Below are 144,179 nucleotides of genomic sequence, written 5' to 3' on the forward strand. Positions count from 1 at the left end.
CATGTTCTCTGTATTTTTGGGGTGACATTGATGAGGAAAAATAAGAAACCCGCTCACTGCTTTTGCTAGTATAACTACTCTATATTAAGCTTTACGTATCGGCCTCAAGGCATTTGCACGCACAGTGAGGCGAAGACTTTTGGAGGATGGCCTGGTGTCAAGAAGGGCAGCAAAGAAGCCAATTCTCTACAGGAAAAACATCAGGGACAGACTGATATTCTGCGAAAGGTACAGGGATTGGACTGCTGAGGACTGGGGTAAAGTCATTTTCTCTGATGAATCCCCTTTCCGATTGTTTGGGGCATCCGGAAAAAAAGCTTGTCTGGAGAAGACAAGGTGATCGCCACCATGTCCTGTGTCATACCAACAGTAAAGTATCCTGAGACCATTCATTTGTGGGATTGCTTCTCAGCCAAGGGAGTTTCACAATTTTGCCTAAGAACACAGCCATGAATAAAGAATGGTACCAACACATGCTCTGAGAGCAACTTCTCCCAACCATCCAGGAACAGTTTGGTGATGAACAATGCCTTTTCCAGCATGATTCAGCACCTTACCATAAGGCAAAAGTGATAACTAAGTGGCTCGGGGAACAAAACATCAATATTTTGGGTCCATGCCCAGGAAACTCCCCAGACCTCAATCCCATTGAGAACTTGTGGTCAATCCTCAAGAGGCGGGTGGACAAACAAATATCCACATATTCTGACAAATTCCAAGAATTGATTATGCAAGAATGGGCTGGGGTAATTTACCCCAGCCCATTCAGTCAGAATGTGGCCGATTTATCATCAAATATGATTACGTAGTGCCTGTCTTAACTGCATCAAACCGGGAAAAACTAGTTAAGCTAGAATTGTCATCCAACAGTTACAAATAAAACAGCTCCATTCGGAATAATAAGTAGTATCCTACCTGTTGGCTCTTGGTCATTGTAGCCTATCCTTCTCCTTTAACTTTTAATCCCACCATTTTAATTCCATTTTAGATATCTCCTAACGTTTGCCACACACGGAGAGGCTCAATGACTCTAGTCTATTGCCACTTTGATGACTTATGATTGGCCAACAACAAGCTGCAGGCGCCACGCTCCACTTCCGTGAAAAGTAAGAGCAGCAGCATAAATGATAAAACTTCTCTCTCGCTCTTCTGAAGCAGTCGCGTTCGGATCTGTACGGCCCTTCTGGATAACTCAGTTAAAATGACACATACCCGAGACACGTGACAGTCTTATCAGATCAGACCCGTGACATTACTTCGAATTCTGGATCCGGGCCCGCTCGGGTCCCAGATTGGGTCTTGGGTATTCGGGTACAGGTGGATCTGTGAAGACCTCTACTTGCAATGTCCCATAAAACATGTCTAGAACATATATTCTGAGAACATGGCAACCATGTTCTGTTTGTGGTGAGGTTGATGGAATATTCTCCTAACTAACGCCAAAACATGCTAAATAGGTTATCTGAAGGTTTTTGCTATCATACATAGAATGGTCCCCTAACTAAAGGAAAACTGGACACTCAAACATCAGGGGAACATTACGGGGAACATTACACAAACTTTCTCTATCCCTAGAATTGTTAGCTGGGACACCAGGGATGTGTCTTGTCCTCGCTCCCATTTAGTCACCACTCCTATACACATTCTACATTGTGTACGTCTTGAACAATAGTAGTTGTATTAGTTGTAATAGTTCCCATCCTGACAGACACCTCGTTATGTTCACCCTGCCTTGATCAGCCTGTTGCATGATGACGAGGAACACCGTGGCCCGGTCCTAAACAACTTTGTAGAGCGGTGTGATGAATCACACTTGGTCCTCAATACCAACAAGACCAAAGAGATGTGCATAGACTTCAGGAAGCGAACAACACCTACCTCTGCAACATCTATCAAAGGTCAGAACAAAGAGATTGTAGAGGAATACAAATACCTTGGTGACCTCTTGGACAATAAACTTCAGTGGAGTAAATGTACAGACCTGATCTACAAATATAGTCAACAGAGACTGTACTTTCTCAAAAATCTGGGATCTTTTATTGTTGACTGTACTATACTGACTCTGGTTTATAAATCTTTAATAGAGTATTTTAACTTTTTGTTTATCACCACAGCAAGCAAGGTACTTGGAGTAAAACAGACAGGATTGGATGATATATTTAAGGTCAGGGCCCTAAGCAAGGCTCACAAAATCATTTTAGACCCAAGCCACCCCCTGTACTTTGAATTACTCTCCTCTGGGTGCAGGTATAGGGCACCACCCGGGAGGAAAAATAGAACTAGACAATCATTTGTGCCAGGTGTGATATCCCTCCTAAACAGCTGGTTAATGTTCCTATCCACCCAGTAAAGCCAGCAAGCTAGTTTCTTTCATTGGTGTATACTGTATGTAACTGTTGTGAATTTAGTATTGACAATTTGTTGTCTACTGTATTTTATCTTTTCATACGTGAGTTCCAAATATATCTAACAGTCACCCCGGGTTGAGTTGTGATGTCAGAATGCACTCACTGTTCCAGAATGTGATTATTACGCAACAGGACAGTTAACACGCACTGCCTGCTAATTATCTATAGGCTATATTCCAAATTAGGTTTGAGGCTTTACTGAGCCGGACAAACGTCTCTCCTCGTGGAGAGCTCACACACTTCACCAATGTTTGCGCAGATCAAGTCTGCAGATATTTGCGCAGTCTTGCATGAAGTGGAACATTTTCTGGCTGGCGCTCGCGTTGCCCTCCTTGTTGTTTTCCTCACAAATAATAACTTTGGACATGTGTGCGTTCCGATCAAAGTAAGTTCCTTATTTTCTGCATATCGTGTTGTCATTTCTACTGTAGACGTATACCGTATGTATGTAGCATAATGTATTTACAGTTTTATTCACATGTTTTCAAGTAGTGGTGACAAATAATGCATTCCAATTATTGCAAAGATTGTAATGGACATCTATGATGTGTGTAACATACTTTTTTAGGTTGTACTGTTTATAATTAACTAATACTAAGCTGTTTGCAAGCTATGTCTGGCGCCATGTTTGTTGACATTATACAATGCATTCTGGGTGTCACTGTTGCAAGAACATTCATGTGTCCAGTTTTCTGGACAAGTTTAATATGTGTGAAGCAGAGGTTGGTATTAAAAATATAGAGTAACATTGTTTCGGTAGACTGAAATGAAAATAATGCATTCTATTAATTTTTATGGAAATATGTTATTAGTTATTAAATTTTTGGGGGATAGACTATACTAATGCCATGTTTTAGCTGCTGGTGAAGGCGAGCCGTGCTCGCTGGGTTATATCGGGCTGTAAGGAACGCAGTGGGACATTCGCAGCAGAGGTGTGAATAGTTGAATCGGAAACATTCATTGACAGTTTCTGATTAATGTTGCTTGGTTTTATAGTTTAGGTAACACCAGTGAATTTGAGCAGGAAGTTAATGTATTCTAAAATTATAATCTGTTTCCATTACATGGAACAGTGTCCAGTAATTAAAGTAGATTGAAATAAGTATTGAATATTAAGCTGATAAGACCGTACCAACTTTTTGAAGGTTCTAGATTTGTTAAACAACAGGTTCATATTTTTACTAAATTAATGCAACATGTTGCAGTGATTCGATTACCGGAAAGGGTTTACGGGTTTGTTTACTTTAGGTGTCGATTCCACTGAATGGAATACTGTGTTATCTGATGTGTCTTGAGTAGGATTCTTTCTTCCAGGACTGATGGAAATCCAATACAGTATGTATGTTGAGAGACGAATGAGACCAGTCATATAATATAATATGGGAGTGAATTGTTAGACTCGGTGGCGAGATACATGTTGCCGTGTCTAAGGGTAGTACATGCTAAATTAAGGGCACATAAACGTTGGGGTAGATTTAAACAAACAATGTATGATTTGATAGAGTACAGTGGACTTATCATTATCATGTTTTTTTTTTTAGTTACAACTTTGGGTTGCTGATTAAGATGTAATATGGTGAATATTAATTAAATGTACACTTTCTCTCCCGGGAGAATGGGAGTGGTCATTTTCTCTTTCTTTGAAATGTTTCCTGAGTCTGTGGTCTTGGGAGAGCAGTTAGGGATATTCTGCAGTGTTGTTACTATAAAGGTATCCAGATTTGGCGGTAAGAGGAGCTACCAGATTAAATAAGGCCTGGTCATTTTTGTTTGTTTTTGGTTTACCACACACACACCAGCACGCACACACAACTTACTAGTTATGAATATGGGTTAGTGCCGAGGTATCTTAACGGGGCACTCGCATGGGATTTTTTATTTTCTGAGTTTTAATTAAACACGTGAATTCGTTTGATAAGAAATGTACTGGAAACGTAATGTTAACCTGGGATATGAAATGTGTGAAATGTTTGACTGTTTTTCAATAATTAGTTTAATATAGTAAGAAACACTTCTTTGAAGGGTTTGTATGACCTCTGACAGTGTGTTCCAGTGTGGTTTGATCGCCCTCAATGGAAAGCTATTTGGATGATGAATTTAAGGTAATTTGTAATACTGATTTGAAGGTAATTTGTAATACTGATTTGAAGATCATTTGTTAAACTGATAATTATGTTGAAGTTTATAGTTTACAGCCATTTTTGTGATTCAGACCAACGGGAAGAAGGAGAGGATGTTGCCTTTGAATAAGTGTCGTCTGTCTTAAGTCTATTTTCCTATGACCGTATGGGTAAAACATTTTCTTTATGGAGTTATTATGGGTAGTGATTATAATAAAATGTTGTTATTTGAAATTGTTTTGTTTTACTTTTTAACCAGTAGTAGTGTTTTTTTTTTTTACACACATTACTCACATTGTGATTCATGTGTCAAAATGGGGGAATTACCAGTCCTCTGAGGTTTTGGGATTGAAGTTTAAACACCTTCAGTGATATGTAGGAGTGTATTGAGTGATATGTAGAAGTGTATCGAGTGATATATGAAGGAGTGTATTGTTGTGTTGTTTGTTCTGTTATGTTTCGATAGAAATCTCCCAGATTCGGTCTGGTGGATTGTTGGGATTTCTCCCAATGGGTTAGAGGTCTAACTTCCTGATCCTGTGGCTCTGCGATGAAGTTGACATAGTGATGGGGAATGTAAGCCAATTATAATTTTTTTTCAATAAAATGTGTTGTTATTCTCTTTGACATATGTTTAGAAATTGGTGTTAAGAATAATTGGTAAAAGTAATCATTTGTCATATAGTCAATGCTTGTCTGGATTTCCTGAATCAGAAATGAACTGAACTATACTGTTGTTTTGATCTGTCCTCTCTTGAGGTTATCGTAAAGGTGACTACATATGGTGTCTTGATGCATGGCAGGGATAATTTGGCAGAGAACGGTGTGAACCCCCTCTAACAGGCGGAAGAAGAGCGACAAAGGTGTTCAATACGGCCCTGTCTGCACCACTTCTACCGAGAGACCTGAGTCCGAGCCAGCAACTGGTGTACAGCATCCAATCTCTCATGTCTTTTCTCTCATGAGTGTGACAGGAGTCCACATGGAGTGAGCATGGAGAGAGATCTGTTCCAGTCTTCTCTTATGTTGCTGGTATACTGGTTGACGAATGGACAATACATAATGGGTGGTAAAGATGGTGAGACATTGAAATTGGGACATTATCATGGGCCATCCACTCTGAGCTGTAAAGCTATCTGAAGAAGACAATGAAGAAGATACCAGAAGATTGAGGGCCTGAGGGGGGGGGTTGGTCAACTGTGCCCATAATTGATTTAGACTTGTCTAAAATTGTTTAGGTTGGGGTATCAGGTTGATTGTAGAGGTCTACACACTGCTAAGTGTATAGTCGTTGAGATTAAGAATGCATTGAGATACTGATCTGTAGTTATAATCGTGATAAGAAAGTTAACGGCTAGGGGTTCCGCTAGCGGAACGTTTCGACAACATCCGGTGAAATGGCAGAGCGCGAAATATATATATTTTTTGTTGAAATATTTAAGTGCAATACACCAAATTAAAGCTTAACTTCTTGTTAATCTAGCCACCGTGTCAGATTTCAAAAAGGCTTTACGGCGAAAGCAAACCATGCTATTATCTGAGGACAGCACCCCATCAAACAAACACATGACAATCATAATTCAACCCGCCAGGCGCGACACAAAACCCAGAAATAACGCTATAATTCATGCCTTACCTTTGAAGATCTTCTTCTGTTGGCACTCCAATATGTCCCATAAACATCATAAATGGTACGTTTGTTCGATAAATTCCGTCGTTATATCTCCAAAATGTCCATTTATTTGGTGCATTTTATTCAGAAAAATACCGGTTCCAACTCGTGCAACATGACGACAAAATATCTAATAAGTTACCTGTAATCTTGATCCAAACATTTCAAATAACTTTCCTAATACAATTTTAGGTATTTTTTTACGTAAATAATCAATACAATTTAAGACGGGATAAATTGTGTTCAATACCGGACGAAAACAAAGTGGAGCGAGCTTTCAGGTCGTGCGCCCCAACCACAACAATACACTAGACTCGACCCTCGTTCTAAACAGCCATACTTCTTCATTACTCAAAAGAAAAACATCAACAAATTTCTAAAGACTGTTGACATCCATTACCCGCAGTATTAGACTTAAAACGAATCACCCAGCAATCATACACTGTTTACCAGGGGGCAGGGCTACCGACGTTAACCTGTTTGGGCTGCAGGGGCAGTATTGAGTAGCCAGATAAAAGGTGCCCATTTCAAACGGCCTCGTACTCAATTCTTGCTCGTACAATATGCATATTATTATTACTATTGGATAGAAAACACTCTCTAGTTTCTAAAACCGTTTGAATTATATCTGTGAGTCAAACAGAACTCATTTGGCACAAACCTCCTGACCAGGAAGTGGAAAGTCTGAAATCGAGGCTCTGTTCTACTTCCTGCCTATAAATGGGCATGATACGTATTAGTATACATGCACTTCATAGACCTTCCCCTGGATGTCAAGAGGCGGTGAGAGAAGAAATTTAGTGTTTATCTTGGTCTGAAGTGGAATACAAGCTCTTTGTATGACGTGTCCCCCATTTCCTGTTTTCTGGAGAGCGCGAGGAGGTACCTGGATTTGCCTTCTGTTTAGCTGCCGTTATAGGCGACTACTATCTCCGGCTTTGATTTTATTTGATACATGTGACCATATCATCGTAAAGTATGTTTTTTCAATATAGTTGAATCAGATTATTGAAATTTTTTCGGGAGTTTTGCCGTGTTCCGTTCTCTGACTTTGTTGACGATGGAGAGATTCGCGCCACTTGGCTAGTGCGCTTGCTAATTCAAGAGGGAAGTTAAATATTTAAAAAAATATATATTTTGAATTTCGCGCCCTGCACTTGAGCTGGCTGTTGTCATATTGTGGGCGGCCTCGGGGTGCAGCCATAAGAAGTTAAGGCAAATCTGAAGATGGTGCTGGCTAAAGCTAAAACTGGCGAGTGTAGAGAGTATAGAGATATTGTTATCCACGTCGGCACCAATGATGTTAGGATGAAACAGTCAGAGGTCACCAAGCGCAACATAGCTTCAGCGTGTAAATCAGCTAGAAAGAGGTGTCGGCATCGAGTAATTGTCTCTGCCCCCCTCCCAGTTAGGGGGAGTGATGAGCTCTACAGCAGAGTCTCACAACTCAGTCGCTGGTTGAAAACTGTTTTCTGCCCCTCCCAAAAGATAGAATTTGTAGATAATTGGCCCTCTTTCTGGGACTCACCCACAAACAGGACCAAGCCTGACCTGCTGAGGAGTGACGGACTCCATCCTAGCTGGAAGGGTGCTCTCATCTTATCTACCAACATAGACAGGGCTCTAACTCCTCTAGCTCCACAATGAAATAGGGTGCAGGCCAGGCAGCAGGCTGTTAGTCAACCTGCCAGCTTAGTGGAGTCTGCCACTAGCATAGTCAGTGTAGTCAGCTCAGCTATCCCCATTGAGACTGTGTCTGTGCCTCGACCTAGGTTGGGCAAAACTAAACATGGCGGTGTTCGCCTTAGCAATCTCATTAGGATAAAGACCTCCTCCATTCCTGCCATTATTGAAAGAGATCGTGATACCTCACATCTCAAAATAGGGTTACTTAATGTTAGATCCCTCACTTCAAAGGCAGTTATAGTCAATGAACTAATCACTGATCATAATCTTGATGTGATTGGCCTGACTGAAACATGGCTTAAGCCTGATGAATTTACTGTGTTAAATGAGGCCTCACCTCCTGGTTACACTAGTGACCATATCCCCCATGCATCCCGCAAAGGCGGAGGTGTTGCTAACATTTACGATAGCAAATTTCAATTTACAAAAAAAAAATGACGTTTTCGTCTTTTGAGCTTCTAGTCATGAAATCTATGCAGCCTACTCAATCACTTTTTATAGCTACTGTTTGCAGGCCTCCTGGGCCATATACAGCGTTCTTAACCTGTCTGGCTCTGGCGTTCCGCTAGCGGAACTCCTCCCACATTCCACTGAAAAGGCAGAGCGCGAAATTCAAAAGATATTTTTTAGAAATATTTAACTTTCACACATTAACAAGTCCAATACAGCAAATGAAAGATACACATCTTGTGAATCCAGTCAACATGTCCGATTTTTAAAATGTTTTACAGCGAAAACACCACATATATTTATGTTAGCTCACCACCAAATACAAAAAAGGACAGACATTTTTCACAGCACAGGTAGCATGCACAAAGCCAACCTAACTAACCAAGAACCAACCAAACTAACCAAGAAACAACTTCATCAGATGACAGTCTTATAACATGTTATACAATAAATCTATGTTTTGTTCGGAAAATGTGCATATTTGAGGTATAAATCAGTTTTACATTGCAGCTACCATCACAGCTACCGTCAGAAATAGAACCGAAGCAGCCAGACTAATTACAGACACCAACGTCAAATACCTAAATACTCATCATAAAACATTTCTGAAAAATCGATGGTGTACAGCAAATTAAAGACAAACATCTTGTGAATCCAGCCAATATTTCCGATTTTTTAAGTGTTTTACAGCGAAAACACAATATAGCATTATATTAGCTTACTACAATAGCCTACCACACTACCGCATTCATTCATCAAGGCACGTTAGCGATAGCAATAGGCACGTTAGCGATAGGGAATAAACCAGCAAAAGATATTAATTTTCACTAACCTTCATAAACCTTCATCAGATGACAGTCCTATAACATCAGGTTATACATACACTTATGTTTTGTTCGAAAATGTGCATATTTAGAGCTGAAATCAGTGGTTATACATTGTGCTAACGTAGCATCTTTTTCCCAGAATGTGCGGATATTTTTATGACACTCAACTATTCTGACCAAATAACTATTCATAAACGTTACTAGAAAATACATGTTGTATAGGAAATGATAGATACACTAGTTCTTAATGCAATCGCCGTGTTAGAATTCTAAAAATAACTTCATTACGACATCCAGCTTAGGTATAGCGAGAGAGTGCCCAAACTCTGGGCGCAAACGACTATTTCACATGTTCGACAGATATATGAAATAGCATCATAAAATGGGTCCTACTTTTGATGATCTTTCATCAGAATGTTGTACAAGGGGTCCTTTGTCGGGAACAATCGTTGTTTGGATTTAGAATGTCCTCTTCTCCAGTCAATTAGCACGGAAAGCTAGCAAAGTGGCGCTAAGCTCTCCTTCCTGAACAAAGGCACACAACGCAACACGCCTAACGTCCCGAATAAATTTCAATAATCTAATAAAACTATATTGAAAAAACATACTTTACGATGATATTGTCACATGTATCAAATAAAATCAAAGCCGGAGATATTAGTCGTCCATAACGACAGCTTTACAGAAGGCAATACCAGGTCCCTTCACACGCTCTCCAGAAAACAGGAAACTGGTGACACGTCATGCCGAGAGCTATTATTCGACCCCAGATCAAGTTACACACTCAATTTCTTCTCTCACTGCTTGTCGACATCAAGTGGAAGACGTATGAAGTGCATGTATTCTAATAAATATCAAGGACATTAATAGGCAGGCCCTAGAACAGTGCATCGATTTCAGATTTTCCACTTCCTGTCAGGAAGTTTGCTGCAAAAGGAGTTCTGTTTTACTCACAGATATAATTCAAACGGTTTTAGAAACTAGAGAGTGTTTTCTATCCAATAGTAATAATAATATGCATATTGTACGAGCAAGAATTGAGTACGAGGCCGTTTAAATTGGGCACGATTTTCCCCCAAAGTGAAAACAGCGCCCTCTGTCCTCAACAGGTTAACCTTTTATGGCTGCAAGGGGCAGTATTGAGTAGCCAGTTAAATCGTGCCCATTTCAAACGGCCTCGTACTCAATTCTTGCTCGTACAATATGCATATTATTATTACTCTTGGATAGAAAACACTCTCTAGTTTCTAAAACCGTTTGAATTATTTCTCTGAGTGAAACAGAACTCATTCTGCAGCACATTTCCTGACCAGGAAGTGGAATGTCAGAAATCGATGCTCTGTTCAACTGCCTGCCTATACATGGGCTTGATACGTAAGAGTCTACGTACACTTCATACACCTTCCCCTGGTTGTCAAGAGGCGGTGAGAGAAAAAAATTCGTGTTTATCTTGGTCTGAGGTGGAATTAAAGGTCTTTGTATGACGTGACCGTCCATTTCCTGTTTCTGGAGCGCGCGAAAGAGGACATGGATTTGCCTTCAGTTTTGCTCTCGTTATGGACGACTAACATCTCCGTCTTAGATTTTATTTGATACATGTGACCATATCATCGTAACGTATGTTTTTTCAATATAGTTTAATCAGATTATTGAATTTTTTTCGTGAGTTTTGCCGTGTTCCGTTCTCTGACTTTGTTGACGTTGGAGAGATCTGTACCACTTGGCAAGTGCCCATGCTAAATGAAGAGGGAAATTTGCCGTTCCAGATCCAAACAACGACCGTTCTGGACAAAGGACACCTTGTCCAACATTCTGACGGAAGATCACCAAAAGTAAGAAACATTTTATGATGCTATTTCTAATATCTGTCGTGCATGTGAACTGGTCGTCGGCGCCCAAGTGTTTCTGGCTATTGTGGCTATGCTAATATAACGCTACATTTTGTTTTCGCTGTAAAACATTTAATAAATCGGAAATATTGTCTGGAATCACAAGATGCCTGTCTTTCAATTGCTGTACACTATGTATTTTTCAGAAATGTTTCATGATGAGTAATTAGGTATTTGACGTTGGTGTCTGTAAATATTATGGCTGCTTTCGGTGCAATTTCTGATTGTAGCTGAAATGTAAACTATGATTTATACCTGAAATATGCAAATTTTTCGAACAAAACATATGCTATACAATAAATATGTTATCAGACTGTCATCTGATGAAGTTGTTTCTTGGTTAGTGGCTATTTATATCTTTATTTGGTCGAATTTGTGATAGCTACTGATGGAGTAAAAAACTGATGGAGTAAGAATAGTGGTGTCTTTTGCTAACGTGGTTAGCTAATAGATTTACATAGTGTCTTCCCTGTAAAACATTTAAAAAATCGGACATGTTGACATGTTGATTCACAAGATGTGTACCTTTCATCTGGTGTCTTGGACTTGTTAATGTGTGAAAGTTAAATATTTAAAAAAAATATCTTTTGAATTTCGCGCCCTGCACTTTGAGCTGGCTGTTGTCATAAGTGTACCGGTGTCGGGCTGCAGCCATAAGAAGTTAACTGAGTTCCCTGAATTCCTATCGGACCTTGTAGTCATAGCAGATAATATTCAAATTTTTGGTGATTTTAATATTCATATGGAAAAATCCACAGACCCACTCCAAAAGGCTTTCGGAGCCATCATCGACTCAGTGGGTTTTGTCCAACATGTCTCTGGACCTACTCACTGCCACAGTCATACTCTGGACCTAGTTTTGTCCCATGGAATAAATGTTGTAGATCTTAATGTTTTTCCTCATAATCCTGGACTATCGGACCACCATTTTATTACGTTTGCAATCGCAACAAATAATCTGCTCAGACCCCAACCAAGGAGCATCAAAAGTCGTGCTATAAATTCTCAGACAACACAAAAATTCCTTGATGCCCTTCCAGACTCCTTCTGCCTACCCAAGGACATCAGAGGACAAAAATCAGTTAACCACCTAACTGAGGAACTCAATTTAACCTTGCGCAATACCCTAGATGCAGTTGCACCCCTAAAAACGAAAAACATTTGTCATAAGAAACTAGCTCCCTGGTATACAGAAAATACCCGAGCTCTGAAGCAAGCTTCCAGAAATTTGGAACGGAAATGGCGCCACACCAAACTGGAAGTCTTCCGACTAGCTTGGAAAGACAGTACCGTGCAGTATCGAAGAGCCCTCACTGCTGCTCGATCATCCTACTTTTCCAACTTAATTGAGGAAAATAAGAACAATCCAAAATTTATTTTTGATACTGTTGCAAAGCTAACTAAAAAGCAGCATTCCCCAAGAGAGGATGGCTTTCACTTCAGCAGTAATAAATTCATGAACTTCTTTGAGGAAAAGATCATGATCATTAGAAAGCAAATTACGGACTCCTCTTTAAATCTGCGTATTCCTCCAGGGCTTAGCTGTTCTGGATCTGCACAGCTCTGCCAGGGCCTGGGATCAGGAGAGACACTTAAGTGTTTTAGTACTATATCTCTTGATACAATGATGAAAATAATCATGGCCTCTAAACCTTCAAGCTGCATACTGGATCCTAATCCAACTAAACTACTGAAAGAGCTGCTTCATGTGCTTGGCCCTCCTATGTTGAACATAATAAACGGTTCTCTATCCACCGGATGTGTACCAAACTCACTAAAAGTGGCAGTAATAAAGCCTCTCTTGAAAAAGCCAAACCTTGAACCAGAAAATATAAAAAACTATCGGCCTATATCGAATCTTCCATTCCTCTCAAAAATTTTAGAAAAAGCTGTTTCAGTCTGGTTTTAGACCCCATCATAGCACTGAGACTGCACTTGTGAAGGTGGTAAATGACCTTTTAATGGCGTCAGACCGAGGCTCTGCACCTGTCCTCGTGCTACTAGACCTTAGTGCTGCCTTTGATACCATCGATCACCACATTCTTTTGGAGAGACTGGAAACCCAAATTGGTCTACACGGACAAGTTCTGGCCTGGTTTAGATCTTATCTGTCGGAAAGATATCAGTTTGTCTCTGTGAATGGTTTGTCCTCTGACAAATCAACTGTACATTTCGGTGTTCCTCAAGGTTCCGTTTTAGGACCACTATTGTTTTCACTATATATTTTACCTCTTGGGGATGTCATTCGGAAACATAATGTTAACTTTCACTGCTATGCGGATGACACACAGCTGTACATTTCAATGAAACATGGTGAAGCCCCAAAATTGCCCTCGCTAGAAGCCTGTGTTTCAGACATAAGGAAATGGATGGCTGAAAACGTTCTACTTTTAAACTCGGACAAAATAGAGATGCTTGTTCTAGGTCCCAAGAAACAAAGAGATCTTCTTTTAAATCTGACAATTAATCTTGATGGTTGTAAAGTCGTCTCAAATAAAACTGTGAAGGACCTCGGCGTTACTCTGGACCCTGATCTCTCTTTTGACGAACATATCAAGACTGTTTCAAGGACAGCTTTTTTCCATCTACGTAACATTGCAAAAATCAGAAATTTTCTGTCCAAAAATGATGCAGAAAAATTAATCCATGCATTTGTTACTTCTAGGTTAGACTACTGCAATGCTCTACTTTCCGGCTACCCGGATAAACCACTAAATAAACTTCAGTTAGTGCTAAATACGGCTGCTAGAATCCTGACTAGAACCAAGAAATTTGATCATATTACTCCAGTGCTAGCTTCCCTACACTGGCTTCCTGTTAATTAAGGCAAGGGCTGATTTCAAGGTTTTACTGTTAACCTATAAAGCGTTACATGGGCTTGCTCCTACCTATCTTTTCGAGTTGGTCCTGCCGTACATACCTACACGTACGCTACGGTCACAAGACGTAGGCCTCCTAATTGTCCCTAGAATTTCTAAGCAAACAGCTGGAGGCAGGGCTTTCTCCTATAGATCTCCATTTTTATGGAATGGTCTGCCTACCCATGTGAGAGACGCAGACTCGGTCTCAACCTTTAAGTCTTTACTGAAGACTTATCTCTTCAGTAGGTCATATGATTGATTGATATGGCCCAGGAGTGTGAAGGTGAACGGAAAGGCTCTGGAGCCACGAACCGCCCTTGCTGTCTCTGCCTGGCCGGTTCCCCTCTCTCCACTGGGATTCTCTGCCTCTAACCCTATTACAGGGCTGAGTCACTGACTTACTGGTGCTCTTTCATGCCGTCCCTAGGAGGGGTGCGTCACTTGAGTGGGTTGAGTTACTGACGTGATCTTCCTGTCTGGGTTGGCGCCCCCCTTGGTTTGTGCTGTGGTGGAGTTCTTTGTGGGCTATACTCGGTCTTGTCTCAGGATTGTAAGTTGGTGGTTGAAGATATCCTTCTAGTGGTGCGGGGGCTGTGCTTTGGCAAAGTGGGTGGGGTTATATCCTTCCTGTTTGGCCCTGTCCGGGGGTATCATCGGATGGGGCCACAGTGTCTCCTGACCCCTCCTGTCTCAGCCTCCAGTATTTATGCTGCAGTAGTCTGTGTCGGGGGGCTAGGGTCAGTTGGTTATATCTGGAGTACTTCTCCTGTCCTATCCAGTGTCCTGTGTGAATTTAAGTATGCTCTCTCTAATTCTCTCCTTCTCTCTTTCTTTCTCTCTCTCGGAGGACCTGAGCCCTAGGACCATGCGTCAGGACGACCGGGCATGATGACTCCTTGCTGTCCCCAGTCCACCTGGCCTTGCTGCTGTTCCAGTTTCAACTGTTCTGCCTGCGGTTATGGAACCCTGACCTGTCCACCGGACGTGCTACCTGTCCCAGACCTGCTGTTTTCAACTCTTAATGATCGGCTATGAAAAGCCAACTGACATTTATTCCTGATTATTATTTGACCATGCTGGTCATTTATGAACATTTTGAACATCTTGGCCATGTTCTGTTATAATCTCCACCCGGCACAGCCAGAAGAGGACTGGCCACCCCTCATAGCCTGGTTCCTCTCTAGGTTTCTTCCTAGGTTTTGGCCTTTCTAGGGAGTTTTTCCCAGCCGCCGTGCTTCTACACCTGCATTGCTTGCTGTTTGGGGTTTTAGGCTGGGTTCCTGTACAGCACTTCGAGATATTAGCTGTTGTACGAAGGGCTATATAAAATAAACTTGATTGATTGATCCAGTGGAAGCGATAGGAACTGCAAGCAAGTGCCTTAGAAATCTAGATCCACATAGAAACCCCATTGAAAACACTGTCACCTCAACAACAAAAAATCCTGGATGGTTTGTCCTCGGGGTTTCGCCTGCCAAATAAGTTCTGTTATACTCACAGAAATTATTTTAACAGTTTTAGAAACTTTAGAGTGTTTTCTATCCAAATCTTATATGCATATCCTAGCTTCTGGGCCTGAGTAGCAGGCAGTTTACTTTGGGCACGCTTTTCATCCAAAATTCAGAATGCTGCCCCCATCCTAAAAAAGTTAATACCAGAATTTTGGGATAACTGTACTGTATATTTATATAAATGTACATTCTGCCAGTGTTGATGTGTGTTAAGTTAAGGGTTTTAACTTTAAGTGATAGTGTAACGAACGTCATCGGAGAAGGAGAAGAGGACCAAGGTGCAGCGTGGTAAGTGTTCATATTTTAATTAATCAACTGAATACTGAACAAAACGACAAACGAACAGTTCTGTAAGGTGACGACACACAAAACAGAAAACAACTACCCACCAACTAAGTATGGTTCTCAATCAGAGACAACGATAGACAGCTGCCTCTGATTGGGAACCATACCAGGCCGAACACATAGAAATACAAAACAAGGACAACATAGAACACCAAACATAGAATGCCCACCCAAACTCACGCCCTGACCAACCAAAATAGAGACATAAAAGGGATCTCTAAGGTCAGGGAGTGACCCTAAAGGTGCGGACTCCGACTGCCCAACCTGAACCTATAGGGGAGGGTCTGGGTGGGCATCCCGCAGTGCGGGACGTGGACCCCGCTCCACCTTAGTCTTGGCCCACTTATCGCGGGCCCCGGACAGGAGGGCGACTCTGGCTGTTCCGGACAGGAGGGCGACTCTGGCTGCTCCGGACAGGAGGGAGACTCTGGCTGCTCCGGACAGGAGGGAGACTCTGGCTGCTCCGGACAGGAGGGAGACTCTGGCTGCTCCGGACAGGAGGGAGACTCTGGCTGCTCTGGACAGGAGGGAGACTCTGGCTGTTCCGGACAGGAGGGAGAATCTGGCTGCTCCTGACTGAAGCCCGTCGCTGGAGGCTCCGGACTAGAGGGCGTCGCTGGAGGCTCCTCGAATCGGCCGGGCTAGAGTGGGCCGGGCTAGAGTGGGCATCGAGCCAGGAGGGATGAGGGTATACTGCACCAGCCGGCCTGGGGTATACTGCACCAGCCCTACGCACGGTGTCCCCGGTTCGCCAGCACAGCCCAGTGCGGCCTGTTCCAACTCCCCGCACTTGCCGGGCTACAGTGCGCATCCACGGTCCAGTGCATCCGGTGCCTCGGCCAAGGACAAGGCCTCCTGCATGTCTCCCCATCCTGGTGAGTTCTGTGCCTGTGCTAAGCCCTAACCCTCCTGCATGTCTCCCCAGCCTGGTGAGTCCTGTGCCTTCTCCCAGAGCCAGGCCTCCTGTGTGTCTCTCCATTCCAGTGGTGATCCATGGCACGAAGCCTCCAGTGATGATCCATGGAAAGAAGCCTCCAGTAATGATCCATGGCAAGAAGCCTCCAGTGGTGATCCATGGCACGAAGCCTCCAGTGGTGATCCATGGCACGAAGCCTCCAGTGAGGAGTCATGGCACGAAGCCCGAACGAGGGTCCCCAGTCCGGAGTCTCCAGCGACGGTCTCCAGTCTGTGGGGGTCTCCAGCGATGGTCCCCAGTCCGGAGCCTCCAGCGACGGTCTCCAGTCCGGAGCCCCCGGCGACGGTCCCCAGTCCGGGGCCCGTGGCGAGGGTGTCCAGTCCGGGGCCCGCGGCGAGGGTGTCCAGTCCGGGGCCCGCGGTGAGGGTCCCCGCACCATCGGTGCCACCAAAGTGGGGTGAGCCAGAGGTGGAGCGGGGTCTGCGTCCGGCACCTGAGCCGCCACCGCGGATAGATGCCCATCCAGACCCTCCCCTATAGGTTCAGGTTTTGCGTCCGGAGTCTGCACCTTGGGGGGGGGGGGGGGGGGGGGGGGTTCTGTCACACCCTGACCTTAGAGAGCTTTTTTATTTATCTATTTGGTTTGTTCAGGGTGTGATTTGGGGTATTCTATGTTTTGTTTTTCTATGTTTCTTTATTTCTATGTTTTGGCCGGGTATGGTTCTCAATCAGGAACAGCTGTCCAGTGTTGTCTCTGATTGGGAACCATACTTAGGTAGCCCTTTCCCCCTCCTTTCAGTGTGGGTAGTTAACTTTGTTTGTGGCACTAATGCCCTGTAAGCTTCACGGTTGTTTCGTTCGTTTAATGTTTTGTTGGCGACATTTCTAAAATAAAAGGAAAATGTACGCTAACCACGCTGCACCTTGGTCCCCTTTTTTTGACGGCCGTGACAATAATAGTAGAGAGAATTATTTATTTCAGCTTTTATTTCTTTCATCACATTCCCAGTGGGTCAGAAGTTTACATACACTCAATTAGTATTTGGTAGCATTGCCTTGAAATTGTTTAACTTGGGTCAAATGTTTCGGGTAGCCTTCCACAAGCTCCCACAATAAGTTGGGTGAATTTTGGCCCATTCCTCCTGACAGAGCTGGTGTAACTGAGTCAGGTTTGTAGGCCTCCTTGCTCGCACACGCTTTTTCAGTTCTGTCCACAAATTTTCTATAGGATTGAGGTCAGGGCTTTGTGATGGCCACTCCAATACCTTGACTTTGTTGTCCTTAAGCCATTTTGCCACAACTTTGGAAGTATGCTTGGGGTCATTGTCCATTTGGAAGACCCATTTGTGACCAAGCTTTAACTTTCTGACTGATGTCTTGAGATGTTGCTTCAATATATCCACACAATTTTCGTTCCTCATGATGCCATCTATTTTGTGAAGTGCACCAGTCCCTCCTGCAGCAAAGCACCCCCACAACATGATGCTGCCACCCCCGTGCTTCACGGTTGGGATGGTGTTCTTCGGCTTGCAAGCCTCCCCCTTTTTCCTCCAAACATAACGATGGTCATTATGGACAAACAGTTATTTTTTGGTTTCATCAGACCAGAGGACATTTCTCCAAAAAGTACGATCTTTGTCCCCATGTGCAGTTGCAAACCGTAGTCTGAATTTTTAATGGCTCTTTTGGAGCAGTGGCTTCTTCGTTGCTGAGCGGCCTTGCAGGTTATGTCAATACAGGACTCGTTTTACTGTGGCTCTAGATACTTTTGTACCTGTTTCCTCCAGCATCATTACAAGGTCCTTTGCTAATGTTCTGGGATTGATTTGCACTTTTTGCACCAACGTATGTTCGTCTCTAGGAGACAGAATGTGTCTCCTTCCTGAGCAGTATGACGGCTGCGTGGTCCCATGGTGTTTATACTTGTGTACTATTGTTTGTACAGATGAACGTGGTACCTTCAGGCATTTGGAAATTGCTCCCAAGGATGAACCAGACTTGTGGAGGTCTACAATTATTTTCTGAGGTCTTGGCTGATTTTCCCATGATGTCAAGCAAAGAGGCACTGAGTTTGAAGGTAGGCCATCCACAGGTACACCTCCAATTGACTCAAATTGTGTTAATTAGCCTATCAGAAGCTTCTAAAGCCTTTTCTGGAATTTTCCAAGCTGTTTAAAGGCACAGTCAACTTAGTGTATGTAACTTCTGACCCACTGGAATTGTGATACAGCGAATTATAATTGACATAATCTGTCTGTAAACAATTGTTGGAAAAATGACTTATGTCATGCACAAAGTTGATGTCCTAACCGACTTGTCAAAACTGTAGTTTGTTAACAATACATTTGTGGAATGGTTGAAAACTTCAGACTTCAAATGTACTATTTTAAAACATATCAGGCAAGATACAGAGGTAAATTAGTGTCAATGTAATGCACAAGGGCTCCAAAACAATCAAAAAAGCTCTTTATCACACAAATGTTACTTTATGGCTATTTGGTTGTTTGTAGTGTTTCAGAGTAGTGTAAAGTAGTGTTTTAGAGCCATAAAATTCATCACAGCCCTGTTTATTCAGTGTTTGGTAGAATAATACAATTATTATCTGTTAAAGTATGCTTCATACACATGAATGATCTAAATCACTGATTTCATTTCAGATAGATTCTCAGATAGATACACGGCTGTATTTCTGCCAACTTCCACTGCAGGTGCAGAAGGCAAAAAAAACAGAAGTATGTAGCTTTAAAAAAACAGATTTTGATGCCGGTTGTATTATGCTAATTCTGGACAATGACTCTACTCTAGCTCTGTGTGGTAATTACAGTGTAATATTAATATTACAAGATTTACAACAGGGCGAATAGCACCACACATGGCTAACACTGGTATAGGCTTACTAGGTAGATAACACGTGCATACAGGACATTTTCTCTCATTTGCAAAATTGTGCCCAGGCTCGTTTTCAGTTGGAGGTTGGTTTGGAAGAACGACAGGTGCTTTGCAGTCAGCACAAGAGGGAAAAGGAATAGAAATGCACGTGCAAAAATACAAAAACTTTTCACTTATATAACTTTCAGTATAATGATGGCTGAGGGGTGCAAACAGTGAAGCTCTATGGTAAATTCCCACAAAAGCAATGTCCACTTTATGCTCCAATTGAGATGAGAATTATTGTGGTAAACTATGATGATGAATACCACATTTGGATCATATTCAAGATAGGTGATGATTCTTGTTCAAAACGTGAACTTAAATAGGCCGTGCAGAAACATGAAAAGCTGAAGGAAACAGCTGGGGAAATCTTATTTTATTGATATTAAATAATTTCATCATCATACATTTACATAGATTTTGTTTTTTATTTTATTTATCCTTTATTTCACTAGGCAAGTCAGTTAACAACAAATTCTTATTTACAATGACGGCCTACCCTGGCCAAACCCTAACCCGAACGACGCTGGGCCAATTGTGCGCCGCCCTATGGGACTCCCAATCACGGCCGGTTGTTGACTCGGTACCGGTACCCCCTGTATATAGCGTTGTTATTGTTATTTTAATGTGTTACGTTTTCATTTATTTTCAAGTAAGTAAGCATTTCACGATAAGGTCTACACCTGTTGTATTCAGCGCACGTGACAAATACAATTTGATTTGATCTCAATAGAATTTCAAAATGGTTAGAGTAGAGATGAAGGGAGCTCTACTATTGTCTTTAAGTATTTCGACACATCTGGCGTTCCCCTGAGAGCAAGTCTGTTTGTTTGAGGAAGGAAGATGTGTCTACTGCTTTACTGAACAGGCCTGCCTCTGTCCCTCCTCCTCCTCTTCGACTTAACGTATTCTCAAGGTTATACTAGAACTGTCAGGACAATATATTCAGCAGTCTGTCTCAAGCTGTTCTTAACCCGACAGCACTGGGAAACTCTGACAATGTCCACACTCTTCTCAGCATACACAACAAGATGCAGTATAGTGTCCAGGTGAGAAAGATATACAAACAGACAGGGATGTTGTAGTTGTGGAGACAGTGTAATGTGAAGAAACCAGTCTGAAGGAGATGACAGAAACACACAAATGCAGCTCAAGTGGAGTCACACAGCGATTGTTACCACCGAGACATTCATCTCTCCAAGGTGTGTGTGTGTGTGTGTGTGTGTGTGTGTGTGTGTGTGTGTGTGTGTGTGTGTGTGTGTGTGTGTGTGTGTGTGTGTGTGTGTGCGCGTGTGTGCAAGATTGTGTGCCTGCTTGCGTCCTGTGCGTGTATGCACGTGCATGAACAGTGGTTGTTTAGCCAAAAATATTAAACGACGGGTGCGCAACTATGGGGCAAAACCCAAGAGGTTTGCTTAGAGTCTTTTTTCATTATTATGAATTTTTACCCCTTTTTCTCCGCAATTTCATGATTACAATCTTGTCTCATCGCTGTTCCTCCCTAACGGGCTCGGGAGAGGCGAAGATCGAGACATGCGTCCTCAGAAACATGACCCGCCAAACCGCGCTTCCTAACACCCGCTCGCTTAACCCGGAAGCCAGCTGCACCAATGTTTCGGAGGAAACACCGCTCACTGATGACCGAAGTCAGCCTGCAGTTGCCCGGCCCGCCACAAGGAGTCGCTAGAGCGCAATGAGCCATTTTCTAACCAGATCAAATCTGTTCTAGTGAGGGGAGAGTGGGAAGAGAGGAAAGACGATTTGGAGAAAAGAGGGAGGAAGAAGACGAGAGGGATGGTCTCCCCTGTCTATGAATCAGACAGATTGTTAGCTTCTCTCATTCTGCAGCGAGACTTTGTTATAGCAGAGACTCTGGGACTTATTTTATCTTCTTCTCTCTCTCTGACACGACTTTTCCTACACACATCCTTGTCTTGTGTTCCGACTCTCTCCCCCTCTTGTTCTGTCCCTTCTCACTCACTCCATCTCTCCCTCCCTCGTTCTCTGTGTCAATGCGACTCATCCTTCTCTTGCAGTCTGTAATTCCCACCAACAGATCATGCGTTCGGGCCAGGAGAGGAGAGGAGGAGAGGATGAGAGGGAAGGATGAGGATCAGGAGAGGAGAAGAGAACAGAGGAGAGGTGTGACTGCATCCTGTAGATTGACATATTTGTGTCTGCTGAATGTTAATGTCTGTGGTTCCAGCTAATGTTCTCGCTTTGTTTCTTTGCACCTTTAGGCGTGCCAGGTGTCAGATGTTAAGAATAGATAATTATACAATACAAATAGTGTTTTAAAAAAAATCCTAATTGAATATTGTATGTGTATTGATCACTATAAATATTGATCACATTCTCTGTCTATGATCATATATTTTGATGCTACTGAATGTTAATGTTGTGAAACTATGTTATACATTCTTTTACCTCCTGTTTCAGGAAGTGATGTCACTGAGTACTGCCCCTATATATAGGACCTTCCACCCCCACCTGGGATATGGATGTCTGATGTCTGATGAAGAGGGTCGAAACGTTGTAAATACATGTCACCTGGGAGCGTGAGCAGCAGTGTGGGGCGTTTTCCTTTGTTTTACAGTACAAATACAGCCACACAAACGACATTAGTTACGAACACATTTTGAACCAGCACTTCAGAGAAGAAAATACAACAAATATTGTTAACGCAGTCATTTCTGCTGCGCCAAGACGGTCTCGCCTGAACGAATTGCACTGCAGAGATATTTTACGTAAGGAAAGTGGGAGTGAGAGTGTTAGAGATGCTGAGGAGGTCACTAAGGCGTGAACTGACATGAGATGAGAGAAATACCGCCGCCACTCTCTCCGGGAAAAAAAAAATAGATCTTGAAATCGGCAACTGTGTCAGATCTCGTCTTTGTGAGCTGTTAAATAGAGATCACACAGTCTATAAATAACCCTATAACTAATCCACCAGACTGTGTGTATTGTACGTGCGTGTGTGGGAGGAGTGTGATAATTCCCCACCAGAATGAATAGCACTTTTGCAGCATCTTGTCATTTGTTCTAAAATGGAGTGTAATCACTGTAGAAAAAGAGAGGACAAAAGAGAAAGACTCCCACTCAATAACAGACAAGTGACAAATGAATGTCAAAACACCTACAATAAGCTGTATCAATCACTGAGGTGGCCGCAGCTAGTAGAGAGAAAGAAGCCTATCTTTTTTTGTTTCATTCTATCGTTTGCTCAATATACGGTACATGTATGTGCTAGTTGTGAAGAAACAAGTAAAGTGGGCACTATTTTTCATCAGGAATCAAGATAAGACCCAAGTGCAGACTGTGTGAAGTAACAATGTTTATTGTAACCACAGGGGCAGGCAAACGAAAGGACAAGGCAGGCAGGGGTCGATAATCCAGAGCAGAGGCCAAGGTACAGGACGGCAGGCAGGCTCAGAGACAGGTCAGGCAAAGCCCAAAGGGGGGGGGGGGGAGTTCTAAGGAGAGTGGGGTGGCTGTGCTGCTGCAGGGTGACACTGTCAGCAAGCCTCATTCGGTTTACTCATCAATTAATAAAGACTAATTTGATTAATCAGCAAGAGGAGCAGGTGTCATTCCCTGCGAAAATAACTAATAATGCATAATTAATTATGACTGCTGATTAGTGTTAATTAGCACAGTTCTACTGCAATCCTTTCACTGCATCATTTAGTCAATTTCTTGCTCTCTCTCTCTGACAAGTAATGCAAAGGAATCATTCCCTGCCTGGCAAACAATATTGATGGATACACTCCATTATATTCTCATAATTCTTTGTTAAATGCTTGCTGAAAATTACACATCCATGTTTTTCAAATCTTCTGACAATTCATTTAAAGGATCCAAAACGGCTGTAAATATCCCAGATTGGGTCTTTAAAGTGTCCCAGACACAACCAAAAATGTACTCCATCGACCAACCAACGTCCTATTTTGTCCTATTTAGTCTCATTTGAATGAAATGTCTAAATTAAGACACATATCAACACCACCTCCACATTGTCTGCTGCCGATGATTGGCCCTAGCCCTGTTAAACAATTTTACTGAACAAAAATATAAACGCAATATGCAACAATTTCAAAGATTTTGCTGAGTTACAGTTTGTATAAGGAAATCAGTCAATTGAAATAGATGAATTAGGCCCTAATCTATTTTAGCTCATGAAACCTGGGACCACTTTACGTTTCTATTTTTGTTCAGTGTATCATTTTTCCTAAGACAACCATTACAATGGGTTTCATCATTGATTATGCAGCAATTAGTGTGTGTAATATTTGTTGTCGCAGTGTGCCAGCTCCTATTAGTACTGGACTCAAATACAGCATCCCAAATGGCACTCTATTCCCTATATAGTGCACTATTTTTGACCAGGGCCCACTACTTTTGACCAGAGTCTAAATTAGTGCTATTTGTCAAAAGTAATGTACTATATAGGGAATAGAGTGCCATTTGAGAACAAACAAACAAGGGTCTATAGGGAATAATGTAATTGGTTCTGGGGCTTGGTCTAAAGAGGATAATTGTCTTCGGGTGCCCTGTTCTGATAGGGCTAGGAGTTTTTCTGGATCATGTGACCTGACCAGGAAAACGCTGGGCCCTTGTTGCTAATTACAGTATATGTTTTGTAATGTTCAGTTTGTATCTTCCGATATTAGTCTCATTCCGGTAACTTTGTGTCGGTTGTTCACGCACGTATCTGCCCTCTCTTTGGCTAGAATATTCCCGCCTGCCTTCCGCCTTTGCGGACATTTGTTTACATTGTTAGAGTGGTCAGTCTAGTATCTTTCAGTATATAGATCCTCTTTTTTTGGGACAGGTCACATGGTTAGAAGAAACATCTGGCCCAAGTAAGTCAAACTCTATTGGACGGTTTTCAATAAACGCTTCACTCTTCAATGTTTTATATAAAGGTGTGGCGTCATCATCAAACAAGTAAAATTATGTTTGACGTGAAAAATAATTGCTATTCATATTCTTCTTGTTCAAAGACCAATTGAAACCGAGAGTGAAATCCATCCAGTAAATTCTGACTAATAACTGTATTCTCCTTCAAAGACCAAATTATATTGAGATTGAAATCCAACCGATGAAGTCTCCGACTTCATTTACAACTTTCAACGGAGTTAGTTCATAGAGGTAATCGAGTTCCTGTTCACTGTTGTTACAGAGTTCAGTGGTTCCCAACCAACCCTTCCAGGGGTTGTAGGCTTATGGTTAGCCTCATGTACCGTACTAATCAAGCTCAAGCGCACAGGGTAGTGTGTTTTGGAGCGCCACCAGTGTCTTCAGGGTATATTACTACGGTTGGACGAGTTACAAACAAAAGCCAGCACTGTTGTTGTACTACTCCTATGTTCCTAAAGCTTTTAAATGAACATAATTGGGGTTTGGGGTTACAACATAATCAGTTGCGTGCCAAGACTTGGGGTGTACTGCGTTGTGTACTATGGGCCATAGGGCTCTGGTCAAAAGTAGGGTGCAATGCAAAGTGTCTCTAATCTACAGAAGGGAAAATGTGATGATCATACAATTATGTGATGGCAGAAATGTCGTGAGGGTTAAGTGCGACATGATCCTGTAATGTCGTGGCTTGATTATTTTAGGAGCTCGTCTTATTCTCGTCAAATCGAAAATTGATCCTCGAAAAACGTTCGCTCGTTCCTTCTGCTGTTTCTCCAAAAGGCATTTTCCCTTTTATGAGCTATGCTGAATGTCATAACTCAGATGAAGGAGACTAAGATGAATTGTTTTATGGATATGATGAGACTAGTGGGTATTATGATGAAAGTATATGCAGTCTGTGTTTGAGTATGTGTACTTTAGATGTGTGTGTGTACATGTGTGCACGGACATACACGTGTGTGTGTGTGCTCATGCTCATATGCATGGAATCATAACATATGGACAACCATGTGTGCCTGTGTACGTGTTCAGGCATGTGCGCACTGAACCCGATGCAAACCCTCTAGCCTCATGGGCCAACATCAACACAGGGCATGGGTCCCAACTCTAGCTCCAAGCTCCAACTTCCAACCAGGGCCTTCTCTCCACACTTCAGGTAGAGGGTTTTCTGATGGCTGCATGCTTATCATCACGATCTACATGCCAGAGGAGAGAGAGAAAGAGAGAGAGAGGCTTAGGCTCCATCTATCCTCTAGGTCTGCTGGAAAGAACAACCGAAGTAAACAAATAGCACAAGTAGAGCGGCAATTGAAATTGGCAGAGCCAATTGTTCTTCTCGGTGTGTTTAGCTTCTCGTGGATTGACTCACTCTGATGTTAATGAGTCTTGCACAGTGGAGGCTCCTCAGAGGAGGAAGGGGAGGACGGTCCTCCTCAGTGAATTTCATACAAATAAAAATGGTACAATTTTGAAAAAGTTATCCTTTTTAGATAAAACTATTCTAAATATATTCACGTCACCAAATAATTGATTAAAACACACTGTTTTGCAATGAAGGTCTACAGTAGCCTCAACAGCACTCTGTAGGGTATCACCATGGTGTAGTCGGAGGACAGCTAGCTTCCATCCTCCTCTTGGTACATTGACTTCAATACAAAACCTAGGAGGCCCATGGTTCTCTCCCCCTTCCATAGACTTACACAGTAATTATGACAATGTCAGGATTGTGTGCGGAAAAGTATCGGAGTCAAGCGCAGGACACAGGTGTTGAGCGAAACCACAGTGTTTTACTCAAAATATAGGTAAAAGTTCCACAAATGGAAATAATCACAAACACACACGTAATCATCACAACCACTAACGCACCAACAATCACGGACAAAACAGAAATGAAAGCCAGAGGGTTAAATAGGGAACATGATGGGGGAATTGAAACCAGGTGTGTATAATACAGACAAAACAAAACGAAACTGAAAAATGGATCGATGGTGACTAGAAAGCCGGTGACGTCGACCGCCGAACACCACCCGAACAAGGAGAAGGGCCGACTTCGGCGGAAGTCGTGACAGTACCCCTCCCCTGACGCGCGGCTCCAGCAGCGCGACGACACCGGCCTCGGGGACGACCCGGAGGGCGAGGTGCAGGGCGATCCGTGTGGAGACGGTGAAACTCTTGTAACATGGACGGATCTAGAATGTCCTCCACCGGTACCCAGCATCTCTCCTCCGGACCGTACCCCTCCCACTCCACGAGGTACTGAAGGCCCCCCGCCCGACGTCTAGAATCCATGATGGCCCTTACGATATACGCCGGGACCCCTTCGATGTCAAGAGGGGGCGGAGGGACCTCCCGCACCTCAGACTGCTGGAGCGGACCAGCCACCACCGGCCTGAGGAGAGACACATGGAACGAGGGATTAATACGGTAATCAGGGGGGAGTTGTAACCTATAACAAACCTCGTTCAGTCTCCTCAGGACTTTAAATGGCCCCACAAACTGCGGACCCAGCTTCCGGCAGGGCAGGTGAAGGGGTAGGTTTCGGGTCGAGAGCCAGACCCGATCCTCACTGCGGTGGCGGTCGGCACTCGCCTTTTGTCTCCCGATGGCCCGTTGTAACCGCACATGGGCAGCGTTCCAAGTCTCCTCTGAGTGCCGAAACCATTCATCCACCGCAGGAGCCTCAATCTGGCTCTGATGCCATGGTGCCAGGACCGGCTGGTAACCTAGCACACACTGAAACGGTGATAGGTTGGTAGAGGAGTGGCGGAGGGAGTTTTGGGCCATCTCCGCCCAGGGGATGTAAGCTGCCCACTCCCCCGGCCGGTCCTGGCAATAGGACCTCAGAAACCTACCCACATCCTGGTTGACTCTTTCCACCTGCCCGTTGCTCTCGGGGTGGAAACCTGAGGTAAGGCTGACCGAGATCCCCAGGCGTTCCATAAACGCCCTCCAGACTCTAGACGTAAATTGGGGACCCCGATCAGAAACTATATCCTCAGGCACCCCGTAGTGCCACCCCAGCCGGGACAGTGCGTCTGCCTTAACGTTCTGGGAACCTGGTTTGTAGGAAAGGGTGAAATCAAAACGGGTGAAAAACATGGCCCACCTTGCCTGGCGAGGGTTCATTCTCCTCGCCGCCCGGATGTACTCCAGATTGCGGTGGTCAGTCCAAATGAGAAAAAGGTATCTAGCCCCCTCAAGCCAATGTCTCCACGCTTTCAGAGCCATGACAACAGCCAGCAACTCCCGGTTCCCCACATCATAGTTTCGCTCCGCCGGGCTGAGCTTCTTCGAAAAGAATGCACAGGGGCGGAGCTTTAGTGGCGTACCCGAGCGCTGAGACAGCACAGCCCCTATCCCTGCCTCGGACGCGTCCACCTCAACTATGAATGCTAAGGAAGGATCAGGATGAGCCAGCACGGGAGCTGAGGTAAACAGAGCCTTCAGGTGACCAAACGCCCTGTCCGCCCCAGCTGTCCACTGCAGTCGCACCGGTCCTCCCTTCAGCAGTGAGGTAATGGGAGCCGCTACCTGACCAAAACCCCGGATAAATCTCCGGTAGTAGTTGGCAAACCCTAAAAACCGCTGCACTTCCTTTACCGTGGTTGGAGTCGGCCAATTACGCACGGCTGAAATGCGGTCATTCTCCATCTCTACCCCTGACGCTGAAAAGCGGTACCCTAGGAAGGAGATGGACTGTTGGAAGAACAGACATTTCTCTGCCTTGACGTACAGGTCATGCTCCAACAGTCGACCAAGCACCCTGCGCACTAGGGACACATGCTCGGCGCGTGTAGCGGAGTCCATTAGAATGTCATCTATATACGCCACTACACCCTGCCCGTGCAGGTCCCTGAAGATCTCATCCACAAAGGATTGGAAGACTGATGGAGCATTCATTAACCCGTACGGCATGACGAGGTACTCATAATGCCCAGAAGTGGTGCTAAATGCTGTCTTCCACTCATCTCCCCCCTTGATACGCACCAGGTTGTAAGCGCTCCTGAGGTCCAATTTTGTGAAGAAGCGCGCCCCGTGTAATGACTCGGTCATACTGGCTATAAGTGGTAGCGGGTAACTGTATTTTACCGTGATCTTATTTAATCCGCGATAATCAATACACGGGCGCAAACCTCCATCCTTCTTCTTCACAAAAAAGAAACTCGAGGAGACAGGTGAGATGGAAGGCCGAATGTATCCCTGTCCCAGAGATTCGGTGACATATGTCTCCATAGCCACCGTCTCCTCCTGTGACAGAGGATACACGTGACTCCTGGGAAGTGTAGCGTCTACCAAGAGATCTATCGCACAATCCCCCGGTCGATGGGGTGGTAATTGAGTCGCCTTCTTCTTACAGAAGGCGAGTGCCAAATCGGCATATTCGGGAGGAATGTGCATGGTGGAAACCTGGTTTGGACTTTCCACCGTAGTGGCACCTAAGGAAACACCTACACACCTCCCTGAACACTGACAGGACCATCCCTTGAGAGCCCTCTGTTGCCACGAAATAATCGGATCATGAGAGGCCAACCAGGGAAGACCCAACACAACAGGAAACGCAGGAGTCGATCAGGAAGAGACTAATTCTCTCCTCGTGATCCCCCTGCGTTCTCATAGCGATGGGCGCTGTGACCTCCCCAACCAGCCCCGACCCCAAAGGACGACTATCTAAGGCATGTACAGGGAAGGGAACATCAACAGGAATAATAGGGATCCCTAAGCTATGAGCCAAAGAGCGGTCAATAAAGTTCCCAGCTGCGCCTGAATCTACAAGCGCCTTATGCTGAGGATGCGGGGAAAACTCAGGAAATTCTATAGGTAACCACATGAGTGCAACAGAAGGCTCTGGGTGAGTTCTGTGCCTACTCACCTGAGACGACCCACCAGTGCTCCGCCTGCTACCTCGACTTCCAGGAGAAACACCCCAGCACCGGACAGCAGTGTGCCCTCTGCGTCCACAGTTGGTACATGGAGTGGTTCCCCCTCCGGTCTCCCTCCTATCAGCCCCTCCCAACACCATAGGGGTTGGATCCAAGGAGCTGGGTAATGGAATGGGCGGACCCCGATCTAGACGCCCGCGGGAGGCCAATAGGTTATCCAGCCGGATAGATAAATCCACCAGCTGGTCCAGGTTGAGAGTGGTGTCCCTGCAGGCTAGCTCCCTACGAACGTCCTCTCGTAGACTACACCTGTAATGATCGATCAGGGCCCGCTCATTCCATCCCGCACCAGCGCCAGAGTACGGAAGTCCAGGGCGAATTCTTGAGCGCTCCTCATCCCCTGTCTTAGATGGAACAATCGCTCTCCCGCCGCTCTCCCTTCAGGTGGATGATCAAAGACTGCCCGGAAGCGGCGAGAGAAGTCATCATAGTTATCCCGGGTAGAACCTTCTCTTCCCCAGATGGCGTTGGCCCACTCCAGGGCTTTACCAGTCAAACAGGAGATGAGGGCGCCCACCTTCTCGTGTCCCGAAGGGGACGGATGAACAGATGCCAGGTAGAGCTCCAGCTGTAGGAGGAACCCCTGGCACCCGGCTGCTGTTCCGTCATACGCTCCTGGGAGCGAGAGCCGAATCCCACTGGGTCCGTACGATGGAGGGATGGACGGTGGTGTAGGTAGAGGTGCGGGTGGAGGTGCTGGGGTATGAGAAGAGGACTGGCCACCCCTCATAGCCTGGTTCCTCTCTAGGTTTCTTCCTAGGTTTTGGCCTTTCTAGGGAGTTTTTCCTAGCCACCGTGCTTCTACACCTGCATTGCTAGCTGTTTGGGGTTTTAGGCTGGGTTTCTGTACAGCACTTCGAGATATTAGCTGATGTACGAAGGGCTATATAAAATAAAATAAAATAAACTTGATTTGAAAATAAACTTGATTTACTGGGAGACCTCCTCTCTCCCATCTGTCCATTGTTTGCAGCACGCGATCCATGGCTGTCCCTAAACTATGCAACATGGTCGCGTGCTGTTGAACCTGCTCTCCTACTGGGAGAGAAAGGCTGGCTGCGCCTGCTGACTCCATTTGAAGAGGGTCCGTGATTCTGTCAGGATTGTGTGCGGAGAAGTATCGGAGTCAAGCGCAGGACACAGGTGTTGAGCGAAACCACAGTGTTTTACTCAAAATATAGGTAAAAGTTCCACAAATGGAAATAATCACAAACACACACGTAATCATCACAACCACTAACGCACCAACAATCACGGACAAAACAGAAATGAAAGCCAGAGGGTTAAATAGGGAACATGATGGGGGAATTGAAACCAGGTGTGTATAATACAGACAAAACAAAACGAAACTGAAAAATGGATCGATGGTGACTAGAAAGCCGGTGACGTCGACCGCCGAACACCACCCGAACAAGGAGAAGGGCCGACTTCGGCGGAAGTCGTGACAGACAACTTCCGGAGGACGTCCTCCAACCTATCAGAGCTCTTGCAGCATGAACTGACATGTTGTCCACCCAATCAAAGGATCAGAGAATGAATCAAGTACTGAAAGCATAAGCTACAGCTAGCTTGCACTCCAGTGCATAACATGTGGTGAGTAGTTGACTCAACGAGAGAGAAAGACAACAGCGGAACTAATTTAATTACTAAATTAATTTCTTCAAAAATGAAGGAGAACAGGAGAGTGAGAGACGGTCGGCGGTCGAGAGCCTCCAGCGACGGTCTGCGGTCCAGAGCCTCCAGCGACGGTCGGCGGTCCAGAGCCACCAGCGACGGTCGGCGGTCCAGAGCCTCCAGCGACGGTCGGCGGTCCAGAGCCTCCAGCGGCGGTCGGCGGTCCAGAGCCTCCAGCGACAGTCGGCGGTCCAGAGCCTCCAGCGACGATCCACGGTCTGGAGTCCCCGGCGACGATCCACGGTCCGGAGCCTCCGGCGACGACCCACGGTCCGGTTCCTCCAGCGACGATCCACGGTCCGGAGCCCCCGGCGACGATCCGCGGTCCAGAGCCGCCATTGAAGATGAGGTATCCGCGAGTGGAGTGGGTACTTCGCCCCGCACCGGAGCCGCCCCCGATGGTAGATGCCCACCCAGACCCTCCCCTATTGAGTCAGGTTTTGCGGTCGGAGTCCGCACCTTTGGGGGGGGAGGTATTGTCACGCCCTGACCATAGAGAGCCTTTTATTCTCTATGTTGGTTAGGTCGGGGTGTGACTAGGGTGGGTCATCTAGGTAATTATATTTCTATGTTGCCCTGGTATGGTTCCCAATCAGAGGCAGCTGTTTATCGTTGTCTCTGATTGGGGATCATATTTAGGCAGCCATTTCCCCTTTGTTCTTTGTGGGATCTTGACTATTGATAGTTGCCTTGTAGCACTATTGTTAGCTTCATGTTTCGTTTTGAGATTTATTGTTTTTTTGTTTTGCTGTGAGTTTCACATAGAAATAAAAGATGTGGAACCCAGATCACGCTGCGCTTTGGCTCACTTATTAAAACGAACGTGACATCATGAAAAAAAAGAATTGTCTTCCCTCATCATGAACGGCACTGACCGCCACTGGTCTTGCAGTAGGAATCTGAGGATCATAACGTCAAATCTCACACAACAGTCTGACAGGACAACTTCAGAAAAATAGTGTACAGTATTTCACTTTATTAGGGAGCTATCCATCCATCTCATAGCAATATCAAAAACGACCAATGAGTCCGTAAAACTTTCAGGCTTGCCATGTTTGAAGTTCTCGGACCAAAAGGCTAATTGTGACCTAACACGAAGGTTAACGACATATGTATCCCTCCCCAAATGAACCCAGGTTCGTGCAACAATCCTGCAGTTCACGTCCTCAGACCAAAATGCTAATTGTCGACTCATACAGGTTAACAATATAACAATCATGAGCATATTGTTACTGTGAACAGAACAACAAGAACACCATTCCCTTGCTCATTGACGACACAAACTAGCCGTGTGTTTTGAAGACATAAATCATGATGGGAGCCCGGGCGGGCTGCGATTCATTAGCGAATACAAGTCGTTACCATGGCGGTGTAATTAATATGTCAACAGACACAATAGAAAAACAAGAGATATGCACGAAATCTAGCTGGAGGGATGCTGTGTTCTGCGGATGAATTGGTAAGTCCGTTCTGACAGTAAACACACTAATTGAAACTAATGTAGAGGCTCGGAGATGGGGAGGAATAGGATAAGGATTTAAGTATAGGGATAGGACTGGCTAGAATTTGAGGTGAAGATGGACGGAGTTAAAAGGTTACATTACACTTTCAAATCAAATGAAGATTTCTAAGGTAGTCTACAGTCAAGATGAAACCACGACACACATCATCAGTTGTGTAAACCTAAATATGCCTCAATCCCACTGGAAAAATAAGTACAGAATAAAATGAGGAAAACCAGGAAATTAGACAGTGCTCATCTTTCCATTCATTTAGCATTGAGGCATATACCTGGATCTACACGGATCTACACAACCAATGTTGTGGGATGTGGTTTCATCTATGCTACTTTTGAGATCTGAAAACAGCTGTCAAACTTGAATCCATGAGTGAAATGTCCCTTTAAACGCTCACCCCAGGCCAGTGGCAGACGACCACTCTTATGATGGTCTGATGGAATTCTTTCTCTGTGTACTTCAAGAGTCACGGTCAATTACCAGCGTAGCTTCTGGCACTCTGGATTTAACTTAGAGAACAAGAGAGAGACAACGAGAGAGAGAGAGAACGAGAGAGAACGAGAGAGAGAGAGAGAGAACGAGAGAGAGAGAGAGAGAGAGAAAGAGAGAGAGAGAGTTTGAGTTTTAAATAATCTTTATTGGGTCTGGGAGCCCACCAAACAATAAATACTCATACAAAACCACAGTTACACATCAATTAAAAACACAACTCCAATTCCTCCTCCACAGTAACTAAACACAACAGCCTCTGAATACCCCATATACTCATAAACAGATCAATATTGTTGACAAGTTTATAATAGGCAAACTCAACCCTTAGTCTCGCTGCCAACATTCCCTCCAGCATTCCCACCACATCCACAAACCCCTGTCCCCGAATACTGTTCTTTCGGGTCTTCCATATCGCTAATTTTGATGCCCCTAACACAAAATTAAGCAACACAACTACACCCTTTTGACTAAACCTGTTCCTTTGGCCCAAATATATACAGTTGGGAGGAGAAAACCTCTCCCAACGCTGAGAACCAATTAGTGATCAGGTCAATCATCCCGACCAACCTGGGACACAGTAAAAACAGATGTGCCAGAGTTTCAGACTCAGCACAGAATGGACACCCCTCTCCAACAGTAGGATCCAGGTGTACCAGATACATGTTGGTGGCTATGGCTCCATGTATTATCCTCCATTGGAGGTCAGCTGTCCTCTTATCAACAGGCAGTTTGTATAATGATCGCCAACAGCCTTTTGGGGAGGCACCTGGACCAAGCACACCCGCCCACCTCGTCGATTTTACCCCTTCCAGGGAAGAAGCATGGGACACCTTTACACATATTCTGTACATGTCCTTCTTTCCCACCACCTTGAACTCCCCCAGCTCCGGGGTATCGAAGGAGAGCAGCATCCCCACGTCCTCCTCGAATGCCCTCGCCGCAGCACTAACAATCAGTCCAGGGAACACATAATCCAGACCCTCCTTCCACTGATCAGAATTGGAAGTGTCAGTCACATACTGCAGATGAAGCACTGGCAAGGAGTCACAGACCTCAGCGACGACCTTCCTCAGTAGGCGAGATGATCGGATCCCTGCTCTTTCTCCCAGCTCCTCCAACGATCTATTCCTGTTCTGCATCAGATGACACAGCTTAGTACACCCCACACCTAACAGGCATGAACGTAGGCTGGCTGAACCCAGAGCACGGGACTGGATGGCAGTGTTGTGAAAAAGAGGCTCTTCAAAAATCCACATCCCTGGTGGCGTGCCGGCCTTACGGGACTTGACAAGGACTCTCCAAGCCTGCATAACAGACTCATAAAATGGAGTCAGGCCAGGCAAATCACCCCCCTCCAGCTTTAAGAGGAAAAGGTGCTTGTCTAAGCCCAAACAGCCCGCTCTCCTCATCAATGTGTAGGCTGTGTCGACCCAGCTAGAACCGTCACTGTACAACAGTCTCTGGGCAGCTTGAAGCCGGAAAGCCATGATCCTAGAAGAAATGTCCACCAGGTCTTGCCCACCCTCGTGCAGTGGCAGGTACAGGGCTGCATCTTTAATCCAGTGTTGTCCAGACCAGAAGAAATTGACAAGGGTCCTCTGAAGCTCTTGCCCTTTGGTGGCTGCAAAATCATTAGTCTGTGCCACAGGGTAGAGGCAGCAAGATTATTAGCTACCAGTACCCTTCCCCTATAAGACAGCTGGGGCAGCACCCATTTCCACCTTGACAGTCTGGCACACACTTTCTCCACTACACCCTCCCACTTGTTTTTCTGAAAGACATCGGAGCCTAGATAAAAACCCAAAGTCTTCATCCCATCTCTGCCCCACTGAAGCCCCCCTGGTAACCGTGGAGTGGACCCCATCTGAAGCTGACCTGCCCACAGCGCTTCACTCTTTCCCCAATTGACTCTAGCTGAGGAGGCCCCCTCATACACCTTTAAAGTGTTTGAGAGAACCTTAACATCCTCACCCCCTGTAATAAAAACGGTCACGTCATCTGCATACGCAGACAGTGCTATCGTGGGACCCTTCATTACACCTGGCACAGAGAAACCAGTAAGCTTCGCTCTTAAAAAACAAAGCATTGGTTCAATCGCCAGACTATATAACTGCCCTGGAATTGGGAATCCCTGCCCGATGCCCCTTTGGACAGGGATGGGGCAACTCAAACCACCCCCCACCTTCACCATACACAAGGCCCCAGCATACAGTAAATTCATCCAAGACAAAAAACCATCCCCAAACCCAAAGGCTTTCATTGTTTTAAACAAGTACTGGTGGTCCACACGATCAAAAGCCTTCTCCTGATCCAAAGAAAGTAAACCCACATTTACATCAGACAGTTTACAAATGTCTAAAACATCTGTTATTAGAAACAAGTTATCAACAATAGAGCGATCAGGTACACAGTAGGACTGGTCCTTGTGGACCAACAGCCCCAGATACTCTTTCAACCTGTTTGAGAGACATTTAGTAACAATTTTATTTAGAAGCAACATGTCTCCAATTTTTTATGAGAGTCAAATCCCCCTTTTTTTGGCAACAGTGAAAGCACAGCACGTTGACAGGATTCACACACCACTTCATAAAAATCCTCCCCAATAGACCCCCAAAAGTGCTTATAAAACTCAGATGGTAAACCATCAATGCCAGGGGCTCGGCCTGTTGAGAGCTGCATAACTGCTGTGGACAGCTCTTGCAGTGTAATGTCAGAGTCCAATGCGACTCTCTGCTCCGGTCCCAATTGAGGAAGACTGTTCAGTACACAGAGAATCACAATCCTCCGCCTTATAGAGGGCAGAGTAGAAATCCACGGCATGTTGACGCATTTCACTGTCATCCGTGGTCACCTTCCCATCAGGGAGATGAAGGCAGACCATCTGTTTACATTGTAATGTCGACTGTCCTAGGTTCAAAAAAAGCACTAGGAGCATCCATGTCCTCGAGGGAAGCGAAACGAGACCTAATCAAGGCACCCTTCACTCTTTCATGCAGAAACGACCTCAGTTCATGTCTCTTGTCCTGTAAGTTCATGACTAGTCCAGGGTCGTTCTGAGTGAGCAGATTCAATTCAATAGATTTGATGTCCTGTTCAAGTGCCTTGATAGTCTCTTTAACTTCAATTCGAGACAGAGCAGTATACTGTTGACAAAATAATCGTATTTGGGCCTTCCCAACCTCCCACCATTGTCTCAAGGACTCAAAATTCTTTTTTGTAACCCTCCATTTTTCCCAAAACAACAAAAACCTTTCACAAAACATGACATCATGTAACAATTTAACATTAAAATACCAATAAGATGATGACCTTCGTGGACAAGGACAAGTGAATATCAACAGTAACAATATGGTGATCGGAGAAACCCACAGGAGTAATGTCACACCTTCCAACCCTACTACAGTATTGATCAGATACGTACAACCTGTCTAACCTTGCTGCACTGACACGACCTTCATTAACTTTTAGCCATGTGTACTGCCTAACTTTTGCATTCCTTACTCTCCACACATCAGAAAGCTCAAACTCAGTTAATAGACCAGACAGGCAAGTGGCTGACCGCAGGTGAGGTTCTTCAGCGGTGCGATCAACAGTAAAATCCACTGTACAGTTCCAGTCCCCCCCTAAAACCATACACCCCTCTTGGTCACACTGTCTTAAGGTTTCCTTTATTTGATCAAATACAGCAATACGCTCTGTACCCTCATTAGGAGCATATACATAAAAAAAAACTAAAAAAAACAAACATAACATCCACCTTGACCAATGAAACCCGACCCTTGACAATCTCTGTTGTAGATACCACAGTCACCCCTAAGCCTGAAGAAAACAAGATTGCCACCCCAGCACTGAAATTAGTACCATGACTGAGTATATGCTGCCCCTCCCACCACATACCCCAGTCAACCTCATTTTCCTCACCACTATGTGTCTCCTGTAGGAAAACTACATTAAGCCTTTTCTGTTTTATTACTTCTAATACCCAAGCCCTCTTATTCCTGTCCCTTCCCCCATTAATATTGAGAGAACCTACCCCTAGTACCTCCATATAGAAAAGAGAAAGGAAAAGCAGAAGAAACCACAGAGAAACCAAAGAGAAAAAAGACACCCTATGAAGCATGATCATCATCATTATTTTAATTTTCTCTTAACCTGACCACGTTTCCCACCACCTTTTGCTGCTGCAACAGCAGTAACAAATTTCCTCAAGAGAAACCGCTTCTTCTCACTCAACTGGTCTAACCCCACCGTCTTCTGTAACATCACAGCTGACCTCACAAACTTATCAACATCAAAATAATCTGCCAATTTGACAGATTTCCCAAAAGTCTGATCCAGAAACCTATTTACCTCCTCTAGATCATAAATTGAGTCCTCACCAGCTGCTATCATATCAAAAGAGATATCCATATCTTTCTCCTGCTCCTCCTCAACTGAGGCCACAGACCACTGACTCCCCTCTACCACATCCCTTTCAACACTCCCCACTTGCACCCCACCACTCGTACCAGGCATCTCCTCCACTACCTGGGAGACTAGCCCCACCCGGCCAACACATAGAAATACAAAAACATAGAAATCAGAACATAGAATGCCCAACCCAAATCACACCCTGACCAAACCAAAATAGAGACATAAAGGTCTAAGGTCAGGGCGTGACAGTACCCCCCCCCCCCCCCCCAAAGGTGCGGACTCCGCAAAACTGAACCTATAGGGGAGGGTCTGGGTGGGCATCTATCCGCGGTGGCGGCTCTGGTGCGGGACGTAGACCCCGCTCCACCTCTGGCTCTCCCCACTTTGGTGGCGCCTCTGGTGCGGGGACCCTCGTCGCCGACCCCGGACTGGGGACCCTCGTTGCGGGCCCCGGACAGGGGACCCTCGTTGCGGGCCCCGGACTGGGGACCGTCGCTGGAGGCTCCGGACTGGAGACCGTCGCTGGAGACTCCGGACTGGGGACCCTCATTGCGGGTCCCGGACTGGAGACCGTCGCTGGAGTCTCCGGAATGGAGACCGTCGCTGGAGACTCCGGACTGGGGACCCTCGTTGCGGGCCCCGGACTGGGGACCGTCGCTGGAGGCTCCGGACTGGAGACCGTCGCTGGAGACTCCGGACTGGGGACCCTCATTGCGGGTCCCGGACTGGAGACCGTCGCTGGAGTCTCCGGAATGGAGACCGTCGCTGGAGACTCCGGACTGGGGACCCTCATTGCGGGTCCCGGACTGGAGACCGTCGCTGGAGGCTCCGGACTGGAGACCGTCGTTGGAGGCTCCGGACTGGAGGCCGTCGTTGGAGGCTCCGGACTGGAAACCGTTGTTGGAGGCTCCGGACTGGAGGCCGTCGTTGGAGGCTTTGTGCCATGGATCATCACTGGAGGCTTCGTGCCATGAATCATCACTGGAGGCTTCGTGCCATGAATCATCACTGGAGGCTTCGTGCCATGAATCATCACAGGAGGCTTCCTCCGTGGAGCCGGAACAGGTCTCAACGGACTGAGGAGACGTACTGGCAGCCTGGTGCGTGGAGCTGCCACTGGGCTTACCAGGCTGGGGAGACATACAGGAGGCCTGGTTCTGGGGGCAGGCACAGGATACACTGGGCCGTGGAGGCGCACTGGAGGTCTCGAGCGTCCTGGCTGGATGGTTATTTTCACCCTGCAGATGCGGGGCGCTGGCACAGGACGCACTGGGCTGTGCAGACGCACCGGAGACACAGTGCGCAGAGCCGGCGCAGGATATCCTGGGCCGTGGAGACCCACTGGAGGCCAGATGCGCTGAGCCGACACCTTCCATCCTGGCTGGATGCTCACTGTAGCCCGTCCAATGCGGGGAAATGGAATGTAGCGCACCGGGCTATGAACGCGCACTGGAGACACTGTGCGCTCCACCGCATAACACGGTACCTGACCAGTACGACGCTCCCTCCGGTAAGCAAGGGGAGTTGGCTAAGGTCTCCAACCTGACTCAGCCAATATCCTCGTGTGCCCCCTCCAAAACATTTTTGGGGGCTGCCTCTCGTGCCTGCTCCGTTGCCGTGACTCCTGGTAGCGAAGTCGTTCCTCCCTCGCTACTTCAGCCTGTTTCCATGGCAGGGTCTTGTCCCCTGCCATAACCTCCTCCCATGTCCAAGATGTCCTCCATTCTCTCTTCTCCTGGGCACAGGATCCCTGCTCCTCCTGGCCACGCTGCTTGGTCCTTTGGTGGTGGGTAGTTCTGTCACGGCCGTCGTCTTTGTGGAAATGACCGGACCAAGGTGCAGCGTGGTGAGCGTACATTTTATTTTATTTAGAATGTCGCCAACAAAACAAGAAACAAAGAAACGACCGTGAAGCTTACTAGGGCAATAGTGCCGGTCCCGTGTGGCTCAGTTGGTAGAGCATGGCGCTTGCAACGCCAGGGTTGTGGGTTCATTCCCCACGGGGGGACCAGGATGAATATGTATGAACTTTCCAATTTGTAAGTCGCTCTGGATAAGAGCGTCTGCTAAATGACTTAAATGTAAATGTAAATGTGCCACTAACAAAGTCAACTACCCACAAACACCAAAGGAAAAAAGGCTGCCTAAGTATGATACCCAATCAGAGACAACGATAGACAGCTGTCCCTGATTGAGAACCATACCCGGCCAAAACATAGAAATACAAAACATAGAAATAAAGAAACTAGAATGCCCACCCTAGTCACACCCTGGCCTAACCAAAATAGAGAATAAAAGCCTCTCTATGGCCAGGGCATGACAGTTTCCATGTGTTTGATGCCATTCCATTTGCTCCGTTCCAGATATAATTATGAGCCGCCTCGTACTCTGTTCTAGATCATATGATATGCATATTATTATTACTATTGGATAGAAAACACTCTGAAGTTTCTAAAACTGTTTGAATTATATCTGTGAGTAAAACAGAACTCATTTGGCAGGCAAAGTTCCAAACAGGAAGTGAAAATTCTGAAATGGGTCTCTGTGACAGGCCTCACTATTCAATTGCCTTGTATTTATGGATATGTATGCACTTCATACGCCTTCCACTAGATGTCAACAGGCAGTAGAATGTTGAATGAGGTGTCTAGCCTGATGTGGGACCGAATGAGAGCTTTTGGAGTGACAGGTCAGCCATATTGGCAGTATTTTGCTGCGCACCTGGGAGCACCATATCATTTTCTGCAATGCGTTAGGTAGACACGAAGAAATGCTCCGTCTGGGACGTTATTGGATACATATGAGAAAAACATCCTAAAGATGGATTTTCAACTGAGTTTGACCAGTTTATTCGACTTTTATTATGACTTTTGGAATTTTTCGTTCCATGCGCCAAACTTTCATGGGCCGTGAGCACCATTATGCTAGCTAAAGTTGCTAATTTGACAGAAGAAATGGACATTCTAAAACAAAACAACGATTTATTGTGGAACTAGGACTCCTGGCACTGCATTCGGATGAAAGTTTATCAAAGGTAAGAGAATATTTATGATGTTATTTCGTATTTTTGTTGAATACGTTGACTCCAACATGGCGGATAATGGCTGAGCGCTGTCTCAGATTATTGCATGCTGTGCTTTTTACTAAAGTTATTTTTTTAAATCTAACACAGCGGTTGCATTAAGAACCAGTGTATCTTTAATTATATATCCAACATGTATTTTTCAGCAAAGTTTATGATGAGTTTTTCTGTTAGATTACGTGACACTCCAAAATTTCTCCGGACAATTTGGAGCATTTTTGCGCCATGTTGACAATGTAAAACCAGGATTTGTAGCTATAAATATGCACATTTTCGAACAAAACATAAATGTATTGTATAACATGATGTTATAAGACTGTCATCTGATGAAGTTGTTCAAAGGTTAGTGATAATTTTTATCTCTATTTGTGGGTTTTGTGAAAGCTATCTTTGCGGTGAAAAAATGGCGTTGTGTGTTGCGCTATTGTGGTGAGCTAACATAAATATATGTTGTGTTTTCGCTGTAAAACATTTTAAAAATCGGACATGTTGGCTGGATTCACAAGATGTTTATCTTTCATTTGCTGTATTGGACTTGTGATTTCATGAAATTATATTATATGATATTCCCTGTGGCGCTAGGCTAGGCTATGCTAGTCAGCGTTTCTGATGAGGAGGATCCCGGATCCGGGAGGGTGGGTCGGTAGAGGTTTTAATGACCGTCTTGGTGTGTTTGGACCATGATAGTTCGTTGGTGATGTGGACATCAAGGAACTTGAAACTCTCGACCCGCTCCACTACAACCCTGTCGATGTTAATTGGGGCCTGTTTGGCCCGCCTTGTCCTGTAGTCCATGATCAGCTCCTTTGTCTTGCTCACATTGAGGGAGAGGATGTTGTCCTGGCACCACACTGCCAGGTCTCTGACCTCTTCACTATAGGCTGTCTCATCGTTGTCGGTGTCAGGCCTACCACTGTTGTGTCATCAGCAAACTTAATGATGGTGTTGGAGTCGTGTTTGGCCACGCAGTCTTGGGTGAACAGGGAGTACAAGAGGGGACTTCGTACACACCCCTGAGGGGCCCACGTGTTGAGGATCAGCGTGGCAGACGTGTTGTTGCCTACCCTTATCACCTGGGGGCGGCCCGTCAGGAAGTCCAGGATCCAGTTGCAGAGGGAGGTGTTTAGTCCCAGGGTCCTTAGCTTAGTGATGAGCTTTGTGGGAACTATGGTGTTGAACGCTGAGCTGTAGTCAATGAACAGCATTCTCACATAGGTGTTCCTTTTGTCCAGGTGGGAGAGGGCAGTGTGGAGTGCGATTGAGATTGCGTCATCTGTGGATCTGTTTTGGCGGTATGCGAATTGGAATGGGTCTAGGGTATCCGAGAGGATGCTGTTGATGTGAGCCATGACAACCATGTCAAAGCACTTCATGGCTACCGACGTGAGTGCTACTGGGCGGTAATCATTTAGGCAGATTACCTTCACTTCCTTGGGTACAGGCACAATGGTGGTCTTCTTGAAACATGTAGGTATTACAGACTCGGTCAGGGAGATGTTGAAAATGTCAGTGAAGATACTTGCCAGTTGGTCCATGCATGCTTTGTGTACACGTTTTGGTAATCCGTCTGGCTCCGCGGCTTTGTGAATGTTGACCTGTTTAAAGTTCTTGCTAACATCGGCTACCGTGAGCGTTATCACACAGTCATCCAGAACATCTGGTGCTCTCATGCATGCATCAGTGTTGCTTGCCTCGGAGCGAGCATAAAAGGCATTTAGCTCATCTGGTAGGCTTCGCTGCTCACATCTGGATTTCCCTTTGTAGTCCGTAATAGTTTTCAAGCCATGCCACAGCCGACGAGCGCCAGAGCCGTGGAGTAGGATTCAATCTAAATCCTGTGTTGATGCTTTGCTTGTTTGTTGGTTCATCTGAGGGCATTGCAGGATTTCTTATAAGTGTCCGGATTAGTGTCCCGCTCCTTGAAAACGGCAGCTCTAGTCTTTAGCTCGATGTGGATGTTGCCTGTAATCCATGGCTTCTGGTTGGATTATGTACAGTTGAAGTCGGAAGTTTAAACTCATTTTTCAACCACTCTACAAATTTCTTGATAACAAACTATAGTTTTGGCAAGTCGGTTAGAACATCTACTTTGTGCATAACACAAGTAATTTTTCCAACAATTGTTTACAGACAGATTATTTCACTTATAATTCACTGTATCACAATTCCAGTGGGTTAGAAGTTTACATACACTAAGTTGACTGTGACTTTATACAGCTTGGAAAATTACAGAACATAATGTCACGGCTTCAGAAGCTTCTGATAGGTTAATTGACATCATTTGAGTCAATTTGAGGTGTACCTGTGGATGTATTTCAAAGCCATACCTTCAAAATCAGTGCATCCTTGCTTGACGTCATGGGAAAATCAAAAGAAATCAGCCAAGAACTCAGAAAAAAAATTGTGGACCTCCACAAGTCTGGTTCATCCTTGGGAGCAATTTCCAAACGCCTGAAGGTACCACGTTCATCTGTACAAACAATAGTATGCAAGTATAAACACCATAGGACCACACAGCCGTCATGCCGCTCAGGAAGGAGACGCGTTCTGTCTCCTAGAGATGATCGTACGTTGGTGCGAAAAGTGCAAATCAATCCCAGAACAACAGCAAAGGACCTCGTGAAGATGCTGGAGGAAACAGGTACAAACGTATCTATCGACAGTAAAACAAGTCCTATATCAACATAACCTGAAAGGCCGCTCAGCAAGGAAGAAGCCACTGCTCCAAAACTGCCATAAAAAAGCCAGACTACGGTTTGCAACTGCACATGGGGACAAAGATCGTACTTTTTGTGGAAATGTCCTCTGGTCTGATGAAACCAAAATAGAACTGGTTGGCCACATTGTTATGTTTGGAGAAGAGGGGGGAGGCTTGCAAGACGAAGAACACCATCCCAACCGTGAAGCATGGGGGTGGCAGCATCATGTTGTTGGGGTGCTGTGCTGCAGGAGGGACTGGTGCACTTCACAAAATAGATGGCTTCATGAGGAACGAAAATTATGTGGATATATTGAAGTAACATCTCAAGACATCAGTCAGGAAAGTAAAGCTTGGTCCAAATGGGTTTCCAAATGGACAATGACCCCAAGCATACTTCTGAAGTTGTGGGTAAATGGCTTAAGGACAACAAACTCAAGGTATTGGAGTGGCCACCACAAAGCCCTGACGTCAATCCTATAGAAGATTTGTGGGCAGAACTGAAAAAGCGTGTGTGAGCAAGGAGGCCTACAAACCTGACTCAGTTACACCAGCTCTGTCAGGAGGAATGGGCCAAAATTCACACAACTTATTGTGGGAAGCTTGTGGAAGGCTACCTGAAACGTTTGACCCAAGTTAAACAATTTAAAGGCAATGCTACCAAATACTAATTGAGTGTATGTAAACTTCTGACCCACTGGGAATGTGATGAAAGAAATAAAAACTGAAATAAATAATTCTCTCTATATTTAATTTCTACATTCTGACATTTCACATTCTTAAAATAAAGTGGTCATCCTAACTGACCTAAGACAGGGAATTCTTAGTAGGAATAAATGTCAGGAATTGTGAAAAATTGAGTTTAAATGTATTTGGCTGAGGTGTATGTAAACTTCCGACTTCAACTCTACATCAGAGACATATGGTCTTTAATTTATATACAGTACGTTGATATAACAACTTCACTCAAAACTCTTTCAATCCACATAATTGTACACCAATTGTATTATACTGTATTTGTATCCGTTTGTAATTGTTGATTAAACAAACAACAATCATTGATCATAAAGAATCATTTAAAATTGAATAAAAGTGCCTTTACTTTATCTGGGTAGCGATTCAAGAACAACACACACACACGCACACACACACACACATTTAAAATTGGTGATAAAAAAATGCTTTGAATATTTCATTGGTAGATATGTTGTTTTGAGGCTTACTGCTCCGTTACTACAGTGATGAATTAGCTACCTTGGTGTCAAGATGGAAACACAATCATAAAACAAGCACATTTCTCACATGTCGAAATGGGATACAATAATTGGATGCACACAATTTAATCTTCACACAGTGAATCCGCAAACACGTAGTAGTCGATTATGGTATGCAATCATACTTTTCTGAAATAGTATTTGCATATCACCTCTAGAATGGCAGTATAGGTTCTGAGAAATAATGGCACAGGGGCTGGAAGGACTGATTTAGTATTTATGCTATGCACAGGCGTACAGGTTTGGTGACATTGTTATCTAAAGCATTGCATCTTAGATTGAGAGATCACACATTCTGTCTATTCAGTTTTATTGATTTTGGTCATAGAAAATACATTGATGTTTCAAATCCTAGTTACGCTCAATAATAACAAAAGTATTGTCATAGTGTTGGTGATAACCCTACTGTTATCGTACATATGAACACATGTTGAAAACCTAAAAAAAAATGTATCTTATGGAAATATAGATTCCGACATTTCTGAGAACTGTCATTTTCAAACAACCTGTTTAAAACTTCTTCTCAATAGGGGGTGCTATTTGCACTTTGTAATAATTTCGTTCCCAAATTAAACTGCCTCGTACTCAATTCTTGCTTGTACAATATGCATATTATTATTACTATTGGATAGAAAACACTCTCTAGTTTCTAAAACCGTTTGAATTATATCTGTGAGTGAAACAGAACTCGAGTTAGAGCATTTTTCCTATGAGGATGTGAGAATGCAGAAATCTTCTTGCTGTTCTGAGATCTGTTTATAAATCTGCTTGTCTTCTATTGGTTGAGATGCACTGCATACGTCTTCCCCTGGGTGTCAGCGAATAGTGAGAGTTGAAATGGGGTTGCTAGGCAGAACTGAGAGCTTATAAAACACCTCGGAACAAAGTGTCCGGCCATTTTTCACTTCGCTCTGACGCAGGAAGGAACTCTGGCTGTGGCTCTAGAACGCTCAGGTTATAAGCCTTTAGATATATCCGGTCATGTTTTTATTCGTTATAGGTGTTAACCTGATGATGATAGAGAGCGCTATTTACACTTTGGGGGAAAATCGTGCCCAATTTAAACGGCCTCGTACTCTATTCTTGCTCGTACAATATGCATATTATTATTACTATTGGATAGAAAACACAAACAAACCGTTTGAATTTTGTCTGTGAGTAAAACAGAACTCATTTGGCAGCACACTTTCTGACCAGGAAGTGGAAAGTCTGAAAATGATGCTCTGTTCAAGGGCCTGCCTATAAATGGGCATGATACGTATGAGTATACATGCACGTCATACACCTTCCCCTAGATGTCAAGAGGAAGTGAGAGAAGAAATGAAGTGTTTATCTTGGTCTGAGGTGGAATAAATCTTCTTGGCACGACGAGTCATCCATTTTTTGTTTTCTGGAGAGCGCGAACATGGACCTGGAATTGCCTTCTGAAAAGCCGTCGTTATAGGCGACTACTATCTCCGGCTTTGATTTTATTTGATACATGTCACAATATCATCGTAAAGTATGTTTTTTCAATATAGTTTGAATAGATTATTGAAATTTTTTCAGGACGTTAGGCGTGTTGCGTTGTCTGTGTTTGTTGACGATGGGGAGCTTCGCGCCACTTGGCCAGTGTGCTTGCTAATTCAAGAGGGAAAAACGATGTTTTAAATCCAAACAACGACTGTTCTGGACAAAGGACCCCTTGTCCAACATTCTGATGGAAGATCACCAAAAGTAGGACCCATTTTGTGATGCTATTTCATATATGTGTCGAACTGTGTACTAGTAGTTTTGCGCCCAGGTTTTGGCCACTCTCCTCGCTATAACATAAGCCTTATGTCGTAATGAAGATATTTTTAGAATTCTAACACTGCGATTGCATTAACCTCTTGAGCCTATGGGGGCGCCATTTCGACTTTGTAAAAATGAGTTCCCAAATTAAACTGCCTCGTACTCAATTCTTGCTCGTACAATATGCATAGTATTATTACTATTGGATAGAAAACACTCTCTAGTTTCGAAAACCGTTTGAATTATTTCTCTGAGTGAAACAGAACTCATTCTGCAGCACATTTCCTGTCAGGGAGTGAGATTTCAAAAATCGAGGTCCCTGTTCTGAGGTCAGTTTATAAGTCCCCATGTAAGCCATCGGGCTACATGCACTGCATACGTCTTCCTCTAGATGTCAGTAAGCGGGGAGAATTTGAATGGAGTGGATTGCGCAATCTGGGACCCTATATATAGACCGTGGAACGGAAGTACCGTCATTTTCAACGGTGCGCCTGGCGCAAGAAGACATCACAATGGCGTCCTGCAAACGCTTTCGTTTTAGTAGTTCTATATCTCCGGTCATGTTTTTATTCGTTATAGGTGTTAAAGACATCATAAGGTAGTTAATTTAAACCGACTTATAGCAGTTTATAGCAGTTTATTGCGATTTTCTGGGATTTCTTTGTCATGCGCTTTCACGAGTTGGACACCTCTCCAGTGGGTGGCTATCGTTAGCTGCTATTTCGACAGGAGAAGAGGACATCTTTCAACCCAAAGACGATTGTTCTGGAGAAAGGACACCTTGCCCAAGATTCTGATGGAAGCTCAGCTAATAGTAAGCAGTCTTTATGCTGTTAATTCGTACTTATGTTGACAAATGTCAGATAATAATTCCGCCATGAATTATGGGGCGGCCTCGCTTTAGCGCACGCTGTATTGCGCAGTAACGTTAATTTTAAAAATCTAACTCAGCGATTGCATTAAGAACTAATTTATCTTTCATTTGCTGTCCAACTTGTATTTTTTAGTCAAGTTTATGAATAGTTTTCGATTAGAATAGGTGCCTTTCCCAAGATTTCTCCTGACATTTTCTTTGCAGCTTGGCTACTTTTCTCATTGTATAACCACGATTTGTGCCGCTAAATATGCACATTTTCGAACAAACTCTATATGCATTGTGTAATATGATGTTATAGGACTGTCATCTGAAGAATTCTGAGAAGGTTAGTGAAAAAATGTATATCTTTTGGTGGTTTATACGTTATTGCTATGTTTGGCTTGAATCAATGCTGTTGTGATGTTTGCTATTGTGGTAAGCTAATATAACGCTATATTGTGTTTTCGCTGTAAAACACTTAGAAAATCTGAAATATTGTCTGGATTCACAAGATCTGTGTCTTTCAATTGCTGTACGCTGTGTATTTTTAAGAAATGTTTTATGATGAGTAATTAGGTAATACACGTTGCTCTCTGTAGTTATTCTAGTCGCTTTGGTGAGAGTTGTGATGGTGGCTGCAATGGTAAACTATGATTTATACCTGAAATATGCACATTTTTCTAACAAAACATATGCTATACAATAAATATGTTATCAGACTGTCATCTGATGAAGTTGTTTCTTGGTTAGTGGCTATTTATATCTTTATTTGGTCGAATTTGTGATAGCTACTGATGGAGTAAAAAAATGGTGGAGTAAAAAAAGTGGTGTCTTTTGCTAACGTGGTTAGCTAATAGATTTACATATTGTGTCTTCCCTGTAAAACATTTAAAAAATCAGAAATGATGGCTGGATTCACAAGATGTGTATCTTTCATCTGGTGTCTTGGACTTGTGATTTAATGATATTTAGATGCTAGTATTTACTTGTGACGCTATGCTAGGCTATGCTAGTCAGCTTTTTTACTGATGGGGGTGCTCCCGGATCCGGGTTTGGGAGGAATTAGAGGTTAAAGGTTACTGTAGACCATGGTTGTTTTGCCCACGCTACAGACGGCTATATCGGTCCGCTAATACAGGACTAGTAAGGGCCCAGTGCACTACTTTTGTGAAAAATTATAATTCAAATTAATTTATAATGAATTTTTGATATATATTCAGTACCTGTCAAAAGTTTGGACACACCTACTCATTCCAAGGTTTTTATTTTATTTTTTAAATATACCCCCCCACCTTGTCACAACAGAACTGATTTACTAAAATGCATTAAGAAGGAAAGAAAATCAACAAAGGAACTTTTAACCCTTGTGTAGTTATTCTGTATACACCCCTTGTCCTAAGGGTCCCGCCTTCACTAAACCCCTAAAATAAAGCAGCTTAAACTTCTTATGGCTGGGGGCAGTATTGAGTAGCTTGGATGAATAAGGTGCCCAGAGTAAACTGCCTGCTACTCAGGCCCAGAAGCCAATATATGCATATTATTAGTATATTAGGATAGAAAACACTCTGAAGTTTCTAAAACTGTTTGAATGATGTCTGTGAGTATAACATAACTCATATGGCAGGCAAAAACCTGAGAAAAAATCTAACCAGGAAGTGGGAAATCTGAGGTTTGTAGGTTTTCAGGTCTTTGCCTATCCAATATACAGTGTCTATGGGGTCATATTGCACTTCCTAAGGCTTCCACTAGATGTCAACAGTCCTTAGAACCTTGTTTCAGGCTTCTACTGTGAAGGGGGAGAGAATAAGAGCGGTTTGACTAAGGGGTCTGGCAGAAGGCCATGAGCTCAGTCAGGCATGCGCCCGTGAGAGGTAGCTGCGTTCCTTTTAATTTCTAAAGACAAAGGAATTGTCCGGTTGAAACATTATTGAAGATTTATGTTAAAAACATCCTAAAGATTGATTCTATACATCGTTTGACATGTTTCTACGAACTGTAATGGAACTTTTTGACTTTTCGTCTGGCCTGCGCATCGTGAATTTGGATTTGTGAACTAAACGCGCAAACAAAAAGGAGGTATTTGGACATAAATTATGGACTTTATCGAACAAAACAAACATTTATTGTGGAACTGGGATTCTTGGGAGTGCATTCTGATGAAGATCATCAAAGGTAAGTTAACCTCTAACACCTCCCAAACCCGGATCCGGGAGCACCCCCATCAGTAGAAAAGCTACTAGCATAGCCTAGCATAGCGTCACAAGTAAATACTAGCATATAAATATCATTAAATCACAAGTCCAAGACACCAGATGAAAGATACACATCTTGTGAATCCAGACATCATTTCTGATTTTTAAAATGTTTTACAGGGAAGACACAATATGTAAATCTATTAGCGAACCACGTTAGCAAAAGACACCACTTTTTTTACTCCAACAGTTTTTTACTCCATCAGTAGCTATCACAAATTCGACCAAATAAAGATATAAATAGCCACTAACCAAGAAACAAATTCATCAGATGACAGTCTGATAACATATTTATTGTATAGCATATGTTTTGTTAGAAAAATGTGCATATTTCAGGTATAAATCATAGTTTACCATTGCAGCCACCATCACAACTCGACTAGAATAACTACAGAGAGCAACGTGTATTAACTAATTACTCATCATAAAACATTTCTTAAAAATACACAGCGTACAGCAATTGAAAGACACAGATCTTGTGAATCCAGACAATATTTCAGATTTTCTAAGTGTTTTACAGCGAAAACACAATATAGCGTTATATTAGCATACCACAATAGCAAACATCACAACCGCATTGATTCAAGCCAAACATAGCGATTACGTATAAACCACCAAAAGATATTAATTTTTTCACTAACCTTCTCAGAATTCTTCAGATGACAGTCCTATAACATCATATTACACAATGCATATAGAGTTTGTTCGAAAATGTGCATATTTAGCGGCACAAATCGTGGTTATACAATGAGAAAAGTAGCAAAGCTGCCCAGAAAATGGCAGGAGAAATCTTTGAAGAGGCACCTATTCTAATCAGTAACTATTCCAAAACTTGACTAAAAAATACAGGTTGGACAGCAATTGAAAGACAAATTAGTTCTTAATGCAATCGCTGGGTTACATTTTTAAAATTAACGTTACTTCAAGCATACAGCGTGCGCTAAAGCGAGACCGCACCATAATTCATGGCGGAATTATTATCTGACATTTGTCAACATAAGTACGAATTAACAGCATAAAGACTGCTTACTATTAGCTGAGCTTCCATCAGAATCTTGGGCAAGGTGTCCTTTCTCCAGAACAATCGTCTTTGGGTTGAAAGATGTCCTCTTGTCCGGTCGAAATAGCCGCTAATGTTAGCCGCCAACTGGAATGGTGTCCAACTCGTGAAAGCGCATGGCAAAGAAATCCCAGAAAATCGCAATAAACTGCTAAGTCGGTTTAAATTAACTACCTTATGATGTCTTTAACACCTATAACGAATAAAAACATGACCGGAGATATAGAACTACTAAAACGAAAGCGTTTGCAGGACGCCATTGTGATGTCTTCATGCGTCAAGCGCACCATTGAAAAGGACGGTACTTCCATTCCACGGTCTATATATAGGGCCCAGATTGCGCAATCCACTCCATTCAAATTCTCCCCGCTTACTGACATCTAGAGGAAGACGTATGCAGTGCATGTAGCCCGATGGCTTACATGGGGACTTATAAACTGACCTCAGAACAGGGACCTCGATTTCTGAAATCTCACTCCCTGACAGGAAAAGTGCTGCAGAAGGAGTTCTGTTTCACTCAGAGAAATAATTCAAACGGTTTTAGAAACTAGAGAGTGTTTTCTATCCAATAGTAATAATAATATGCATATTGTACGAGCAAGAATTGAGTACGAGGCAGTTTAATTTGAGAACGATATTTTACAAAGTTGAAATGGGCTCAAGAAGTTAATATTTATAATGCTATTTCTGACTTCTGTTGACTCCACAACATGGCGGGTATCTGTATGGCTTGCTTTGGTCTCTGAGCGCTGGACTCAGATTATTGCATGGTGTGCTTTTTCCGTAAAGCTTTTTTGAAATCTGACACAGCTGTTGCATTAAGGAGAAACTTATCTATAATTCCATGCATAACACTTGTATCTTTTATCAATGTTTATTATGAGTATTTCTGTAAATTGATGTGACTCTCTGCAAAATCACCGAATGTTTTGGAAGCAAAACATTACTGAACATAACGCGCCAATGTAAACTGAGATTTTTGGATATAAATATGAACTTTATCGAACAAAACATACATGTATTGTGTAAAATGAAGTCCTATGAGTGTCATCTGATGAAGATCATCAAAGGTTAGTGATGAATTTTATCTCTATTTGTGCTTTTTGTGACTCCTCTCTTTGGCTGGAAAAATGGCTGTGTTTTTCTGTGGCTAGGTGCTGACCTAACATAATCGCATGGTATGCTTTTGTCGTAAAGCCTTTTTGAAATCGGACACTGTGGTGGGATTAACAACAAGTTTATCTTGTTATGGATAGGGGGCAGCATTTTCACGTTTGGATGAAAAGTGTGCCCAGAGTAAACTACCTGCTACTCAGTCCCAGATGCCAATATATGCATATTATTAGTGGATTAGGATAGAAAACACTCTGAAGTTTCTAAAACTGTTTGAATGATGTCTGTGAGTATAACAGAACTCATATGGCAGGCAAAAAGCTGAGAAAAAATCCAACCAGAAAGTGGGAAATCTGAGGTTGGTCGTTTTTCAACTCATTCCCTATTGAAGATACAGTGGGATATGGGTCATGTTGCACTTCCTAAGGCTTCCACTAGATGTCAACAGTCTTTAGAACCTTGTTTGATGCTTCTGCTGTGAAGTGGGGCCGAATGAGAGGGGAATGAGTCAGAGGTCTGCCAGAATGCCTTGAGCTCGTGACGCTTGTTCACGTGAGAGCGAGCTCTGTTCCATTGCTTTTCTGAAGACAAAGGAATTCTCCAGTTGGAACATTATTGAAGATTTATGTTAAAAACATCCTAAGGATTGATTCTATACTTCGTTTGACATGTTTCTACGGACTGTAATATGACTTTTCGTCTGAACTTTTGCCTGGACCTGCCCGCGCGTCGTGAGTTTAGATTGTGTACTGAACGCGCGAACCAAAAGGAGTCTTTTGGACATAAATTATGGACTTTATGGAACAAATCAAACATTTATTGTGGAACTTTGATTCCTGGGAGTGCATTCTGACGAAGATCATCAAAGGTTAGTGAATATTTAAAATGCTATTTCTGACTTATGTTGACTCCAACATGGCGGATATCTTCTTGGGTTGTGTTGGTCTCTGAGCGCTGTACTCAGATTATTGCATGGTTTGCTTTTTCCGTAAAGTTTTAAAAGAATCTGACACAGCGGTTGCATTAAGGAGAAGTATATCTTTAAATCTGTGAATAACACTTGTATCTTTTATCAATGTTTATTATGAGTTTTTCTGTGATTTGATGTGGCTCTGTGCAAATTCACAGGATGTTTTGGAGGCAAAGCCAAATGTAAACTGAGGTTTTTGGATATAAATATGAACTTGATCGAACAAAACATACATGTATTGTGTAACATGTTGTCCCGGGAGTGTCATCTGATGAAGAATATCAAAGGTTAGTGTTTCATTTTATCAATATTTCTGCTTTTTGTGACTCCTCTCTTTGGTTGGAAAATCGCTGTATGCTTTCTGTGACTAGTTGCTGACCTAACATAATGATATGTTCTGTTTTCGCTGAAAAGCTTTTTTGAAATCGGACACTGTGGTTGGATTTACGAGAATTTTATCTTTAAAATGGTGTCTAATACTTGTATGTTTGAGAAAATTCAATTATGAGATTTCTGTTGTTTGAATTTGGCGCCCTCCACTTTCACTGGCTGTTGTCATATCGATCCCGTTAACGGGATTTCAGCCGTAAGAAGTTAATAGAATTTTAAACTCCAACTCTATTTTACATGAAGAAACATTCATCACAAACTTTATGAATATCTGGGATTTCCCTCTTCACAATGCAGAAAAAACCTGTCATAATTGTTTTCTTTACTAAAGTAGATGTTTATTATTATTATTGCTAAAGGTACTGCATAGGTGTAAACCTATTTTTTTTAGCAAGAGATACAATAGCACTTGTATAGCCTAAGAAAGTAGCAGAAATGTGCAGGAAGTAGTTTTGAATGCATTTTATTGAAGGGAAGCAATAACAGTCTTGAACTTTTTTGGCAACATAGTGATATATTCTTATATACTGTACAATGAGGAATTCAATACTAGTCTTCTCCCATTTTTTAATCCATTTCCTCCACCCAAGAGGTGTATAAACAACAACAATAAATAAGAATAAAATAATAGATACAAAACAAAAACGTGAAGAACATACCTCTAATTAGCACATGTAGGACAGTATGCAAGTGTGTGTGCATGGACTTTGCAGATGTATTTCTCACATGTGCATACATAGTATTTGTTTTACAGTCTTCTTTGGGGGCAGAATTGGCATCTCCTCCTCTTGCCTGCCCCAGCTGCAGCCTCAGGTGGATCAGGACAAGATTCAGCCCCCTGAACAGCTTTCACAAGCGCTGCAGAGGCTGCTGTGCGTGGGAGGCACTCCCTTCTTTGAATGTTTTGGGGTTACAAGTGCCTTCCCAGCAACACCCTCCTCTTGTTCCGCTTATCAGGCATCCAGGTAGGGTTGCATCAATGATGTTACAGCACTACATAATACAATTAACAGTGAAAATCACTTACATTACAGATATGATATATTTTTTTTAACCTCTGAATGGAACCAGTTGCTCATCCACTGTTACTTCAGGCCCAGGGTTGTAGAGGTATGGCAGACACTCCACCCATTTCTCCCAGACCTCTCTTATGGCTGCCAGTTTGTCTCTCACACGTCTTGCAGGTCTTGACTCACGGTTATCAAATAGCAGCATTCTTGAGAAAGTGTGAAAGACTTTCAGTGGCATCGTGGCGCAGAAAATCGCCCATCCACTCTCTGAATCCCAGAGACTACATGTAGCCTTGCCTCGGGACCTATACACACCCGTTAAGATTAGCAGCCCTATGTAGGCACGCAGGTCAATCTCATCCATCCTTTTCCAGTTGTCTTCATATTTATGGAAACCCTCCAAATTTGTCATCTCCAGGATGATGTTTTTGATGTGATGAACATGTAGAATGTTGAGGCGATGTCCTGGGCATGGGCAACTGCATGTCTTGTTGGCCCTGGGCTCATTCTTATGACATTTTGTGCTGCCACCCTGTCCTGGTTGTCATATGGTGACAAGGACCATGTTATTTTGCTGTTCTTTGACAAAAATGTCTCTCTTTCAGCTTGGGGGATTTCTTCTTCATCTGTAGATGATGCATTGTGCTCTGGGTTGTATTCTTCCCCAGCTTCTTCTTCAGATACCTCCTCCTCTTCTAAATCATTGTTCTCTTGTTCCTCCTGGACATCTGAAAAAACATGATCTACGACCTGCACTCATGGCTTCAGCAAAGAGAGTACTGGGGGTACTGTCATCTGCAGCACCTTTATAGCCTGACTGCATTCCCCATTAGTAAACAATGCTTTCAAGAAATGTTTATTTTGTCTGAAATGTTGTTTATTTTGTCTGTGAACTTGAGTCATGTGTGGGGTCGTGGAGGGGTCGTGGAGGGGTCGTGGAGAGGAGATGTTGTACATGCACAAGAAAGTTTTTGTTTTGTCTGAGTTCAATCAGTAGCACACAATCTCAATTTCTCATTGTGTGTGTGTGTGTGTGTGTGTGTGTGTGTGTGTGTGTGTGTGTGTGTGTGTGTGTGTGTGTGTGGTTTTTGTGGTGTGTAAATAATTTCATAACTGCCGGGTCAAAAAAATGACCCTAAGACAATTTTTGTACCCTGGTGGTGTACAGCTTTCATGGAAATATGAACAAATGTTTCACTTTTTCTAACTCTAGGACAAGTCATCAAATTTGAAGTTGAAAAAATATCATTTAGGGCTTTTTCTCTGCTGTTAAACATAGTGGCGGGTCATTTTTTTTACCCTTAAGACAACACAAGGGTTAAGAAGGCACACCTGTTTATTGAAATGCATTCCAGGTGCATTCCTCATGAAGCTGGTTGAGAGAATGCCAAGAGTGTGCACAGCTGTCATCAAGGCAAAGGGTGGCTACTTTGAAGAATCTTAAATATAAAATATACATTTGGATTTGTTTACCACTTTTTTGGTTACTACATGATTCCATATGTGTTATTTTATAGTTTTGATGTCTTCACTATTATTCTACAATGTGGAAAATTGTAAAAAATAAAGAAACTTTTGAATGAGTAGGTGTTTTAAAACTTTTGACCGGTAGTGTATATGTAACAGAAATACTGCGTGGTGGGTATCATTGGGATGTGATTTCAGTCAGCGAGAGCCTTGTCGTTTGGTCTTGCTCACCTCTCTCTGAAAGCTGTCGCTTCTCTTCCTTTTTGGACCCACTAATCATGAACAGGACAAGTGTAGAAGAGGGGGTGACAGGATGTGAGTGTGTGTGTGTGTGTGTGCATGTGCAAGTGTAACAGAGGGACTACACGGAACCTGAGCCAGCATTACTTTAGAAAAACGTCCATAAAACAGAAGAAGAGATGCCTTTCACAGATGTGACAATATGGACAAAATGGATGGAGATTGGAATTGTTGGTAGCCACTGTGACTACTCTGTCACTCCCAGCATAGCCCTGAGCTACTGCAGGGACAGTGAAGTGACACTGTGTGTGTAGTAAAGGGTGTGTGTGTGTTTTGTGGCAGGGGCCGCGAAGTGACACTCGGGGAACACTATTCAGCAGACCAAACACGCAGACTAAGGCCAAAATGCTTCATGCTTCTGCATGCTATTGTTTTCCTGCTTGAATGCATATTATAAGGACGTAATGGACAGGTAAGGAAACAACATATGCCATATGAGACCAGAAGAATAACATTAGTTAATATAATCATAGGACTGTATGAATCTGTGAAGAGCCCCGAGTCCCACATTTGCCTTTAATGTGGTATCTGAAATAAGAAATCATTGAAAAGCTAATAATGATAAAATAGCATACACTTGACATGCCCAGTGGGCACAGGCGTCAATTAAATGTCTATTCCACGTTGGTTGAACGGACTTTATTGGAAATGACGTGGAAACAGTGTTGATTCAACCAGTGTGTGCCTGACTAAGCCGCCATGTTGTTAATTATTCAACTATTGACTTTGCCACCTGATTGATCAAAAGGACCCATTTCCTTTCAAAAGTACACTACTTCTGAAAAGCAATTCCTTTGCTTTATAGCTGGTGGCCAAAGTTGAAGGGTGCTTTTTCCCGACTTCACTCAACCTATTCTATTTCTCTGTGCGTCTGTGATCGGGAAGGTGATTGACATATGAATCACGGCGAGAGCTAAAATAGCTCTCTGAAGGCGACACCTCCTTCCTCCTTCCTCTGCCTTGGACAAGCTATCAGACTGAACCTCTGGGACACAGACGCTTTGCACTGTTTGACAACGCAAACCGCTCTGCACTCTCATGCCGTCCGGCCCCCCGATGAAAGGTTCAAGATAAGACACAGTCGTCCATTTCATTCTGCAGAGGTGTCACTTTCACGCCGTTCATCTAACCCCGCTTTCTTTCTTTCTTGTGCTGTGACGCCCACAGCAGCGTTCGGGATCTTTTCCTCTGCTTACCAATCTTTGAAGTTGGCTCTTTTATAAAGGGAGCCCTCCAACACTGAGACGCTTCATAAGTACAACCCCTGGGAGAAGAAACCGCTTGTGTACATTTCATTGTCGCCTTTCCTACGCCTTTTCCTTCCTGTAATATGACCTCACGCCGTAAAGAGGTAGAGGGATTCAAAATCTACAGTGATTAGGGCACAGGGAAATTGAGGTGTGTTAGTTTTGGCTGTGACTGCTGAGGGACTTTGGGATTTCGCACTGAAATGATATCCACTTCTGTTTGGCTACCATTCCTCCTGATGCCATCTGACCTCTTACTGCAGTCATCCACATAAACCTGGTGACCTCCACACTCGCACGAGAGCACGGCACGCACATACTGTAGACACACACACTGTAGACACACAAACACACAAAACACACGCCTTGTCACCCCCTACCACGTACTCTCGTCAGTCACGTACCAGCGTCACACACACACATCTGTCATTACCACTTCACAGTCATATTTCTCAACCCTAATCCCAAACCCCAGGTTGTGTGCACGCTATCATTGAGTTATATGTGGTAATAAAGTGCTATCATCATTAATATCTACCTCAAGGAGAGGCAGACAGACGAAGCAGAGCTTAGAGCACCGCCATCTGTGTCATGGAAACTTTTAATCATCACTCAAATTAAAAAATATATATATATATATTTTCACACACACCGGATAGGTGCAGTGAAATGTGTTATTTTGTCACGCCTGCCCCCGCTCCCCCTCTCTGGCGCTCGAGGGTGCCAGGCTGCCTTTCATTACGCACACCTGTCACCATCATTACGCGCTTCTGTGCAATATTGGACTCCAGTACCTTGTTGATTACCCCCTTTATCTGTCTGCTCCTCATGTTATTCCCTGTGTCAGCATTGATGTTGTTATTTTCCCCTGTCCAGACGCTGTTACTGTCCTGTTTCATGTCCATTGTTCATTAAATGTTCTCCCTGTACCTGCTTCCTGTCTCCAGTGTCAATCCTCAGTTTTACAGAGTCAGCCATATTAGTACAGCACCCCTGGAGCAAATGAGGGTCAAGTGCCTCGCTCAAGGGCACATCAACAGATTTTTAACATTGCATGCTCAGGTATTCAAACCAGCAAGCTATTGGTTGCTGGCCCAATGTTCTAAATGCTAGGCTACCTGCCACCCTAGACCACTGTCTAGACCACTGAGACAGGTGACATAATCACCCAACACTCAGTCAAGCAGAGGATCTGTCATTCTGTGTGTAAGGAAGTGGGCGGGGGTGAAGGTGTGTGTGTGTGTGTGTGTGTGTGTGTGTGTGTGTGTGTCTTTACCACACACTGAGCAGACCATGGGAGGCAAAGCCACCACTGATTACCTTGGTAAATATACAGTATCATCTGAGGGCTCTAAGTAAGATGCTAGATAATTGTCACTTTGCATATGTCACTTAAATCACTGTCACTTTCACTGAACTAATTACTATGAAGAGGGGTTGACTTTATCAGAGACAGAGAGAGAGAGAGTTAAAGAGAGATGAAACACAAAAATCTCATAGAGATAAAGTACTTAGGATGATTAGGATTAGGATAATTAAAGTAATCAGTGCCCTTAGTTCTCAACGACATCCACCAAAAACCTTCTGAACACATTTCTAGACAAGATTGGCATTTTAAAATGTCCCTCTGCTGTGTTGTTCCTATTGGCTTTCAAAGGTCTGTCAATGTTGGTCTAAACACAAGCGGACCTAATTCCATATTGACTCTGATTTCAGAGAAACAGCTGTCCCTGCTTCTCAGAAACACCTGAGCTGCCAGACAGGAAAAATGACTGACTACTGATTACTAATTGGAAAAAGAGAAGACATGAAAAAACAAGAAAATAAGAAGGTACAATAAGGCCCACAATTCTGGGTTTTGCTTTTAACAATAAAGAAGCAGTTTCATCAACTTCCACTGTGCTCCAAGTGTTGCTGATTTGGCTCTACCACACTGTCTCTGAACTGTTCTGGTTGATTTAAGGGATCTAACAATATAGTGCAATTTTTTCATAATTTTACATTTGAGGTATACGAGAGAGAGAGAAGTGTCACGCCCTGATCTGTTTCACCTGTCCTTGTGATTGTCTCCACGCCCTCCAGATGTCGCTTGTTTTCCCCGGTGTATTTATCCCTGTGTTTCCTGTCTCTCTGTGCCAGTTCGTCTTGTATGTTCAAGTCAACCAGTGTGGTTTTTCCCGTGCTCCTGCTTTTCTATTCTCTTTCACTAGCCCTCCCGGGTTTGACCGTTGCTTGTTTTTCTGGACTCCATTCCCACCTGCCTGACCATTCTGCCTGCCCTGACCTCGAGCCTGCCTGCCATACCTCTTGAACTCTGAACTGGTTTTGACCTTTTGCCTGTCCACGACCATTCTCTTGCTTACCTAACCTCCTGTGTCTGCATCTGGGTCTCGCCTTGTGCCCTTATATCACCTGTCCTTGTGCTTGTCTCCACCCCCCTCCAGGTGTCGCCCGTTTTCCCCATTATCCTCTGGGTACTTATACCCGTGTTCTCTGTTTGTCTGTTGCCAGTTTGTTTTGTTTCGTCAAGCCTACCAGCGTTTTCCCCCTCGGTTGCCATCTATTGATTTTCCCTGTTTTTCCCGGTTTTGATCTTTTCTGTCCGCCCTGATCCTGAGCCTGCCTGACGTCCTGTACCGTTGCCCCACTACTCCGGATTACTGACCTCTGCCTGACCTGAGCCTGGCTGCCGTCCTGTACCTTTGCCCCACTACTCTGGATTACTGACCCCTGCCTTCCTTGACCTGTCGTTTGCCTGCCCCTGTTGCTGTATTAAACATTGTACTTCAACACAGTCTGCATTTGGGTCTTACCTGAAACGTGAAAGAAGGTGTCATGTGAAAGAAGGCGTCATGTTGCAGGTGTCTCCACTGCACCGCATGGTAGCAGCGAATGGATGTCATTAACGCAGATGTTCTATACAAACGGTCTTTGCGCATTATTCACATTTACTCCTGGCATAAGACGCAGAGGCTGCATCCCTTTTGTATGGAACATCTGTGTTAATGACATCCATTCGCTGCTACCATGCGGTGCAGTCAGAAACTGTGTCCTGAGAGTGAGGTGAAGGATGAAAAATCGAACTCCCGCAGATTCTAGTCTAGTCTCACAGAGACCCAATCTCATGATCAACGGGTGTTTGCCCAGTAACACTTTTTCCTGGCACGTCTCGATCTCAATCCAAAGTCTTATTTTCTTTGTCGCTGTGTGTTCTGTAAGTGCAATTTTGCCTCCGGAAATCATAAAATAGCTCAGATTTACTACAGCGCTTCATGCCCAATCCTCTTTTCTCAGACAAGCTGAGGTTTGGAATGGATAAGAATGTCTGCCATGTTTTCAGCGATTCACTGATTGCTGACATGATTTAACTGCCTGTGTATGAGGCCTGAAAAAACATGTTGTATGATTGCTTCGGTTTGACTCTGGGACTGCCGAAAACTATCATAACCTGCCAGTGATGGATAATGCTGTTGCTTTCCCCATATTGTCGAAACATGACTCTATAGAAACAGTCTATACACTATTTTCATAGACAAGATGGCGCCGATAGACATGGCCACTCTGTTTCTGAGTCTTAAGCAACTTTGGTTACAAGCATTTCGCTACACCTGCAATAACATCTGCTAAATATGTGTATGCGACCAATAACATTTGATTTGATTTCAGAGCCTTGCATGTCACTTAATCAGTGTCACTTGTGTCACTTCCCTGTTTTATTTTTTATTTTTACTGAACATGTCCATCTAAATTCATGCTCTCGGTCCACAATTGCAAATCAACAATCCCTGGTGTAAATCACAGCAGACGTTATGCATTTCCAATCATCTTGGGACATTGGTTGCCATGGCTCTCATCCTGATCACTCCCTTTGAGGTGGCGGCACACACACAGACACACAGAGATAACATCTGGCCACAGAACTGATAGGGGGGTTAGACAAAGGATACATGATTGCAGGTGTCACGATCGTCTTCGTGAGAGAGAGAGGACCAAGGCGCAGCGTGTGAAAAATACATCTTCTTTAATGAAGGGAAAAACAACCACTTACAAAATGAACAAAACAAACGATCGTGAAGCTAAACAGAACTAAGTGCACAACTGCAACATAGAACATAGACATAGACAACACCCCACAAAAGCCTACTGCCTATGGCTGCCTTAAATATGGCTCCCAATCAGAGACAATGAATGACAGCTGTCTCTGATTGAGAACCAATCTAGGCAGCCATAGACATAACTAGACAACATTACTCTACTCTGCCCCATACACATACAACACCCCTAGACACTACAAACACATACATTCCCCATGTCACACCCTGACCTAACTAAAAAACATAAAGAAAACAAAGAATACTAAGGCCAGGGCGTGACAGCAGGGCACAACATCAATTCACCTCATGTGCCCTGTCCTCCTTTCCAAGCCATTTCACCAGAATATTAATGCACATAACGTACAGGGGAATCACATAGGCTTGAATTAGAGCCTCTCTGTCCAGCTATACATTCTCTGCTGGATGTTAGAGAGAATGGTGACATGAAGGAATTGGAAGTCATTCATTTGCAGATTATACCACTTTTGTTGGAGTGGGAAGCTATGCGGATGATAAGGGTTTGTGTATGTACCTGAGTGGAGATGGCTGCTATACTGGCACACACATCTGCTACATGTACATCTGCTACATAGACAAGATAAGAAAGGTATTCAATTGAAAGCTTTATCAGAACACAACTTCGTACCTCACCATCAAGGACAGGGGGACATCTCCAGTAAGCCCTGCACTGTTAAGTAATGTGATCTGAGAGGAAGGGAATGCTCTACTCAAGACGGTTCCCACAAGCTTTGACTTAACCTTCGAACCCTCACTGTGTCCCAGAGGCATCCTGTACGAGTGGGAGGGTGCGAACTATAGGGGAGAGCGATCGGGTGGATGCACAGTCCTCACACACTTCAGAGTAAGTAAACAGTGAAGGTAAACAGTCTGTCCCTTGAAGGAGAACGAGTGATGGGAGAAGAGGAGAGGACTGTAAAAAAGAAAGCCTTGGTTTTGATCAGTGGCTCTTTGAAGACATGGACAGAGATGTGAGAAGGGGTAGTCTCACCTTGTCTCACCAGAGTGAATTAAAACCTGTTTGGTCGTCGATAGAGAGGGAAAACATTAGTGAATAAATAAAGTGCGGTGACTGAAGCAATTCTGGCACTGGTTACCGTGCACAACGATCTGTTTACATAAGAGGCTTGACGTTTTCGAGTTCAAAAGCACATAACGGACAAGGTGCGAGCAGAGATCCAGGAACACGTCGTGTCTTAAACCATTTTCGTTCTCCAAAACAAGAACGTAAAAAGCAGAGAAACCAGAAAAGCCAGAAGCCTAAAGCTTTTCACACATTAGCCAGTGAATGCAGGGTTGGCAGCCTCGGCTGCTTAAAAAGATGAAAGGCAATCTCTTTCACACTGGCAGAAATCATTTCACAGGAAAATACATCTTGTTGTTCTCTCCATTAGCTGTGTAAAACATTGCACATCTTCATTTTGACACATTCTGTTCTACAAGTAAACACCTGTTACTCTTCTGTTTGCAAAGTGCACAACAAGATGCCTATTCAATCAACTTCGGTAACTTGGCTTCCGGAAAAAGGTTTGAAAGATTCTTCTTGCCCCTGCATGGTCTCAACAAAACATTGTTTAAAAAGAGAAACTGAATTTAAATATGGTTTCTTGCTGTACACGGCAACTCTTTTATAGTATTCCAATAAACTGTTTTGATTGAATGTTCCAACGAAAACTGTTTTGATTGAATGTTCCAATGAAAACGTTTTAATTGAATGTTCCAATGAAAACGGTTTTGATTGAATGTTCCAATGAAAACTGTTTTGATTGAATGTTCCAATGAAAACTGTTTTGATTGAATGTTCCAATGAAAACTGTTTTGATTGAATGTTCCAATGAAAACTGTTTTGATTGAATGTTCCGATGAAAACTGTTTTGATTGAATGTTCCGATGAAAACTGTTTTGATTGAATGTTCCGATGAAAACTGTTTTGATTGAATGTTCCAATGAAAACTGTTTTGATTGAATGTTCCGATGAAAACTGTTTTGATTGAATGTTCCGATGAAAACTGTTTTGATTGAATGTTCAGATGAAAACTGTTTTGATTGAATGTTCCAATAAAAACTGTTCTGATTGAATAGGCCCCAAAAGCGTACCCAAGACCAAACATTTCAAATGTGTATGTCACCAGTTCATAATTTATTGCTCCTATATTTTTCTCCAAAACTGTTAAAGTTTAGTTAAACTTTCACCTCCACTCATAAATATTACTTTTTGACGTCCCCGTATCCAACTCTTTTCTTCCCACCGCGCCTAGACACAGCTAATTTGACTTTTCTCGCCATCAAAATCATTTGTGTAATGAAACATCATTGTTTCTTTTAAGTGCACCGCTTGAGCACTTTACAGTTATATAGGGGCTCGATAAAACGTTATCGTGTGGGCCTCAGTTTATAGAGACACCCTGGATATTCACACTTTAGGTCTGACCAAAGACCAACTACCCTGGAGCAACAACTGCGGCTGGCCGACTTTTATTTCGCCATCATCCATTTTTCATCACTGTTTTCATATCTTTCCTCCCCATGGGTGCTATTCGCTGAAACAGACCCCTGGCTGATCAGCCCAGAACACCACACTGTATTCAAGATCATACGGAACTGTCGCACACTGAGACTGATGTCAGAGACATCAAAGCTTTGTATTTATCTGCTTTGATGAGAAGGTAATCATTTGATCCATGAAAGGGCTGCGAGCATGTAAAGGCTTGATTGTTGCTCTTCGTTTTTAGACAGAGATTTGAACACATCAAACACTTTTGCATTCTGAAGACATACGGTGCATTTCACGCTACATCATATAACATGTCACAAAGTATCAAAACGAGGAGAACTAGCATGACGGAAGGAGGCTACGTTTACATGAACATGTCGCATACAACGGTGTATGTTCCAATGACGCATATGTATGTGGCCATATAAGTAGAATAAATGAAAATCAGACAGAGTTGAGGTCTGATTATGTCTACCTGTAGCTTAGAATGGCGTGACAGAGTTGTAGGGAGTTTATTATCTCTGAATTGTGATCCAAGAAAATATTTTAAAAAGCACTTGGGACAGTCTCTCAGATCTCTCAGATTCAGACCACTACCCATCTAGTGTAATGAAGCGCCTCATGATTGGAGATTAAAAAAAGTTGGCCGGCGAAAAAGACTGCCACTTTATCAAAAGTGGTCTGCATCCTAAATGGCGCCCTATTCCCTATATACTGCACTACTTTTGACCAGGGCCCACACAATGTAGGCGATAAGGTGCCATTTGAGACGCAGATATTCTGTAAAAGAACCCAGTGGCGTCCACGGTGATGATACATCTTCCAGCTGCTCACTCTTTTGTGGATCATTTTTTATTTCTTCAACACTCCTGGATGAAAATCAGACTTTTAATCAGGCGCTGCCAAGGCAGCTCCAGAGGACCTTTCTCAGGGACACAAGCCATCTGTCTGTCAAGAGAGGCGGCAGAGGGCCACTTCATCAGTGCTGGAGCTGGACTGGTATCTTACACACACTCACCAACAGATACACACGTATAAACCCATGGAATTATAATTACTAGAATGGACCAGTCAAATTGCCATATTCGCTGAAACAGACCCCTAGCTGAAATGGACCCCTAGCTGAGGCTATGTCCCATCTAGTAATTATATTTCTATGTGTGTGGGCCTCATCTCACGCTGTGTTAATTTCTCCTTGGTGGAGCGCCCATTATTAAATCTCTGTCGTCTGGGCCAGAGGGAGTCCGTAGGGGGCAGGAGAGGAGAGGTGAAGCTGTGGTGGTGCCTCTGGTCTCAGCACCCTTTATCATATCCTACACCCCATATCCTACATCATTGAGACACAAGCACACACACACACGTACAAGCAAGGATGCACACAAGCACACACACACTAGGGTGTCCGATCGAAAATTCATATTTTGACAAATGTGTAAAATAATTGTTGAGTTTTTACCCTTGTTATTGAAGTTTTTAACCTTGTCGGATGGTCCGAATTAGGGTGACTAAAAAAAGCCTGAGAAAAAATTGGATTCTGTGAAAAGAATAAAGGCTACTAGCTACCTGACAGGCTCACTTTCCCGTTGAACTCGTCATCTTTATTCTTTCATCCGCAGGATATAAAACAATATGGAGGTAAGATGGATATCGATTTTGAGACATGACATGTAGTCATTTCATATTTCATATTAATTTGAAATTCCTGTTCTTTTTCCAAGATTTCACACAAAAACAAACATATCTCTGTGAAATGTCGACGGAGCACTGAGTGTATACCAGGCTTTTTATTTTCAAAGCCATTTACGTTTCATTCATCTCGTGTCATGTTAATTGAGCTTTTCGCCAACAATCACCACAAAATGTAAAATCCCTAAAACACCCCACTGAACGATTCAGAACATGAAGAATCATATTTGTCTTGGTAAAATGTATTTTATAGCATAGGGAAGTGAACTTTCATCACCAAAGCGCATTTTCACCCATTCTGGGTACTCTACACACAATCACAGCCCACTTCTTCCAACCGCTCAGTGTTACATAACCAGTAGCCTGCGCGTGTAATCGGCCTCTTCTCACTCTCTCACCCTCATTCACAGGAGTCACATTCATAACGCATGACTGTATGATGGGAAGGAAAAAAGGAAAAACTTCCATTGGATTCAGTTGAAATGTATCATTCACAATGCATGACTGCATGATGACACATTTCAATGGATTCCAAAGGTTTACTTCCTTTTTGTTTAACCATGTGCGTTTAATATGTCTATTGGAATGCACGGACAAAGTAGAAGTGAGTGATGATAAAATTATAGCTGTTAATAAATGAGGGGTTCCTAGGTCAGGTCGAAAGACAGAGAAGTTGAGATTGCCAATATACGGCAAAAGCCAAGCAAAACAAAGCACAATTGAAATAGTGTACGTGAATGAGGAATTTCAGATAGTCACAAGAAACGTTACGTCAAACTGTAGATTTCTGCTTAAATAGACATACCCAAAAGTAATTATTTGTAATGAGATGGCCATAAATAATATATAGTAATACTGCGTAGTTCTAGAAAGAAAAAAACTCACCTTTCTGGTAAACATAAGTTATACATTGCTGAGGTGTACTCACTTTTGAGGACACAAGCTCAAGATCACAGTACAAATATTATGAAAATATAGAAAATCATATGCTTTTTTAGCTACTCAACAAAAGTGGGAGAATAAGACTTGAAATGAATAGGACTTGAAACAACTGAAATGCTCTATAAATATAGTAACAATCAAATTCCAAATGACTTACCATAAGATAATATTTAATGACAGTACAAATTTGGCCCCATTTGACATAAATGCCATAGCATTTTTGGTCAAGCCTCCTCTGAGCGACTCAGAGACACCATTGTCTTGCGAATCATTACACAACGTCAGTTTTACACACACAGTGATTTCATCCCCCTGTGACCAAGAGAAAGTGGTGGTGTCAGGGAGAATGGGGTGTGCCCGACTACACGAGCGACAATGAGTAAACACACGACAAAAGAGTTCAAGTTTCAGATGCTTTAACTTGAGCTTTTAGTGTCGGCGGCCACCTGTAGTCTCTTGCGGCAGCATGGCCTCACTAGCAGAGTCTGTCGCAGGGGTGCGAAACACAGTGTAAGTGGGAGAGTAGGCACGCTGTGTCTTCCTAACTGCTCTACTTGAGTGAGGTCCAGCCTGCCAGTCTGTTGATAAGGGAATGCCTTGCAGGTGTGCTGATTAGTAATCCTGCATTAGTAATCCTGTACAGGTGTGATGGGTGAGCAGAGCTGTGGCGCTGCCTTCGGCTGGTCTGGTGCTGAAGGTGGCCTTCCACAATGCTGACCTGAGTGCCGCTGTCCAATGTGCTGCAGCCAGTGCCACTGTCCATGGTGCTGAAGTGAACACACCTGTCTCCTGTGCTGAGGTGGGTGGCTCTGTCCATGGTGCTACACTGGGAGATCTTCAGGCACGACTATGTCTATGCCTCTCACGGTGCCACATGGCGTTTATATTCTGCTAAATTCATTTGCCTTTTTTCCTGTTGAGAGTTCTAAATCCGGTTGAGAATATCACAGCTGGATGAAACCACGATTGCTGACATCGCTATACTGTCCCCTTTAATATGCCGTCTCCCAGGGTAAGAGGAAATCGATTCTTTGCCTGGATAGGCACGAAAATGTGACAGGTCACTCCCTATGCAAATGTGGGGTGTGAAACCTAACACCTCAAGTCAGCTCCACTGACAGAGTGGTAGAGGAAAGCAGACAGATGGAGCTTTCTGGCATTATAAGGCAACCGACCCTGCGATGTTCACAGAGCACTTTGCACACCAAAATGTCAGTCGGAACTGGTCCAGAACTGCTCAAAGTCCGCTAAATAGGGGACTTAACATCTAAGTTAAGTAATGAAATGTCAAATTAGATGCTGATTCTGAAATAGATACTGAAATAGATGGAGATTCTGAAATAGAAACTGAAATAAATACAGATTCTGAAAGAGACACTGAAATAGATACCGGAATAGATACTGAAATAGATAGTGAATGTATTGATTGATAGTGAAAAAAGATGCAGTGGCTGTGTTTAGACAGGCAGAACAATTCTGATCTTTTTTTCACTAATTGGTCTTTAGACCAATCAGATCAACCCTAAAAAAAAAATCTGATGTGAAAAGATCTGATGTGATTGGTCAATTAGTGGGAAAAAAGATCAGAATTGGGCTGCCTGTGTAAACACAGCCACTGATTACAACCCAGGGGTTAACATGTGTGGTTTAACTTCTTTCCGATGTGGTCCTGATGGAATAGATGCAGATTCTGAAATAGACATTCGTAAAGATACTGAAAAAGACGTTGACTCTGAAATAAACACTGACCTATATACTGAAATAGCTTATATACTCATTGTGAGTGGTAAGGAACTGACGCACTGCAGTTCTGTGGATTTTTTTTGTATCAAAAGGTAATACATTTCCGCAGTTTGACAGATCATTGTATATTTATGAATGCTGTGGAACTTATATCCACAGGTGGCCTGCAGGCCTAGCTGACATCTCTCAACTAGAACGGCCAGTCATCTCTGTTCTCAATAACATGCCACCTGTTATCTTTACCTCCTCTGAGTCTTCCCTCATCCTGATGATGCCATCTGACTGTCACTCTCGTTCCCCCTCTCTTTACCTCATTTTTACCCATTTCCACGAACTTTACTCTCTCGCTCTTAACTCTCTCAATTTAACTGCCAGTGAGTGTGTGTGTGTGTGTATTTTTGTGTGTGTGTGTGTGTGTGTGTGCGCGCGCCGTAGTTTGGCAGTGCTGTTCCATAGACAGTGTCAAAGCTCCTTGAGTTCCTCTGTATCGATGCTAATTGCTAAAGAGTCCCATTTAAACCCGGGTGGGCCATGGGCTTAAACCCGGGTGGGCCATAAAATATGGCGGTGGATCTTTGATGTCCAATGGTCCTGGGGCCCGTGTTAAGGTCAACAGCATCATGAACTTTATCTAGTACCAGGACATTTTAGCCACAAACCTGCTTGCCAGGAGGCTGAAACTAGGCAGCAAGTAGATTATCCAGCAAGACAATAACCCCAAGCACACATCATAATCCACAAATAAAGGGTTAATCGACCACAAAATCTACTTTTTTGATAATTTTATACAGTAATTTTTGCTAATCTTTATCAAAGATGTCAGTCATTTCGAGCCCTACTGTAGCTTTAAGACATTTTTTAATGAGGAGCTATGTAAAATAATGAGAATCAGTGCTACAAAGTCAAGTATATCCCCTATAGGGCTACAAAAGAGGATGGAAAAACAAGAGGATGGGATGTAGTTGAGAATGTTTAACGTCAACGTTGTTCTTCCTGGTCTTCAGGAAAGCCTCAGAGGTGGCACGTCAACATTAAACAGTCTCTACTCTACTATATCCCGTCTTCTTGTTTTTCCGCTAGTTAGTATATAACCTGATAAGCATGACTCAACATAGAGAAATACAGCGTTGGGATGAAAGAACAACTGTAACGGCTTTCCTCTTCCTCTTCATCCGAAGAGGAGGAGCATGGATTGAACCAAGACGCAGCGTTGTGATAAGACATGATATTTAATAAACAAAACAGAAAACACGACGAACACTTGAATAATTACAAAACAATAAAACGATGTAGACAGACCTGGACGACGAACTTACATGAAACACGAAGAACGCATGAACAGGAAAAATGACTACATAAAACGAACGAACAAACAAAACCGAAAACAGTCCCGTGTGGCGTAACATACACAGACACTGACACAGGAGACAACCACCCACAACAATCAATGTGAAAACACCTACCTTAATATGGCTCTCAATTAGAGGAAATGAAAACCACCTGCCTCTAATTGAGAGCCATATCAGGTCACCCTATACCCAACATAGAAACACATAACATAGACTACCCACCCAAACTCACGCCCTGACCGTCAAACACATACAAAATAACAGAAAACCGGTCAGGAACGTGACATAACCCCCCCCTCAAGGTGCGTACTCCGAACGCACCACCAAAAGTCTAGGGGAGGGTCTGGGTGGGCGTCTGACCACGGTGGTGGCTCAGGCTCTGGGCGAGGTCCCCACCCCACCATAGTCAATCCCAGCTTACGTCTCCCCCTTAGAATGACCAACCTCATCTTACACCCACTTAATTTAACTGGTAACTTTAAGATAAGGGGCAGCACCGGGACAAGGGGCAGCCCCGGGATAAGGTAGCTCAGGACAGAGATATAGCTCAGGACAGAGAGGTAGGTCAGGATAGAGAGGTAGCTCAGGATAGAGGGGCAACTCCGGACTGAAGGGCAGCTCCGGACAGAGAGACAGCTCTGGACTGAGGGGCAGTTATGGATAAATGACCGCTCTGGGCTGAGGGGCAGCTCATGACTGGCTGACGGTTCTGGACGCTCATGGCTAGCTGACGGCTCTGGACGCTCATGGCTAGCTGACGGCTCTGGATGCTCATGGCTAGCTGACGGCTCTGGACGCTCATGGCTGGCTGACGGCTCTGGACGCTCATGGCTGGCTGACGGCTCTGGACGCTCATGGCTGGCTGACGGCTCTGGACGCTCATGGCTGGCTGACAGCTCTGGACGCTCATGGCTGGCTGACGGCTCTGGACGCTCATGGCTGGCTGACGGCTCTGGACGCTCATGGCTGGCTGACGGCTCTGGACGCTCATGGCTGGCTGACGGCTCTGGACGCTCATGGCTGGTTGGCGGCTCTGGCAGATCCTGTCTGGTTGGCGGCTCTGGCAGATCCTGTCTGGTTGGCGGCTCTGGCAGATCCTGTCTGGTTGGCGGCTCTGGCAGATCCTGTCTGGTTGGCGGCTCTGGCAGATCCTGTCTGATTGGCGGCTCTGGCAGATCCTGTCTGGTTGGCGGCTCTGGCAGATCCTGTCTGGTTTGCGGCTCTGGCAGATCCTGTCTGGTTGGCGGCTCTGGCAGATCCTGACTGACGAATGGCTCTAGCGGCTCCTGACTGACTAACGGCTCTGACGGCTCGGGACAGACGGGCGGCTCTAATGGCTCGGGACAGACGGATGGCTCAGACGGCACTGGGCAGACGGATGGCTCAGCGCTGGGGAGACGGATGGCTCAGATGGCGCTGGGGAGACGGATGGCTCAGATGGCGCTGGGGAGACGGATGGCTCAGATGGCGCTGGGGAGACGGATGGCTCAGATGGCGCTGGGGAGACGGATGGCTCAGATGGCGCTGGGGAGACGGATGGCTCTGGCCGGATGAGGCGCACTGTAGGCCTGGTGCGTGGTGCCGGAACTGGAGGCACCGGGCTAAGGACACGCACCTTCAGGCTAGTGCGGGGAGCAGGGACAGGGCACACTGACCTCTCGAAGCGCACTATAGGCCTGGTGCGTGGTACCGGCACTGGTGGTACCGGGCTAAGGGCACGCACCTCAGGGCGAGTGCGGGGAGAAGGAACAGTGCGTACTGGGCTCTGGAGACGCACAGGTGGCTTAGTGCGTGGTGCCGGAACTGGAGGCACTGGGCTGGAGACACGCACCATAGGGAGAGTGCGTGGAGGAGGAACAGGGCTCTGGAGACGCACAGGAAGCCTGGTGCGTGGTGTAGGCACTGGTGGTACTGGGCTGGGGCGGGGAGGTGGCGCCGGAAATACCGGACCGTGCAGGCGTACTGGCTCCCTTGAGCATTGAGCCTGCCCAACCTTACCTGGCTGAATGCTCCCCATCGCCCGACCAGTGCGGGGAGGTGGAATAACCCGCACCGGGCTATGTAGGCGAACCGGGGACACCATGCGTAAGGCTGGTGCCATGTAAGCCGGCCCGAGGAGACGTACTGGTGGCCAGATATGTAGGGCCGGCTTCATGACATCCGGCTCAACGCTCAATCTAGCCCTACCAGTGCGGGGAGGTGGAATAACCCGCACCGGGCTATGCACACGTACAGGAGACACCGTGCGCTCTACTGCGTAACACGGTGTCTGCCCGTACTCCCGCTCTCCACGGTTAGCCTTAGAAGTGGGCGCAGGTCTCCTACCTGCCCTTGGCCCACTACCTCTTAGCCCCCCCCCCAATAAATTTTTGGGGTTTCTTCACGGGCTTCCGTGCTAGCCGCGTACCTTCATAACTCCGGTCTTGAGCTTGATTCTCCGGCTTCCAGCCACGTCTCCTTGCTGCCTCCTCATACCACCGCTCCTGGGCTCTCGCTGCTTCCATCTCCTCACGAGCGCGGCGATATTCCCCAATATGAGCCCAGTGTCCTTTTCCCTCCAATACTTCTTCCCATGTCCAGGATTCCTGTTTCCTAGGCCACTGCTCGAACTCACGCTGCTTGGTTCTGGTTCGGTGGGTGGTTCTGTAACGGCTTTCCTCTTCCTCTTCATCCGAAGAGGAGGAGCATGGATTGAACCAAGACGCAGCGTTGTGATAAGACATGATATTTAATAAACAAAACAGAAAACACGACGAACACTTGAATAATTACAAAACAATAAAACGATGTAGACAGACCTGGACGACGAACTTACATGAAACACGAAGAACGCATGAACAGGAAAAATGACTACATAAAACGAACGAACAAACAAAACCGAAAACAGTCCCGTGTGGCGTAACATACACAGACACTGACACAGGAGACAACCACCCACAACAATCAATGTGAAAACACCTACCTTAATATGGCTCTCAATTAGAGGAAATGAAAACCACCTGCCTCTAATTGAGAGCCATATCAGGTCACCCTATACCCAACATAGAAACACATAACATAGACTACCCACCCAAACTCACGCCCTGACCGTCAAACACATACAAAATAACAGAAAACCGGTCAGGAACGTGACAACAACACAACGGGGTGAAAACAGGAGGGAACAAAACTAGCCTTAACAACTTAGAGTCTAGATACACCAACTTTGCAGGTAAAGGACACTGTGGTAGGTGTGACCGTGGAAGGAAGATACGGTGTTCTTGGCTCTTATATCCCTCTATTATTAAGCCTTTCTGTGGTATATTTATTAGAATGGTGAATTATTTATTGTTCTCTGATTCATACTACAGGCAGCTTGTATGTAGTATGCTAGTAGTATGCTAGTAGTATGCTAGTAGTATGCTAGGTGAGCCTGCTTTATCAAATGAGCTGGAATCATTATGGTTGTGAAAATTATAGAATTTTGTATTACGGTTTAGATCCAGGTAGAGACGAGAACAAGAGTATAAACCCACAGACAACCCCCACTACCTCACGAGTCACGACTACCTGCCTATCCCGCAACAGGTGCCAATTCTGAAGTAACCTTTTTAGAATTGTAGAATTTGAGCATTGTAGTCGAAGGCAGGTAACTTTGATCAAAGTTTAAACAGGTTGGCACATGGACAATATTGGCCAATTTCCTTCTTGTTTCCCAAATGACTCCCTATTCCCCATAGGGCAATCCCAGCTAACAACAAACATTCCCACAACTTTAGAGAATGTTCCCTTAAGAGTATCATTAGGTCACTAACTAAATGTTGCTGTGATGTGCAAGGAATGTTTCCAAGAGACCATTAACACAATGTCAAATAGAACTGGTTGCCATGTTCTCAGGACTTAAGATACGAATGTTCTTGACGTTTCAAGGGAACGTTGCAAGTTTCATAGCAACGTTGCGAGAACATTTATGTGTAAAAAAAAACAAAAAACACTTCACTGTTGCTTAGCCAATCAAGGCCCTGATTAGTGAACCAGTGATCCATTCAAAACCTTTAGTTTGTTGGCAAGATTAGGAATAGACACACACACAGTGCTTTTAACCTGTTGAGGACAGAGGGCGCTGTTTTCACTTTGGGGGAAAATCGTGCCCAATTTAAACGGCCTCGTACTCAATTCTTGCTCGTACAATATGCATATTATTATTACTATTGGATAGAAAACACTCTCTAGTTTCTAAAACCGTTTGAATTATATCTGTGAGTAAAACAGAACTCCTTTTGCAGCAAACTTCCTGACAGGAAGTGGAAAATCTGAAATCGATGCTCTGTTCTAGGGCCTGCCTATTAATGTCCTTGATATTTATTAGTATAGATGCACTTCATACGTCTTCCACTAGATCGACAGGCAGTGAGAGAAGAAATGGAGTGTGTAACTTGATCTGGGGTCGAATAAAAGCTCTCGGCATGACGTGTCACCAGTTTCCTGTTTTCTGGAGAGCGCGTGAAGGGACCTGGATTTGCCTTTTGGGTACTCTCTCGCTATACCTAAGCTGGATGTCGTAATGAAGTTATTTTTAGAATTCTAACACGGCGATTGCATTAAGAACTAGTGTATCTATCATTTCCTATACAACATGTATTTTCTAGTAACGTTTATGAATAGTTATTTGGTCAGAATAGTTGGAGTGTCATGAAAATATCCGCACATTCTGGGAAAAAGAAGCTACGTTAGCACAATGTATAACCACTGATTTCAGCTCTAAATATGCACATTTTCGAACAAAACATAAGTGTATGTATAACCTGATGTTATAGGACTGTCATCTGATGAAGGTTTATGAAGGTTAGTGAAAATTAATATCTTTTGCTGGTTTATTCCCTATCGCTAACGTGCCTATTGCTATCGCTAACGTGCCTTGATGAATGAATGCGGTAGTGTGGTAGGCTATTGTAGTAAGCTAATATAATGCTATATTGTGTTTTCGCTGTAAAACACTTAAAAAATCGGAAATATTGGCTGGATTCACAAGATGTTTGTCTTTAATTTGCTGTACACCATCGATTTTTCAGAAATGTTTTATGATGAGTATTTAGGTATTTGACGTTGGTGTCTGTAATTACTCTGGCTGCTTCGGTTCTATTTCTGACGGTAGCTGTGATGGTAGCTGCAATGTAAAACTGATTTATACCTCAAATATGCACATTTTTCGAACAAAACATAGATTTATTGTATAACATGTTATAAGACTGTCATCTGATGAAGTTGTTTCTTGGTTAGTTTGGTTGGTTCTTGGTTAGTTAGGTTGGCTTTGTGCATGCTACCTGTGCTGTGAAAAATGTCTGTCCTTTTTTGTATTTGGTGGTGAGCTAACATAAATATATGTGGTGTTTTCGCTGTAAAACATTTTAAAAATCGGACATGTTGACTGGATTCACAAGATGTGTATCTTTCATTTGCTGTATTGGACTTGTTAATGTGTGAAAGTTAAATATTTCTAAAAAATATCTTTTGAATTTTGCGCTCTGCCTTTTCAGTGGAATGTGGGAGGAGTTCCGCTAGCGGAACGCCGGTGCCAGACAGGTTAACTAACATACTCACCACACATGAATACATTGTGCATGCTCATTTATACAGTCACTGTTATGCAACATGTCCTCACCTGGGATTTGAACTCACAACATGTTGGTTCACAGTATTCCCATGTTCCTGTTACGCCAACATGTCCATGTAAGTTATCAGTTAATCTGACTGTTCCCTCATTATTGATTTATTTACTTATTTCAACAATTAAAGGGCTTTCTGTATAGTTGTCTAATGTTGGTGGGGCATATCGACCCATTTTAATTACACTCCTGAGTCAATCAAATATTTTCTTGAGTGACATTTACTTAAGTGCATTAACTCTATTGCTTACGCCTATCCATATTTTAGAGTGGCAGGTAGCCTAGCTTTTTGCCGCACAGATCCCGATTACGGGATCATTTTCGTAAACAACCGCTGAATTGCAGAGCGCCAAATTCAAAAATAATAGTCAAATATTTATATTCATGAAATCACAAGTGAAATATACCAAAACACAGCTTAGTTTGTTGTTAATCCACCTATCGTGTCCGATTTTGAAAATATGCTTTACAGCGAAAGCAATCCAAGCGTTTGTGAGTTTCTCAATCACTAGACAAAGAACAAAAGAACAGCTAGAACAGCTAGCCTTAAACTAGCTTGGTCACGAAAGTCAGAAAAGCAATCAAATTAATCGCTTACCTTTGATAATCTTCGGATGTTTGTACTCACGAGACTCCCAGTGTCACGTTCCTGACCGGTTTTCTGTTATTTTGTATGTGTTTGACGGTCAGGGCGTGAGTTTGGGTGGGTAGTCTATGTTATGTGTTTCTATGTTGGTTAAAGGGTGACCTGATATGGCTCTCAATTAGAGGCAGGTGGTTTTCATTTCCTCTGATTGAGAGCCATATTAAGGTAGGTGTTTTCACATTGATTGTTGTGGGTGGTTGTCTCCTGTGTCTGTGTTTGTCGCGCCACACGGGACTGTCTCGGTTTTTTTGTTCGTTCGGTTTTGTGTAGTCTGTTTTCCTGTTCGTGCGTTCTTCGTGTCATGTAAGTTCGTTTGTTCAGGTCTTTTGACTGCGTTTGTTATTTTGTAAATTCTCAAGTGTTTCGTGTTCGTTTATCATTTAAATAAATTCATTATGACTGCATACCTCGATGCGTATTGGTCCGACCCATGCTTCTCCTCATCGGATGAAGAGGAGGAGGAATTCCGCTACAGAACCACCCACCAACAAAGGATCAAGCAACGAGGGAAAAAGCAGCAACTACAAACGCAGGATTACAGGAATAAGGAGGATTTCTGGACATGGGAGGAAATACTGGACGGAAAGGGACCCTGTGCGCAAACTGGAGAATATCGCCGCGCTCGTGAGGAGATGGAAGCAGCGAGAGCCCAGGAGCGGTGGTATGAGGAGGCAGCAAGGAGACGTGGCTGGAAGCCGGAGAATCAAGCTCAAGACCGGAGATATGAAGGTACGCGGCTAGCACGGAAGCCCGTGAAGAAACCCCAAAAATTTATTGGGGGGGGGGCTAAGAGGTAGTGGGCCAAGGGCAGGTAGGAGACCTGCGCCCACTTCTCAGGCTAACCGTGGAGAGCGGGAGTACGGGCAGACACCGTGTTACGCAGTAGAGCGCACGGTGTCTCCTGTACGTGTTCATAGCCCGGTGCGGGTTATTCCACCTCCCCGCACTGGTAGGGCTAGATTGAGCGTTGAGCCGGATGTCATGAAGCCGGCCCTACATATCTGGCCACCAGTACGTCTCCTCGGGCCGGCTTACATGGCACCAGCCTTACGCATGGTGTCCCCGGTTCGCCTACATAGCCCGGTGCGGGTTATTCCACCTCCCCGCACTGGTCGGGCGACGGGGAGCATTCAACCAGGTAAGGTTGGGCAGGCTCAATGCTCAAGGGAGCCAGTACGCCTGCACGGTCCGGTATTTCCGGCGCCACCTCCCCGCCCCCGCCTAGTACCACCAGTGCCTACACCACGCACCAGACTTCCAGTGCGTTTCCAGAGCCCTGTTCCTCCTCCACGCACTCTCCCTATGGTGCGTGTCTCCAGCCCAGTGCCTCCAGTTCCGGCACCACGCACTAAGCCACCTGTGCGTCTCCAGAGCCCTGTACGCACTGTTCCTTCTCCCCGCACTCGCCCTGAGGTGCGTGCCCTTAGCCCGGTACCACCAGTGCCGGTACCACGCACCAGGCCTACAGTGCGCTTCGAGAGGTCAGTGTGCCCTGTCCCTGCTCCCCGCACTAGCCTGAAGGTGCGTGTCCTTAGCCCGGTGCCTCCAGTTCCGGCACCACGCACCAGGCCTACAGTGCGCCTCATCCGGCCAGAGCCATCCGTCTCCCCAGCGCCATCTGAGCCATCCATCTCCCCAGCGCCATCTGAGCCATCCGTCTCCCCAGCGCCATCTGAGCCATCCGTCTCCCCAGCGCCATCTGAGCCATCCGTCTCCCCAGCGTCGTCTGAGCCATCCGTCTGCCCAGTGCCGTCTGAGCCATCCGTCTGTCCCGAGCCATTAGAGCCGCCCGTCTGTCCCGAGCCGTCAGAGCCGTTAGTCAGTCAGGAGCCGCTAGAGCCATTCACCAGACAGGATCTGCCAGAGCCGCCAACCAGACAGGATCTGCCAGAGCCGCCAACCAGACAGGATCTGCCAGAGCCGCCAACCAGACAGGATCTGCCAGAGCCGCCAACCAGACAGGATCTGCCAGAGCCGCCAACCAGACAGGATCTGCCAGAGCCGCCAGCGAGCCATGAGCGTCCAGAGCCGCCAGCCAGCCATGAGCGTCCAGAGCCGTCAGCCAGCCATGAGCGTCCAGAGCCGTCAGCCAGCCATGAGCGTCCAGAGCCGTCAGCCAGCCATGAGCGTCCAGAGCCGTCAGCCAGCCATGAGCGTCCAGAGCCGTCAGCTAGCCATGAGCGTCCAGAGCCGTCAGCCAGTCATGAGCTGCCCCTCAGCCCAGAGCGGTCATTTATCCAGAACTGCCCCTCAGTCCAGAGCTGTCTCTCTGTCCGGAGTTGCCCCTCTATCCTGAGCTACCTCTCTATCCTGACCTACCTCTCTGTCCTGAGCTATATCTCTGTCCTGAGCTACCTTATCCCGGTGCTGCCCCTTATCTTAAAGTTACGAGTTAAATTAAGTGGGTGTAAGATGAGGGTGGTCATTCTAAGGGGGAGACGTAAGCTGGGATTGACTATGGTGGGGTGGGGACCTCGCCCAGAGCCTGAGCCACCACCGTGGTCAGACGCCCACCCAGACCCTCTCCTAGACTTTTGGTGGTGCGTTCGGAGTACGCACCTTGAGGGGGGGGGGTTATGTCACGTTCCTGACCGGTTTTCTGTTATTTTGTATGTGTTTGACGGTCAGGGCGTGAGTTTGGGTGGGTAGTCTATGTTATGTGTTTCTATGTTGGTTAAAGGGTGACCTGATATGGCTCTCAATTAGAGGCAGGTGGTTTTCATTTCCTCTGATTGAGAGCCATATTAAGGTAGGTGTTTTCACATTGATTGTTGTGGGTGGTTGTCTCCTGTGTCTGTGTTTGTCGCGCCACACGGGACTGTCTCGGTTTTTTTGTTCGTTCGGTTTTGTGTAGTCTGTTTTCCTGTTCGTGCGTTCTTCGTGTCATGTAAGTTTGTTTGTTCAGGTCTTTTGACTGCGTTTGTTATTTTGTAAATTCTCAAGTGTTTCGTGTTCGTTTATCATTTAAATAAATTCATTATGACTGCATACCTCGATGCGTATTGGTCCGACCCATGCTTCTCCTCATCGGATGAAGAGGAGGAGGAATTCCGTTACACCCAGTTACACAATAAATGTTATTTTTGTTCGATAAAGATTCGTTTTATAACAAAAAAAAAGCCATTTGGTTTGCGCGTTATGTTCAGAAAACCACAAGCTCGTTCTGGTCCTGAAAGGCAGACGAAAATTCCAAAAAGTATCCGTAATGTTCGTAGAAACATGTCAAAGGTTTTTTATAATCAATCCTCAGGTTGTTTTTAACATACATAATCGATCATATTTCAACCAGACGGTAAACTGTTCAATACTACAGATAAAGAAAATGTCGAGCTACAACTCTCGGGCGCATGAACTAATCAAAGGACACCTGACGCGTTTTGATAAATCTTGCTCATTTTTCAAAATAAAAGCCTGAAACTATGTCTAAAGCCTGGTCACAGCCTGAGGAAGCCATTGGAAAAGGAATCTGGTTGATACGCCTTTAAATGGAGGGGCAAGCAATGGAACAAGGATAAAAAATAAAAAAAAGCACTTCCGGGGTTGGAGTTCCTCAGGTTTTCATTTACATTTACATTTAAGTCATTTAGCAGACGCTCTTATCCAGAGCGACTTACAAATTGGTTTTCGCCTGCAAAATCAGTTCTGGTATACTCACAGACAATATTTTGACAGTTTTGGAAACTTTAGAGTGTTTTCTATCCCAATCTGTCAATTATATGCATATTCTAATATCTGAGCCTGAAAAATAGTCCGTTTACCTTGGGAACGTTATTTTTCAAAATATAAAAATTCTGCCCCCTAGCTTCAAGAGGCTAGCAGTAAAGGTCATTGGGGCAGTAACCGAAAAGTTGCTGGTTCAAATGCCAACTAGTTGATGTTCGCTTGAGCAAGGCACTTAACCATAATTGTTCCCGTAAACCACTCTCATTAAGAGTGTTTTCTGAATGACTAAAATGGGCTCTGGTCAAATGTCGAGAATATGGTGCTATTTGGGAGACAGACAGGGTATAAATGGAGATGTAAATGCTTTTCCATGAACTTTACAATTGAATGGGATCTACGTGTGCATTTCAATTGGTTGCCATGAGAACAAGGCTCTATTTTTCTTCTTCTTTGGCGAGTTATGAGACCACCAGCTTTCTGCCACTTCTCTCACACAGCACCTGGCAATCTTTTTCTGCTACATTCAGAGACAGAAGAGGGAGCCATGGTTTGGATAAGAAGTAAAGCATTTTAAAAGCAGGACAATCAAGTATTTTTTTATGATTGCTTGGCAGATGCTACAGTGAATGCTTGGCAGGTGACAATGATGTAGGCTGTGTGTAGCGAGTAGCGGTTATGGTATGAAGGTTTGGCTTGGAAATGTTTTTTTCACCTGGTAACAGACAGCTGTTGTAATGTGCACTGAAGTCCACAAGCGAAGGGAAAAGGTAAGAGGAGGAGAGCGCATAGATGCGAGAAGGAATTATAATACGAGCAAATGATCATGCTGTTTGTATGTGGCTGCTATTAAAGTGAACTGTGTTTGCGGTGATCAGAGGTGTATTCATTCCACCGATTCTGTTAAAAAATGTTTCTTAAATGGAAGCAAACGGAAAAAAGCGGGGATAAACATATCTAAATTTACTCCAATAGAAAAAGTCTCATTTGCAACTATTGGACCAATGATTACACCCTAGGTCAGCTAGATGTAGGCTACAGTGTGCAAGGCATTATTGAATGTGTCACGGTCTGTCACCTTGACTACTCAAATCTTTCTTTCGACCGGTGTATCATGTAGTGGCCTGAACCTATTGATGTTACATTGAGCTGGGTGAATGGAATATGAATGCCAGTCATCCAATATGATGCTGTAATACAAATAAGGCCATGCTCATAACAAAAAAAATGTCCCTCATCTTAAATGGCACCGACTGCCACTGATACACACATACTATCTCACACATCATGTTCACTTCCCTTGTGATTCTCCAGGAAAACATGATTTGACACTTGCCAATGTCCTGTTGAAGGTGTGAGGCGGAGGTGAAACACATTCAAAAAAAAACTATGGGAGGCAGTAAAGACTGAAAGTTACCTTGGCACGGTGTGGGTAGAGGTGTAAGGCTGAGGTGAATCGCTCTAATCACATACAATAAACAACTGAGAAAGAAGGGGTTTGAAAGAGGACTGGGCAAATGAAAACGAGGGAGCGAGAGGTCCCTTGCCTCCTCGTTAATCTTGTATGCCTGTAGATTGTCAGGGGAGATACAGGCGCTGTCAAAGCAGGGTGCCATTGACTATCACTATCACACTCGGGTGTCAAGACCTAACTCCAAGAACAGAATCAACTGTATTTGTCACATGCTTCGTAAGCAACAGGTGTATACTAACAGTGAAATGCTTACTAACGGGCCCTTCCCAACAATGCAGAGAGGAATATTTAGAAATAATAGAAATAAAATAAGACAAGAATTGAGTAACGATAACTGGGTTCTATACATGCAGGGGTACGAGTTAATTAAGGTCGATATGTACATATAGGTAGGGATAAAGTGTCTAGGCAACAGGATAGATAATAAACAGTAGCAGGAGTGTATGTGATTAGTCAAAAGGGTCAGTGCAGATAGTTAACTAAATAGCTACCCGGACTATTTAACTAAATATTTAGCAGTCTTATGGGGGGTAGAAGCTGTTCAGGCTCCTGTTGGTTCCAGACTTGGTGCTTTGGTTCGGCTTGCCGTGCGGTAGCAGAGAGAACAGTGTATGACTTGGGTGGCTGGAGTCTTTGACAATTTTTATGTCCTTCCTCTGACACTGCCCGGTATAGATGTCCTGGATGGTAGGGAGCTCAGCCCCAGTGATGCACCTTGTGGTCGGATGCCAAGCAGTTGCCATACCAAGCGAAAGATGTCCTCAATGGTGCAGCTGTATAATATTTTGAGGATATGCAACCACATACCAAATCTTTACAGCCTCCTGAGGGGGAAGAGGCATTATCGTGCCTTCTTCACAACTGTGTTGGTGTGTGGACCAAATTAATTCCTTAGTGATGTGGACACAGAAGAACTTGAAGCTCTCAACCCTCTCCACTTAAGCCTTTGTCACCACACTGGCAGGTCACTGACCTCCTCCCTATAGGTCATCGTCGGTGATCAGGCCAACCACCATTTTGTCATCAGCAAACTTAATGATGTTGAACAGGGAGTACAGGAGGGGACTAAGCATGCACCCCTGAGGGGCCCCCGTGTCGAGGGTGTGCATGGTGAATGTGTTGTTGCCTACACTAACCACCTGGGGGAGGCCCGTCAGGAAGTCCAGGATCTAGTTGCAAAGGGAGGTGTTCAGTCCCAGGGTCCTGAACTTAGTGATGAGCTTGGAGGGCACTATAATGTTGAACGCTGAGCTATAGTCAATGAACACACATTGTCCAGGTGGGAAGAGTGGAGTGCAATAGAGATTATGTCATCTGTAGATCTGTTGGGGTGGTATGCGAGTTGGAGTGGGTCCGGGATGTCTCAGATGATGGTGTTGATGTGAGCCATGACCAGACTTTCAAAGCATTTCATGGCTACAGATTGGAGTGCTACGGAGCGATAGTAATTTGAACAGGTGGTCTGCTTGAAACATGTAGGTATTACAGACTGGGTCAGGGAGAGGTTGAAAATATCAGTGATGACACTTGCCAGCTGATCAGCACCTGCTCTGAGTACGCATTCTGGTAATCCGTCTGGACCAGCGGCCTTGTGAATGTTAACATGCTTAAAGGTCATACTCACATCAGCTACATAGAGCGAGATCACACTGTCGTCTGGTACAACTGGTGCTCTCATGCATGGTTCAGTGTTGCTTGCCTCAAAGCGTGCATAGAAGTTGGGGTTGGGTTAGTGTTAGGTTTACGGTTAGGGGTTAGGGAAATTAGGATTTTGAATGGGAATACATGTTTTGGTCCCCACAAGGACAGTAAAACAAATATGTGTGTGTGTGTGTTTGTGCGTACGTGCATGCGTGCGTGCACAAGCCCATGTTCATTGGTTTCTGTGTGACTCACTCTGTCGTTCCTTGCTTACAGATGAGCTGAGATAGACTGATGGACACATACTCAATACCAAACTGACAAAGTGCACAGTGTGACACCAACATCAAGCACGCTCTGAGCACAACCGACAGGGACGTTAATTCCAATGAGCAAATGACATTACAGGCAAAATACTGTACAGTCCTACATCAAACACATTACATTGTACTGTGTATGTCCCTAATGGCACCCTACAGTACTACTTATGTAGAGTACAGCCCATAGGGCTCTGGTCAAAAGTAGTGCACTTCATAGCTAATTGGGTGCCATTTGGGATGCAGCCATAACATTCTAAATGCATTCCAGGGACATTGTCACTTCTCATCAAACGAGTCTTTGTTTTTTGTCAATTATGTATTTTATATCATTTGATACACATTGAATTAGAGGTAGTCGATACTGTTGTAACTGTACGCCTGACCTCTCTCTGACTGTACAGCCAACGTTGACGCATCATTTCTCACTCCGACTCATAACAGGCCATCACTCCTTGACCATGCCCGCATCCCAAATGGAAGCAGTAGTAGGCAGAGTTAAAACAGCTACGTGTACCACAAAAAAAAGCATAACCTCTCGTTGGAACGTGAATAGACAAGGTCAATATAGACACAACAGCTACTCAAGTACAGCACTGAAAAAAAAACGTTTGTCAATTTGTACTGTTTTATGCAGAGTGGGATTCTTTTTCTGTGCATGTTCACATCGTCTTGGCAGCATGCCACGATGATGTGGTCTTTTTTAAAAGCCTGATAATTGTATGAAGCCTATATTACAACCTTCGGGAATGAACATGATTACGATATCAGATAATAAAGCAGTATTCCCGGTAGAGACGCTGAGTGATGATTAATGCACAGCGATAGTGAGCCAGCGGTGGTTTAAATGAATATACTGTACTTCGACATCATGATCTTGTCCCTTAAAACCCACAAAAGCAGCTGCCTTCAATTAGCCATGAAGTGGTAGCCCTTGAATGTGCCGGGCCTGGACCACTAAAATCAGAACACATTTGCTATTCCCATCAATGCAGCAGATTTAAAAATTGTCGGCAAACTGGAGAAAAAAAAATGTTGTCTCCAAAACGGATCCCTTTTTGGTTTCATTTCAGATCATATAATATATGCCATTTGGCAGACACTTTTATCCAAAGCGACTTAACAGTCATGCATGCATACATTTTACACATGGGTGTTCTCGAGTTTGCAGGCGTCATGCAGGCGTTGCTCTACCAATAGAGGTACAGAAGACCACATATCTATTGCCATGTAGTCATGTAGGTTCACACAGTGTTTTGAGTGATTTCGCTGACATGAGGTGGCTCAATAGAGAAATTCCTGCGGCACGTTCATAGATAAGAGAATGACTGGTCGGCGGTCAGTCATACCTCTCTCTTGACCGTATCAACAAACAGCCTGACAGCAGCAGGGCTAGTTTTCATTTGGGTTGTGTAAACATTGGACGAGCTAGCCAGACCCTGGCCGATACAGCTGACTGGGGATGAGTTCACGTCCAGAGTGAATAAAACCACACACACGTCTGAAATCCCTGCGGCAAGCAATGAGCAAAACAATTCATTAGGCCATCAAATTACAGGAAGCATCTCTCGCTGCCCGTCACATCCAGTCTGAGAGAAAGTAATTGGGGCTTCAAAATGATGGCCATTTCCTGCAAATGGGGGGCAATCAGGCCCCATTACGATACAGTCAGGCTTTCGCACAGCTGTAATGGCTGTAACTAGAGATAAAAGTAATCAGAGGGTATATCAAGAAGAGTGCTGGGACTCATCTCCTTGTCAATCTGGTATACATGTCACTTAGTATAGTGGTTGGTCATAAAAGTGTGTGTGTGTGTGTGTGTGTGTGTGTGTGTGTGTGTGTGTGTGTGTGTGTGTGTGTGTGTGTGTGTGTGTGTGTGTGTGTGTGTGTGTGTGTGTGTGTGTGTGTGTGTGTGTGTGTGTGTGCAGGGCAGGATTACCGACCTGGCACGCAGGGCACTTTCCCCGGTGCCCAGACCTCCTACTGGCCGGGGGGCCCAGATAGCATATTAACACGTATTAAGCAATGGCAAAATGTGCATAATTGCAAGAAATTAGCTATAAAACTGCATGATTTTCTCTCAGCCTCATTGCTAAATGTGAAGACTAGCATGAGATGAGCTATAAAACTGGACATTTTTCTCTGCCTCATGGCAAAACGTGTAGAATTGCAGGATATTTGCTATAATAAAATGGCAAAACAAATTCTCAGCCTTAAGACAAAATGTGTAGAATAGCATTCTAAAACTACACATTTTTCTCTCTGACCCATGGCAAAGTCTGTGTGTGTGTGTGTGTGTGTGTGTGTGTGTGTGTGTGTGTGTGTGTGTGTGTGTGTGTGTGTGTGTGTGTGTGTGTGTGTGTGTGCACCCGTGTGTGTGTCCAGACCCCCAACTTTCAATCTCACCCTCTAACAGAATGTCCTGTAAAGTTTAAACCACTTTAAATACAAACCGCATAAACCCTTGGCCTCAACACTTCAAAATCAATTCAGACACTGTTAATGTGGTGTGCAGGGCTTATCAAGAGGACTGTTGAGAGACAAGAGACATCTGTTGAGACAAGAAGTCATTAACATTAGCATTGGGATTGCGGCAAAAACCCAATGATTCATCTGAAGGGTGAAAAGTCCAGAATAATAACCGCTCTGTGATTTCACTATGCGTTCATAGATGGAGAGGGAACAGGAACACAGTGTGTGGACAGTTAATAACCAAGGGTGGTCAACCGTCTTTTTTTAATAAGTGAGAAATGAGTCTCATACGAAAGCTTAAAAAACATTTTGGAATATTTATACTATTGATAGTATCAATGGTACACTACATGAACAAAAGCATGTAGTGCATGTAGCATCTCATTCATCCAATATGGAGTTGGTCCCCCCTTTGCTGCTATAACAGCCTCCACTCTTCTGAGAAAGCGTTCCACTAGATGTTGGAACATTGCTGCAGGGACCTGCTTCCATTCAGCCACAAGAGCACTAGTGAGGTCGGGCACTGATGTTGGGCGATTATGCCTGGCTCGTAGATGGCGTTCCAATTCATCCTAAAGGTGTTTGATGGGGTTGAGGTCAGGGCTCTGTGCAGGCCAGTCAGGTTCTTCCACACCGATCTTTACAAACCTTTTCTGTATGGACCTCGCTTTGTGCAAGGGGGCATTGTCATGCTGAAACAGGAAAGGGCCTTTTCCAAACTGTTGCCACAAAGTTGTAAGCATAGAATTGTCTAGAATGTCATTGTATGCTGTAGCATTAAGATTTCCCTTCACTGGAACGAAGGGGTCTAGCCCGAACCATGAAAAACAGCTCCAGTCCATTATTCCTCCTCCACCAAACTTTACAGTTAGCACTATGCATTCGGGCAGGTGGTGTTCTCCTAGGATCCGCCAAACCCAGATTAATCCGTCGGACTTCCAGATGGTGAAGGGTGATCCATCACTCCAGAGAATGCGTTTCCACCTTTTCAGAGTCTAATAACGGGGAGCTTTACACCACTCCATCCAAAGCTTGGCATTGCACATGGTGATTTTAGGCGTGTGTGCGGCTGCTCTGCCATGGAAACCCATTTCATGAAGCTCCCGATGAACAGTTATTATACTGACGATGCTTCCAAAGGCAGTTTGGAACTCGGTAGTGAGTGCTGCAACCGAGGACAGATGGTTTTTACATGCTATGCGCGTCAGCACTCGGCGGACCCAATCTGTAAGCATGTGTGGCCTACCACTTTGCAACTTGTTGCTCGTATACGTTTCTACTTCACAATAACAGCAATTACCATTGACAGGGGCAGAAATTTGATGAACGGTGCCACGTTGATAGTCACTGAGTTCTTCAGTAAGGCGATTCTACCGCCAATATTTGACTGTGGAGATTGCATGGCTGTGTGCTCGTTTTTATCCACCTGTCAGCAACTGATGTGGCTGAAATAGACGCATCCACTAATTTGAAGGGGTGACCACATATTTTTGTATATATAGTGTATCGACAATATCAATATGCACATGTATGTATACACATATATATGTATATACATATGTAAATGTGTAATTATGTACTGTAAATTTGATATTTCTGTAATTCATTTAAAAATAAACGTGTTAATGTCTAAACATGTTTTCACTTTGTCATTATGGGGCATTGTGTGTAGAAGGGTGAGAGAAAAAATTATTTGAATCCATTTTGAATTAAGACTATAACACAACAAAATGTGGAATAAGTCAAGGGGGTATGAATATTTTCTGAAGGCTATGGTCCAACAGAGCTGAATCAGTCAGAACAATGGCTGAAATTTTAGCAATATCAATACAGGGTGTAACTTAAAGTTCAATATAGTTTTTGTCACCAATTAGAATCCATTAATCACACATATTAGATTCACTAGAGCACCTTTGACGATATAAACACCATATCAACATAAAAAGATGTCGCCGGAGAAGAAGGCTGACATTTTACGTGCCCCCAGCCGATTGCGTCTTTTTGTTTGTTTACTATTTTTTTAACTTATTTTGTACATAATGTTGCTGCTACTGTCTCTTATGATCGAAAATAACTTCTAGACATCAGGACTGTGAATACTCACCACGGACTAGCAGAATCCATTTTTTCCTTTCACCATTCTGACGAGCCCGACGCAAAGGATATACTGCTTCCTCGGGACCAGGCCCCGATCCCCATGATCTGCGTGAAGAGGAGGTGGAGAAAGAGGGGCCGAAGGACGGGCTGCCTTCTGAGAATTCGTGGCCGATCGAAGAAAAAAAACACTTCTGTCCATTCTGCTAGCAAACGTGCAATCCTTGGAGAATAAAATCAACGAGTTACGCGGAAAGTTAAACTAACAACGGGATATTAAAACTGTAACATCTTATGCTTCACGGAGTTGTGGCTGAACGACGACAATATCAACATACAGCTGGCTGGTAATACGATGTACCGGCAGGATAGAACAGAGGCGTCTGGTAAGACAAGGGGCGGTGGACTATGTATTTTGTAAATAACACCTGGTGCACGATATCTAAGGAAGTCTCGAACTATTGCTCGCCTGAGGTAGCATATCTCATGATAAGCTGTAGACCACACTACCTAACGAGAGAGTTTTCATCTGCATTCTTCGTATCTGTTTACATAACACCACAGTCAGAGGCTGGCACTAAAACTGCAATGAATGAGCTGTATTCCGCCATAAGCAAACAAGAAAACGCTCAACCAGAGGCGGCGCTCCTAGTAGCTGGGGACTTTAATGCAGGGAAACTTAAATCCGTTTTACCAAATTTCAACACAAAGCTCTCGCTCGCCCTCCATTTGGCAAATCTGACCATAATTATATCTTCCTGATGCCTGCTTACAAGCAAAAATTAAAGCAGGAAGCACCAGTGACTAGATCAATAAAAAAGTGGTCAGATGAAGCAGATGCTAAGCTACAGGACTGTTTTGCTAGCACAGACTGGAATATGTTCTGGGATTCTTCCGACGGCATTGAGGACTACACCACACTACATCAGTCACTGGCTTCATCAATAAGTGCATCGATGACGTCGTCCCCACAGTGACCATACATACATACCCCAACCAGAAGCCATGGATTACAGGCAGCATCCGCACTGAGCTAAAGGCTAGAGCTGCCGCCTTCAAGGAGCGGGACTCTAACCCAGAAGCTTATTAGAAATCCCGCTATGCCTTCTGACGGACCATCAAACAAGCAAAGCATTGTACAGATCGAATCGTACTACACCGGCTCTGACGCTCCTCGGATGTGGCAGGGCTTGCAAACCATTACAGACTACAAAGGGAACCACAGCCGAGAGCTGCCCGGTGACACAAGCCTACCAGACGAGCTAAACTACATCTATGCTCGCTTCGAGGCAAAAAACAGAGCTAAGCACTAGCAGTTCCGGAAGACTGCGTGATCATGCTCTCCGCAGCCGATGTTAGTAAGACCTTTAAACAGGTCAACATTCACAAGGCCGCGGGGCCAGACGGATTACCAGGATGTGTACTCCAAGCGTGCGCTGACCAACTGGCAATGTCTTCACTGACATTTTCAACCTCTCCCTGTCCGAGTCTGTAATACCAACATGTTTTAAGCAGACCACCATAGTGCCTGTGCCCAAGAACACTAAGGTAACCTGCCTAAATGACTACCGACCTATAGCACTCATGTCTGTAGCCATGAAGTGCTTTGAAAGGCTGGTCAACGCTCACATCAACATCATCATCCCAGAAACTCTAGACCCACTCCAAGACCCACTCTTGGATACCGCCCCAACAGATCAACAGATGATGCAATCTCTATTGCACTCCACACTGCCCTTTCCCACCTGGACAAAAGGAACACCTATGTGAGAATGCTATTCATTGACTACAGCTCAGCGTTCAACACCCTAGTGCCCTCAAAGCTCATCACTAAGCTAAGGACCCTGGATCTAAACACCTCCCTCTGCAACTGGATCCTGGACTTCCTGACGGGCCACTCCCAGGGGATAAGGGTAGATAACAGCACATCTGCCACGCTGATCCTCAACACAGGGGCCCCTCAGGGGTGCGTGCTCAGTCCCCTCCTGTACTCCCTGTTCACTCATGACTGCACGAACAGGCACGACTCCAACACCATCATTAAATTTAACAATGACAACATTGGTAGGCCTGATCACTGACAACGACAAGACAGCCTATAGGGAGAAGGTCAGAGACCTGGCCGTGTGGTGCCAGGACAGCAACCTCTCCCTCAATGTGATCAAGACAAAGGAGATGATTGTGGACTACAGGAAAAAGAGGACCGAGCCTGCCCCCATTCTCATCGACGGGGCTGCAGTGGAGCAGGTTGAGAGCTTCAAGTTCCTTGGTGTCCACATCATCAACAAACGGACATGGTCCAAGCACACCAAGACAGTCGTGAAGAGGGCACGACAAAACCTATTCCCCCTCAGCAGACTGAAAAGATTTGGCATGGATCCTCAGATCCTCAAAAGGTTCTACAGCTGCACCATCGAGAGCATCCTGTCTGGTTGCATCACTGCCTGGTATGGCAACTGCTCGGCCGCAAGGCACTACAGAGGGTAGTCCAAACGGCCCGGTACATCACTGGAGACAAGCTTCCTGCCATCCAGGTCCTCTATACCAGGCGGTGTCAGAGGAAGGCCCTAAAATTTGTCAAAGACTCCAGCCACCCTCGTCATAGACTGTTCTCTCTGCTACCGCACGGCAAGCGGTACCGGAGCGCCAAGTCTATGTCGAATAGGCTTCTAAACAGCTTCTACCCCCAAGCCATAAGACTCCTACCCAGACTCTTTGCATTGCCCCCCCACCCATTCCCCCTCTTTACACCACTGCTACTCTCTGTTGTCCACTATGCATAGTCACTTTAATAACTCTACCTAAATGTACATACTACCTCAACTAACCAGTGCCCCCGCACATTGACTCTACATCGGTACCCCACTGTATATCGACTTGCTATTGTTATTTTAATGCTGCTCTTTAATTACTTGTTACTTTTATCTATTATTCTTTTCCGTATTTTTGAAAAATTGCATTGTTGTATTCGGTGCATGTGACTAATACAATTTGATTTGATTTGAAAGACAATTTGACAACGTAAATATCTGGACTAATTTTTATTCTATACTAGCCTAGTCAAAGATGTGCTTTAAAAGTACTCTCTAAACAAGTGTGAATGGTATTGACAGTATCCCCTACAGATGGGACCAGGGTTATTCGATCTGTTTAAATTACTACCCAGTCTCCATCGCTCCCAGGTCTCCCACAGTTAAAAAGCTGAAATCACTACTTTCATTCATCTGCTTGCTCTGCTCTCATATTTAGCCTCACATTGAAGTGTTTTGTCATTTATTTTCAGGACAACCAGGGCTACAAGTATAATACGAAACAATTTGACATAAACAGTTGCATTCATGACTTTTCTTGACAAATGTCAATAAACAAATATGGTCCGCTAAACCTAAACCTGATACAGATATTGTTTTCTCAGCGGCAAATGAATATCTAACTAGTCAGTGACAACGGTGTGGAGTTTGGAGTTTGTGACAGCAACTATGTGAGCTTATTACAGTATTACAGGCACTATGTCCCGGGATTTCCTATGATCTTCTATGTAAAAGAACCTCTTACCTTCTAAGGACTCTGGTTACATGTGAGTGTCCGTGGGTCATAGTAGCTTGCAGCTCAAACCGTTCAGACTTTACAGACGTTTTTGTGAGAATAACCGTATTTGAGATCTGCTCGTCTCAAAAACACAGCCCTAGTGTAAACCCTGTCAATTACAGACTAATGGTTGGTGTCAGCGGAATAAATAGACAAATGCAATGCAACAACAGCAGTCTATAGCTCAAGCACATGTTTAAAAGGGGTTAGTCCAAAACGTGGCACAAGAGGTTGTTGTTGGTGTTAAAAACCTGTTGACTGCAGCCTAATTGGTGCAATATCAGCTGATGCTGTCAGCTGATGCAACACTCAGGTTTCCTGTCTGAACCGGCTGCGCTTGATTTGAGTTTAATCAGTGAGATGAACAGAATTCCTTTTCCGGTTCCACTGAAAGCCTGAAGGTACATTCGGTGCAGGAAATTGAGCAGCACATTGAGAATATGGTTAATAATGGGTATAACGGCCAGTGTGGCTAGCTGTCCTGGTTTGTTTGGTTCCCCAACGATGTGGATCCTTTTTTACATTTTTACCCCCCTTTTCTTCCCAATTTCGTAATTACGATCTTGTCTCATCGCGGCAACTACCCAACGGGCTATGGAGAGGCAAAGTTCGAATCATTCGTCCTCCGAAACATGACCCGCCAAGCTGCTACTTAACACCCGCTTGCTTAAACCGGAAGCCAGCTGCACCAATGTGTCAGGGGAAACACCATTCAACTGATGACCGGGGTCAGCCTGCAGGCGCCTGGCTCGCCACAAGGAGTCACTAGAGCGCAATGATCCAAGTAAAGCCCACCCTGCCAAACCTTTCCCTAACCCGGATGACGCTGGGCCAATTGTGAGCCTCCCTATGGGACTCCCGGTCACGGCCGGTAATGACACAGGGATCGAACCCCAGGCTGTAGTGACACCGCAACACTGCAATGTAGTGTCTTAGACTGCTGCGCCACTCGGGAATTACATTTTCTAAATAGGAAATAATGAATGTGCACCTTGTGTAGGTTGGATGATTCTAAGGGGGAGAATGCCTGGCTTCAAAGATTGGAAATCTCCAAAATGAACATTTATGGGTTCAGTAAAACAAGGTTTCCATGAAATTGGATTATAGTAACAAGATAAATAAATAATCAAATTGTGCCCTATAATGTATGCTCTTTTTTCCGTAAATGTACAATTCTATACACATTACTACAAAATAGAAGGAAGAAAATCTGTTTTGTTTGTTTGTTGTACACTTTTGACAGAGCACATATTTCAAAAATTCCACTGCTGATTTAGTAATGTTCACATAATGATTGATTTGTTCTCTGCGTTTGAGAGAGGATCAGTCATGATCTACATCCAGGTATTATAGCTACTGCAAAAGCACTATCTTCATCTCCAATGTCAAAGCTGTCTCTGATTTGATTACACGCATGGTGAACAAACTCATCAGTCAAGACGACGTGCCAGAAAATGTCTGGTTTTTAGGACATTTCACATTTAAGCAGCTGTTTAAAATTAGTTCCTCTTGAAGTTGACTTTTTTCAATATGTAATTTGGAGGGGGAGAAGTTTTCTGAGGGCTCATTAAGGTAATTGCTTTATCTCTCTGAGTGGCCTTGAAGGCCTTGCCTGTCCTGGTGTGATATTGGGGAAAATCCCTCAACAGTGGCTCTGTGAGTAACGTCCCAGCAAGGCTGAGTCACCCAGGGGAGAAGCATCCACCTGTCTTCCCACTAACTCTGGGGTTCTTTGTCAATATTCCTTCCTCAATCCCTTCAGTCCTATTTTCCCGTCCTCTCTGACTACACCTTCTCAAAACAGTGAGAAGCGAGGAGAGGATTCACGAAGAGAAAACACGACTTGTAAGGTCCTCAAATCCTCTATACGAATCCATGTAAAATGTCCAGAAGGCAAGGGGAGAGAGGACACAAGGATAGGACACAAGGAATCAATGAAGGACTATTGAGGAACAGCCAGGGGCTATGTTCCTCACAGTCCCAGCAGCAGCAGCAGCAGCCAGTCATCAGCCAGGCAGTATGCCGGGCCCATCTCCATCTCACACACCTTGTGGCAGACGACACAGGAAACATCCCAGTAACCTCGACTGCCCCCATCACATCCCAACAGGAGCCACGTGTGTGTGTGTGTGTGTGTGTGTGTGTGTGTGTGTGTGTGTGTGTGTGTGTGTGTGTGTGTGTGTGTGTGTGTGTGTGTGTGTGTGCCTCAGAGTTGCAAAACTTTCAATCATTTTTATGTGTAGGAATAGCAGTAGCGCACCCGAGAGATAAAACAAATCTATCAAACAGATCAGTGAAGCGAATCAATCTGGCAGAGCCCTAGAAACAACTCAGAGAGCGTAACACAGCGTCTCTTCGCTTCAATGTTTAAGTGTTGAGGCTCAAGGTCCTTGAAGCATAATGTGTCTGTTTATTGGCCATCTCTTATCTGTTCATGTCAAGGCCAAGTCACATATCTACCAGAGAGTTCAGTTAAGAAAAATATTTAGGACGATTTGTGTATCATGTACCATGATACAGTACATTATGCTTACAGTGTGCTCAGGTCTCCCCCTGCCCCCTCAGCCCTGCCCCCTCCTTCTCTCCCTGGAAGAATGATTGTGCTTTCTTAACTTCCAATTTGTTCAACTTAGTGGCAATTTACGTTTAATGCATGCAGAAGCAATTAGAGTGCTGGCAAAGGCTCAATCTTGCAATTTGCTGGTGCAGTCATGATGTAAATAATGTAAATATATTGCCTATGTGGAATTATTCAGCCTCTACATAGCCTATAAATAGTTTATTCTGGATTTGTCTTCAGTTTACTAAAATGTTTGTCTCGAAAATTGTGGGTAGACATTTTCTAAGCACCTACAAATATTGTATCATATTTTGCAAAGAAGTGTTCTTATGTAAATGTAATTGTTTCCAGTAACTGCAGTTATGCTAAGTCAGGGTCAAATACTGTAGATGGCTCAGCTTTCAAAAGAGAGTAGAAGGGGTTTTATTTCCATATAAAATTGATGTTCATTATTAATCATGACAAACCGCAAGTAGACAAAGACTGTCAAGTACATCCTGGCTCTCTAAAACGCCAACGACATGCTCAACTTTCAGTCTACCCTATACATCAGTCGAAGTACTGGCATAAATTTCCCCTCAAAGCGGTATATAGAATTCAAGTGCCTAAGGTAAATGGATTCATGGTCTACTGGAAGCGACAGACGACGGTAAATACTGTGACGGAGTGAGTGATGCAGTCATTGGCCTTAGTTGTACTGAATGAGTCCATATGCGTCTCAAGGCAGCGCCTAATGTTGAATTGTGATGTGCCACAGGGCCACAGGCCATGGTCTTAGAAAAACCGCTTCCTGTTCAAATACCAAATCGGTAGCCAATGACCTCGATAATCTGTCCTTGAGACATGGCGCAGACAGAGATTGTGAAATCATTTGACCCCCAGAGCGGCCATTACCTGAAACTCAGAGGAGGCTGTCTTGTCAGCAGTCTAAGCCTGACCAGACATTCATAAAGTTTGTCAATAAACAGGTACATGTAGATAATGAGGGAACTCCTTTGCTATGACTAATTCAATGTGTTGGTCCAGCCTTGTGAAAATAGCAGATGAGAGATCTGGCACAAACAAATAGCTTTTTCTCTCTTATCAACGCAAATATGTTAGACATGATAAACCCTTTAAAAGGGGTGATGGACTATCTGAGCATTTCCTTTGTGTCTTTTTTTAATTGGATGATATGCCTCGTAGACTTCAGAACAACAACAGAGTGGCTGTGTCATTGCTCTATTGAGACATGAGAAATCGAGCACCTAAACATCTAAGTACATATTCTCATTTCCTTCTTTGATTTGAATGTAATCCAAGAGCAAGCACAGAGAATTTAGTTCGTTCCTAGAGATAATGTATTGCTATATAATTAAACATTCAATATAATACCTCCCCTGATTTAGGAGGGCTAATTATTTATATCACTTTAGCATACACTTTAACACTAGAAGAGCTAAGGCAGTCATTCTGACTGCATATTCATTTCAAATGGAAATATCTCTGCAATTTTTAAAGTCATGCAGCCCTCCGTCCTTGACTTTTTCTAGATAATTATATTTAAACACACATATGTTGTTCGAATTTCGATATCACAAACAGAATTTGTGTCCTACAGAATCACATGCAGGTAAGACATTTTGATTTCTGTATAGTATCAGAAATTCTGAGCTTTCCCGAAACACTTACCTTTGCCAAATAACTCTCAAAATCAAAAAAAATTAGCTATATTTCAAAATATAATTTTTTCCAAGAATAACCAGTGTTCTCCACACGTGAGCATGGGGAAACAGATCACCTACAGTAACATAAACTAATGAAAAAACTATTGTGTTCTTTGAAATATATACACTACAGTTCAAAAGTTTGGGGTCACTTAGAAATGTCCTTGTTTTTGAAAGAAAAGCAAATATTTTTGTCCATTAAAATAACATAAAATTGATCAGTGTACTGTAGACATTGTTAATGTTGTAAATGACTATTGTAGCTGGAAACGGCAGATTTTTTATGGAATATCTATATTGGCGTACAGAGGCCAATTATCAGCAACCATCACTCCTGTCACGAACGTCGTCTTGAAAATGACCGGACCAAGGTGCAGCGTGGTCAGCGTACATTTTTTCTTTATTTTTTAAAATGTCGCCAACAAAACAATAAACAACAAAAACGAACGTGAAGCTCCGTAAGGCTAACGTGCATTTAAACGAAGACAACATCCCACAACTAAGGTGGCAAAACAGGCTGCCTAAGTATGATTCCCAATCAGAGACAACGATAGACAGCTGCCTCTGATTGGGAACCACACTCGGCCAAAAACAAAGAAATATAGAACATAGAATTTTCCCACCAGAGTCACACCCTGACCAAACAAACATAGAGAATAAAAGGATCTCTACGGTCAGGGCGTGACAACTCCTGTGTTCCAATGGCACATTGTGTTAGCTAATCCAAGTTTATAATTTTAAAAGGCTAATTGATCATTAGAAAACCCTTTTGCAATTATGTTAGCACAGTTGAAAACTGTTGTTCTGATTAAAGAAGCAATAAAACAGGCCTTTTTTAGACTAGTTGAGTTGCAAAGAAAAGACATATCTCAGACTGGACAATAAAAAGAAAAGATTAAGATGGTCAAAAGAACACAGACACTGGACAGAGAAACTTTGCCTAGAACGCCAGCATCCCGGAGTCCCCTCTTCACTGTTGACGTTGAGACTGTGTCACGATCGTCAAAGGTAGAGAGTGAGGACCAAGGCGCAGCGCGTGAAAAGAACATCTTCTTTTATTTAGAAGAGAACAAACACAAAACGAAACCACTTTACAAACTAACAAAATAACAAAACTGACGAACGTGAAGCTAAGCATGAACTAGTGCATACATGCAACATAGAACATCGACATAGACAATTCCCCACAAACAGCTAAAGCCTATGGTTGCCTTAAATATGGCTCCCAATCAGAGACAACAATAACCAGCTGTCTCTAATTGAGACCCAATTCAGGCAACCATAGACTTTCCTAGATACCTACACTCAACCATAGACACAGCTAGACTTCTATACTAAACATAAACCCAACTACTCTAATAAACCCCCTAAACCTTACAACCACCCTAGACACTACAAAAAACACATACATTCCCCATGTCACACCCTGACCTAACTAAAATAATTAAGAAAACAAAGAATACTAAGGCCAGGGCGTGACATAACCCCCCCCTTAAGGTGCGAACTCCGGGCGCACCAGCACATAGTCTAGGGGAGGGTCTGGGTGGGCGTCCGTCCACGGCGGCGGCTCCGGCACTGGTCGTGGTCCCCACCCCACCATAGTCACTACCCGCTTACGTAGCCTCCTCCAAATGGCCACCCTCCACATTAACCCCACTGGATTAAGGGGCAGCACCGGACTAAGGGGCAGCACCGGACTAAGGGGCAGCACCGGACTAAGGGGCAGCACCGGACTAAGGGGCAGCACCGGACTAAGGGGCAGCACCAGGATAAGGGGCAGCACCAGGATAAGGGGCAGCACCAGGATAAGGGGCAGCACCAGGATAAGGGGCAGCTCCGGACTGAGGGACGGCAGCTCCGGACTGAGGGACGGATCCTGGCTGGATGACTGCTCTGGCGGATCTTGGCTGGACGGCTCTGGCGGATCCTGGCTGGACGGCTCATGGCTGGCTGACGGATCTGGCTGCTCATGGCTGGCTGACGGATCTGGCTGCTCATGGCTGGCTGACGGATCTGGCTGCTCATGGCTGGCTGACGGATCTGGCTGCTCATGGCTGGCTGACGGATCTGGCTGCTCATGGCTGGCTGACTGATCTGGCAGATCCTGGCTGGCTGACTGATCTGGCAGATCCTGTCTGGCTGACGGCTCTGGCAGATCCTGTCTGGTTGGCGGCTCTGGCAGATCCTGTCTGGTTGGCGGCTCTGGCAGATCCTGTCTGGTTGGCGGCTCTGGCAGATCCTGTCTGGTTGGCGGCTCTGGCAGATCCTGTCTGGTTGGCGGCTCTGGCAGATCCTGACTGACGAATGGCTCTAGCAGCTCCTGACTGACTAACGGCTCTGACGGCTCGGGACAGACGGGCGGCTCTAATGGCTCGGGACAGACGGATGGCTCAGACGGCACTGGGGAGACGGATGGCTCAGATGGCGCTGGGGAGACGGATGGCTCAGATGGCGCTGGGGAGACGGATGGCTCAGATGGCGCTGGGGAGACGGATGGCTCAGATGGCGCTGGGGAGACGGATGGCTCAGATGGCGCTGGGGAGACGGATGGCTCAGATGGCGCTGGGGAGACGGATGGCTCTGGCCGGAATAGGCGCACTGTAGGCCTGGTGCGTGGTGCCGGAACTGGAGGCACCGGGCTAAGGACACGCACCTTCAGGCTAGTGCGGGGAGAAGGAACAGGGCATACTGGACCCTGGGGACGCACATTAGGCCTAGTGCGTGGTGCCGGAACTGGTGGTACCGGGCTGGGGACACGCATCTCAGGGCTAATGCGGGGAGCAGCAACAGGATGCACAGGACTCTGGAGACGCACAGGAGGCTTGGTGCGTGGTGCCGGAATTGGTGGTACCGGGCTGGAGACACGCACCATAGGACGAGTGCGTGGAGGAGGAACAGGGCTCTGGAGACACACTGGAAGCCTGGTGCGTGGTGTAGGCACTGGTGGAACTGGACTGGGGCGGGGAGGTGGCGCCGGAAATACCGGACCGTGCAGGCGTACTGGTTCCCTTGAGCACCGAGCCTGCCCAACCTTACCTGGTTGAATGCTCCCCGTCGCCCTACCCGAGCGGGGAGGTGGAATAACCCGCACCGGGCTATGTAGGCGAACCGGGGACACCATGCGTAAGGCTGGTGCCATGTATGCCGGCCCGAGGAGACGCACTGGAGACCAGACGCGTTGAGCCGGCTTCATGACACCTGGCTCAATGCCCAATCTAGCCCTACCAGTGCGGGGAGGTAGAATAACCCGCACCGGGCTATGAACACGTACAGGAGACACCGTGCGCTCTACTGCGTAACACGGTGTTCGCCCGTACTCCCGCTCTCCACGGTTAGCCTGGGAAGTGGGCGCAGGTCTCCTACCTGCCCTAGGCCCACTACCTCTAAGCCCCCCCCCAAGAAATTTTTTGGGCTGACTCACAGGCTTCCTACCGCGTCGTCGTGCTGCCTCCATTCGCCGGTATCCCTCCTCACACTGCGCCAGAGAATCCCAGGCTGGCTCCGGCACTCGCCCTGGGTCAATCGCCCACCTGTCGATCTCCTCCCACGTAGTGTAGTCCATATTACGCTCCCATTTCCATTCCTCCTTGCGCTGCTCCTGTTGCCGCTTTTCACGCTGCTTGATCCCGCACAGGTGGGGAATTCTGTCACGATCGTCAAAGGTAGAGAGTGAGGACCAAGGCGCAGCGAGTGAAAAGAACATCTTCTTTTATTTAGAAGAGAACAAACACAAAACGAAACCACTTTACAAACTAACAAAATAACAAAACTGACGAACGTGAAGCTAAGCATGAACTAGTGCATACATGCAACATAGAACATCGACATAGACAATTCCCCACAAACAGCTAAAGCCTATGGTTGCCTTAAATATGGCTCCCAATCAGAGACAACAATAACCAGCTGTCTCTAATTGAGACCCAATTCAGGCAACCATAGACTTTCCTAGATACCTACACTCAACCATAGACACAGCTAGACTTCTATACTAAACATAAACCCAACTACTCTAATAAACCCCCTAAACCTTACAACCACCCTAGACACTACAAAAAACACATACATTCCCCATGTCACACCCTGACCTAACTAAAATAATTAAGAAAACAAAGAATACTAAGGCCAGGGCGTGACAGACTGGTGTTTTGCGGGTACTATTTAATGAAGCTGCCAGTTGATTGATTTGTGAGGCGTCTGTTTCTCAAACTAGACACTCTAATGTACTTGTCCTCTTGCTCAGTTGTGCACCGGGGCCTCCCTCTCCTCTTTCTATTCTGGTTAGAGCCAGTTTGCACGGTTTTGTGAAGGGAGTAGTACACTGCGTTGAACGAGATCTTCAGTTTCTTGGCAATTTCTCGCAAGGAACAGTTTTCATTTCTCAGAACATGAATAGACTGACGAGTTTCAGAAGAAAGTGCTTTGTTTCTGGCCATTTTGAGCCTGTAATTGAACCCACAAATGCTGATGCTCCAGATACTCAACTAGACTAAAGAAGGCCAGTTGTATTGCTTCTTTAATCAGAACAACAGTTTTTAACTGTGCTAACATAATTGCAAAAGGGTTTTCTAATGATTAATTAGCCTTTTAAAATTATAAACTTGGATTAGCTAACACAACGTGCCATTGGAACACAAGAGTGATGGTTGCTGATAATGGGCCTCTGTACGCCTATGTAGATATTCCATAAAAAATCTGCCGTTTCCAACTACAATAGTCATTTACTACATTAACAACGTCTACACTGTATTTCTGATCAATTTGATGTTATTTTAAATGGACATAAAATGTGCTTTTCTTTCAAAAACAAGGACATTTCTAAGTGACCCCAAACTTTTTAACAGTCATATACACTGCTCAAAAAAATAAAGGGAACACTTAAACAACACAATGTAACTCCAAGTCAATCACACTTCTGTGAAATCAAACTGTCCACTTAGGAAGCAACACTGATTGACAATAAATGTCACATGCTGTTGTGCAAATGGAATAGACAACAGGTGAAAATTATAGGCAATTAGCAAGACACCCCCAATAAAGGAATGGTTCTGCAGGTGGTGACCACAGACCACTTCTCAGTTCCTATGCTTCCTGGCTGATGTTTTGGTCACTTTTGAATGCTGGCGGTGCTTTCACTCTAGTGGTAGCATGAGACGGAGTCTACAACCCACACAAGTGGCTCAGGTAGTGCAGCTCATCCAGGATGGTACATCAATGCGAGCTGTGGCAAGAAGGTTTGCTGTGTCTGTCAGCGTAGTGTCCAGAGCATGGAGGCGCTACCAGGAGACAGGCCAGTACATCAGGAGACGTGGAGGAGGCCGTAGGAGGGCAACAACCCAGCAGCAGGACCGCTACCTCCGCCTTTGAGCAGGAGGAGCACTGCCAGAGCCCTGCAAAATGACCTCCAGCAGGCCACAAATGTGCATGTGTCTGCTCAAACGGTCAGAAACAGACTCCATGAGGGTGGTATGAGGGCCCGACGTCCACAGGTGGGGGTTGTGCTTACAGCCCAACACCGTGCAGGACGTTTGGCATTTGCCAGAGAACACCAAGATTGGCAAATTCGCCATTGGCGCCCTGTGCTCTTCACAGATGAAAGCAGGTTCACTCTGAGCACATGTGACAGACGTGACAGAGTCTGGAGACGCCGTGGAGAACGTTCTGCTGCCTGCAACATCCTCCAGCATGACCGGTTTGGCGGTGGGTCAGTCATGGTGTGGGGTGGCATTTCTTTGGGGGGCCGCACAGCCCTCCATGGGCTCGCCAGAGGTAGCCTGACTGCCATTAGGTACCGAGATGAGATCCTCAGACCCCTTGTGAGACCATATGCTGGTGTGGTTGGCCCTGGGTTCCTCCTAATGCAAGACAATGCTAGACCTCATGTGGCTGGAGTGTGTCAGCAGTTCCTGCAAGAGGAAGGCATTGATGCTATAGACTGGCCCGCCCGTTCCCCAGACCTGAATCCAATTGAGCACATCTGGGACATCATGTCTCGCTCCATCCACCAACGCCACGTTGCACCACAGACTGTCCAGGAGTTGGTGGATGCTTTAGTCCAGGTCTGGGAAGAGATCCCCCAGGAGACCATCCGCCACCTCATCAGGAGCATGCCCAGGCGTTGTAGGGAGGTCATACAGGCACGTGGAGGCCACACACACTACTGAGCCTCATTTTGACTTGTTTTAAGGACATTACATCAAAGTTGGATCAGCCTGTAGTCTGGTTTTCCACTTTAATTTTGAGTGTGACTCCAAATCCAGACCTCCATGGGTTGATAAATTTGATTTCCATTGATCATTTTTGTGTGATTTTGTTGTCAGCACATTCAACTATGTAAAGAAAAAAGTATTTAATAAGAATAGTTCATTCATTCAGATCTAGGATGTGTTATTTTAGTGTTCCCTTTATTCTTTTGAGCAGTGTATATAATTTTTGTATTATAATGTTACCCAAGCCCTTCATAAATACAACCAAATTATAATTGTTCAGATAGCATATATTAAATGTATTTATTAGATTGGTAGAATATTGCCATCAAAATGGCTGCTCATTGGCGTAGTAAGGGGGATAGCGAGGCCTGGCAGTTTAAGTCTTAAAACAAAGTTATGTTGAAGTGTTTAACTTCTTTAATTGAGACACATCTAATTTCCCTAACCAAGTTAATATTTTATTACATAAAATGTACTTCACAGATTTTGGACTGACATGGTGAAGTGCGACATAGCTGGAAACATTGCTAAAAAAAAACAAGATCTTGTCGAGAGTTACAAGTCAAACTGACAGACGGTATAGACTCACATTGTGGCGTTTGGAGTCTCCTCCAAAACTTTTGGCTCAATTCAGGAGAGACGGACCACAATAGAAGTAGCTTACCTGGCCCCGTTGTGCTCTAAAGAAAACCCTGGGCTAATCGTTACCCTATGTAAGATCCTGAGGTCTGTCAAGGTTTAAGAGACTTCTGTTCAGGCTATCGAGTGCTCCACTGGAATGACGAGCTCCCAGGAGCCGAGTCGACAATGACACCCCGTAACCATAGTAACGGGCAGGAGCGGGACTAGGACTTGCGAGTGCGTAGGACTCTCGATTACCGCGTTTAATTTGTCATGGAATGAAGATGGTGCCGCCGTGTAAAAACCCATCAAAACCTAACCAAGTGCTCCCCTTTCCCACAGCCACAACCCGTGTCCATGCATAATACCATCAGAGTCCAATACCACAAGCCATGGTTTATGTAACCTATGAAGAAGAAGTTACAAGTAGGCTAAATGTGGTGACTTTGCAAGAAAAAAAAGAAAAAAACTTACTCAACTGTGGTGGCTAGTAAGTTTGTGAAGGCTAGACATTTCTCCTGCGAGCTGCACGACTTAATTAACCTGCTGAAAGACTTGAGAGAAGGAAAAGGAATTCAAAAATATAGCTTCTGTTCTACAACAAAAGAGAGAGAACCACTGCCAAACTATTTTTGAAATTAAATTAAATCAAAGAATGCGGCTATATGCCCTTTATTTGCCAGGGTGATAATAAGGACCCTACTACTTGATTATCTTCTATTTTCTCATCTTATCTCCTCTCATCCCTTCAGCTTGCGAGTCAGACCAGAGAAGGAGTTGGTTCTAACCAGACCTGGGTTCAAATAGTTATTAGTTAGTTAAATAATATCTTGAGCATATTGATTGAGCCTGATCTGGTATGCCAGATGGGCAGGGTTTACACTTTCGGGACTACTCCATTGGTTCCTTTGCGCCAGACAAGCTTAATCAGGAGCAGCAGAAGTATTTGAAAGAAAAACACTATTTGGAACCCAGGTCTCGTTCGTCTAACTACTCCAAACACTGATGAAGCCGGCCTGTATCTCATGCCCTTTGTTCCACTTCTTCTATGTTCACTCTCTCCTCTCTTCTTTCTCTCTCATCTCTGTCCTAATGAAACTCATTTCTAGTCTTATACAAGCACCATCCTTCCAAAGGAATTCGATTTCAATCTTGCTGACGCGGTGGTTAGCCAGCAGCCCTCAAGAAATGGCACCACGTACTGACTCCTCATCGTAACAAACTACACCGCATGATGAGGGGAACAGGTTTGCCCACGCCTCTCACGACCCCTTTCTCAAAGACACAGTGCCCTATACCATGATTCAATATGACTGCTGTGAGCTGTACACACTAGCGTCATTGCCAAGTCATGGGCTTTATGAATACCATATCAATTATCTTCTATAACACACTGCCATTAAAGTGAGTGAGAAGGCGACAGCCTAATAGATGGCACGTTGATTGTACAGGTTAAGGTCTTTCCCAATAAAGTATAGGCATCTGGCATTCATTCTCGTTAATGAAGATGGTGAAGTCGATATCTGCTGCTGTGCGCAATAGGGATTAGCTTCATGTTAGCATCGGTAGCATTCTTCACTGGGATATTCGTTAATAATGAAAGTCGATGGTTACTTATTCGCTTGTGCTCAAATGGTGTGTCTGCAATGTAAGTGATATCTGATGAATTCTCACAGAGAAATAAAAAAACATCTCTAGGCCTACCACATAATATTGGATTTTATTAATCATACAATTATTTTAAGTGCTCTTTAGTTGTCCCAAAAGGACATTAATAATAATGCCCACAGCTGATTAACGAGTATGGTTTTATAAGATGACACTTTATGGTAGATCTAATGTGCATTGTTTTTATTTTCTGAACGGACTTTGTTTTAATGCACATTTCCCATGCATTGAATTCATTGGAATAACCACATTCCCGTATTTCCTTCAGAGGTGGGATCTGTTGTCTGATCTTTTACTTTTTTCTTTCTTTTTTAAGTCCATGGCCAAGGAAACATCTTCATAGACAAATAGCTGTAAACGTCCGCCATGTTTGCATCAAGGCATACCGTGAGCTTTCATAAACATTATGTTGACTTAATGTCTCAATCTGAAAAGTTCATTTATAGAAAAGCGTGACTATAAAACATGGAAATCATAACCCAGGGCCTGTATTCATAAACACTCTCAGTGTATGTGCTGATCTAGGATCAGTTTTGCCTTTTAGTTCACAATGGAGAAAAAAATGCATTGACAGGGGGGGAACTGATCCTAGATAAGCAATCCTACTCTGAGACCGTTTATGAATACAGGCCCAGAAGTCTACACCAAGGATCTATGTTCAACTGCACACAAAGCAACAACGCTATGAAAAAACTGAAAGCTTTTAAATAAGTTTGGTTTTGAATGTAACAGGGATGAGCGTATCTTTGGTAATCGGATGAGAGATGATTTTTGAAAATTGGGTGGGGATGGATACTTAAACTTGATACCAAAAAATAAATAAATGTGGATATTAAATAATAAGTGTGAATATCGGTTTCAAGGTTTTGTAGGATCCTAGCTATAAGTTATATTCAGATTTCTTTAAACAGCCACTATTAACCTCCGCCAACTTGAGCCACACCATGCTTAAAATCAATGGAAGTGAACTTCCCCTTTAATATTGCCTATCTGAGAAAAAAATTAATATATATATGTTTGACTTGGCCCAAAAATTCCTGTAAACTACCAGATGGTTTATTTAAACAGGATTTGGAACACAAATACGGTAACAAAAAGGGAGTTGGAAAACAAGTTACCCTGACTTTCACTGGCAGCAAGATGTGACAGGAGTAAGATTAATGGACAAAATGTACAAAATGTTTTCTTTTATTATTTGATGCCACCAGTCTGGACATTGTTAAATTGCACTTCTCAGAGTGGGTCAGTTTCTCTTTCCTTCTGCATGTCATACATCGACAGGTCCTCTGCACTGATAGGATAGAGACTGCTGGCACACTGGGGTGAATTTGAAAAGTATTACCTCTATTCCTCGTATTCTCTCTCTTTGCATCCTCACACCCTATTGGAGGTGAAGCTCCCAAGGTCCCTCCCATCTGACCTTCTCCTTCACTGGGTTTTGTGAAGGAGGCAATGAGATAAGAGGAATCATGCAAAGACTACTGAGATTCACCCTTCGACTCCCCAGCCTCCCAATTGTTTTCCCTTTAGTTTGGAGGCTAAGACTCTTAATCTAATGCTCTGAGGTAAAAGCCAAAACTCTGGGGATGTTTATTGTCTTGGATGACACTGTCCGTCCTGGGCCGGAGAGAGGTTGTGCTCCTCTGACATTTCCCGGATTTTCCCACAGCTGAGGGAGGGAGTGTGGTGGGAGGTGAGGGGGGATGTGGGTGTCTCCTCCTCCTCCTCAGTAAGATGGTGTCCCAATGCTCCTGTCATGGAAGTTGTCACCTTGTTTTAGGGTTCTGTGTGGGCTTCTGTGTGGGCTTCTGTGTGGGCTATTCAGAGGTTTTTGTTCAGTAAAGCTGACAGATATTCACAGATTTTTCTTGATTGTTTCTTGACTGTCCTCCTGCATTATTTGATTATGTGCAATTTTACAACCAAAAGGGACTATTTTGCCAGAAATTCTCTTTAGACTACAGCTGCTAACAAATCTATTTTTTATTGCTGACTAGAACAGTTAATATTTTGAAGCTTATAGTACTTGTGAATGTTATATTTGGAATTTAGGTGTCACACCAGACCTACTTAGGTCATAATACAATGCTTTTAGTTTGAATTTTTAGTTTGAATTAGAACAACAAACAGGTGCTATGCCCTTTTGTAAAAAACTGTTGCGGTTCTAGTGTTACGTGAAACTACAGATCTAGACACTTTTCGGTTGAGATGACAAACCGCAACAGTTTCTTAGCTCTCTCACAAAAGAAGCAACTGTTCATCAGCAGTGCAGCTTCTCCGAATTGAATCCATAGCCATGTTGCGATCTTTGGGAAGCTTTAAGCCCGTGAAGGCAGGAATACGAGTCTGAGAGTGTTTCTTTAGTGTATGTGAGTGTCTTTATCATCTCCGTCTCTAGTCTACTCTGGACCGTGGGTGGACGAGCCAAGCTCCGACAACTTTATCCAGATGAATGGGCTCTAAATGAGAGCTGCTGAAAGAGCTTTTAAAACTCTTGGCACCCAATGGTGTGAGAGAGACGTGAGCGACATGTTGATCTCGCAGACTGAAATGTCGAGACTGCACTGTCTGCGCTGGTATCTTTCTGTCTGTCCGAGAGACTGAAAGACAGAGGCAGAGGGTCTGAGGGAATGGACATTACAGCGGCAGACCTGGGTTCAACAAGTGTTTGTTTATCTTTCTAATTCTTTTATCCATTTGATTGAGCATGCCCGGAGTACCAGATGAGTGGGTTTTGCACTTACGGGGCCATTCCATTGGATTCATTGCACCAAAGAAACTCAATCAAACGCAGCGGAAGTATTTGAAAGAAAACAAATACTATTTGAAACTAGTTTGCATGGTCTGCATTTGTGTCTGTTTGTCTGAGCGGCAGAGGGAATGGAGAACATTAAAGTACCGTGGCCCTGTAGAGAGGTGAAGACAGACAGACAGACTCAGAACAACGTCCAGACTTTCTGTTACCCCTGTCATAATTCAGTTATGCATATGAAGACAGAAGAAGTGATCCAAATGAAACCAAACTGGGCTTTAACCGAGCGGGCGTATTGTTTTTGATGTATCCAAATGAGGCCCTTAGACAAGGAATGCTCATTTGGAATGTATCGATGAAGTATTACAAATATATTTGTTGGAATTCTATTGATTGAGGGGTTACATCTATGCCAGAGTTAACTAGGGACATTTTTTGCTCCAGTTATACCAGATATTTAAAGGATCACATAGTTTACTGTGCCTACACAGGGGGAATCTGGGTGATGACCATTGAGAGCATGAAACCCATGACCATTGAAACCCATGATCAGGTCCATTACTTCCAACCAGTCGAAAGAAGTGTCTTGATTGGTTCGGACAGATCCTGAGGTGAGCTGTGGTCCAATGAACCTGCAGCTTGGACGTAACATTGTGCTCCCATAAATCCTTGTATTTACCCGAGGGCTCTGTTTTTGGCAACAGAGCAGTGCACAGGGTAGCGGGCTGTGGCATGACAAAAGGTCCCAGGTTAAAATACCAAAAGGGACACTGACTGTTACCCTATAACACTTTAAACCCAGTGCTTAACCTGCACACTCAATGAGCATTCATCAGTGGAGAAGGGAAACACGTTGAGTGTATGTTACGCCGGATAAGGACGTCAGCACAGCAAATCAATTATAACAGAACTCAAGTCCAGACTGACCAAGCGTATTCCTTAGAGGAACGGCATTTGAAAAGTCTTGCTGTTCTAATCTACAGATATATTTTTAGATCCGCTGCAGTCTAGACATATTGCCGGTGAAGGATTCTTACCAGAAGCGTTTAGAAAAAGAGTACTATTTTTTTAAATCTTCTTCAGGGCACTTGAGACATTATTATATAAATGCACCGAATAAGTAGGGATATTTGGGTAAGTCTGTCCGTGGGAGGGGAAAGCAATCAGGTGCTAAACCCTGCCTCCCTTTGTGTTTTCCAACATGTTTCTTTGATTTAAGAGGGGAGACAAAGTGAGGATGCCGATACACTATGGCACCAATAAAACTCACTCTGTCTCTCACTCTGTCTCACACAGACTTTCTTTCCCTCTCCATAAACTACAGACACTCACCCTCTCCCTTCTCCAGTCCTCCCTTTGCTCTCTCTCTCTCTGCTCCTTTCTCTCTCGCTCTCTCTCTCCATAAACTACAGACACTCACCCTCTCCCTTCTCCAGTCCTCCCTTTGCTCTCTCTCTCTCTGCTCCTTTCTCTCTCGCTCTCTCTCTCCATAAACTACAGACACTCACTCTCCCCCTCTCGTGTCTTTCCCTCTTTCTCTCTCTCTACCCCCTCCCCTGCCTTTTCCCCCATGAAGTACAGAGGGCAGGGATTAGCAAGCTACTGATGAAAAGAGTGAGATGCATCTTCTCCTGTCGTGACTCATAAATATAAAGATAAAAAGACTACTGCAGATAGGATCTTGATTTGATCACTCTTTTGTTGCGGAGAAATGTTTACTGTGCGGCAGGAAATGCAGATGAGCTTCGTGATTTGCATACATTCACTGAAAACCCTCACTAACAGTTGTATTAACAGTATTCCACTTTTCATGTAGCCTCATTTCGACCAGCTAATCGCCTAACCACTGATCAAGCAATGTTATGGACTAAATGTTCAAATCCTGTTGCTGCAGGATACTTTTTCTGCGACAATACAGGTCAAATTAAGATCCTACATCTGTACACTTCAGGCTGGCAGAAAGGTGGCCCCTCACACCGTGACAAACTCTGTTTTTCTCCATAACAGATCAATGTTTGATGGCTCCACTTGCATCAGGTGAAGAAATGGTCAATGTAACCTCCAAAAACATGGAACGCAGGTTGAAAGTCACTGGGTAACTTTTATTGCCAGTAGTAATTGAAGTCTGTTACCAATTCCATATTGCCATAGCTGGGTTGTATTCACAAGGAACCGAACAGAGGCAAGCGGACCAAAATGGGGAGGGACTACCTGAACAAACTTTTGTTTTTGTTGAAAAACGTTTCGCTACGTTTTTCACCAATGAATAGGACCCCTGTTTGCAATGTTTCGTTCCAGCTGGAATTAACATGTTGAATAGATAGAAATATGATGATAGGATAAACGTGATATACCTCAGTGTCTTATGCTTAATTGGTTGTATACATTGTTTTATTGGACTGTCCAGGTTTATGCTGATTAGATTAGATGAGACTGAAGACCATTTGTAGAGTGGATTTGGTCCAAACGGTTAGCTGTCGGTGTGATCTTAAATGCCTCACACTTGTGTCTGTGTCAAGGACACGAGGGCTTCTTCATAGTTGAAAATGAGATACCACGGACAAAGTTTTCCAATCTGAATAGTTTCTCCTCTGACTGCTAATTCACATAATAGGGAATAAAACATATTTCCTTTGTGAGAGATTTCAATGGATGCACACACACACACTGAATCTCCAATCTCCACTGAGTTGCCTGCGGCTAAAGCTACAGCCAGCAGAAATAACCAAGGATGGACCATGTCCACACAGGACCAAAAACTGTCATGGCAGACCCACTCAGACCTCTCCCCTCACTGCTCAAAAACATGGAGATATAAGCGACCAAACAAAGAACTGAGTATAGCCACGGAGTACGGGGCTAAAAACGGAAACGCTATTCACTTTCCGATATGTTCCTATCTGCACTGTTGCTCTGCTTTATTATTGAGTAAAAATAGTATAACACATTTAGAACACGTCACCATGTTTTGCAGAAGTCTTCAAAGGTCTTTGGCGCAGGATGAAGAGAGGATAACCCTGCACCCAAGCTCCAGCTCCAAATAACCTGCTTTGAAGTCTCTAACCTAGGTGGCAAAGGGGAAGCAGGTAAAACTGTTCCATTCTGCTAGAACCTCAACTTGGACAGTTGGAATGGGACTTTTTGATGCTAAGAAAAGCTACAAGAAAACACCTAACTCAAACACTGTGATTGACCTGAGACCTGAGAGAATGACTTCTAAACTTATTTTCATACTGGTGGTACTGCTGGCAAGAGAAAAAGGAAGTCAAAAGGAACGCTGTGTTCATCAACCCCCTGAAAGTGTTTACGTTACCATTATACAGCATGAACCCATACATGTATTTTTAACTTGAGATGTAAACAGATGTATTGATCCTGTAGAAATATAATTATTGTTCTCATTTCATTTATTTGACATGATGCCCTCTTTTTGTCTTTCGTCTGGGACAAAAACCTGCACAACCTAGCGCTGTATATTGGATTGTATTACTCTAATCAATAGAATCAGTTACTCTAATCAAGACCTCAATTCAATTAATCAGGTGTGTTAGCGGTGGGCTGGGAGAAACGCATGCACATACTCACAAGCTGTCCAAGACAAGGAATGAAAAACACTGACCTGAGTTGGACTATGAGAGGAGACTAGACTAGGTAGTCAGAGCCCATGGCAGAATGGTGCATGGCATATAAACGACTATATACATCATTTATTCACACTTCTCCCAAAGCAGTGTTTCTAACTCTGGTGATGGGTGGCATGTACTGAACATGACTTTGATATATTACGGTACAGATGGGTATTACTAATATATGAAGCCATAAAACTCCAACAATATTAGTCTAACTTTTAGTGATAGAAGTTACGATTGAATGTGAATACGGGTCTACCCCTATTGTTTGGGGTTAAAGGACCATTATACTCCTGAAATCAGTTTGATTAAACTACCTTTGAGGTCAGAATAATTTTGGGACAAAACTTTCATTTTTGGAGTTTAATGGCCCTTTAAAATGGATACATTATCTAGCATAACCTCACCCAGTGTGTCTTTACTTGGATTTTATAAAGCACCAGTCACGCAAATAAGAATAAATAATAGAAGTTTGAATTCGCCATGTGAAAATGTAACAACAAATCAACGATGACTTGATTATCCATTTGAATCAGGAATGATTATGTTTGGTTTGGCTAGCAGACACGGTTTTCAGATTCCTCCCATACCGCTTGGCTGCTGCAGCAATTTTAACAGTCCTTTCTATTTGCTCACACAAAGCAATCCCTCCTGAAATCATCCCAGCTAGCACGTAATGTTCTGAGAACCATATGTTTCTTAGAGCTTGGTGAGAGCGTGTTTGTCCTATGTTTTCTTTGCTTACAACCGTACCACAACTTTCTGGGAATGGTGCAGGGTAGTTGCTTGGCTTTGAAACATTCTCAGCACATTAACGGAACCTGACAGAAAAATATAATTTCATTACATTAACAGAATGTTTCCTAAAAGTTCAAACATGGTTACATTTTATTAAAATGTTGGTAATGTTCTAGGAATGTTCTCCAACTGGTTTGACGTTGGGAATATTCTCAAATAGTTCGGAGAACATTAAGAAACAACGTCCTTCTGTTGGAATTGTAATACTTCAGCATACCGTCTTCTCCATGGTTCTACTTAAATAATGTTCTGAGAACATGTTTTAATAAGACTTTTGATAACACTGCTAGCTTAGGTTGTTAACTGTTTGGAACTCCAAGCACAGATAGGACGCATGGAAATTCATTTCCTTTGGCATTAATCATGCAAACACATACATTTTTTATTGTGGTACGACATCAGTGAGATTTGAAACTATGATCTTCTGTTTTATATCCATGGAACTAGCTGTGTCACCAGGATGGAGCTTGCATGCCATGTTTTTTAACTCATACAAAGCTGTTCATTTTAGTCAACTCTAACAGACTCCATTTCAAAGGAAAGATCAGGTGTGGCCATTTAGTACTGTAGGCGCGGCTAACACACCTAAACACACTACAAGATAGAGGACAGCGAGAGTTTTCATTATGATGAGAATGGAATGTATATGTTTTTAAATAACATCCTTACAACGTTCTCTTAGCGTTACTAAAGTAGGTTTTTAACGTTTGATACAATTTGAGAACATGGCTAAATAGAACCATGAGGAAACCTGTAGGAAACATTGTGCTGAAGTACTGAAATTCTCACAGAAGATCGTTGTTTCTTAACGTTCTGAGAACTATTTCATTAGAGTCATTACTTTGATTACCTTCAAATAACCTATATATATTTTTTTTGTGTGTGTGTGTATTTTACCCCCTTTTTCTTCCCCAATTTCGATCTTGTCTCATTGCTGCAACTCCCCAACGGGCTCGGGAGGCGAAGGTCGAGTCATGCGTCCTCCGAAACATGACCCTCCAAACCACGCTTCTTAACACTCGCACACTTAACCCGGAAGCACCAATGTGTCGGAGGAAACACTGTTCATCTGACAACCGCGGTCAGCCTGCAGGCGCCCTGCCCGCCACACGGAGTCGTTAGAGTGGGATGAGCCAAGTAAAGCCAAGTAAAGCCCCCCAGCCAAACCCTCCCCTAACCCGGACGACGCTGGCCAATTGTGCACTGCTTATGAGACTCCCGATCACGGACGTTTGTGATTCAGCCCAGGATCGAACCCGGGTCTGTAGTGACACCTCCAGCACTGCGATGCATTGCCTTAGACCGCTGCACCACTCGGGAGGCTAACCTATAATTTTGATTCTCAGAACGTTAGTAAAACCTTCCTAAAAAACTTTTAGGGTACCATAGTAAAATGTTCTCAGAGCCTGCCTGCATCCTAAAAATTTACATTTAAACTAAGTTTTTCACAATTCCTGACATTTAATCCTAGTAAAAATTCACTGTCTTAGGTCAGTTAGGATCACTACTTTATTTTAAGAATGTGAAATGTCAGAATAATATCAGAGAGAATGATTTATTTCAGCTTTTATTTCTTTCATTACATTCCCAGTGGGTCAGAAGTTTGCATACACTCAATTAGTATTTGGTAGCATTGCCTTTAAATTGTTTAACTTAGGTCAAACGTTTCGGGTAACCCTCCAGAAGTTTCCCACAATAAGTTGGGTGAATTTTGGCCCATTCCTCCTGACAGAGCTGGTCTAGCCGAGTCAGGTTTGTAGGCCTCCTTGCTCGCACACGTTCATTCTGCCCCTGAACAAGGCAGTTAACCCACTGTTCCTAGGCCGTCATTGAAAATACAAATTTGTTCTTAACTGACTTTCCTAGTTAAATAAAGGTAAAATAAATAAAGAATCTTCTAAGGCCATGACATAATTTTCTGGAATTTTCCAAGCTGTTTAAAGGCACAGTCAACTTAGTATATGTAAACTTCTGACCCACTGGAATTTTGATACAGTGAATTATAAATGAAATAATATGTCTGTAAACAATTGTTGGAAAAATGACTTGTGTCATGCAGAAAGTAGATGTCCTAACAGACTTTCCAAAACGATAGTTTGTTAACAAGAAATTTGTGGAGTGGTTGAAAAACGAGTTTTAATGATTCCAACCTGAGTGTATGTAAACTTCAACTGATGTTCCCAGAAGAGGCAAAATGTTCACGTCCGTTCTCAGATCGGTTAAAAAAACGTTACGTTTTAGCAGGCAGGAAACGTATGACTTTGTTCGCAGAACCAATGCGAAACCAAAAACGTACATTCCAACAACTTCCAAGGAACCAAATGTGCTAGCTGGGATGTTATTTGGAATTTCAATAGCACAGTAAAAGGCTTTCTGCTTTTCATGTAAATTATGTATTCAAATTGCATAAGTGGGCCTACAATTTCAGCTCAAATCAAAAGTTTGTGTACTGTGTAATAAAAAGAATGGCCATTGAGTTGAGTTTCTATAACACTGTGCAATACTATTCTGTAAAATATAGTTTTCCGACTTTTCCTATTTCATGGGAAGTATAGCAGCACATTGTCACTTAGTATCCCACAGACTGAATTGTATTTACTCTCCCCAAACCATATACATTTACTAGATCTTTTCCTTTTTTGACACAACCCAAAGCGGATTGGATTAGCAGGATTAGTGGTGGGTGAAGGCACAGAGTGTTCCCTCCCTCTGTAAATACCTAGCTACCAGCATCTCTGGTGTTTCAAATCAAAATGAAATCAAGTTTTTCTGTCATGTACACAGATTAACAGATGATAAAGCAGGTGCAGCGAAATTGTTTCTAGCTCCAGCAGTGCAGTATGTCTAACAGTACAATACTCATACTCAAATAATTTAAAAAAACAGAAGAAAAAACAAGAAATTAAGAAATATCTGAACAAGCAATGTCAGAGTCCAGAATATAAGTATGTGGTGTGTAAAGACAGTATGGGCAATATATAAGTAGGAAAACGGTATGTGCAGAAGTAGTTATACGGATGAGTCGTGTCGAGAATACAGTGTGTACATACAGTAAAAAGTGAGTACTCAATTAGCTTAATTTCTCAAAGATCAAATCAAATTTAAACTCTGATCAATCTCTTCCAAAGGATGAGCAACGTCTTCCTTCATCACATCGCTCATCACGTTGAACCCTCTTCTATTGATGTTACCGTGGAACCTTTACTCACGTGTTTACCTATTTAATTATTGTGATCATACTGCATATAGAGTGTGCGAAGTCACTATTCCGTTAGTCAGCACCTCTCCAGCATTTTGGGGTGTGCGTTACTCATGCTTTTTACCGTAGAGCCTTTACTGTGCTGGTATTTTCTTCTCACATCATCTTTGCCATTGCAGTTATGGTGGAGTCATATCAAGGGCACCACAGTACAGCACATAGCTGAGGGAAGTAGGGGTGCTGAGGGTACCAGTACCAGTCAAAAGTTGACACACTTAGTCATTGCACGTTTTTTAAAACTATTTTCTACATTGTAGAGTAATAGTGAAGACATCAACACTATGAAAAAAAACATACGGAATCATGTAGTATCCAAATAAAGTGTTAAATCAAAACATATTTAACATTTTTGATTCTTCAAAGTAGCCACCCCTGCCTTGATGACAGCTTTGAACACTCTTGGCATTCTCTCAACCAGATTCACCTGGAATGCTTTTCCAACAGTCTTGAAAGAGTTCCCATGCTGGGCACTTGTTGGCTACTTTTCCTTCACTCTGCGGTCTGACTCATCCCAAACATTTAAATTTGCTTGAGGTCGGGGATTTTGGAGGCCAGGTCATTTGACGCATCACTCTCCTTCTTGGTAAAATAGCCCTTACTGGAGGTGTGTTGCGTCATTGTCCTGTTGAAAAACAAATCACTAAGCCCAAACCAGATGGGATGTCGTATCGCTGCAGAATGCTGTGGTAGCCATGCTGGTTAAGTGTGCCTTGAATTCTAAATAAATCACAGACAGTGTCACCCTCAAAGCACCCCCACACCATAACACCTCCTCCATGCTTTACGGTGGGAAATACACATTCAGAAATCATCTGTTTATCTACTCCGCGTCTCACAAAGACACGGCGGTTGGAACCAAAAATCTCCAATTTGGACTCCAGACCAAAGGACACATTTCCACCGGTCTAATGTCCATTGCTCGTGTTTCTTGGCTCAAGCAAGTCTCTATTCTTATTGGTGTCCTTTAGTAGTCGTTTCTTTGAAGCAATTCGACCATGAAGGCCTGATTCACACAGTCTCCTCTGAACAGTTGATGTTGAGATGTGCCTGTTACTTGAACTCTGTGTAGCATTTATTTGGGCTGCAATTTCTGAGGCTGGTAACTTATCCTCTCCAGCACAGGTAACACTGGGTCTTCCATTCCTCTGTCGGTCCTCATGAGAGCCAGTTTCATCATATCGCTTGACGGTTTTTGCGACTGCACTTGAAGAAACGTTCAAAATTATTGAAATGTTCCGTATTGACCGACCTTCATGTCTTGAAGTAATGATGGACTGTCACTTATATTTGGTTATTTGAGCTGTTCTTGCCATAATATGGACTTGGTCTTTTACCAAATAGGACTATCTTCTGTATACCCCCATACCTTGTCCCAACACAACTGATTGGCTCAGGCGCATTAAGAAGGAAATAAATTCCAAAAATTAACTTTTAAGAGGGAACACCTGTTAATTGAAATGCATTCCAGGTGACTCGCTCATGAAGCTGGTTGAGATAATCCCAAGAGTGTGCAAAGCTGTCACAAGGCAAAGGGTGGCTATTTGAAGAATCTCAAATAAAAAAAATGTTTTTATTTGTTTAACACTTTTTTGGTTACTACATGATTCCATATGTGTTATTTCATAGTTTTGATGTCTTCACTATTTTTCTCCAATGTAGAAAATAGTAAAAATAAAGAAAAACCCTTGAATGAGTAGGTGTTCTAAAACTTTTGACTGGTAGTGTATTTCAATGCAACGTATATTAGCTAATGTCATTACACGAACTGAACACTGCAGCACGACCTTATGTGCTTTCTTGTCAACTCTTGATTGCGTGACAAGACACCACAAACGGATCTGGGACAAGGCAGATTTTTTTTTAATGATTTAAATAGCAAATTAACATGTTCTCTTTTGTAACTCTCAGATATGTAGAGCGATTGCTTGGCACAGTCAAGCAAAGCATAGCCAAGAAGCCCTTCTCAAAAGTGCTTGAAGTGCTGTGTTTGAAATGCTATTTGAGTCTAAAACAAACTATAAAGTTGTATTTTCCATGCTCTTTTAAGCACGGACGAACGTAATGAATGGCTTGTCAGACTTGTCCATGCCGTCCTGTTGTTATGAGCGATTTCTCATAACATATATTTTGGTCTTTCATATGACATTTCAATGGAGTCATTAATCAATTGCTTGCTTTCAGTTCCAAAGCCCCCTTCTATGTTTTACAAATCAAATGAGAAATATACCAAACTTTGCTAACAAATATTAAACATCACACAATTCAAAATAAAATGTGTTTTCCTTCATTTGGTTGAGGCCTAAACCTTTCTCTCTCTGGATGCCTTAAGTTACCACTTCATGTTTGTTGTATTAATAATAGTCATACCATCCAATTGCATTGATTAGAATCAATAACTGCGTTCCGTAAATTAATTTTGAAACAATGTGACTTGATTGCGATAACTGCCTAGTGCCTACTCCCCTCGCCGTGTCCTTGACTGCATCCCCAAAAAAAAGGGAATAGTGTGCCATTTGGGATCATACCCCTGTATTGCTCCGATTCAGTCATTACTGCTCATTGTAACACAGAGGTTGTCAGCTGGTGGCTGGTGGCTGGTGTCGTCTAGTTAGCCCCATGCTGAGAGAAGATGGGAAAGCTTGTATCTGTTGGGTCTTATTTCCAGACAGAGGACAGAGTTGGCTGAACACTTACTGACAGATTGAGTGTCAGAGTTGTTGATCAGATTCAACATGTATTTTACTGTCTCTCTCCATCTCTGAACCTGTTCTGTTTTGTTCTCTCGCTCATTGTCTGTCCTTCTGTCGCTCCCTTCTGTCTCTGTCCTTGTCTGCCTTCTGTTTCTGTTTCTGCCTCTCTCTCTTTCTCCTGCTGTCTAATTTACTGTTCTTCTGTTTCTTTCTCCTTCTCCGTTCTTCTCATTCTGTCTCCCCTTCTCAATCCTTCTCTGCCTTTCTGTTTCCTCTCCTTCTCTCCCTTTACATTTCTCTTCAGTAAATGTGGTTCAGTCAAATCAGTAGGGGCATTTTTTCTCTGCATGATGTGTTAGATATTATCTGCATGGTGGGGATAACTGAGACCAGACCACCCAGTGTCAAAACATCACTGCCGCCAATATTTCAGGCCAAGGCACCAGAATACCCTATAAAGGAGTCAGTGTCACGCGGAGCAGAACAGGTGAACACAAGAGCAGACACAGACGAGGAGACTGGGATGAGGTAACCATGGTATTTATTGAAACACGGGGGAAGATTGAGTGCAGGCCAGGGGAAGCTTGGGCGGAAACCAGGTGCAGAGGCTGGAGGCTGGAGCGAGAGGTGTGGTGACAGGGTAAGCAGGTCCGGAGGGGAATCCAAGGGCGTGTAGAGTGGGGAATCCAGGACAGAGTAGCAGGACTGACGAGAAGTCGGACTGGAGACAGGGACCAGAGTCAGAGTGGGCAGAGATTACAATCTGGCAGTGTGGAAGTGGCAGGATTGAGTATTTGTAGTCTTGATTATGGAACAGGTTGCAACTGGTGGGGATCTGCTCTGACTGCAGCACACCTGTCTCCGCCCACACAATCACACACAGAGAGAGGGAGAGGGAGAGAGCACAGGTCTCACCAGGAGTGGTGGCAGGTCAAGGAGACACCGGATGAGCAATAGAGGGCGTGGCAGCAGCAGCACCCCCTACGGGTACAGGGCTCCTCAGGCCCGTATCCCTCCCAATCCACCAGGTACTGCCAGCCGCAACCCCGACGGCGCACATCCAAAAGCCGCCGGATGGTATAGTCAGGATGGTCATCGATGACCCGAGGGGGTGGAGGAGCTGCTGCAGGAGGAGACAGGGAACTGAAGCAGACAGGTTTAGTCAGGGACACATAGAAGGTTGGGTGGATTCTCAGAGAGTCTTGGAGATTCAGGTGCACAGCAGAGGGGTTAATGACACGATCAATCTCAAAGGGACCAATGAATCGGGGTGCAAGTTTCCTGGAAGCCACTTTCTCTCATCGGAGGGCAAGTCCATCGGATTAGAGTGTAGATTGGAGCTGAGGCACGGCGATGGTTAGCTTGGGATTGGGCCTGGCGGAGGCACGGTGAAGGGCAGCCCTGGCCCTCCTCCGGGTGCGATGACAACGGCGCATGTGGTCTTGGACTGAGGGCACTGCTACCTCAACCTCATGGGCAGGGTTGATAGCCCAAAGCACACTCAAAGGGTGGCATACCTGACGAGGCGTTGATGAGGGTGTTGTGGGCATATTCCACCCAGGGTAGCTGAGCACTCCAGGAGGAAGGATTAGACGAAGTCACACAGCGTAGGGCAGTTTCCAGCTCCTGGTTGGCCCGTTTGGTCTGGCCGTTGGTCTGGGAGTGATATCCAGATAAAAGACTAGCATTAATACCAAGTCCTGAATAGAAGGATCTCCAAACCTGGGATGTAAACTTGGGTCCCCTGTCGGAAACCATGTCAGTGGGAATGCCATGCAGCCAAAACACATGGGTTACCAGCAGATCTACAGTCTCACAGGGGGATGGATGGAAGCTTGGGAAAGGGGAATGAAGTGAACCGCTTTGGAAAATCTGTCGATAATGGTGAGGATGACTGAGTCACCGTTAGACGGGGGAAGGCCAGTGACGAAGTTCAGAGCTGTGTGTGACCAGGGACCACAGGGTATGGGAAGAGGGTGAAGCAGACCGGAAGTGGGTTTGGTGGAGGTTTTGTTCCGGGCAGGAGGCTGAGATGAACAGGTGGAACAGGTTGCAGCTGGTGGGGATCTGCTCTGACTCCAGCACACCTGTCTCCGCCCACACAATCACACACACACACACACAGAAGCAGGCGGAGGCAGCGAGAGAGGAACAGCGACGAAACCCGGAATCAAGGAAACAACGGAAGCCCGAGAGGCAGCCTCCAAAAATATCTGTGGGGGGGGCACACGGGGTGTCGAGCGGAGCAAAGGTGGGAACAAGGACCAACTCCCTGTAATTACGATGAGGAGTTGGTCACGGTTCAGATACCATGTTTTCCGGTTCTGCGCACCGTGCCTCCAGTGCGCACCCTTAGCCCGGTGCGTTCTGTGCCTGCTTTCCGCACGTGTCGGGCTAAAGTGAGCATCCAGCCAGGACGGGTGGTGCCGGCTCAGCGCTCCTGGTCTCCAGTGCGCCTCCACGGCCCAGTATATCCTCCACCAGCTCTACGCAGGGTATCTCCAGTGCGCCTGCACAGCCAAGTGTGTCCTGTGTCAGCGACCTGCACTTGCCGGGCTAAAGTGAGCATCCAGCCAGGACGGGTTGTTCCAGCTCTACGCTCCAGAACCTCCAGTGCGCCTCCACGGTCCAGTATATCCTGTGCCAGCTCCATGCACCCGGCCTCGAGTGTGTGTCTCCAGCCTAGTACGTCCTGTGCCTGCTCCACGCACGAAGCCTCCAGTGGTGATCCATGGCCCGAAGCCTCCATTGATGATCCATGGCACGAAGCCTGCAGTGATGATCCATGGGCCGGAGCCTCCAGTGATGATCCATGGTCCGAAGCCTCCAGTGATGATCCATGGCACGAAGCCTCCAGTGATGATCCCTGGCCCGAAGCCTCCAGTGATGATCCATGGCCCGAAGCCTGCAGTGATGATCCAAGGCCCGGAACCTCCTGAGACGGTCCACAGTCTTGAACCTCCAGCGACGGTCTGCCGTCCAGAGTCTCCAGCGACGGTCTGCCGTCCAGAGTCTCCAGCGACGGTCTCCCGTCCAGAGTCTCCAGCGACGGTCTGCAGTCCAGAGTCTCCTGCGACGGTCTGCAGTCTAGAGTCTCCAGCGACGTTCTGCAGTCCAGAGTCTCCAGCGACGGTCTGCAGTCCAGAGTCTCCAGCGACGGTCTGCAGTCCAGAGCCTCCAGCGGCGGTCGGCAGTCCAGAGCCTCCAGCGGCGGTCGGCAGTCCAGAGCCTCCAGCGGCGGTCGGCAGTCCAGAGCCTCCAACGGGGGTTCCCAGTTCGGAGCCTCCGGCGATGATCCACGGTCCGGTTCCTCCGGCGACAAATCACGGTCCGGAGTCTCCGGCGACGATCCACGGTCTGGTGCCAACGGAAGCGGAGGGATCAGCCGGAACCGGAGCCGCCACCGAGGATAGATGCCCACCCGGACCCTCCCCTATAGAGTCATGTTTTGCGTCCGGAGTCCGCACCTTTGGGGGGGGGGGGGGGGGTACTGTCACGCCCTGACCTTAGAGAGCCTTTTTATTTCTCTATTTTGTTAGGTCAGGGTGTGATTTGGGTGGGCATTCTATTTTGTCTATTTCTTTGTTGGTGGTTCCCAATCAGAGGCAGCTGTCTATCGTTGTCTCTGATTGGGGATCATACTTAGGCAGCCATTTTTCCCACCTTCAGTTGTGGGATCTTGTTTGTGTGTAGTTGCTTTCGGCACTGCATATAGCTTTCCGTTCGTTTTTGTATTTTGTTGTTTTTCGGTGTCATTTTGAATAAAGAAAAATGTACGCCTACCACACTGCACCGTGGTCTCATTCTAACGACGGACGTAACAGAGGGAGAGAGCACTGGGGGAGTGGTAGCAGGTCAAGGAGACACCGGATGAGCACTAGAGGGCGTGGCAGGAGCAGATGTGACAGTCAGGATCAAAACCTATACATCCTAATTCAATGTCTAATTGTCTGTCTGTGACATCTATGCTTTTTTATGACAAAATTATGCTTAAAGGCTGTGAAGTGCAATGATGCGCAAATAGTTTAAATATTTGAATATAGAAATTTTTTGGAGGGGGATTTGATTATTATGCTTCTTCGAAAGTTCCCAACAGAAGGAGGCAATTAAAAGAAGCCAAAATGGAAATCCTTCTCTTGTGGCAAAGTTAATAGAAAATGAACAATCTAACGTTTAATGATTATGAAAATGTATCTTGCGAGTGGGTTTCTTTTAAATTAAATTTATATACGTTTTTAAATTATGTTCCTATATTGAAAGCAACAAAGTAACCAGAGATAAGATCCGTTAATATAATAGATGCCAAATTACTCAGACGGAATCAGATGTTGCCATGGTAACAGGGCAAAGTAACCCTCGAGGCCTTTATCGGGACAAAAAAAGTGCTTGCTTCACTTCATTTTACTTTTCCCTAAACATTTGTAACTTTCTAAAGTTTAACTGAGTGTGTCTGAACGTCAGGAATGATTGTGCTGAAAGTGAGACCGAACATTTAATCATGGTCAGCACCACAGTGAAATATCAACATCAATTTTATTTTCCCTACTTTCCCTTTGGCTCATAATTTGCTGGGGTTTTAAGACGGCTGCTGTGTCGCTCACTCCGATTTAGCTGTTCTCAGCTCGACAACATTTGCCACGTTTGTCGGTTTCACTCCTACTTCCCCACTTTACCCTGACTCTTCTCATCTCTCAAATGTAGACAAAAGCTATACAGCAACAAAAAAAAGAACTTGTTCTGTATAGAACTTCTTCCTTTTAAGGAGAGGGGAAGTCTCATTCCTTTAGCAGTGGGTCCGATCAGAACCCATGCTTGCAGCAATACACAGTACGTGTGATCCAGAGGCAGCGTCTTGGCTTGCTGGACCACCCCATGCCACTGTACAGAACTTATTTAACGAGACGAGCCATTGAACATTTTTTGATTCTCTGTAGCAGCTGTCCTCTAGTGCACAGTGGACCCACCATAGAGATACAATGTATGTCGCATTTAATTATGACTGCGTTATGTTGGGTTGGTACCACAGGAGGTTGGTAGCACCTTAATTGAGTAGAACGGGCTTGTGGTAATGGCTGGAGCGGTATTAGTGGAATGGTATCAAATACATCAAACACATGGTTCCAGACATTATTATGTGCCGTCCTCCCCTCAGCAGCCTCCACTGGTTGGTATAGAACATTATTGTGTCTAGCAATTCTGTTCACCTTTGGGACGTGCACGTTCTTCTCCAGACGCTTACTAATGGCTCCTATTAATTTTCTCTTCCTAGTGAAGCATTTGTAAGTCATTGCATGATCCATCTAAGCCTTCGACACGGGCACACACACACACGGTTGCACACACAAAGGCATACGCACAGACACACACGGGCCACACACACAAACGGATACACACACAGAGTTCGGGAGTAACTGATTATGCGTAATCTGATGACAAGTAAACAAACGGTAATCAGTTACGTTACCAGCTAAAATATTGTAATCGGATACTTATGAAAAATGAGATGATTACATTTGGATTGTTTTTCAATTCAGAAAAGATGTTTGTGGGAAAAAAATGCATTACGACACCTTTCTGTTTTCTCAATGACATTCAATTCAGCATTGAAAAAACCTGAGTGAGTCTGACCACAAGTCAGAGACCACTATGATGACACACCAAATGTGTTTGATGGCTCCTTTTTGTCTTCTTCTAATGCATTTGAAGGGTGAAGTAATCCAATTACCTTACTGAGTTTGGGTAATCCAAAGTTATGTTACTGACTATAATTTTGGACAGGTAACTATAACGGTAGCTGATTACATTTAGAAAGTAACCTACCGAAACCCTGCACACACACACACACACACACAGTACACGTGAGGATGAAACTAGTGTCCTCTATGCCAAACTTGCGCTCTCCACTCCCCAGATTGTTTTAATTAGAACTTTATTGCCCCTTCTATTGGTTTGCTTCCTGACAGCTCTGTGTTTCACGAGTCTATATATAATAACGGCTGAATCAAGATTTACTCTCTGCCGCACATCCAGGTTCTGATGAATGGGAGGCACATTTGTAACAGTGTCTGCAGTTCCTGAAGGCAGGGAAACAGTGTTTGTGTGTATGTGTGTGTGCGCAAGTGTGTGTGTGTGTGTGTGTGTGTGCAAGCGTGTGTCTGCGTGCTTGCATGTGTCAGTGCGGTACCTTCGGGTGAGTAATTGTATTCCTGCTGGAAGGAGAAATAATATTGAAGGAGAAAGGAGGCAAATGTTCCCTGCTCCACAGGGGTAATATTTCTGTTCTAGCCAATTGCATTTCAGAGTGGTCCAAAACATCAAGGTAACTGACAGCGAGAGAGTGAAGGGAGAGGTGCTATCAAACAAACAGACTGTAGGCCTATCGCCCATTGTAATGGCATCAAAAGTACACACTACTCAATAAATTCAACCATAAATCACGGGAAAAAGACGGGACAGTAGTTAACTTTCACAGTGTCAAATTCTGTTCTACTGTTACAACCCACGTGTGGGTGTGTGTGTGTGTGTGGTGCTGCTGTCCCTTGATCACTCTTACAAAGGATCATTAAGATGTTTCACATGTCTGCCCTCTTGGCTGACCTTTAGCTGGGTCTGAAACCCCTGATGAATGACACCGCGATCCATGTTGCTGCTGGTTCTCAAGGGTCATTACCACCACATCAAGATATGCAGGAAGTAAGTTTTGTGTGCGTGTGCATATCTCTCTCTCTCTCTCAATGAATACTCAGGGAGAAAAAGGTGTAGTTTCACACGCAGAGTGCAGTAGGTGTTTATTTCACCTTCACAGAAGGCAGGAATCATGGTCACAGGTAGGCAATGGTCATACACAGGTAGGCAAACAGGCCAGGTGAATCAAAACTAGGACTGAAGGCTATAACTGGTTCTCACAAACGAGCTAGGAAAAGGCTTAGTGGAGTCAAAACGAACAATACCTCACAAAGACACAAACAGAATGAACTGAACTAAATAAGGAGCCGATGAGACCAGGTGAGTAACTAACACAGGTGAAATCAATGAACAAAAAGGAAAGACAGGGCTACGTTCAAGAACACAACGAAACAGAACACAAGATTGACTAAGAAAATAAATACAGAATCTTACACCTCTCTTCCTCTCCCTCTAGTTTACTCTGGTTTAAATGTCATTGTCTCTTCACGACACACACAGTTGACACCATGTCAGTATTTAGCCCTGATATTTAGCTTTCCATTAGCAAGCGGTGGCCTTTTCCGGAAGGCTTGGACTAACCAGATAATTATGTTCATATTGCTTCCAAACACGTCGCCTAATGTCGCATGTGTGTGCATGCTGTATAATTCATTTGCCCAATCTGTCTGTATCCTCAATTCTGATCTTGGGTTAGTTCTGACGAGCTTGTTACGTCACATGAATAAGCTGTAGATCAAATTATACACCACCTTTTACAGAAGTAAAACACCAATGGGGGCATACGAAATTCAATGACATTTTAAGCTATGACTGGTTTGTTTTTAAGTGTGATGGTTAAAAATGTGGACTTACACGTTCACGGATAGCAATGATTATGAAAAGGAAAAAAAAATTGACCCAAAAAATTATAAATTAAAGAGCGTATTAGAATATCTGGGACTAATTGCTTTATTAAATATTCTCATCAGCATCGTTCATTAAAATGAACCAAGTTACGGTGAATTAGAGGATGCTAATGACTTATCAAGGGCAAAGGATTGGGGTGTGACTTTGCATTCCAAAAAGGACCCTTCCTTTACATATCAATTCATCTTAAAAGAAATTAACAAAATGAAAAGTCTTTATAAAACATCATAATACCATAGATGGCATGGTGGGAGGCCTCAAGAACGTGGCATATTTAATCAACACTTTCCCTTTGTTAAAGGCCGACTCAGTGACAGTTGTCATGATAATCTCATCGACTGTCAGTCTTGGCATCCATATCCACATCTATGAATTTGAGATCCCATAGCTTTACTGCAAACCAAGACTGCCGTTTTGTCGTTTTTCGACTTGATGAGTGAGTCTTTGAAACATGAAAAGAGTGGGCCTTTATAACACCTGCATTGCCAACAGGTTTGATATACAGTACCAGTCAAAAGTTTGGACACACCCACTCATTCAAGGGTTTTTCTTTATTTTTACATTGTAGAATAATAGAATAATAGACATCAATGAAAATAAATAAAAATAAATTAAATAACACATATGGAATTATGTAGTAACCAAAAAAAACAATATATTTTAAATGTTAGATTCTTCAAATTAGCCACCCTTTGCCTTGATGACAGCCTCAATGACACTCTTGGCTGTATACAGTAGCTGAGGGATCTCAAATGCTCTTGAAATGTTCTGTATTGACTGACCTTCATGTCTTAAAGTAATGATGGACTGTCGTTTGTCTTTGATTATTTGAGCTGTTCTTGCCATAATATGGACCTTGTCTTTTACCAAATATGGCTATCTTCTGTATGCCCCTACCATGTCACAACACAACTGTGTCATGACTCTCTCCTTGCTGAGGATCTAAGGCCTTGGATCAGCTTGACAAATGGCTGACAGATAGCCAGACCCCCCCCCCCCCCTCTCTCCCACAGGAGAGGAGAGGGGAGTTGGGCCGGTCATAAATTGTATGCCGCAAAAGGGTCTTTCCTGCTCTGCAGTATTGGGAAAGAAATGTGCTTTGTGTAGAGAGACTTTTGCCACCAAAACCTTTTTGTCCAGAAAGTGAATATGGGAACAATATTTATAAGATAGGAATGTTAAGAATGGTCTGTGGGGATCTAAAGAATAATCATGTCATATTGCTTTTCATTTTGTGATGTCATTAAAAACTGTATAATGAAAATACTGTCACTTAGAAAGGAAACACATTCTGTCAAGTTTACATTTAAATGTTGTATAAAATATATGATTAAGTATGAGAGTATTTTTGGGGCGGCAGGGTAGCCTAGTGGTTAGAGCGTTGGGCTAGTAACCGAAAGGTTGCAAGTTCAAATCCCCGAGCTGACAAGGTAGAAATCTGTCGTTCTGCCCCTGAACAAGGCAGTTAACCCACTGTTCCTAGGCCGTCATTGAAAAATAAGAGTTTGTTCTTAACTGACTTGCCTAGTTAAATAAAGGTTAAATGTAAGTCGCTCTGGATAAGAGCGTCTGCTAAATGTAAATTTTTGACAAAATAGAATTGTCAATTTTGATTTTAGTCTTCTAATGAGAAAATGTTTTTTTCATATCCATTGCACATGAACTAAGCCACGCCCCTAATGAGGTCAGAAGTACATGTCAGTGTGATCGAACCACCTTCCCGACCAGAGTGCTTAAAAGGACTCGCTAAGAATTAACATAGCAGACCAGCAGACGGACGGTGTGAGCCGGACATTACGAATGGTTGAAACTACCAGACTGGAAAGCGTGGAGAAGTGGCTACACGGCTGAAAATGATGAGACCAGTACATTGCTGGGTTACTACTGGCATGTAAAGTGGTCGTGAGCTGATCCCTGCATAATCAACCATTGAGACAACTACGAGACCAGCAGACGGACGGTGGGAGCCGGATGTTACGAATGGTTAAAAACTCTGAAGCTCTCAACCTCAACACTAGATGAGAAGATAACCTCACCTAGGAGACCAGCCAACATGAAGCGCGAGCTAAACGTTACAAATGGTTGAAACTCTGAAAACCAACATGAAGTGAGAACCTTCACTACGAGAACAGAAACATTCACAGTCTGCAGCTGTGAATGTAAAAGTGGTCCTAGAACTTTGACTAAAGACACGAGGCGGGAAGGAAGAATCCCATCTCAGACAACCATTAGTGCATCTGAAGAATCTCTAACAAACACTTCACTACCAGAGACGCTCTACAACTAAGAAGGACATTGTGACCTCTGGTGGACAACCAGAGCCTTACATCAAGCCACTCCCCATAGATGGATCGATTGGTTTCAACCGAGAGACGACAGAGAGAGATCTACGCATAAAAATATACATTGCATTTCTTATCCGAATGAGCGATGGTTCATGTGCAAATTATTACTATTCCTTTGAGCGTAGGTTCCAAATTTATCCAAGTGTTGTCTCTCTTGTGTCTCTCACTCTTTTACCTACCCCTCCCTCTCCATATGTGTAACAAGCCATCATATATTGTCAGTCCGCTAGGGACTTTTATCTCATGTAAGTGGGTACAGTGGTTCTTCCTTTAAATGTGTCTTCCTTTAAAAGTTGCAGCACAGCTTGCGGGCTGCCGCAAAATTTGATGGCACGTTATTTAAGTGTCAGCCAATGTTGCCATTAATGGTAGTTAGTGCTAGTTTGCCCACCAGAGGGCATCTTTGAGAAGCTGTTATTGAAATGACATGGAGCTGTAGGCCTAAGAGTCAAAGGGAGCCTTGAATAGAACAGACAATATTGGATTGATTTTTAGAAATTCAGCTCAATTAATTTGATGAATATTATGGTTTTTCTATTCCAAGAAAAACAAAAATGCATTTCTTACTGTAGACAATTTTTGACGGATTTCCGTTAGGAAAATATGGCACGTTACAAAAATGTTCTATTCCAAGAAAACGAAAATGCATTTGTTGCTGTAGCTGTTTTAGCGTAACTTACTTATTGGCATAAAGGCCTACTCAAATATACAGTACGTCAATCTATCACTCCTTCATTTGTGCATGTCATCACACAGCATACAAGTCATCCAAGTCTTTAAATACAGTCAAGCATTTTAGTTACAAAACTAAATAACAAAGGGAGCCTTGATTAATTCGACAAGCGATTTAAATAAGGGTTTCAATTAGGAAAACATGGCGCTGTACAACGTGACCAGTCAGGAGTAGGCCTAGGATACTAAGAGACTGTGATTGAAGAGCAAAATAATCCTTACATTTCCAAATGAAAATCTGATTGATTTATAAAGACCAGTCCCCATTCTCTTTCATTCAATGATATTTATTCCCATTGTATTGTGTTATGGATCCATCCAGATGGTTAGAAAACAGTGCATTTGTAGGGCTATGCAAAATATATGGGAGAAGTGACATGCCTCGCAAACATCCATTAATACTGTACATTTAAAGTCCCTAAACTCGGCAAGAGTCTATTGTCCTGCTGATAGCCCATTAAGGGTGGATGGCTTCTAACCAATCAAGGACACGTTGTTTGCAGAGTCCACAAACAGGAGGTGGAGTTCCAGAGCTCACAGGTGTGCCTGGGATGGATTGTGACTCCATCTCGTTCCTCGCCCTCTTCAACGCGTCATTCTCCACCTGACTCTCCGCCAATGCCGCCTGAATCTCCGCCAATGACTCTCCATCAATACCACCTGGCTCTGGACCAATGCATCAGCTGATTAATTTCACAATCACGGCTAAAGCGATTTAATTACGGGTTTCAGTTAGGAAAATATGGCACTGTACAACGGGACCGGTCGGGAGTAGGCCTAAGCTACTAAGTGACTGCAAAATGATCCTAACATTTCCAAATATAAATCTGATTGATTTATCAAGATTCTTTGGGATCACTGGGATTCTCAGCCTCTAACCCTATTACAGGGGCTGAGTCACTGTGTCACGACTTCCGCCGAAGTTGCGTCACTTGAGTGGGTTGAGTCACTGACGTGGTCTTCCTGTCTGGGTTGGCGCCCCCCCCTTGAGTTGTGCTGTGGAGGAGATCTTTACGGGCTATACTCGGCCTTGTCTCAGGATGGTAAGTTGGTGGTTGAAGATATCCCTCTAGTGGAGTGGGGGCTATGCTTTGGCAAAGTGGGTGGGGTTATATCCTGCCTGTTTGGCCCTGTCCGGGGGTATCATCGGATGGGGCGTCAGTGTCTCCTGACCCCTCCTGTCTCAGCCTCCAGTATTTATGCTGCAGTAGTTTGTGTCGGGGGGCTATGGTCAGTCTGTTATATCTGGAGTATTTCTCCTGTCTTATCCCGTGTCCTGTGTGAATTTAAGTATGCTCTCTCTAATTCTTTCTTTCTCTCTTTCTCTTTCTCTTTCTCTCTCTCGGAGGACCTGAGCCCTAGGACCATGCCTCAGGACTACCTGGCATGATGACTCCTTGTTGTCCCCAGTCCACCTGGCCGTGCTGCTGCTCTAGTTTCAACTGTTCTGCCTGCGGCTATGGAACCCTGACCTGTTCACTGTGATTACTATTATTTGACCATGCTGGTCATTTATGAACATCTCGGCCATGTTCTGTTATAATCTCCACCCGGCACAGCCAGAAGAGGACTGGCCACCCCTCATAGCCTGGTTCCTCTCTAGGTTTATTCCTAGGTTTTGGCCTTTCTAGGGAGTTTTTCCTAGCCACCGTGCTTCTACACATGCATTGCTTGCCGTTTGGGGTGTTAGGCTGGGTTTCTGTACAGCACTTTTATATATCAGCTGATGTAAGAAGGGCTATATAAATACATTTGATTTGATCAAGACCAGTCCCCATGCTCTGTCATTCAGTGATATGTATTACCTATTGTCCTCCTGATAGTTGAAATAAACATCTGCATTTTGAAAGAGTATTTTTTTCATTATTTTGTTAACGAAAGCATAAATACTGTACAGTATATGCTTGATCTGACATTGTGCGGTTGCATGAGGTTTGAAGTTAGAAATGTAAAACTTTAGAGTACTTAATACATTGCAAGTTGGGGGGGGGGTTCACACCTACAGTAGCCGAGCAATTAGACTATCCTTTTGTAAAGGTTGAAGAGTCTATTGTCCTGCTAATAGCCCATCTTAGAAACGTAGTTTTCAGAATTCACAGCCTGCTACGCTTGTGAAAAAGAAATTGCCTCCTGCTGTCCATCAATACTTCAAATAAAAACACAGAATATTTAAAGGGGATTTTATATAATTATAATGCAGGGTTAATAATCATAATAATAATCATTGGATAACAGATTGTCTCTCGGAACTCATTAAGAGGTGGCTTCTATCTTCGATATAATCATTAATTCAGAAGGTTAAACCCATAGGTTTTAGGCCTGCAGTAGGTTATAATAAATGGAAAATGGTGTGTCAATTCATAAACCATGTGCCATGGATACGGTACATTGAAAATCTCTTCCCAACTATTTTGCAATCTATATGGCATAGCTGTCAGGGTTTGATCCTTAAATGAAACTGGTATATACACTGCTCAAAAAAATAAAGGGAACACTTAAACAACACAATGTAACTCCAAGTCAATCACACTTCTGTGAAATCAAACTGTCCACTTAGGAAGCAACACTGATTGACAATAAATTTCACATGCTGTTGTGCAAATGGAATAGACAAAAGGTGGAAATGATAGGCAATTAGCAAGACACCCCCAATAAAGGAGTGGTTCTGCAGGTGGTGACCACAGACCACTTCTCAGTTCCTATGCTTCCTGGCTGATGTTTTGGTCACTTTTGAATGCTGGCGGTGCTTTCACTCTAGTGGTAGCATGAGACGGAGTCTACAACCCACACAAGTGGCTCAGGTAGTGCAGCTCATCCAGGATGGCACATCAATGCGAGCTGTGGCAAGAAGGTTTGCTGTGTCTGTCAGCGTAGTGTCCAGAGCATGGAGGCGCTACCAGGAGACAGGCCAGTACATCAGGAGACGTGGAGGAGGCCGTAGGAGGGCAACAACCCAGCAGCAGGACCGCTACCTCCGCCTTTGTGCAAGGAGGAGCACTGCCAGAGCCCTGCAAAATGACCTCCAGCAGGCCACAACGCGTAATATCAATGCTTGTTGATGAGCTTTGAGGGTACTATGGTGTTGAACGCTGAGCTGTAGTCAATGAACAGCATTCTCACATAGGTGTTCCTTTTATCCAGGTGGGAAAGGGCAGTGTGGAGTGCAATAGAGATTGCATCATCTGTGGATCTGTTTGGGCGGTATGCAAATTGGAGTGGGTCTAGGGTTTCTGGGATAATGGTGTTGATGTGAGCCATTACCAGCCTTTCAAAGCACTTCATGGCTACGGACGTGAGTGCTACGGGTCTGTAGTCATTTAGGCAGGTTGCCGTTGTGTTCTTGGGCACAGGGACTATGGTGTTCTGCTTGAAGCATGTTGGTATTACAGACTCAATCAGGGACATGTTGAAAATGTCAGTGAAGACACGTGCCAGTTGGTCAGCACATGCCCGTAGCACACGTCCTGGTAATCCATCTGGCCCCGCAGCCTTGTGTATGTTAACCTGTTTAAAGGTCTTACTCACCTTCGGCTACGGAGAGCGTTATCACACAGTCGTCCGGAACAGCTGATGCTCTCATGCATGCCTCAGTGTTGCTTGCCTCTAAGCGAGCATAGAAGTGATTTAGCTCGTCTGGTAGGCTCGTGTCTCTGCGCAGCTCGCGGCTGTGCTTCCCTTCGTAGTCTGTAATAGTTTGCAAGCCCTGCCACATCCGACGAGCGTCGTAGCCGGTGTAGTATGATTCAATCTTAGCCCTCTATTGACGCTTTGCCTGTTTGATGGTTCGTCGCAGGGCATAGCGGGATTTCTTGTAAGCTTCCGGGTTAGAGTCCCGCAACTTGAAAACGGCAGCTCTACCCTTTAGCTCAGTGCGAATGTTGCCTGTAATCCATGGCTTCTGGTTGTGGTATGTACGTACAGTCACTGTGGGGGACGACGTCCTTAATTCACTTATTGATAAAGCCAGTGACTGATGTGGTGTATTCCTCAATGTCATAGGAAGAATCCCGGAACATGTTCCAGTCTGTGATAGCAAAGCAGTCCTGTAGTTTAGCATCTGCTTCATCTGACCATTTTTTTATAGACCGCTGGTGCTTCCTGCTTTAATTTTTGCTTGTAAGCAGGAATCAGGAGGATATAATTGTGGTCGGATTTACCAAATGGAGGGCGAGGGAGAGCTTTTTACGCGTCTCTGTGTGTGGAGTACAGGTGATCTAGATTTTTTCCCCTCTGGTTGCACATTTAACATGTTGATAGAGATTTGGTAGAACTGATTTAAGTTTCCCTGCATTAAAGTCTCCGGTCACTAGGAGCGCCGCCTCTGGGTGAGTGGTTTCCTGTTTGCTTATTTCCTTATACAGCTGACTGAGTGCGGTCTTAGTGCCGGCATCTGTCTGTGGTGGTAAATAAACAGCCACGAAAAGTATAGCTGAGAACTCTCTAGGCAAGTAGCGTGCCCTGCAATTTATCACAATATACTCTTCTTCAGACGAGCAAAATCTAGAGACTTCCTTAGATTTCGTGCACCCGCTGTTGTTTACAAATATGCACAGACCATCCCCCCTCGTCTTACCGGAGTGTGCTGTTCTATCCTGCCGGTGCAGCGTGTATCCCGCTAGCTGAATATCCATGTCGTCATTCAGCCACGATTCCGTGAAGCATAGGATAGTACAGTTTTTGATGTCCCGTTGGTAGGATATTCGTGATCGTACCTCGTCTAGTTTATTGTCCAATGATTGCACGTTGGCGAGTAATGTTGATGGTAACGACAGCTTTCCTAGTTGCCTTCTGCGGGTCCGGACGAGGCATCCGGCTCTTCGTCCTCTGCGTCGCTTCCTTTTGCGAATAATTGGGATGTCTGCCCTGTGGGGTGTTTGGAGAATATCGTGTGAGTCCTGCTTGTTGCTGTTGAAGAAATCTTCGTCTAATCCGAGTTGAGTGATCGCTGTCCTGATATCCAGAAGCTCTTTTCTTCCGTAAGATACGGTTGCAGAAACATTATGTACAAAATAATTTACAAATATCGCGAAAAAAAACACATAATAGCACAATTGGTTAGGAGACCGTAAAACGGCGGCCATCTCCTCCGATGCCATTTTCCATCAATCCATCAATCTAGTGTCAGAGGAGAGACTCAGACTGAAAACGCCTCCATTAATTGTTTAGACTACCGATAGACCACAGTTTAGACTACTGATAGATCAGCGTTCAAACTCCCCCTGGTGATAGTGTGGTGCAATGACCGAATACCACCATCTACCACTAACGGTCGTGGCATAAGCTCGTAACTTTTAAAGGAAGAACCACTGTATGTGTATTCTGTGTTATTATTTAGTTGGTTAGTAAATAAATAATTAAATACATTTGTTTAGAACTAAATAACCAGAAAGGCTGGGGTTCTTGCGGATTCAAGAGGTCTACAACATTCAGAATGAGACTGATATGAGGTAATGATTAATAAGTGACTGTTATTGATGTAAGAGATTTCTATATGTCTTTAGAGTTTAATTCAGGATATGGTAACTCGTTAAACAACTTATCCTGTGGTGCCCCAAATTCGTAATGAGTTAACCTGTCTGGCATCGGGGTTCCGCTAGCAGAACTCCTCCCACATTCCACTGAAAAGGCAGAGCGCGAAATTCAAAAAATATTTTTGAGAATTATTTAACTTTCACACATTAACAAGTCCAATACAGCAAATGAAAGATACACATCTTGTGAATCCAGTCAACATGTCCGATTTTTTAAATGTTTTACAGCGAAAACACCACATATATTTATGTTAGCTCACCACCAAATACAAAAAAGGACAGACATTTTTCACAGCACAGGTAGCATGCACAAAGCCAACCTGTCACGTTCCTGACCTATTTTTCCTTTTTCTTTTATTTATTTAGTTGGTCAGGGCGTGAGTTGGGGTGGGTTGTCTTTGTGTGTTTTGTCTAGTCTAGGGGTGTTGTATGTGTATGGGGCAGAGAAGAGTGTAGTTGTCTAGTTATGTCTATGGCTGCCTAGATTGATTCTCAATCAGAGACAGCTGTCATTCATTGTCTCTGATTGGGAGCCATATTTAAGGCAGCCATAGGCAGTAGGCTTTTGTGGGTAGTTGTCTATGTTGTACGTTTGTAGCTTGGGTTTGCACTTACGTCTTTAGCTTCATGATCGTTTGTTTTGTTTCGTTTTGTAATTGTGTTCGTTACGTGTTTTTTCCTTCTATAAAATAAAAGATGTATTTTGCACACGCTGCGCCTTGGTCCACTCTCTCACGAAGACGATCGTGACAGAACTACCCACCAACCATGGATCAAGCAGCGTGAGAGGAACCAGCAACAGCGGAAAAGAATCCAGGACTCGTGGACATGGGAGGAAATATTGGACGGAAAGGGACCCTGGGCTCAACCAGGAGAATATCGCCGCCCCAAAGCTGAGCTGGAGGCAGCGAAAGCAGAAAGGCGGCATTTCGAGGAGCTAGCTCGGAAGCAGGAGAAGGATCTGGGCTACACTACGTGGGAGGAGATCGACAGGTGGGCGATCAACCCAGGGCGAGTGCCGGAGCCCGCCTGGGATTCTCTGGCGCAGTGCGAGGAGTGATACCGGCGAATGGAGGCAGCACGACGACGCGGTAGGAAGCCTGTGAGTAAACCCCAAAAATGTCTTGGGGGGGGGGTAAGAGGGAGAGTGGCGAAGTCAGGTAGGAGACCTGCGCCCACTCCCTGTACTTACCGTGGAGAGCGAGAGTACGGGCAGACACCGTGTTACGCAGTAGAGCGCATGGTGTCTCCTGTACGCGTGCATAGCCCGGTTCGGTACATTCCAGCTCCACGTATCGGCCGGGCTAGATTGAGCGTTGAGCCGGATGTCATGAAGCCGGCCCAACGCATCTGGCCACCAGTGCGTCTCCTCGGGCCGGCTTACATGGCACCAGCCTTACGCATGGTGTCCCCGGTTCGCCTACATAGCCCGGTGCGGGTTATTCCACCTCCCCGCACTGGTCAGGCGACGGGGAGCATACAACCAGGTAAGGTTGGGCAGGCTCAGTGCTCAAGGGAGCCAGTACGCCTGCACGGTCCGGTATTTCCGGCGCCACCTCCCCGCTCCAGCCCAGTACCACCAGTGCCTACACCACGCACCAGGCTTCCAGTGCGTCTCCAGAGCCCTGTTACTCCTCCACGCACTAGCCCTGTGGTGCGTGTCTCCAGCCCAGTACCTCCAGTTCCGGCACCACGCATCAAGCCTCCTGTGCGTATCCAGAGCCCTGTACGCACTGTTCCTTCTCCCCGTACTCGCCCTGATGTGCGTGCCCTCAGCCCGGTAACACCAGTGCCGGTACCACGCACCAGGCCTATAGTACGCCTTGAGAGTCCAGTGTGCCCTGTTGTTGTTCCCCGCACTAGCCTGAAGGTGCGTGTCTTTAGCCCGGTACCTCCAGTTCCGGCACCACGCACCAGGCCTACAGTGCGTCTCAGCCGGCCAGAGTCTGCCGTCTGCCCAGCGGCGCCTGAACTGCCCGTCTGCCCAGCGGCGCCTAAACTGCCCGTCTGCCCAACGGCGCCTGAACTGCCCGTCTGCCCAACGCCGTCTGAACTGTCCGTCTGCCAAGCGCCGCATGAACTGCCCGTCTGTACTGAGCCTGCAAAGCCGCCCGTCTGCCATGAGCCTGCAAAGCCGCCCGTCTACCATGAGCCTACAGAGCCGTCCGCCAGACAGGAGCCGCTAGAGCCTTCCGCCAGACAGGAGCAGCCAAAGCCTTCCGCCAGACAGGATCAGCCAGAGCCTTCCGCCAGACAGGATCAGCCAGAGCCTTCCGCCAGACAGGATCAGCCAGAGCCTTCCGTCAGACAGGATCAGCCAGAGCCTTCCGCCAGACATGACCAGCCAGAGCCGTCATCCAGCCATGACCAGCCAGAGCCGTCATCCAGCCATGACCAGCCAGAGCCGTCATCCAGCCATGACCAGCCAGAGCCGTCATCCAGCCAAGATCCGCCAGAGCCGTCATCCAGCCAGGATCCGCCAGAGCCGTCATCCAGCCAGGATCCGCCAGAGCCAGCCAGCCAGGATCCACCAGAGCCAGCCAGCCAGGATCCGCCAGCCAGCCAGGATCCGCCAGAGCCAGCCAGCCAGGATCCGCCAGCCAGTCCGGTGCTGTCCCTCAGTCCGGAGCTGCCCCTCAGTCCGGAGCTGCCCCTCAGTCCGGTGCTGCCCCTCAGTCCGGTGCTGCCCCTCAGTCCGGTGCTGCCCCTCAGTCCGGTGCTGCCCCTCAGTCCGGTGCTGCCCCTTAGTCCGGTGCTGCCCCTCAGTCCGGTGCTGCCCCTTAATCCAGTGGGGTTAATTTGGAGGGTGGCCATTTGGAGGAGGCTACGAAAGCGGGTAGTGACTATGGTGGGGTGGGGACCACGACCAGCGCCAGAGCCGCCACCGTGGACAGACGCCCACCCAGACCCTCCCCTAGACTTTATGCTGGTGCGCCCGGAGTTCGCACCTTAAGGGGGGGGTTATGTCACGTTCCTGACCTATTGTTCCTTTTTCTTTTATTTATTTAGTTGGTCAGGGCGTGAGTTGGGGTGGGTTGTCTTTGTGTGTTTTGTCTAGTCTAGGGGTGTTGTATGTGTATGGGGCAGAGAAGAGTGTAGTTGTCTAGTTATGTCTATGGCTGCCTAGATTGGTTCTCAATCAGAGACAGCTGTCATTCATTGTCTCTGATTGGGAGCCATATTTAAGGCAGCCATAGGCAGTAGGCTTTTGTGGGTAGTTGTCTATGTTGTACGTTTGTAGCTTGGGTTTGCACTTACGTCTTTAGCTTCATGATCGTTTGTTGTTTTGTTTCGTTTTGTAATTGTGTTCGTTACGTGTTTTTTCCTTCTCTAAAATAAAAGAGATGTATTTTGCACACGCTGCGCCTTGGTCCACTCTCTCACCCATAGACGATCGTGACACAACCTAACTAACCAAGAACCAACCAAACTAACCAAGAAACAACTTCATCAGATGACAGTCTTATAACATGTTATACAATAAATCTATGTTTTGTTCGAAAAATGTGCATATTTGAGGTATAAATCAGTTTTACATTGCAGCTACCATCACAGCTACCGTCAGAAATAGCACCGAAGCAGCCAGAGTAATTACAGACACCAACGTCAAATACCTAAATACTCATCATAAAACATTTCTGAAAAATCGATGGTGTACAGCAAATTAAAGACAAACATCTTGTGAATCCAGCCAATATTTCAGATTTTTTTTAAGTGTTTTACAGCGAAAACACAATATAGCATTATATTAGCTTACTACAATAGCCTACCACACTACCGCATTCATTCATCAAGGCACGTTCGCGATAGCAATAGGCACGTTAGCGATAGTGAATAAACCAGCAAAAGATATTAATTTTCACTAACCTTCATAAGCCTTCATCAGATGACTGTCAGTGGTTATACATTGTGCTAACGTAGCATCTTTTTCCCAGAATGTGCGGATATTTTTATGACACTCAACTATTCTGACCAAATAACTATTCATAAACGTTACTAGAAAATACATGTTGTATAGGAAATGATAGATACACTAGTTCTTAATGCAATCGCTGTGTTAGAATTCTAAAAATAACTTCATTACGACATCCAGCTTAGTTATAGCGAGAGAGTGCCCAAAATCTGGGCGCAAACTACTATTTCACATGTTCGACAGATATATGAAATAGCATCATAAAATGGGTCCTACTTTTGATGATCTTCCATCAGAATGTTGTACAAGGGGTCCTTTGTCCAGAACAATCGTTGTTTGGTTTTAGAATGTCCTCTTCTCCAGTCAATTAGCACGGAAAGCTAGCAAAGTAGCGCGAAGCTCTCCTTCCTGAACAAAGGCACACAACGCAACACGCCTAACGTCCAGAATAAATTTCAATAATCTAATAAAACTATATTGAAAAAACATACTTTACGATGATATTGTCACATTTATCAAATAAAATCAAAGCCGGAGATATTAGTCGTCTATAACGACAGCTTTTCAGAAGGCAATACCAGGTCCCTTCTCGCACGCTCCAGAAAACAGGAAACTGGTGACACGTCATGCCAAGAGCTTTTATTCGACCCCAGATCAAGTTATACACTCCATTTCTTCTCTCACTGCCTGTCGACATCTAGTGGAAGACGTATGAAGTGCATGTATACTAATAAATATCAAGGACATTTATAGGCAGGCCCTAGAACAGAGCATCGATTTCAGATTTTCCACTTCCTGTCAGGAAGTTTGCTGCAAAATTAGTTCTGTTTTACTCACAGATATAATTCAAACGGTTTTAGAAACTAGAGAGTGTTTTCTATCCAATAGTAATAATAATATGCATATTGTACGAGCAAGAATTGAGTACGAGGCCGTTTAAATTGGGCACGATTTTCCCCCAAAGTGAAAACAGCGCCCTCTGTCCTCAACAGGTTAATTGCTACATGATTAATTTAATTAAGTAACAGTTAAACATAGTTAGTTGATTCGATAAATAACAGTCATCACATTAATGATAGTCACGTCACGACAACTGATTGGATTTAGAAGGAAAGAAATTCCACAAATTCACTTTTAACCTTCTAGGACACACGTTCCGCTAGCAGAACCCCCCCACAACATTCCGCTGAAAAGACAGCGCGGGAAATTCAAAAATATTTTTTTGAAATATGTATCTTTCACACATTAAGTCCAATACAGCAAATGAAAGATAGACATATTGTTAATCTACCCATCATATCCGATTTCAAAAATGCTTTACAGCGAAAACACAACATATGACTATGTTAGATCACCGCCAAGTCCAAAAAACACACAGCCATTTTCCAGCCAAAGATAGGAGTCACAAAAAGCAGAAATAGAGATAAAATTAATCACTAACCTTTGATGATCTTCATCAGATGACACTCATAGGACATCATGTTACACAATACATGTATGTTTTGGTCGATAATGTGCATATTTATATCCAAAAATCTCAGTTTACATTGGTGCCATGTTCAGAAATGCCTCCAAAATATCCGGAGAAATTGCAGAGAGCCACATCAAATAACGGGAAATACTCATCATAAACTTTGATGAAAGATACATGTTTTACATAGAATTAAAGATACACTTGTTCTTAATGCAACCGCTGTGTCAGATTTTTTTTTAAACGTACGGAAAAAGCACACCATGCAATAATCTGAGACGGCGCTCAGATATAACAACATTTCTCCGCCATGTTGGAGTCAACAGAAATACGAAATTACATCATAAATATTCCCTTACCCTTGATGATCTTCATCAGAATGCACTCCCAGGAATCCTAGTTCCACAATAGATTGTTGTTTTGTTCGATAATGTCCGGTATTTATGTCCAAGTAGCTACTTTTGCTAGCACGTTTAGTAAACATATCCAAACGCTCGCGCAGGTCCAGGCGAACTCGGACTAAAACTTCAAAAAGTTATATTACAGGTCGAATAAACTGGTCAAACTAAGTGGAGAATCAATCTTTAGGATGTTGTTATCATATATATCCAATAACGCTCCAACCGGAGAATTCCTTTGTGTCTGTAGAAGTAATGGAACGCAAGGCGATATCATGTGGAATGCGCATGACCAGGAACTGGCAATCTGCCAGACCACTGACTCATTCCCCTCTCATCCGGCCCCACATCACAGTATAAGCTTCATTCAACGTTCTACAGACTGTTGACATCTAGTGGAAGGCGTAGGAAGTGCAAACAAATCCATATCTTACTGGGATTTGAACAGGCGATGAGTTGAATATCGACCAGCCTCAGAATTTCCACTTCCTGTTTGGAAGTTTGCCTGCCATATGAGTTCTGTTATACTTACAGACATAATTCAAACAGTTTTAGAAACTTCAGAGTGTTTTCTATCCAATAGCAATACTAATTTGCATATATTAGCATCTGGGACAGAGTAGGAGGCAGTTCAATTTGGGCATGCTATTCATCCAAAGTGAAAATGCTGCCCCCTATCCCTAAAAAGTTAACAAGGCACACTTGTTAATTGAAATGCATTCCAGGTGACCACCTCATGAAGCTGGTTGAGAGAATGCCAAGAGTGTGCAAAGCTGTCATCAAGGCAAACAGTAGCTACTTTGAAGAATCTCAAATATAAAATATGTATTGATTTGTTTAACACTTTTTTGGTTACTAAATGATTCCATATGTTATTTCATAGTTTTGATGTTTTCACTATTATTCTACAATGTAGGAAATATAACAATAAAAAAAACTTGAATGAGTAGGTGTGTCCAAACTTTTGACTGGTACTGTATACAGTAGCTGAGGGATCTCAAATGCCTGCCTTTCCTCCCTCCTCTCGTCCCATGAGATGACATGGATAGAAAACAGCAGAAGCTCGGAAATATCCAATCAGGCTCCAGTCCTACTTACCGAATTTTAAAACATAAATTATAGACATGAGGCCTGTCAAAGTTTTCACCCACACTATATTTTGATCCGTTATTAAATGTGTAAACAGATTCTTATTTCTGGAATCATCTGGCAGCCCTGATAGGTCCTTGCGGCATCGTGATCATCTAAGCAGTGAAATTACAACCCGTCACGACGCACATTTAGGCACCTCGCGCCGGGGAACAAAACCTCTTAATTAGATTGAACAGAAATAACCATCCCCGTTAAGGCTGAGAGAGATGCTGCTGCTGATGTGTGTGTTTGTGCGTGCGTGCGTGTGTGTTTGTGTGGTGTCTTAATTCAAGCAGCCTTGCTATTTCCCACTCGCCCTACCAGGAAGAATAGCACATGATTACCTACACATACACCTCTCAGACACATTTACGAACATCCACTTATCACTTACGTACATCAAACTATAGACAAAGGAGGTAAGGTGTCAAAATTGTATTGCATTGTTGGGCGGGGGTTGTTCAATATGACCTGGCAAAAACGTGAATCACAACAACACCAGTAACACAGCAGTTTGAACAAAGATGCTACAGCAAGATAGCATGTGACACACAACACATTTACGTTGTTTACAAACTCCCTATTCAGCCATTTGAATTAACAGACCGTAGCACAATCTAGATAGCTTGTGACATACGGCACTTGCATGTGGTTTTGACACTTCCTATTCCCAATCCCCTGTTCACTTCCCAGCCCTTAGCCTCTTCCCTCTCAGGATCTCTAAGACAGACGCATGAGGATTCTTACGCAAAGTGTTACTTGGAACTTGAGGATGAGGCTGTGTTCGAGAGCTGTCTCTGGAGACCGTTTGGAAATGTTCTCTGCTGCCTCTCAGTCGTGAGGAGGCTGACGGGGAGGGAGGGAGACAAAGCAAGAGCTACAGAGAAGGATAGGTCGAAAGAAATAGAAAATCGAGAGGAAGAGAAGAGCCAGAAAGAGGGCGAGAGGGGCTCTGCATGTAAAGTCAGTAAGATAGGGTGTGCGCTGATGAAAAGCATAGGGGCAGGCAGAGACAAGCAGGCAGACGCCGCAACAGGCGTCATACATCCTAATTAGCCATATGGAACAGTATACCAAGAGCCGTCATACATACGCCATGGTGGAGCGGAGTAGCTAACGTCAGACCCAAGTTCATAAAACAAACAAGATTTACAATGTTTTGTGATGACATTAAGTTAGGCAACACTTAAGAGTGGTGATATGCAGCATTCAATAAAGTGAAGTGTTACGTCAATTCACGGTATTGTGCTGCGATATGGATGAGGGACAAGTTATATAAAAAAAATCCAAAGTTTTGCTTTGACACATTAAGTTATGTTAACTCAAACACACTCCCACAATCAGAGATTTTAGTCTAGATTGTCCCTTTTGATCATCTAAAGTGCTTATTATCAGCTTTTATGAAACAGTCTGTTAACTCTGATACAGACAGATATCAAATCAAACTTTATTTGTCACATGCGCCGAATACAACAAGTGTAGACCTTACAGTGAAATGCTTACTTACAAGCTCTTAAGCAACAGTTCAAGAAGACTTAAGAAAATGTTTACCAGATAAACTAAAGTAAAAAAATTATAAAAAGTAACACAATAACAAGGCTATTTAAAAAATATATATATATTTTAACTAGGCAAGTCAGTTAAAAACAAATGGAAGGAGAGTCGGCAGTAAATCTGAAGAAATGCCCAATACCTACAGTATTTCTAGACACTGTGTGACTCATCTTTTCAAGTAAGACATCAAACACACACACATATATCCAGACACACACATATCCACACACACACAGGTTCAGAAGCTGTCGGAGGCACCTGCTAGCCTGTCTGTCTATCTCACTGAGAAGAAGAAAGCTGCATATGAGATTAACTATCACTGCACATTGAGCCGTGTACAGCAGCTGAGCCCAGTCATCCCACAGGGACTGTAAAGCACACACTCCTCCTCTTCTTGCTCTCTTCTCTTCCTCTCCTCTCTCTTTCCCTCTGTCAACGGGATGACCTAAAACAGAAAGTGGCAAGTCCTGCTGTTACTCTTAGTTTTATTAAAGACAAACCTTTTTTGAAGTGTCAAGATGTCAAAGCTTTGTGCTGTGAACTAAGTTAATTTACATCCTACTTCCTGAGTAAAAAAAGAGAGAGTTTTTCGTGTTATTTTTCTCCTGGGATGGAGGGCTGGAGTGATGGAGGGAAGGAGGGATGATTGAAGGAGGAATGGAGCGATGGATGGAAGTCATTAGAGGGATGGAGGAATTTAGCAGCAACACCTGAAGCAATCAGTTCGGTCCTTCGGGACGTCAGACCCAAACCCCCAAAATGATTAATGAGCAATACACAGTGTACACCGTGCCACATGTGAAGAGAGCAGAGCAATGCAGAGGTCAGCCAGAACAACTTTGATTTCTGTTTGCTAGCCCAACAGTAAGGTTATGTGAACTGGCCTGAGACAAACATTTTCCAACATAGAAAAAACCACAATGGACAACAAAGGGCATGGGTTTAGGTTGTGTTGTGGGTTTGCTAATTAGATGGTTTGTTGTTGTTAACGTTGCTGAATCAGATAGAGGAAAGCAAAGCTCCGGGGGTTGAAATTAAAAGGAGAGGGAGGATGCATCCTAAATGGCACACTGTTCCATATGTGACCCGATTCAGAAAACTAGGCGCATGTCGCAAGTCATGACTTCACATCAGAGCTGCTTGAACGTACATTTTTTTTTTTAAATCAATATGCTTTTTTTTGCAGAAATGCCTTCTCGAACATGTGAACTTTCATGAGCCTTAATATCAAAACGTGTATGCCATCTGTAAATATGAATAAAATTGTTAAATTACGAGCCTAGTTGAATTAGCCACAGAAAAAGTGAGCAACCTTCCCGCTAGCCATGATTGGCTGAGATAATGAGTGGGCTGGACATGCCGAGAGATGAGTTTGGATTGGTCTACCATATAGCACGTGTCTGTCTATTGGAGCTGGTCAGTATGTTTAGGTAATCGTGTTGAACTCGGCTTAAAAAAAAGAAGTAGCGCGTAGTAAAACTGCATAAACCTAATGTCAAGTTAAAAAGTGTACTGTTAGCTAACGTTAGCTGGCTGGCTCGCTAACTAACGTTATATGTATGCTCTCCACTTTCTCGAGGACTGAATTTTAAAATCAGTGGAATTCGAGTATGATAGCTAAGGAGATGGAGAAAACGCCAGTCTGGATTACATCGTCAAACTAAGGCAACCATGCATGGTATCAGACAGGAGACGCATTCAACCATGATGTATACTGGTAAGATTTTCAGATATTACACGTTTCTAATTTTGACAGAAAGTGGTTTCATTTCAAGTGTACTGTTAGCTAGCTAACGTTAGCTGGCTGGGTCACTAGCTAACATTATGTGTATGATCTTATTCTTCGTATCTCAGACACATTTGCTTGACTAGTTATAGCCATATAACCTGGTTGGTTAGCTACCTGCAGATTCATGCAGGGTAGTAACGTCATGAGTTGTGATTATGGTCCATTGTTTAGGTAGCTAGCTAATTTTGACAAAGTATTTTAATTTCAAGTTAAAGTGTACTGTTAGCTAGCTAGCTAACGTTAGCTGGCTAAATAACGTTATGTCATGTGTTGGGATTCATTGTTTACCTAGCTAGCTATCTAGCTACATTTCTTAACAAAAGACTCTCGTCTTAGTGTGCCAGAGCGCAGAAAAACTGATGCATTTTTGAAAGCTCAACACACGTTGAATATGTCAGTAAACGTCGGCAACAAAGCGTAATTCAATTGTTGCCAGCAGCACAGTTACAGTCACCAACGCTCTGGATAACATGATAAAAGCCTAACCAGCTCTGCTAGGGCAAGTAAAATGGTCAGAGTGTTCTCTCATTATGTGTCTGGAAGTAAACTCAGCAAAAAAAGAAACGTCCTCTCACTGTCAACTGCATTTATTTTCAGCAAGCTTAACATGTGTAAATATTTGTATGAACATAAAAAGATTCAACAACTGAGACATAAACTGAACAAGTTCCACAGACATGTGACTAACAGAAATTGAATCATGTGTCCCTGAACAAAGGGAGGGTCAAAATTAAAAGAATCTGGTGTGGCCACCAGCTGCATTGAGTACTGCAGTGCATCTCGTCCTCGTGGACTGCACCAGATTTGCCAGTTCTTGCTGTGAGATGTTACACCACTCTTCCACCAAGGCACCTGCAAGTTCCCAGACATTTCTGGGGGGAATGGCCCTAGCCCACACCCTCCGATCCA

This window comes from Salvelinus namaycush, chromosome 42, assembly GCF_016432855.1.
Source record: "Salvelinus namaycush isolate Seneca chromosome 42, SaNama_1.0, whole genome shotgun sequence".
NCBI classification, from domain to species: Eukaryota; Metazoa; Chordata; class Actinopteri; order Salmoniformes; family Salmonidae; genus Salvelinus; species Salvelinus namaycush.